At 42.8% G+C, this 121,896-nt stretch overlaps 2 protein-coding genes across 2 annotated transcripts; one reads left to right on the plus strand and one right to left on the minus strand.

The window, feature by feature from the left end:
• Nucleotides 1-52,968: 52,968 nt before the first annotated feature.
• Nucleotides 52,969-102,506, plus strand: LOC147457431 (F-box protein FBW2-like). Its single transcript, XM_086512326.1, has 2 exons — nt 52,969-53,501; nt 101,049-102,506. Exons 1-2 carry the CDS (start codon nt 53,185-53,187, stop codon nt 101,497-101,499), a joined length of 768 nt encoding a protein of 255 aa, XP_086368452.1. The 5' UTR covers nt 52,969-53,184; the 3' UTR covers nt 101,500-102,506.
• Nucleotides 102,507-112,520: 10,014 nt separating this feature from the next.
• Nucleotides 112,521-114,238, minus strand: DUT1 (DUTP-PYROPHOSPHATASE-LIKE 1). The gene is made up of 3 exons (XM_086513586.1): nt 113,970-114,238; nt 113,162-113,253; nt 112,521-113,025 (listed from the first exon to the last, which is right to left on the minus strand). Exons 1-3 carry the CDS (start codon nt 114,218-114,220, stop codon nt 112,757-112,759), a joined length of 612 nt encoding a protein of 203 aa, XP_086369712.1. The 5' UTR covers nt 114,221-114,238; the 3' UTR covers nt 112,521-112,756.
• Nucleotides 114,239-121,896: the final 7,658 nt, after the last annotated feature.

The following is a 121,896-nucleotide window of genomic DNA, read 5'->3' on the forward strand; positions in this document are numbered from 1 at the left end:
GATGCAGTGAATATCTTTCTTAGCAAGTGGGATGGAATTCGTGCCTTATGGCGTACTCCGGATGCAGTCACAGCACTGCAGACAAGTCTGACTCTAGAAGGCAAGGCCTACAAATGGTGCATGTCTCTCAAGGAGAATAATATCATACCACAGAGTTGGGCAGCCTTTGAGGCTATGTTTCAAAAATAATTTCTACCTACAAATGAGGCAGATCAAAATTGGATGGCTTGGCACACATGTTCCATGTGCCAACACGCATCATTGCTTGATTATCCTCAAGTTGAAAGGACTAGACACCTTTCAGCAAGTACGTGGGTTTATCCATGGTCTGACACCGGAGCTTAAGAAGCACGTCAAGACTCAGGACCCTAAAACACTTGAGGAGGCCATAGTGAAAGCACACATTCATGATGATCCAGATGAAAAGAGATCACATAATAATCACGTGCCTGCTAATACACATGGTAATACATGCACACAGTACGGGCACACTAAAAGAAAATTTATAGTAACCAATTTTGACGTAGCTAAAAAACCTAAGGGGTCCCGTGGTCCTCTCTCTCCTGAGGACTTTGACAAGGCTAAAAAACAGAAGTTATGCTTTCAATACTTGGGAAGCGGCCATGGCAAAAAGGATTGTCCCAAGGGGAAATCTACTACTCACGGCAAGGAGAAAGCAGAGCACACAGTGCAACTACTACCTCTTGAGCCTTCCTCATGATTCTCTAGGGTGGAAGTCATATTTTTCTCCACCTTGCTCCATAGTAGTCGAGCAGAACATGTGAAAGTGGCTTGGGGGAAGTCTATCTTTTCTCTCTCAACAAAGATCATTTATGAGAAGTTGGCTTTCTCTAAGAAATGGGTAGTCCATTTCAACAAAAATTAAACCAAAAAGTCCAACAAGATCAAATGGGGCCAAGTGTTGGAGAATATATGGTTGTTTGAATGCAAAGATGTTCGAAATATTTTCTTCTAGAAATTGACTTTTGTTTTTGTGCCGGCTGGGGACAAGACCAAAGTGAGGAGTCTTGTCCATCGTACCTGCATTAGATACAACCAATCTCATGAATACTGTTGTTTGGCCTATCCCTTATCCCCAAATCTCATGCAACCTATTGAAGGCAATTTAGCTCCTTTGTTTTTCCTCTCCAACTAGAAAATCCTATAGATGACATCACAGACTATTTGAGACTGGTGGCACTTGATGTAGATTGTACAACACCTAACCAATTTGATTGTTGACAAATAGCCCATCTAGGATTGGTTTGTTGAAGGTTTCCTTTTTGTAACATGCTACTTCTACACTTACCAATGTACAAATTTCCTATATAAAAAGTTTTCATGTTTGGCTAGTTGTCAAAATCTAATATATACACTATAGAAAATTCAATTTTGACTTTAAAAATGTATTGTTCAGTAAAGGAAAATGGGCCTATGAATTTTCAAAATTGGAAACGGGCATTCCTTGTTGCCATAGCGAAGAGTCAAAGCTTGTAACAGTTTAAAGGAAGACCTAATTGGGAGGAAAGTAGATTGTGCTTTTGGACAGTTGATGAATATGGTGCCCAAACTTAAAAGGCAATGGAAGTCATTAGTGAATCCAGAGAAAGAGCCAAAGCATGGACAAGTCAAAGTGTTGTCTGTGGGAGAGTTACCCGACATCTGTCCTGTGGTGAACGCTTGGCACAAAGGTGTGGGCATGGGAGAAGCCTACATTGATGGAGGTGCTCAAGTTTGTGTGATCACACAGTCATGTGTCTAGAGACTAGGTCTCATTACATGCGGAAGCTCTGGGTTTGATTCGACTAGCAAACCATGCCAAAGTGAAATGTTTGGGTACAGCAGAGCTTATGCAGCTCGTTTATGATAATGAAATAGATAAAGTTTTCTTGTATTACTCATTGTGTCACTTTCTTTCCAATATTGAGTCTGTTGAACATTCCTCAACACGCATGCTTCTCTCTCACCTCTTCCATCAATGGCTATTTCTCAACAAGCAAAGATTGCTAGTGACTTAAAAATTTTATTAAGAAATTTCACGTTGTTTTTCTTAATGATTTTTCATCAGGATTACCGCCAACATGATCGGTGCAACATAGCATCGACGTGGTTGCAGGCAATAAACCACCCTACAGAATGAGTTATTCTGAAGCTGCTGAGGTGGAACGTCAGCTTGCTGACTGTCTTAGCAGAGGGTTTATCCAACCTAGTCCTTCACCATGGGCTTCTCTCTATCCTATTAGTGAAGAAAAAGAATGGTAGTATGCGCATGTGCATAGACTACCGTTGAAATGGAAATGGATATGAATTTTTAGAGTAGCGGAATTAGGAAATTAGGTGAAGCACTTTTGTGAGATTACTTTGTGAGCATAGCGGGTGAACTTAGTTGATGGTAGCAACATAAACATGGTACTTAGTTAACTTGGCATGAACAATACTTTGGCAACAGAGAGAGAGTTTAGAGAACATGAAAACAGTTGAGGACCACATTCATACGGAGCCGGTCCCCCCTCCAATAGGCATTTGTATTATAGTTTTTTCCATCAAGAGAGACTTGGTACAATACAATCTTTGTGTTCCTTGTGACCTAGGTGATGCAATGAAGATGGAAAGCTTCATGCATCACAAGCATAACATAAACTTTGTAGCATTAACTATCCCAAGCCTCAGTCCCAAGGCCTCAAACACCTTCGAATGTGGAGAGAGCTAGCGGGGAATGAGGGTAGGGAAGAGGGAGGAAAAACATTCCATTGGAGAAAGAAATAGTTCTTCACTTATCATCACTCTTCTTGCTAGCATACATAATAGCATAGTAAGAAGATGGAGAAGATGGCAAGCTTAAGCATTGAAGCATGGCTCTTGGTTGGATTTGCATTCCATAGCCAAGAGTGTTGGTGTAGGCTCTCACTTCTCACAAGCCTGGAGAAGGAGATGGAGTTCCTCAACTTTCACCAACTGAGAATGAATCCACAAAATGAGTGTGTCTAGTGTATATCCCCCCAGCACCCCCTTGCTTGCTTGGGGCGATTTATAGCTTTTCCACATGTTTCAAGCTCATTGGACCCCTCTCCCCCCTAGCCATCCCCCCTAGCCAATCACATGCAGCATGCAGACATGGATAGTCTTTGGACAAGTGTCCTCCTTACCCCTTAGAGAGAGAGAGCTTGAAAATATCTAGATATTTGTTGGATGGAACTAGAAGCCATTGGACCCCTCTTTAGCCCAACCAATAGCATTCAAGCACACCATGTGGCTAAGCATAGGGAGAGTTTGACATGTGTCCCATTAGCCCTTTGAGAAAAGGGGTGCCCTTTGGGTGAGTGGGAGGTTAAGTAAAATATTCCCCTAACTTTGAGACTTTCATGCATGCGAAGCTTCTCAAGCACCTTCCTCATTAAGTTTGTAGGGTCTATTTTTTACTCAAGCACCTTACCCCCCATGCATAGGAAGCTTCTCAAGCACATTCCTCATTAAGTTTGTAGAGTCTCTTTTTTACTCAAGCACCTTACCCCCCATGCATAGGAAGCTTCTCAATCACCATCCTCGTCAAGCATGACAAGCACCTCAAGCACCTTAGTCATCAAGCACGACAAGCACCTCAAGCACCTTAGTCATCAAGCATGACAAGCACCTCAAGCTTAGGTTGGGTTCCCACCTCAAGCTCAACCCTAGCTTGCCTAAGGTCAAAAAACTTTTAACACTAACCATTGGAGGTCTTTAATGAAGCTAACCCTAAGGTCTTTTAAGTTCCATTAGATGCACGCTGCTCTTTGATAGACTACCTCCTTTTGGATCCCTATTGAGATGTAACCATCTCTCCTCTTGGTCCCCTGTTGAGGTAAGTCTAGAAGCACTTATTGTACATTGCTCTTTGATAGACCATCTCCTTTTGGACCCCTACTGAGATGCAACCATCTCTCCTTTTGGTCCCGTGTTGAGATAGGTCTAGAAGCACATGTCTGTATTCTAACTCTTGTTCATGTTTATTCTCCCACATTAAATGATCACTTTAATATGAAAAAATCATTTGGTAAAGTTAGATATTATATTTTATGACAGTACCTCTCTCTTGAAATCATAGTCATCCTTGACTATGAGGTAGAGAATATAAATCCTAGTCGTTAGTCCATGTTACTTAGAGGGTAGAGGATCCCTTTTTACCCTATGACATCATTCCAAGATGAATGACTAATCCATTTGGTGCTTTAGGAGTCATAGCTGCCGCAAGCATGTCTGCTCTTTAGTCCATATCATACTTCCAAAGTAGAGTGACAAGTTGTACTTGGTTTTTGGGAGAGGTCGTCACCACAAACATGATCCTAAGTATGCATACTATTTAAATTTGTGCACAATAAAAAGAGAACTAGGCTTATAAGACAAAAACATTGTTCATTTAAAATGCATTTTCATATGCTTACTCTAGTACAACATTGTAAGCATTGACGAGGTTCATATTATCCTTAAGCTAGGTTCCTTGCATCCATTTAGCATCTTTAAAAGGATAATTCTTTAGCTTAATAAGATATCATCAGATAATCTTATCATTTCTTAATACCTTGTCTTCATGTCATAGAATGGACTCATATTGAAGTACTTCTTCGTGATCTTCAATTTTTGGAGGGTGTGCAACTATTGCTTCTTGTGGTGGCGCTCCTTTGTAAGGCTTGTAGGTTCTCATGGAAAACATTGTGCATGAGCCAATGGTTGGGCAACTTTAATTGATAAGCCATCTTATTGACTAGCTTAAGAATTTCAAGGACCATAGTATCTTTTTGCTAGTTTAGCATCATACTCTTGGTGGTCCGTAGGACTCTTGCCCGTAGTATGCCTTAGATGAGCCTTGAGAAACTTAAGCAAGACCCAATCATTTTTCTTAAAGGCTAAGGCTCTTCTATGCTTATTAGTAGCAGCCCTTTTTGCCTTTGCTTTGAGATCGATATAACCTCTTTAATCTTTGGAAAAGATTCTTGTGAGTCTCGGCTATATTCATCATTAGTAGCGTAGATATTCCCATGTACTTTAAGTAGTAAGGGATTTTTGGATCTTCCCCCTTTAACTTCGAAAAGTGCTTTCCCCATAGAAGTATGTACAATGTCATTGTACACATACTCTATAAGAGATAGGTACTTCTATCATTGAAAACGTTGATCTACTTCCATGGCATAGGCTTTTAGTAGATTCAAGAATCATTAGATTAGTTAATTCACTTTGGATGATAGACCAAAAGAGAAATTTAATCTACCTCTTAGATTCCAAAGGAGACCCTTATAGAAATTACTCGTCATTCTAGGATCTTTGTCCAACACTATGGATGTTGGAAATCCATGATGATTGAAAATTTGAGATCTAAAGAGGTTTGCCATTTGATGTGCCTTAATAGTCTTTTTGACAGGCATAGAGTGTGTTTTCTTGTTAAGCATGTCGATTGAAACAATCCAAGTTGCTTCCCTCGATCAAATTTCAACTTTTGGTATACCACGCATTTTGAAACATACTCTTGTATGTTTACTTTTCATGGTAGACCAACAAAAATACATGTCTACTCCTTGAAGAGTAGATTATGGATCCCCTCTTTGCCCCACATAAGGAGAAGTATGGGATTCATACATGACTTTCTAATTGTATGGGCGAGTAACACATAGCCTATTTTTATTTGAAGGATAACCATCCTTCAAGGTGAATGATTCTTTTTTCTTCCCTAATGCAAAGGCTGTAATTACGTACTTAAAAGTCTCGGTCAGTAGCATACTCATCTATCATAAAAGATAGATCATTGTTAGTTGCTATAGACACCACATTTACCCTTGGTCGTTGTGAAAGTGCATCGACCACTTGATTGTGCTTGCCAGCAATGTGAGCAATATGAAATTTAAATTGCAAAGAAAAAATTTCCACCTCATTTGTTTGTCGGAGAGCTTGGATTGCATCATGAAGTTCTTGAGGCTTTGTGATCCATTCGTAGGATGAATGCAGTCCCCAAGAGATAGTGTTTCCACGTGTTTAGGGCATATAGAATAGCTAGTAGCTGATTCTCGTATTTGCCCAATACTCACTTATCGAAGTTGAGTCTTTGACTCTCATATGCTATGGCATGCCCTTCTTGAAGCAAAATAGCTCGAAGGCAATCACCACAAGCATCACATTGGACCTCAAATGTTGTTGAGAGATCTAATAGTGTGAGCACACAGATAAGATTCTCCTTAAGCTTCTTCAAAAGCTTCTTGTACTTTTGCAATCCATGAATACTTAACGTTTATTTTTTTGTTAAGTCATGTAATAGGCCTGCTATTAGCGAGAATTTTTATATGAAGCATCTATAGTATGCACACATACCTATGCAGCTTCTTACCTCCTATAGATTTCTTGGATTAGGCCATCCTTTTATTATCTCTAACTTTATTGGATCCATATGGGTGCCATCTTTAGAGATAATGTGAGCTAAAATTGAATCTCTTGTAGGAAAAATTCACTTTTCTTTTGATTAAAGGATATGCTAAAACTCGCTCATCAGAATGTCCGGCAAGTGCAGGATTGGTATAAAAAGTACGCTGATGAGAAACGTCGACAAGTTACCTTTGAGGAAGGGGAACAAGTATTTTTGCATGTGCCAGAGCATTCACAAAGTTTGAAAACTGGGCCAACACCAAAATTATCTCCCAAGATATTGTGGGCCTTTCAAAATACTCAAGCGAGTTGGTGATCGTGCCTACAAACTATCGTTATCCACACACTCTCGTGTCCATCTGGCATTTCATGTAAGCAGTTTACATAAGTGATTACATGGGGATGACAATATCATCGACCAACAGATTCTCGTTGATTTTGTTGAACCTCCTACCCCAGCGCATGAACCTGAACGAATTCTTGACTATCATGATTTACCTACACGTCATCATGTACGTCACCAAGCTTTAATTAAGTGGAAAGATTGACATGAAGAAGGTGCCACTTGGGAAAAATTGCTTTTAAGAAGAAGTTTCTCACTTTTTTTTTCGAGGACGAAAACTCTTCCTTAAGGGGGGAGTAATGTTAGGACAAGGGCTTGGGAGTCACGGACAACGGCCAGGCAGCCAGGCTAGGCAATGTGGACAAGGCATCCGTCTAGGGCAAGAGGTTAGGAGCCTGCCTTTATAATGGGAGGTTGGGAGGAGGATCTCAAGGTCTAGCTACCCTAGGTCTTATATACCGGCCAATCGGTCGGCCATTTTTCAGTCACTTTTCGGCCATCGGCCATTATATTGGCAAAAAGGAATATTCCAACCGGCATGAATTTTTTGTTTTTTGACGAGCAAATTTTCTCACGCACGATGGCTTATCCTCATAACGAGGGCCTTATAAATGTGTGTTTTTTAGATAAAATATTACAAGGGGTGAATCAGGTTCCATACTTAACAATCTCCCACTTGGAGATTGATCTTCACTGTTTGGTGGATACAGGCATATGCACACCAAACCCTGTAAACACTCTATTGTTTCGAAGAAAGCCATGTAATTCAGCCTAGGATGATTTGTAATCATGATGTAATTAGAAGATACCCTTTTTACTCCTCTGAGTCTACACCCTTGTAAGAGGCCGGATGGTCGTGGGAAAGCCGCCTTAACTTTTAAAGTCAAAACCCTTAGTTTTGAAACAGATTTATCATTAGTTTGAAGAATAAAAAACGTGCACTGTGGAGGCCTCTTCCTGGTTCAACTTGTAATCTTCTTTTCTCCTGAGCTGGTAATCAGAATTTGTTTTCGAATAGCACATTGCGTTTCTTGTCTCTTACTCTACAATCTAAGTGTAATCATTTTCAATTCTGTTGTGGTTCACGACACATTGTTTGTGAGCTAAATGCATTGATTTAGAGGTTAAAATGGTTGTTTTTTGATGTTTTGACCATGGATAAGTGTTTCTATGCTTAAGGAAGACCTTTCCAAGTAATTCTGTTTCAGTTTTCTGCACATCTTTTGTGATGGATCGTGATTTATGCACCTTCCCAGATGGTGACAGAACTTGGTAGGATTGAGCCCTTAAGTGTTGTGATACCTCTCCTTAAGTTTCGTGGTGTTCCGGATTCGTTTGGATGCCGAAAAGGCGTGATGACCTAGAGTGGTGAGATTGGACGCATGCTGATTGTCTGACTAGGAAGCGGTTGATTTGCTTGTGTCATAGAACGAATAGCCCCTGAGTTCACTTTGGTGATATTGACACTCTCATTAAGTCTCCGTGCCCCATGCCGAGTCGCTTCCTTGCATATTGACATTATGTTAGTACAAAAGAGCTATGTTGCAGACGTCCGTCGTGACGACCCGCTAACATTGGCGCCGTTGCCGGGGAAACCGATCCTTAGGTGGTGAGTGACTCGGTGTACAAAAACAAAAGAATCTCCCTTCAAGTTTTTGATACCCGTTCCGCTTACACATAGACAGTGAAGTAGCTAGCCGTAGGTTTAGTGCTTGATAGAGTGTGGAGTCCGTGACTAGGCAGTGCTATTCCTTAAGAGCAAAGAAAGCTGTGAGTGAAGTACAAGATAGTATTTCGTTCTTTGATCTCTCACATGCTTGGAAAGGGCTATTCCACCACACACTTTGTTGTTGTTTTTGTACTGTTAAGTTCAGTTATGTTTGCAGATTCATTTCAATTTATAGGAGTAGGTTAGGAAACAAATTACACCATCATTTGGGGCCAAAAGGATCGAGGGAAAAACTATCAAAAACCTTATTTTGGTGTTGAAGACCATAACTCTGAAAAGTTGAAGAAGTGATGGTCAGAGCTTCAAAACTGGACCAAACCCAGCAAAACTTTCAAGAAGGGGATAAAAACACTGGCTGAAAAAGACTGTGCTAAAAACTTTCAGATTGCCTGTCCAACATGGATCGTGATCCATGTACCTTTTGGGCAAAATGTGCTGAAACTATTTCCTTTGCTTAGAACAGGTTCTCAGGCATCAGAACCTTGAGTTTGGTCAGAAATAGAATGCTAAAAGATAAGAAAAATCAAAAGATTGGGGTAAGCAGAGCAAAACCTTGAAAAAAGGGAAAAACAATGAAAAACTGAACTTTTACTTGTCCAAATTCAAAAAAAGATGAGAATTGGGATCAACTAGAAGCAAGGAATCAAGAACCAAATTTCATGTACAGATGCTTCCCAACATGGATCGCGATCCATGTTCCAGGTAGACATCTGACAATGAGATTTGATTAGTGTACTCCTGATTACTAAGTGAACAACTTTTCCAAAGGAGCCATAGACACAAAGTGAAAAAAGCTGGTCAAAATACCAGAAAAGGAGTTCTTGGCAAAAAACCACAAAACAGACACAAAATCTTGCTTCTTACAAAAAAACTGATCAAATCCAAAAAGACTCGGGGAATAGCATCATCATACCTTGTGTGATCAGCTCACAAAGTGTCAGTCCAAAATCTTGCCAAACATGGATCGCGATCCATGTACCTTTTTGGAATTTTGAGCTGATAAAAGGCAAGCAGGGAAGTGATAACAATTGAAACACTTTCTCCCAAAGGACCCTTATCAGAAAACTTCAAAAAGAGGGCAAAAGGGGGGGGGGGGAATCAGATCAAGGAGGAAACCACTAAAATAAACCCTAAAACTGACTTTTGTCTATCCTAAAAAGCTTTAAAGCATTCAAAAACCATATAGCCAGCATCAATAGGCCACGGACTAGTTGTGGGACAAAATTCAGTGTATTTTGACACAAAGGAACATGGATCACGATCCATGTTCCTCTGACACAAATTGATACCAAACTGGTACCATAGCTAGAGGGCATCACAGAGAGTCTAGTGGTCCTTCCAGAGTTGAATTTGGGTGCAAGAAACCATCCCAACAGCTCAAAACTGATAGAAGCTCAGGCAAAGTGACAAAATCAACTTAGCCTCCAATCCAGAGGTTCATTTTCAAAAAAATTGGTACCATAAGACCTCTTAATCATGTTAAATCTAATGATGGCAACAAAAGTTCAATTGGCTTCTCAACATGGATCCTGGTCCATGTACCTTTGAGTCACAACAGAGACAGAAACTTACCATATAAAGAGCTAGTCCATAGCAACCTGGTGCTTCTTTTAAATTTGAAATTGGACCCAAATTGTTGAGTTTGTGTAGGGAATTGTGTGCGAATTTTTGTTGAATAAAAGCAAGAACTAACAAGAACGGTTGTAAGCTCACAGCTATCAAGAAAATTCTTGACAAGTTGCAAGTACTAGAAGATACTACACAACAAGCAAGATCAAACGGGAGATTCAAACTATTTAATGAGGTGACTCGGTTTGGATTTTGTATTTCCAATTCTTCATGAATTTGCCATCAAGAAGATTGTACCAAAATAGGAACCCCAGCATCTTTGATCGAGGGAGTAATCACTCGATGGAAGAAAGTGTGAATCAGAGACCACTGCCGCCTTTGGAACCCATTTTGGAGGAGAGTTTCTTTGACACTTCGTCTAAGAGATCATACAGCCTCATGACTGAAGATTCTGACAAGTCAAAACCTAAGGAAACAACTTCAATGGGTGCAGGTCCTTCTCAACCTGCATCTTATGTAAAATTGTTGTATTTGAAGTTTCAATTTGAAAATGTGCTCAAGGCCAAAATCTATAAGGATGGAATGGACCGCTACTGTGCTAAGTTGGAAAATAAGCAGAGCGAGTTCAGAGACCTTGTAGATGTTGATTATGACGGGGATAGATATTTCGACCGAGAAGGAGTAATGTACCTGGTGGTTCATAACCCTTTTATTGTGGATAAATGGGGAATGTCCGGCATAAAGGACAAGGTAGATAGTGAACTGGCCGATGCACCACCCAAAATGGAGAAACAAAACGCGGTAATGAGACGCACCAATGAGACAGAGCGGCTTAACACAGACATCACATATGTGGGGCTTTATAAGTTCAATAATGGAGAACAAACACCTATTACAAATGTGACAAGCCCCGCATCAAAGAATTGACAAACCAAAAAAACTTGTATGTTTACACGTACACGGAGGGCAAAAGTATTCAGGTGGTCATAATGGACAAGTATGGCTGAAAGTACTCTCCAATGGATCTAAAGGAGTTAAAGAGATATACATATTTTGGAGGACCACTCCATCAATATTATGTAAATCCAAAAGAGGTAAAAACCACGATATGCACACCAGACCTGAGACTATAACTGTGAGTCCCTTGAGAACTAGGATAGAGGATTCTTATGGACATGAACGAGTCCCAAAAACAGGACCTTTAGGATCGATGGCGTATAGGGCTTCCATGAACACACATAGGGGCAGTATTGTTCCTGACATTACTTACACCACTGGAATCCCTCCAGCTGTTACACGAGATCGACTTGATGAACGTATAGCGGATAGGATACCATTGTTAGTACCAAGAGGAGATTATGAACCTAGAGAAACCACACCAGGTGGACCACGAGTTGTTAGAATGGTTGTAGGGGCCAGACGTATGCGACCATCTCAGGTGGAAAAATGCGTACCCAAAAAGTATAATGGATCCGGAGATCCGTATGCCCATGTTTCAATCTTCAAACAAGTGTTGAGAGCGAAACAGGTGACTGATTTCCACACTCAATATGAAGGATTTGGGTTGACATTAGAAGGTACTGCCTTGACTTGGTTCCAACCATTAAACAGCTTGGATGTTCCCAGGCATTGAGAAACTTTCCTGAGAATTCGCTAAGGAATTCTCAAAAAGAGGGATCAAGCATAACACTATCTCCCAGATCTATGCATTTAGGCAAAAGGAAAAAGATAAAGTGAAGGAAGCATCGCTTCGTTTCAAGGAAAAGCAACCATGAACAAAATGGGGATTGTGTCAAGCTTGAGTGGATCAAAAATAGAACCGAGCATTCCGATAAATGCGATCACTAGAGCTCAAGCACATGAGGCAGCAAGAAACGTCCCGGCCAGCCAAACAGAGATAGACAACTTGTCTGTCTGAACCCCTAGGAAATCTTGAAAGGCAAAACGAAACAAGTTGAAAGCCAAAAGGGAAAAGAAAAAACAGCCTTGGAAATTAAATTACTGAAAACAGAGGAACAACTTCAAAGGGAAAGATACCTTAAGGGTAACAATGAGATAAAAAACCATCGGATCTACCATCAGGAGGGTCAGTCTTAGTAGACAAGGTGTTCGAACCTTTGGATACATTTCTAAAATCTTACGAGGCAAGGCTAAAGCCTAATCAAACCCAAGAGGATAGGTGGTTAACGTACCCTCATCCAAGCTATGAGAAAGAGAGGCTAAAGATGTGCAAGGAGCTCATCCAAGCCGCTCAAGCGCTTATGGAACCATCATTACCTACGGCTCCAAAAATCGAGGTATGAATCCGAGAAAAGATTCAGGAGTTAGAGGGACGGGGAATTGAAGAGAATAACCTACTAAATCCTATAAACGAAACACCAGTGGATACGAGGGTGGTAGCCAATACAACAGATGGAATGCATTCTCAAGTACCACTGCCAATTCCGGAGGTAGAAGAACAATGGCCTCAAGAGCTATGGGAACAGATCAGGAATAGAAAAGATGGAAGTGCCACACTTGTGTCAGCTCCTATCCCAGAAATCCACCTAGAGCATGAGCTCTACCCAAATGACATCAGATCATTGTATGGGATGCAAGCACAGCAATATCGGAAGACAGTAAACCGCAGTCGTTGAAGACTTTACCTTCATTTATTGGTAATCTTGAAACTCAATCGAAGGTAAGGAAAGTCCCATCTCAATGGAAAGCCAATCCTAAGATGATGGATACTAAAACTCTTCACGAGCTTATGTCATCCCCTATCCATTGTACACTGACTCTGTCAGAGTTACTGCATATCAGACCGCATCTTTGGGACGAGGTCGGGAAAATTTTGGAAAAAATAAGGCTGGTAATTCCTTCACCCGAGGTTTCTCCAAACACACTAAAGACAGAACCCTTGAAACAAACTAAACATGAGCCAGTACCAGTAAACAAGGTAGGGGTTATTTGTGAAGGTGAAGAAGGAAATACTACCCTACCAGTAGAGTACAAAGAGATTAAGTCGATAGCAATCTTGGATAGCGGGGACTCGAATAGCCATAGCTACCAAAGCCATGTGGAAAAAATGGGAAAAACCTACTCTCAGAAAGACGAGAATGAAACTTCAATTGGTAGATGGGTATCTGGAAAGACCCATAGGCATCTTGGAGCAAATAGTAGTAACTCTCGTGGAATTGCATATGAACATACATTTGCTATTATGAATTTCGATGAGAGCAGCAATTTTGACATCATACTAGGCAGACCATTCATGCGCCAGCTCAAAATGGTGCAAGATTGGGGCTATGACTATACCTATCTCAAGAACAAGGATGTCACTATGAAAATTGGTGTCACAGATCATAGCTATAGAGACGTAGAAAGAACCCCAGGAGAAGAATTGCATTCCACAACTGACCAGGAAGGAGGAATACCGTCTTGGCTATAGAAGAAAGCTCACTAGTGGACAAGAGAAGCTTCGGAATGTGGAAATCTAAAAACAAAAAACTACATTCTTGATAGGACTGCACAAGACGAGGCATACATACCAGAGCCTTTTCTAGAAGAGATGTTTGAACCTTTTGGATGGCAACAAATACTACCTACTCTTGATGTTTGTGTAAACGAGGTGACCCTCACCAAATTCTGTGATGAGGAAGGGTATGATATCATTCCATTCCAGATGATGGGTGTCAAGCTAACTCCGAAGACAGAGGGGAAAGTCCCTGACAAGGACGGGGTGGCCGAATGCCGACACATAGTGGACAAAATCTCTGTAAGAAACCTTGACCAAATGGATGAAGAAGATTTCCAAGACTCGACGGATAAGATGCTAGAGGATAATGCGGACGACTAGCTGTCTGGTAGCTCAAGTCAAAGCATCAAACGAAAGGATCGACGGGTGATCTACTATGATTTTCCAAATCAAAACCCTCAAAGACAACGCAGGTATCAAGATAAACGCAAAAACAACCAAAACAAGCACAATGAGGACTCAGTACCTCTATTAACTGACAAAACACAATACTTAAGATTAGTAGAAGCGACTAACTGCCTCAAGGACAGAATATCAAAGAAATACATGAAACCTGACTCAACCAAAACCAAATCAAAAAAAGCAAACACACAAAAACCAGAAAAAGAGAAAAAAAACTGAAAAATAAATTAAGTTGTCCAAAATGGATCACAAAGTCAAATACAATGAATTGAAGCGAGCCTTGAAGGAAGTTTGGACAATAGAAATGGAAACTAATGAGGAATCAAATGATGATAAATTTGATGCACCTTCCCACTATAAGAAGTATACCATTCAGAATAGGAAGATCGTGGTGCAAAAACCCAAACAAGATCCCAAGGAACCAGGAATTTCATATGATGGGCCTGAAAACACCAAAAGCATCAACTTAGCAGAACCAGGTGAGGAGCCTAAATCGGCATACATTGCCACAGACCATACTGAAGAGGAAGAGAAACTTCTAGTCGATACGCTCAGACGATATAAAGATGTCTTTGCATGGTTATACAAAGATCTAAAGGGGATAGATCCTGAGATATGTTAACATACAATTCCCCTTAAGAGTGATGCCAGACCACGCAGACAACGTCCTACATGTACAATGAAACTTTTGCCAAGAAAATTAAGAAGGAGATAGACAAACTGAAGGACGTTGAGTTTATCTATGAGATTAAGCACACCGATTGGGTGTCCCCGATTGTGGTGGTACCCAAAAAGAATGACAAATTGCGTGTCTGTGTAAACCTCAAACAGGTAAATGCAGCCACCATCAGGGATAACTATCCACTACCAATAACCGATCATGTTATTGAGAGGGTAGCAGCGAAAGAGGCCTATAGTTTCTTGGATGGGTTCTCAGGCTACAACCAGTTGATGATCAAAGCGGAAGATCAGCATAAGACAGCTTTTGCGACAGAGTGGGGTGCATTTTCCTACAGGGTAATGCCTTTCGGCTTGACCAATGCCCCGGCTACATTTCAAAGATTAATGAGCCATGCATTCAAATAATATCTCAGACAACTTCTAGAGATCTACATGGATGATCTTTGTGTTCACTCTCATCGACGAAGTGACCATATCACTCATCTAGGAAAAGTCTTTGAAAAATGCAGAACGTATCGTATTTGCTTAAACCCGGAAAAATGCGTCTTCATAGTAAGACAAGGTAGAATTTTAGGCCACATTGTGTCCAAAAACAGAATTTTAACTGATCAAGAAAAGGTGCAAATAATTGTTGCTCTACGGAGACCAACGAAGATAAAAGAAGTGCAAGCACTTATGGGACATTGCGGGTACTACATGCGTTTCATATATATGTATGTTGTAATAGCTAAGCCATTGTACGCCCTCATAACTAAGTTCGAATGGACGGAGGAATGTGAGCAGGCTTTCCAAAAACTCAAGCAACAGTTAATTTCGGCTCCAGTTTTGCAAGCCCCTGACTAGAGCAAAATCTTTCATGTCCATGTGGATGCATCAACCTATGCCATCGGGTGCATCTTAGCCCAGCCAGGAGAGAAGAAAATGGATTTTCCCATTTGCTACTCTAGTTGGCAACTAAACTACGCAGAGAGAAATTATACCACCATGGAAAGAGAGGGTCTGGGAATGATCTATGCTGTCAAGAAATTTAGACACTACCTTCTAGCAAACAAGTTTGTCTTCTTCGTGGATCATCAAGCACTGCTATATCTAGTAAACAAACCTTGCAACACTAGAAGAATTGTTCGTTGGTTTATACTGCTGCTTGAGTTTGACTTCACGGTGGTAACTAAAAAGGGGACCACACACCAAAGAGCAGATCATCTTTCACGACTATTTCATGGGGAAGCACCTGAGGGTGTCGATGATGACCTTCCTGATTCATATTTGTTTAACATCAAAATGGTGTCGAGATGGAGCGAAGAGGTCATTCCTCTACTCACAATTGGCTCATTGCAGATAGAAAGACCACCATCAATTATCCATCAAACACGAAATCTCGAGCTTTTAGTAGGGCTGTTGTACAAACACAGTAAGGATGGGATACTGAGACTATGTGTACAGCCGAAAGATACCACCTACTACCTCAAACAAGCTCATATATAAAATACGGGATTTCACAATGGTGAAACACAGATAGGCCAACAGCCACAGAGACTGGGCGTCTACTGGCCAAACATGGAACACAATGTCCATACATATGTAAAATTCTGCAATAGTTGTATAATGCAACCCCCAGTGGAAAATGCCACCATGTTTTGCGTAGTACAAGCACCTAAATGGAGTGCTCACATAGTTGAGTACTTAAAAAACCAAACCTTTCCAGCGGAATGGGGCAAAGCAAGAATGAGAATTGTCGAAGAAGAGACCAAACACTATCTGCTCATTGCCAACCAATTGTATAGGCGGGGAAAGGACAAACAACTATGGCTGTGTGTTACAAAAAGCGAATATTATGTTATCCTATATCAAGCACACTCAGGAAAGTTAGGGGGACACTTCTCTGCTGATAAAATGGCAAGGCTTGTGCTACACTCAGGCATATGGTGGCCAACCATGTTTATGGATGCAGAGACATATGTCAAACGATGTGATGAATGTCAACGCACAAAACCACCCCAAAGGAGAGATGAAATTCCACTGAGGCCAATGATTTTCCAAATGGGGCATTGACTTCATTGGTCCCATCATACCTCCAGGATACAGGACTCACGCACAATACATCATCGTAGCAACAGACTAAGTGATGAAATGGGCGGAAGCAAAAGCAGCCCAAAAAAATGATGCAAGAACTACAGCTCAGTTCCTTTTCAAAAACGTCTTTATGAGATAGTGAGCGATAGGGGAACACACTTTTTGAACAACGTCATTGAAAGCCTCCTTGACGAATTCATGGTGGTCCATAAAAAATCGACACCCTATCACCCGCAAGCTAATGGGCAGGCAGAGAGTACCAACAAAATCCTATGCACCGTGCTCACCAAGATAGTCAGGGACTCAAGAAATGATTGGATCAAAAGCTACACACAACCTTATGGGCTTACCGAGTAGCTTTTAAAACTTCCATTGGCACGACTCCCTTTAACCTGGTATTCGAGATTAATGCGATCCTACCATTGGAATTCCTAATCAAATCCCTAAGAGTGGCAATACAATTAGGATGGACGGGCCATGAACTATCGGAGAGACTAGACACCCTAGAACAATTAGATAAAACCAGACTTAGAGTGATAGCTGGGATATATGCTCAGAAAAAACAAATGAAAGCTTTTCATGATCAACACGTGATTAGAAATGAGTTCCAAAAAGGGGATTAAGTTCTCATGTATACCCTCAAACAACACTCCAAAAAACTCAAAAAGCGAGGAATGGGGCCTTTTGTAATACATGATATATCGCAACGTGGCGCCATCAAACTTGCAACATTAGCAGGAGAGGAGATGCCTAATTGGACGAGTGGCTGCAGATTAAACAATATCTTCTTCCGCTAACACCAGACAAACTCGCAACACTCCATGCAGCAGCTCAGCGCAGACGTCAAGCACAAGAATTCGGGAACAAGCACAGCAGGAAGCCAAACTCAGAATATTAAAACGCAAAGAACGAGCAAGATTCCACAGGAAAGCACAACAGGAAGTGGCTATTCAAAATGCTCCGATAGCTTCCATACAAACGGAAGCTACATGGTTAGGAGGAATGGATCTACGTATTCATTTACAACTTGCCGATGGCACCACCGAACGAGCCTTAGTGGACACATGGGCCAGAGCTAATGTGGTTAACTACTCCACTTCTAGAAAAATCACAAAGGAACCTCTAATGCCCAACACTATGGGGTTCAAAGTAGCAAACAAAGGCACTATGAATAGTCTGGGCCACATAAATTTACCAATCACCATTGATGGAACCGTTTATCCGCATCAATTTTATGTGGTCAAAGATCAACATCTTAACGAAGCAATCATTCTAGGAATGCCGTGAATGCGCACTTATCAAGCCACACCAAACTGGCAGGACAACACTTTACTCCTCGTACACGAGGGCAAATCTTTCGCCACACCATTCGTACAAACGGACCATGTATGGGAGCCTCTACTATCACCACATGCACCAACTCACTGATACTCCACTACCATGGTCAAGAAAATATGGGTCAAGAAATCAATCATGGAAACCAAGCCTAAGCAATTGTGGATACCTAAACGACAAACCAATACACGTGAGCCTACATTGCCTACACAGATATTCAACCACAACAAATTGCTCACTGCTGAGGGTACACAGCCTAACCCAATGGACCACTTTCTTCGACATCCAAACACAGTCAAATGGGTATGGCAACCAAAACAACCTCTCCTTCACGATGCGTCTTCTAGCAAATTCAAACCTAAGAAATTTTGATGGCAACCCAAACAATGCCAAAAAGCAACCCAACCGTCAGCATCAAAGCTTTTGCTGGTCACAGTCAAACACAGAGTGCGTCTTCTCCAATTACTATTGTTCGGACCATGCAGCTTCCATGGAACCTCGCCACCAACAGCCACTAAACATATTGTTCAGCACCTATCTCTTGCACAGCATTTTGTTTCCCCATGCATAACCTCCATCAGCATCATAGAGCCACACTATACGTCTATGCATAGACACGCGCTTTATTCCCAAGCACTTTGACACATGTTCGTCGGGGCCAACTCACTCTAGGAAGAGGGGAAATGCGGTAGGATTATCATTTTTATATACTATTATCATTATCTTTCTTCTTTTCTTTTTGTTTCCTTTCCTTTCCTTTTCTTTAAAAAACATATAACAAGTTTTTCAGAGCTTGACAGACTCTTAGTTGGCATAATCATGAGCCATACCGTCACCATCTAATACCAGAATAAGAGTATGTATATAAGGGAGGCGACACTAATTTTGACTAATTTTTGGCTGACTAATAATCATTGTAAATAATTTTCTTTTACAAAAAAGCAAAAAACGATAGATAAGCAACAAAAATTTGATAAGTCGAGCCAGGAAAGTCAGAATTGACTTTTGACAGCAAACGCCGAAACTTCAAAGCAAGGACTTCGAACATGGCAAATATGGAAAGATTCGACACAAGATGAATTTTGAGCCAACTTCTGAAGGATCAAAACTACAAATTGAATGCCATTTATAAACCAAGTGTCAGAATGACGAACGGTTCGAACCGCAGGTGATATGAACAACCGGATATGATCAATGAAGGTAAGTATGACTAGGACATTCTAGGTAGACTAGGAACATATAGTCAAATGGGGCAACATAAGCTCATTTGCATTCAGAGAGAGAGAGAGAGAGAGAGAGAGAGAGAGAGAGAGAGAGAGAGAGAGCCACAGGAGCATAGAGTTTCTGGAGTTGCTTCTGCCCAATGTGACCACCTTGGTGGATCTTACTACACCAGAGTTGATAGGTATGATCATTAACCTTGCAAGAGCATGTGTGTGTCCCATACTGCATCAACAATGCCAAAACAACAAATCAAAGCAATACAAGGTCACAAAATTGTCAAACTAACAGGGCCAATGGGGAAGTCCAAAACCCATCAAAAACCAAAAATATTTCATAAGTAGACCCCAACTAACTGACAAAATCAGCCAAGGCAAAAACAGCACAAAAAGTTGGTGGAACATCGATCGCGATCCATGTTCCCAAACCCTAAAAACATGGACATTTCTGTAGGAGCAACAATAGAGGGTCAGGAACACACTCCTATGACTAGCTTTTCAAAATGCTTCCCAACATGGATCACGATCCATGTTCTTTTTTGCCAAAATCAGGTTAAAAGTGGCTCACTAGCTGGACAATGTACAAATGGTACTAGTGTTGCAAAATGATCACAAAAAGTGCTCTAAAGATCATCAAACCCTCCTAGATCGCTACTTTCAGTCTGCAAATGATCTTTTGGTCATTTTCACATGAAAAAAGGTGAAATCCCAAGGAAAAAAAACCTCAGGATAGGACAGGTGTTGGGATGCCAGCAAGAGCTATAAAGAATGGCTAAAGATAAAGTCCTGACAAATTTTCAAATTACTGCTAAGGTCAATTGGGAGATTTCACACTCTCCTCGGAGCCTATCAACAAGCAAAAGTGACCTAAGGATCGTGATAGGATCAAAACTAAGCAAAAGTTACTTGCAAAATGGTGAAAATTGCAGGGTTCAGTTTGTCTTCTCAAAAGAATTCAATGTCTGGTGGAATTTGCCAAGGAACCAGGCAAAGCTATGAACTACAGACTTAAATCATCACAAATCAAAACAATGATAGATCACAGGCAAAACATGAGTTCAAAAAGTGGTTGCCATAAACAGATATGGTCAAAACGGGAAAAACATGGCCATAAAGTGAGAAATGGGGCAAAATAAGGAAAAACATGGCCATAGTTGAAAAAATTTCATCAGTGCACTAGGAAAACCTATGGGAACCAATGTGCACAAGAACTGTATCAAAATTCTCTCCAACATGGATCGCGATCCATGTACCTTTTTGCCCAATATAAGCAAAAACCAAGCCATCTGATTCAGTATGTTCAAGAAAGCCAAGCCATGGAGTTTCCAACCATTTGAATCCCAAAATCCACTTCAAAAAGCCAAAAATCTCTAAATCTGCAAATGGTTTTCAAACTTTAGCCCAAGTGTCAAACCATTGATCCAAATCCCAAAAAATTTGGACCAAGGCATAATCTAGATGAACCCTATCAGATGGTATCATCAGATTTTCAAAATGTTGCCCAACATGGATCGCGATCCATGTACCTTCAGCCCGAAATCCAGAGAAAATTGCTCAGTAGCATCTCCATATGCCCAGGAACAACTTTTCAAAGTTAGTATTTTCAAATGCTTCCCAACATGGATCATGATCCATGTTCCTTTTTGCCAAATTTCATCTATCACATTACAGTCTTGTGCCTATAGTAATCCTAAATGCACTGGTGAAATTTGGTCAAATTTGGAGTAGTTTTGACAAAGTTATGCTCATTTTTCATTCTATGGTCAAGTTTACACTTTTTGACAATTTTTTAATCAATGGCTAAAACCTATTTTCACATGCTAAAATTGGCAACAAGATGCCTCGAAGGAAAGCACAAAGGGAGTGGAATGCGGCACCTTATGAGATAATCGATATCTCATCAAATGAGAAAGCTCACGTCACCAAATAGGTACTTGAAGCAATTCCGACGAACATCTTTATCGGAAGTTTCAAGCAGCAGACGGAGAAATTGTAAAGGCCACAATCTTTCCACAGGAAATGTGGACTTTGCACCAAAAACCAGAAGTGCAAGCATGGAGCAGGTGCATACAGCTAGAAAATTTCTTACGACTGCCTCCTTGGGGAACGAACTTCAGACGAGCTCACGAGCTCATAAGTTCAATTTAGTACAATGAGGAAGCAACTCTGACAAACAAGGATGGGGCAGTCGTCAAGGTAAAGATCACGGCAGAAATTATCAATGAAGCCCTCTACCTGCCGTAAGGCACGCACAATCTATTGCAGAAAACAAAGGCAATAGACAATGATAAGGCCTTTTTGAAACAACGAGGCCACAAGCTAACGTATCAAGCCCTGATCTACTCAGAAACTGAACTGCCATTGTGACTTATATCGCAACATTTCAAGGTGCAGAAGCCGCCTAGATATACCGAACCTTTGTTGCATATGGCAGTGGTAATGGCGATTGGCTAAGTTGGAAGGCAAGGTGATCAGTTGCAACTTTGGCAACTATCTTCTTGACACTATTATGGAAGAAAACCTGAAGGGGAGTCAACGAAGTAAAGCTTACATGAACGGGGGACCAATGCTCACATGTATAGCCTATCAAGCATTGGGAATGATCGAGGATCTACCACCTACCGAAGCACAGATCGATCTGATCCACATATCCAAAAGAGTTCTAAGACCAGTGGCAGGACCCTCTACACGATCAAAACCAGAAATCAAACAGACAAGAAAAAGTGCACCGCTAAAGGATTCTGATAGCGAGAAGACCGAGTCAGATGCTCGGAGTAGCCAGGAAGAGGGGTCCCACCCGAGAGACACTCCTTCGAAGTACCAGTCTTCGGAGGAGGAGCAGGACAGCCCATACACATTGGGATATACCAGGTTGAAGAAAAAGGTTGCGCACTTGGTAGAGGCTATCCCCATTACTCATGCCAGGAGGACAATGAAGAAGCTTAGGCATTGAGGGAAAAGCTCCGCCAACAAAAGCGAGATCAGCATCAAACCCAAGGAACACAAGCGGATGATGAGCAAGAAGGGGATGAAGCAGAGAATATTTTGCTACTACGTAGGCAAACAGAGGCTTTGGAAAGGATCAAACAACAGAAGAGGTAGGAAGCTGAAGAAAAACGGGAAATTGCCGGCGCCATGTGGCAGTGCATTCACAATGAGCTCAAGTGAAAGATGGAGCAAAGGCAAAGAGAATAATCAAAGAAGCCATGCGTCGATGATCTCAAATCATCTGACGAATCTAGTCAACCCAAAAAGGAGGAAAGTCACATGGAAGGAGAGGAACAACATGACACATAGGACCAACAAGGTCAAGACCTTGGTTCTCCCAAGGATGTTGAGCCACTTCCAGAGACTTCAGAAAAAGAGAAAGGAGAAAGTGCAGGATTGTCGGAGCAAGGGGCGGAGGAAAAGCAAACAGATCAAGAAACTGAGTCTGCACAAACAAAGCCTACCAAACCTCTGATGCTATAAAAGATTTGAAACAAAGAGAAAAGCAAGCTGAGGTGGCTAAGGATTCGGATCAGGGCCAAAAAGACCAGCATAGGCCAAGATCGCCACGCTCACAAGCGGCCATGGAGGAACGAGCGGAGTTAGTCAAATCCTTTGACATTGACGCTCACTTAGAGCAGATCAAGCTGCAATTTCAATGTCAAAGGGCTCTTTACAACCTAAGAAAGCTGGAGTTATAAAAAGGAAGCATCTAGAGCGGCAGCAGAATCCTTGCAGTTAAAGCAACAAATCAAGGCACTAAAGAAGGCACAACTCCAGGCACAATCGGAGTTGCAGAGAGAACAAGAGAATGCAGCGTATTATTACAAGGAAGTGCAACAATTCAACGAGGCGAACTCCGCATTGCAGATCGAGCAACAACGCCTCGAGGAGGAGCTAACCAGAGAAAGGGAACAAAATGAGAAGCTACAAGGCTTGTATGCGATGGTTAGCAGATCTCTAACTCGGCTCATGGCCATACAAGAGGCCAAAATATCAGCAGGCCTCAGGGGAGTTTGAGCAGGAAGGAGAATTCAAACAATCAACGTTTAAAGCTCATCCAACAGAGGTGCCCACTACTAGCATTGGAAAAGGCACGCAGGAATCTGCAGATCCAGCCACGACATCCACTTCAGAGTTAGCAAGGGATGAAATTTAGTGCTGGATCTCAGAAGTAAAAGACCCTTCACACAAGGCGTATATGCAATATGAATTGAAAGTGTTGGAATCGGCTTCCCTCCTCATGATCACTCCAGATGAGGTAGTTAAAAATCATGGGCACGAGATAATCGCACTGCCATTGATGCAGCAAGAAGTGAGATTATGGCAGCAAAAGATGCTCCCCAAACTTGAATCAAACAGTAGAGGGGACTACAAAGAGGTTCTTGTTATGGCCCTTCAGATTCAGGCCATCCTAGACAATCAGTCCCTCTGGCGGAAAAAATGGTTCAATCAGCGACCAACTGATAAAACATATTACAAGAACGCTCCCCAGCATCTCAAGATCGACCCCACCTATTGTACCATCAACAGAGGCAATCCTGGGATAGTTTTTACATTTGGCAAAGCAAAAGACTGGCAGTGCTGAACTACCCGGTAATCACAAAGCCTCTCAATAACAACCCACCATTCGAGCATTACATGAATCAAACTCTAAAAGGGGTAATCCACATGATGAAGGAGATCCCAGATCTCGCCTGTCAAATTCTGGTAAAGATTGCCAAAATGCTCATCATATGCATTACAGCTTTCAATGATATAGAGGCAGCAGAACATCCCTGGTAGATTTTTGTAAAAGGCACATAAGGGCTCTGCTGGAATATGGAGACTGAAATCCCAAGCAGGAATGTTATCATGGGATTGTTTGCAAGAGTCATGTTTTTGCCTTCTCATTACATGCAGACCTTCGAAGAGGCTTTCATGACAGGCTTCTTCGAAGTGGACTCTTCCATATTCAACCCAATGACAAAACATTTGCCAGCCCGCCACATCGCGTACCAAAGTACCCTCAACAATAATCCCTTCAGAGAGCTGGCCACCAAAGTCAAGATTGAAGCACGAGCTCAGAAATTCAAAAATCTCACTGTAACGCTCGAAAGGAGGCAGTAGCCTCTCTCAGAGACAGCTTGCACAAGGACGTGCAATGAATAGGAAGGGGGGAATGTTTGGTGGATACAAGCATATACAGGCGTATGCACACCAAACCCTATAAACACTCTATTGTTTCGAAGAAAGCCATGTAATTGAGCCTAGGATGAGTTGTAATCATGATGTAATTAGACAATACCCTTTTTACTCCTCTGAGTCTACACCCTTGTAAGAGACCGGATTGTCGTTGGAAAGCCCCCTTAACTTTTAAAGTCAAAACCCTTAGTTTTGAAAGAGATTTATCATTAGTTTGAAGAATCAAAAACGTGCATTGTGGAGGCCTCTTCCTGCTTCAACTTGTAATCTTCTTTTCTCCTGAGCTGGTAATCAAAATTCGTTTCCGAATAGCACATTGCATTCCTTGTCTCTTGATCTACAATCTAAGTGTAATCTTTTTCAATTCTCCTGGTTTGCGATGCATTGTTTGTGAGCTAAATGCATTGATTTGAAGGTTAAAATGGTTGTTTTTTGATGTTTTGACCATGGATAAGTGTTTCTATGCTTAAGGAAGACCTTTCCAAGTACTTCTGTTTCAATTTTTTGCACATTTTTTGTGATGGATCGTGATTTATGTACCTTCCCAGATGGTGATAGAACTTGGTAGGATTGAGCCCTTAAGTGTTGTGATACCTCTCCTTAAGTTTCGTGGTGTTCCGGATTTGTTTGGATGCCAAAAAGGCGTGATGACCTAGAGTGGTGAGATTGAATGCATATTGATTGTCTGAATATGAGCAAAAGCTCAAATTCTCCTTGTTAACCACCTTTGCTAATATGTCTGCAGGATTCTTGTTTGTGTTGTGGATGGGTTTCCTAACCTCTCTCTTATCTTATTGCAAACATAGCGAGAACCACGAACATAATTGTCAATCCATGGGACAAAACTGACTCGACTAGTGCATAGAGGCTACAAGAGGGTGTCAATCTCTTGGAAAACAATAGACAACTTGCATCTAGCTCAGGCTACACTCAAATGACCTAAGCCATCAAAAGCTAGTCGCTAATCGGCAAACAAAACATGACCGTTACAGCATCAAACCACATCTAGATGCTAGGAAACTTCTAGGACAAGTATATAAGACCTAAGCACGCATGTTGATGGTCTCAAATCTCACTTTTGATGAAGTGCAAAAAATGTGATTATTAATAGTAGTGAGATTTTGACCTAGTCGTTTCTGACCCGGATGCAATTAAATGCTTAGCAATAATGCCCCAATACCCCCTATACTTGTTTTGTGATTTCTTAGCTTAAATTCCTACTTATGATGAAAATGTGATGTGGGTCGGCAACGTCAAAAGTTACAATTTACCATGATATGTTTACGTCAATGCGTAGAGCTCTTACCTGTGGTTGCAACGTAAGAGACGGCACTGTAATGTGACAATCGACAAGGGAGTAGGAAGCATAAGAAGGAGAGAAGTGAGTGCCTTTAGCTCACGCTGTGTATTTCTTATCCAAAAACTTAATCAAAACTTTACAAAGTTTGCTTTCATACTTTAGCCAAGGTTTAAATGTATAATGTCCCAGTGCCCAAGACCTTTGAGGCTCCACAACTTACTGTATATGCTACCTAGGTACACTAACTGACCTATTCTTTACACCTTGGAACTCTTATTGAGTCTGTAACACGTTACAATTATCACAATTGCTAAATAATTTGGGAATTTACAATACATTACCATTTTGAAAAAATGTGAAAAGTGTGTACTCCAATCTTCATTGCTTCTTCATATTCATCTTCGATGTGCATTCATAAGGCTTTGATCTTTAGCAGTTCCTGTTAGCTGACGTCGGCTTAGTTAACATTCCCCCCTTACGATTTTAGTGCCCGTCCTCGGGCACTGTTGAAAAGTATCCGTGGAGGCTATGGAAGGTTTTTGATTGGTTGTTGATGGGCTAATCGTCTTCATTTGTCATTGAATTTGTTGATGAGGTTCAATTGTTGCAGCATCTTGATCGATTCGAATATGTCTGATGTGAGAGATGATGTTGCATTTTTTCATTGTAATAGTATAACATCAAGGCTTTGTTTACTTATTAAGAGTATATACAAGAGAAGTAGAATGATGGGGTCTAATACCTAGATGACCAAAAGAAAAAAAAACCAGTGGAAAAAAAGTGCCCTTGGGATATGTGCATTATTGGAGTACTTATTAGCATGGGAAATATTAATAAAGTACTCAAGTGATTATTCGCTGATAGATATGGAATTAAAAAGACAGCAAATATGAGAGGGTAACATGATGGAACATTGGTTTGCTTGTTTGTAGTCCACTCAAGGTGCATAGGTGGAAGCAAAAAAGAGTGTCTAATGCATATTGTCCAATGGTAGGAACTTCCTATATATGCATACACAGAAATGCATGGAAAACAATATGGTGTGCAAGAAATATATTTGAGGGGTTCTTCATAAAGATGGTGTCGCTATGAAAGCATATGACATGGATTTGCAAGCTGGCACGCCTTTAAGAATGGTTTTCGTTGTCGAAGATATGTGCTCTCATCTTATTGTTCATTGTGCATGAGTGTTGGACTCTATGACACTCCACCATGATTAAGTTAATAGACTTTGACTCTTATGTTCATCTCATCTAGCATGACCGACACAACTTAGATATGCTCAACTCTTCCAACTTGAGCGTAAGCCTAATAACTACGACTCTTAGCACAAAGTTTACTAAGACATGAAGCTTTGGGACTAATGTTTTGCTCATTTTATGGCTCAGCAACCCGACTCTGACAATGCCAAAGAGTGTTTTTTGCACCCTAGAGACTTGACATTTTACATTCTTGTGCTTACTACAAACAATTTTTAAGGTAAAAGTAAGCTTAAATCCTCAAAAAGAGAATTAGTGAAGGACAAGTTGGCATCAAAAGTTTCTTTTGCCATACCTGTTTTATCTTCTTTAAATCTGTATTCACGTTGGTTGGGTTGTCCTTCTTTGACTGTGAAGATTCCATTGTTTGTGTGATTCTCCAATTGGGCATGTTGTAAGCAGTCTTTGATGTTGTTGTAGGCCTTTGTTGGCTGTCGGTATCTGGCTTTTGACTCGGTTCATTGGAAGAGTTAGGAATCCAAATCTCTTGAGAACCTTTGTAACTCCTTTGTTGACTTTGCTTCGCTCTAGGTCTTGTTGAGTTCTTGAGATCTTCATGCAGGACTGGTGTAGTTACAATTGGCTTGTGGTTGACTGGTAGTCAAATCTTTGTATAACCTGTGTAGAATCCTTATCTAAGAGGAAGATTCTTTGAGATCCATCTTTGTTCTGTATCCTCTTGAGAGTTGTGGTAGACTTTAGCATCTTTTGATGTTGTTCTATTGTATACCTGCTTCTTAGGTATCTTAGGATATTGTCAAGGTTGATACCTTGTGGGCCTTCTTTCTTGGGAGAGACTTGACGTTACTTCATATGCCCTTACTTGAGGTTTTGGTATCCATATCTCTATGTTACCTCTATAGTACTCCTATTCCTTTAAGCTCCATTGTGATGCTATCCATCCCATGTGTTTGTTTTTTTGTGTTGATTTCCTATCTTTAATCCAAACTGGATCATTGACTTCGACTAAACTGCTTAGAACAAACACTTGCTTGACTATCTTTTTCTTCCTTGAGTACTTTGGCTGAAATATCTTTGTTTTACTGTGTATCTTCCTAAAGGTTTCAGTTGGGTCAGCAATTGATCTCGATATGCATATGTGAACTTGGTCACATGCAGTTGCTTGAATACTATTGGATGTCGGCTTTTGGCTTGGACTTGTGGATATCAACTGAAGCTTTTGTCCTTGATGATTTTCATAGAAGAATTTGTCTACAGATTTTGATGGAATCTATTTCAATTGGGAACTTCCAACAACCATACGATCTTTCAATGGTTTGTGCTTTGTAGGGGTTTGTTGGCTAGAAGTTCTAGGGCTTCTAACTCACATTGCGGTTTCTGTTACATGGGCTAATTTTGATGAATTTGCAGCTCCCCCCTTCCTAGGGTGATCACTAAAGCCTGCTCCATTATGAGAGTTCAAAACTATTTGGCTCTGGTTTAGTCTCACCTTTTGAGATTGTGAAGGCACACTTTGGGTATCATTGTTGATGTTTGGCATCTGTAAATCTTCTGCATAGTTTCCTATGTATCTCTATGAAACATGACAAATTAGTCCCCAAGTCAAGTTGTAGATAGCATTATCTTTGCCTTGATATTGTCTATCCCACGGCTCTCCTATAATATGAGCTTATGTGATTTTAGGACCCAAGTCATCATAGATTTTAAACTCTCGTCTATATCTAAGTCTGTCTTGGTCAAAGTATATGCTCGTTTGGTCACAACGTCGAAGCTTAATTTTTGATGGAGGAGAGTTTGGCTCTAAACAGATTTCTGGGTTCACTAAGGTAATATCCTTCCGCTCTAGAGAGGATGGGCTATAATAGTTTCTATTCTTTGAAATGAACCATCCTTTCTGATCTATCACTAGACTCACTTCTATGAGCTGGGATGTGGGCCGTTCAAACACTGGTTGATCCTTTTTGTATTTTGCCCTTTTTGGTCTACATAGTGTGCATATGAATTATGTGTGCCATACAAAGCTAACATCATTTTGTTTGATGTGTCCCTTAGACTCATGAATGATTGCACACTTGTGGCAGTGGATTCAGAATCATTTCAAACCTTACACTCTTTTTGACCTTCGATGATAAATCAGGATTCACGTTTCCAGTTTTCTCCATTCTTTGCTTGGCAGTTGATGTGTCCCTGTTGTGTGGATTTCTTGGATGATCTTCATAAAAATGTCCACTTTTTCTTCCACAATCTGAGAAATACGCCATGACTGGTGGTATTTCATTTGGTTCTGTCATGTCAAGCTCTAGCTGAGAAGTTTCAGGTTCTGTACCCGCCAAGTTGTCGACGTCTTCTTTTAAAACATTGAGCATCAGGCTATAGACTGCTTCATCCTGACCTTTATATTGCCTTTGACTTGGTTCTCCAATTAGATTGCCTTTAATTGTATGTATGTTGGATCTCCCATAGACTGCTTCATCCTGACCTTTATATTGCTTTTGACTCGGTTCTCCAATTAGATTGGCTTTAATTGTCTGTCTGTTGGATCTCCCATTACTGGATCTTGAATGCAGATTTGACCAATGTAATCCATGTACAACGATCCTGATTGCATATGCACTAAATGGATGCTTTGCGAGCTTGTGCAGGTTTTTGGATAACCACTTGGATCAATCTTTTGCACTTCTATCTGCACCTCGTCTTTAAGCTTGCAATACCTAGCTCCATTGAAGTCTGTGAACATATGGAAGTTCTCTGAATCTAGCTTTACTCTGATCAATAAGATCATGGCTCTTGTGCTGCTTTTGCTAGTCATAAGATACCTATGGCCTTCCGAATCTGTATATAAAACTTTATCTCCAATGTAGCCATAGAGCTGTAAAATCTGGTCCGTTGCAGTTGTGCATGTGTTGCCAATGCTGCTAGTTAGCTTTGTTGTAATTGCATTCTCTGCTTGACTTGAGTCCATGTTATCTTGGTCTCTACGAACTATCTCTTAGCAGATCCTAGTGTTGATTAGCAAAATCACTCCTGCTCGAGTTTGATAAGACTGCTTTTGCCAAAGTACTTTTGGTAGTTGATTGCTCTTAGACTCACAAGAGTTGATTAACTCTAGCTCGAACGTGTCAAAATTGGTTGCAGTCTTTGAAATGATGAAAATATAAGCCTTGAATAACCTAACCTGCAATCCAATGTGATTTGTGTCCCGATTCGCAAGTTCCATGCGTGAAACTGTCCTAATGGCTTGATTTTACTAAAAATCCGTTTCAAACTGCACTTTTATATGCTCGATCCCATTTTGTCATATTTTTTGCGTTCGCTCAAGCTGCTCAATTTTTTGCTAACTATTGTGATTGGTCTGTGTATATCACTTCAATCTGAGCTAAGTGAGTTAGCAAATGAGACTTCGAGATTCTACCCTTGCAAAGAGCTAAAGGACTAATTTGTAGCCTGGAAACTAAGTTAACATGTACTAATTTGGATCCGATGGAACCCAAACTTGACCAGTAACCTTGTATTATGTTGTTCTAACACTATACAAGCTCAAAAGTCCAAAATCTTGTCTCTAGGGCTCAAAAGTAAATAATCTGATTATTTATTTTTCTCGATTTTTTTCAATCTTTAGAATTTCCATATAGACACCTTGTTGTAGTCTCTGGACAAGTTTCACTGAGTTTGAACAAGATTTGCACAAGTTATCACAACTATTTAGTGTTCGCATACTCAATTTTCAAGAATCTGGCTTAAGTCTCACTTTTGTGATCCAAATTTAACCAAATTTGATATGAGTAGTCTACTTCATATTCTTGATCTTGTGGTATACTCAGTTGTGCAAAAATTCTCAATTCGGGGGTTGATGTAAATAATTGCGATTATTTACTTATGGGCCCTTTTTAGCATTTTTTGCCAAGATGTTGATATTGTGAGATCCCCAACCCACCAATACCAAGAACGGGATGCAACCATTGACAGGTCTCTAAGCCTACTAAAGTCAGAGTCCTTAAACAAGAAAAATTCCAGGGAATTCACCCTTACCATTGACAATGGTTTAGGTTTATAGCCCTAGAAAGAGACCTAGTCCTGTCTCACAGCGAAAACGGGATAACATATTAAAAGTCCAAAAAACTATTTCGGCCCTATATCTTCCACAAATTGGGCTAAGGTATCCTCAACCAACTTTTTTTCCCCCTAACAGTTGTGAGGGCACAACCGCTGGTGGACTCCTCTTCCAAATGAAGAAGTTTTCTAAACGTTTTAGTGCACGGGGATGGATAGTTACCTGACTAATCAGGTCCACCCGTCCATAATTGACAACCTTAGTCAATCCCCACTTACCACCCCGCACTCCCACATGATTTAGGTGTTGTTTAATTACTACCACATTCTTTTCACAATTAAAACAATCATTTCTTTTAACTTTCATAACTGAATTTCATTAAAACAACCCTTGAAAACAGTATTGAAAACATTCTTTTTGCAAACAGACATCTTTAAACTTAAGACAGGGTACTGTCAATCATAAGATTGTTCATAATAATCGTGACCAGTACTTTTCTTGTTCTCAAGACCACCTAAGGGTGAAAAAATGGCACCCATTCCTTATTCATAATCCGGAGTGGATAACCCCCACCCAAGGTTCTGGGTGCCCATACACCAAACCAGTTGCCCATACAACCGGGTGGCTCCCCTAGGATAAAAACGGTATCCTAACTTATGTAGAAACATCAAGACATGACACGGAGTAGAAACTCATGGTTCATGGGGGTAACCGACTTATCCGTGGCTAGAAAGACAATCATTATCATCAAAATATACCAAGGAGTAGGAGGTGTCTTGAGACAAGTTGTCTTAAGGATGAACAATCATATCGTTCCTAATTCAACCAGTCTTAACCCAAACAATTCTTTCCTATATTATAAACAAATGTACGTTGGAATTTACCTTCCGTTTTTTGTCAATTATTCTTTTCCTGATTCTTTCTCACTCCTTACGTATGCAATGTTAACTTATAAAAGAACTTAAACTATGTAAAAACTTAATTGCATAATGCAAAACCCACCTGGGATTGATCGGCCATCTGTTGCTGCATTGGGTCCTGAAGACTCTCCTTAGTAGGCCTACTACTAGGCACGGCTTCGTCGTCATGCGACGCTCTAGTTCTTTTTAGAGCTATGTCCTCATCATCAGATGTAGGATTTGCTCGGGTCCTTTTTAGGTGCCATAACTTCTTATCCTTATAAAAAGACTTAATCGATTAGAGGTTTAATTGAATAATCGCTTTTCTTCCTTTTTACCCAAATATAAGGATTTTTGGAGTAAGTAGGTATCCTTGATAGTTAATTGGATGAGATATTTCTCCTGTAACCTCCTAGTAATTTCCCACAATTACCATTTAAGAAGGGAAGCCATTTAACTAGGTTTATCTTTAGTCTATATTCCATGAATACTTTTTATTTAACCTTAGTAAATTATAATTCCTATCGGCTAATGGATTACTCAACCTAAATTGTAATTTGATATGTTCTATCTTTAGGAATTTTTATAAATTTGATTTATAACATTTCCCTCTTATACTTATGGTCTAATTTAGGCGAAATTTTACTGATAGTAATTTGTTATACTAACAATTTATGTTGAGGTAATTTTCCCAATCTTCAATAGTGATTTTGAACCTCACATATTTATTTGGTAATTAGATAAATTCACTTACTAATTTCCTTTCTCTATTTTATACCAAAATCAATTACTTCTCATGAAGATAAATATTTAAACTATTTATCTCAGGTTAGGGTTGGATTCCTCAAGGTGTGTTTTACCTCTAATATTTATATCAAAGGTTTTTGGATGAGTTTACGATTTTTCCCCTTTCATCTTTCCTTTAAAATAATGTAGTTTTACTAAGATAATTAGGTAATCTAATTATGTAAGATTAATATAATTCTCGTGGTTCTTCTAGCATGTAATTAACCTTTGATAAATAACTCAAATAATTTTGAATCACTTTGCTGATTTTTCTCTTTTTATTTGTCCTAAATATAGAGTAATTCTTCCAAAATAATTAGGAAAATTAATTATCTAAGGTTAACATAATTATCACGGGTTTCCTAACATGTAATTAACCTCTAATAAAAATCTCAAAGCATTTAGAATCAATTTGCTAATTTTTCCTTTTTAATTTATCCTAAAAACATAATAATTTGGCTAAGATAATTAGGTAAATTAATTATTTGAGGTTAACATAATTTTCACACCTTTTTTAATATATATTTAACCTCTAATAAATAACTCAAAGCATTTTCAATCAATTTGATAATTTTCTCCTTTTAATTTGTCCGAAAAAGAGAGTACTTCTACTAAAATAGCTAGTTAAATTAATTATCTGAACTTAACATAATTATCATGGGTTTCCCAACATGCAATTAACCTCTGATAAATAACTCAAAGCATTTTGAATCAATTTACTAATTTCTTTCTTTTAATTTGTTCTAAAAATAGAGTAATTTGCCTAAGATAATTAAGAAAATTAATTATCTGAGATTAACATAGTTATCATGAGTTTCTTAACATGTAATAATCCTTTGATGAATAACTCAAAGCATTTTGAATCAATTTTCTAATTTTCCCATTTTGATTTGTCCTAAAAACAAGGTAATTTTACTACAATAATTAGGTAAATTAATTACATGAAGTTAAAATAATTATCATGGGTTTTTTAACATGTAATTAACCTATGATAAATAATTTAAAGCATTTTGAATCAATTTGATAATTTTTCTCTTTTAATTTATCTTAAAAACAGAGTAATTCTTCTAAAATAATTAGGAAAATTTATTATCTGAGGTTAAAATAATTATCATGCATTTTCTAACATGTAATTAACCTTTGATAAATAGCTCAAAGCATTTTGAATCAATTTGCTAATTTTTCTCTTTTAATTTGTCCTAAAAAAAGAGTAGTTCTAATGAAATAATTAGGAAAATTAATTATCTGAGGTTAACATAATTATCACCAGTTTTGTAACATGTAATGAACCTCTGATAAATACCTCAAAGCATTTTGAATCAATTTGATTATTTTTTCTTTTAGTTTTCTCTAAAAATCAATGTAACTCTGTTTAATTAATTAGAAAAATTACTCAAAAAATTATAAGATAATTTTTATAGCTTAATGACAGTCTAACACAGCTCTGATAATTATCTCAACTTAATCTAAACTTAATTAGTATAATTCCCATTAATTTATGGTTAAAATGGATAATTTCAGTCCTAATATGATATAATAATTAATTTTCTTAATATCCCTAAGATTAATCACAATAATCAGCATAGAATATTCATTTAAGAGAGTATTTTTTAGTATACATAGGATTAATCTTAAATTTATTAAGAAAATAGGTTAACCTAACTTTGCTGATTAAGAAGGATTACACTAATTACCGTTTAATTAACCAACCAGAGCTTTGATCTCTAGTGATTTCTGCGTAGCGGTCTCTCTAGATAAGAGAGAGTGTGCCAAGGCTCCGAGTCTATCCAATTGTGAAGCAAGGGGTCCTATTTATAGGTTTCTGGCACTCACAAGCTTTCACAGGCTGTAAAAGGCAGTTGCTTGTAGTTCAAGCAGCCCCCAGGCTAAAGATGGCGCCCCTTGCTGCTATTTGAGTCCCTGGCAGCTTCCACACAGCTCCACACAGCCCCCCCAGCTTCCAGAATCGGTTTTTACTAATTTCTTTGATTCTTAATTATGAAAATTAGAAATATCAGTAATTTCTAGAACCTTAGGATAAGAAATTCTTTATTAATAATAATTATTGAAACCATCCAATTTTACTTAACTAATTAAATTCCTAGTGTAACCTTTCAAAGCCCGTAACGTCTCCAGATTTTATCGGAATTTGGTTCTGAAAAATTCTAGCACGGGGTTTGCTATGCTTAAGATTCCAAAAATACCAATATTTGCCACGAACGGACAATTCTATATTGCTTTTTCAATAATCATATTAGTTTGATTAAGCTTTGTACAATCTTTAAGGTTTCAGAAACTGAAAAACTTACAATCACCCCAACTTAAGAATTTGAGATGCCCTCATCTCAACCGAAATTGGGAAAATCTTTGAGAAGAGAAATTCGTCCTCCCAAGTGGCATCTTCGAAGGGATAACTTTTCCACTTTATCAAATGTTACTAGTTACTCTAAGAGTTCTTCCTAGTTTCTGGTCGGAGTTACTTGCTAGTCAATTTTCCTTAAGAAACTCTTAGTGTTGAGCCCATCTTAAAAACCTTTACGAACCATTCGTATCATCTCAAAAACCAGGTTAAATCAATTCCATAAAAGATCCATATATCCACCTTGTCAACATGAACACGCTCGGTCTAACTGACCATTCAGAGCAATCAGGGTTCGACAAGTATCATGTATTTTAGCTTTGCCAATCTGAACGCGCTCGGCGTGTTCTTGCCATTCTGAGCAATCTGCATTCGGCACAAGCTTCCACCATTGCACCAGAGGTACCCCCTCTGTGCTCTAACTTGGTTGACCAACAATACGTAAAGGGTTTAAAGAAGTATCATACCAAGAGTTCTTTTCGGCTTCCTATTAGTCTCGTACATTAATACTTTCATATCTAGGTCATTTTTCAAGGAAGGCTATCGTGTGCACAAGGAATGTGAGTTAGTTGTTTAATAACTATCTCAATCTCAAGATTCAATTTCTTTTCATACTATCGAGAACCTCTGTCTCATTTGCTAGATCAACCCTTGATTTCTTGATTAAATACAAACTTAACTTTAAATTCCTTAAATAATTTTGGAAAAGAAACTCGTGTATATCCTTATATAAGTAACTCAAAGTTTTACATTATCGACTTATAGTGGTTTACAAAACTACCTATTGTTGTTGAGCTCTAGGATTACTAACTGTAGCCAAGCAAGTGGCTCTTTCGTCTTCCTCGTTCATTAAAGTTGGTTTTCTCATGAACGTATAGGCTCTGGCTCCTCTTGCTCTTCCTCCATTTCTACCTCCTCTTAGATTATCTCCTTGATTTTGAGGAATGGCTCTAGCAGTAATTCGAGGGTTTTGTTCTTCTGGACAATTATTTCTACAGTGCCCCATTTGATTGCATCCATAGCACCTAACGTTTGGGAAGGTCTCTGCTCTAAGTTCACTGCTGCAGCTACGCCACGTTGTTGATAGTTGGAATTTTCCTTGGCTCTTCCCCTAAAGTTATTAAATCCATTATAGTTCCTTGTGCAGTTGGTTCCTTCAGTTGCAAGAGGCTTAGCCCTGAGAAGGGCATCCTGTATTGATGTATGCCTCATGGCTTTGATCCATACCTCTGCATCTCGTTCCACGTTGACCTCTTTACCTTTGAAATTGGGGGGTTGCGCTTGTTTGAGAAGAAACAAGCACGGTATAAAGAACAGAAGCAGTTATCTACATGATTTCGTAAGATCGATAGACTGACAATTTAAGGACTTATGACACGGCTAAGATTTAACTTCAGAATAGACACAAGATCAAGATACTCAATTCAAAAGACTTGGTTCTTTATTCATATAGTGAATATTTACAAGGATAGCCTTACAAAAGAGGCTTAGGGTATCTCATCCTAACTTGTTGTAAATTTTTGCGGCCTTTAAAGAATCCGCATAGCTGGCTGATTTGGAATATGGTGATATAAACGATGGGTGTTTGTAATCAGATTTCTACAATCTTCTAACTGATTGGTATAATAGTTCTTAATACTCATTGGAAATCGAAAAGTAAATTATAAGATCCAAATTCTTAGGGGTATTCTGAGAAAAAGTTCTGATTCTTCGATATGGAATTATCTTCCCCACTTTATCCTATACCCATTCATTCAGGGGTTTCCCCGTTCCTCCTGGATAAGTGGGAATAGTGATACTCGAGTTTGTACCCAAGAAGTAGTACAACTGAACCACTCTCACTTTCTCACCCCAGCGTAGTTTCTTTAAATCCGTGGTAAGACATCCCAGCTTCCAAGCATTGATGTAATAGGTCCCGTCTTCATTGCTCCATTCGAGCTCCCAACCTTTATCTATCCAAGTCGAATGAGGAGTGTGAGCCTTCATTAGTAGCTCCATCACGCTCCGTCGGAAAAAATAGTTTGGAGAACAACAAGCACTCTCCTAAATAAGCTCAAAGACTTAAAACTTGCGATATTCAACCACAAGATCTTCCTAAATTATCGATGTATAAGCCTTAGATTAGCTAATCAATTTTTCTTGTTTCTTTTTAAATTTTCAGACAGTACGAAATTTTTCCAAACTAACCCAGGCTCTGAAACCTAGGCTCTAATACCACTTGTGAGATCCCCAACCCGCCAATACCAAGAACGGGATGGGACTATTGACAGGTCTCTAGGCCTACTAAAGTCAGAGCCCTTAAACAAGAAAAATTCTAGGGAATTCACCCTTACCATTGACAATGGTTTAGGTTTATAGCCTTAGAAAGAGACCTAGTCCTATCTCGCAGCGAAAACGGGACAACGTATTAAAAGTCCCAAAAACTATTTCGGCCCTATATCTTCCACAAATTGTGCTAAGGTATCCTCAACCAACACTTTTTTCCCCCTAACAGTTGTGAGGGCACAGCCGCTAGTGGACTTCTCTTCCAAGTGAAGAAGTTTTCTAAACGTTTTAGTACGCAGGGATGGATAGTTACCTGATTAATCAGGTCCACCCGTCCATGATTGACAACCTTAGTCAATCCCCACTTACCACCCCGCACTCACACATGATTTCGGTGTTGTTTAATTTCTACCACATTCTTTTCACAATTAAAACAATCATTTCTTTTAACTTTCATAACTGAATTTCATTAAAACAACCCTTGAAAACAGTATTGAAAACATTCTTTTTGCAAACAGACATCTTTAAACTTAAGATAGGGTACTGTCAATCAGAACATTGTCCATAATAATCGTGACCAGTACTCTTCTTGTCTCAAAACCACCTAAGGGTGAAAAAACGGCACCCATTCCTTATTCATAATTCGGAGTGGATAAACCCCCACCCAAAGTTCCGGGTACCCATACACCAAACCAATTGCCCATACAACCGGGCGGCTCCCCTAAGATAAAAACGGTATCCTAACTTATGTAGAAACATCAAGACATGATACGGAGTAGAAACTCATCGTTCATGGGGGTAACCGACTTATCCGTGGCTAGAAAGCCAATCATTATCATCAAATTATATCAAAGAGTTGGAGGTGTCTTGAGACAAGCTATCTTAAGGATGATCAATCATATCTTTCCTAATTCAATCAGTCTTAACCCAAACAATTTTTTCCTATATTATAAACAAATGCACGTTGGAATTTACCTTTCGTTTTTTGTCAATTATTCCTTTCCTGATTCTTTCTCACTTCTTACATATGCAATGCTAACTTATAAAAGAACTTAAACTATTTAAAAACTTAATTGAATAATGCAAAACCCACCTGGGATTGCTCGGCCATCTGTTGTTGCATTGGGTCCTGAAGACTCTCCTTTGTAGGCCTACTACTATGCCCGGCTTCGTCGTCGTACGACGCTCTAGTTCTTTTTAGAGCTACGTCCTCATCATCAGATGTAGGATTTGCTCGAGTCCTTTTTAGATGCCATAACTTCTTATCCTTATAAAAAGACTTAATCGATTAGAGGTTTAATTAAATAATCTATTTTCTTCCTTTTTACCCAAATATAAAGATTTTTGGAGTAAGTAGATATCCTTGATAGTTAATTGGATGAAATATTTCTCATGTAACCTCCTGGTACTATAAGTAATTTCCCATAATTACCATTTAATAAGGGAAGCCATTTAACTAGGTTTATCCTTAGTCTATATTCTATGAATACTTTTTATTTAACCTTAGTAAATTATAATTCCTATCAGCTAATGGATTACTCAACCTAAATTGTAATTTGATATGTTCTATCTTTAGGAATTTTCATAAATTTGATTTATAACCTTTCCCTCTTATACTTATGGTCTAATTTAAGCAAAATTTTACTGATAGTAATTTGTTATACTAACCATTTATGCTGAGGTAATTTTCCCAACCTTCAATAGTGCTTTTGAACCTCCGGTATTTATTTCGTAATTAGATAAATTCATTTACTAATTTTCTTTCTCTATTTTATACGCAAAATCAGTTACTTTTAATAAAGTTAAGTATATAAGCTATTTATCTGAGGTTGAGATATTTATCACAAATTTCTCAAGGTGTGTTTTACCTCTAATATTTATATCAAAGGTTTTTGGATGAGTTTACTATTTTTCCCCTTTCATTTTTTCCTAAAAATAATGTAATTTTACTGAGATAATTAGGTAATCTAATTATTTGAAATTAACATAATTATCTCGGTTTCTCTAACATTTATTTAATCTTTGATAAATAACTCAAAGCTTTTGAATCACTTTGTTAATTTTTCTCTTTTTATTTGTCCTAAAAATAGAATAATTGTGCTAAAATAATTAGAAAAATTAATTATCTGAGATTAACATAATTATCATGGATTTTTTAACATGTAATTAATCTCTACTAAAAAGCTCAAAGCATTTTGAATCAATTTGCTAATTATCCTCTTTTAAATTGTCCTAAAAATAGAGTAATTTGACTAAGATAATTAATTAAATTAATTATCTGAGATTAACATAATTATCACGAGTTCCTTAACATATAATTAACCTGTGGTAAATAAATCAAAGTATTTTGAATCAATTTTCTAATTTTCTCTTTTTAATTTGTTCTAAAATAGAGTATTTTTTACTAAAATAATTAAGTAAATTAATTATCTGAAGTTAACATAACTATCACGGGTTTTCTAACATATAGTAAACCTCTGATAAATAATTCAAAGCATTTTGAATCAATTTGTAAATTTCCTCCTTTTAATTTATCTTAAAAACAGAGTAATTTGGCTAATATAATTAAGAAAATTAATTATGTGAGATTAACATAATTATGATGGGTTTCTTAACATGTAGTTAACCTCTGATAAATAACTCACAGCATTTTGAATTACTTTGATAATTTCTCTCTTTTAATTTGTCTTAAAACAGAGTAATTCTGTTTTAATAATTAGGTAAATTAATTACCTGAAGTTAATATAATTATTGTGAATCCTCTAACATGTAATTAACCTCTGATAAATAACTCAAATCATTTTGAATCAATTTGCTAATTTCTCCCTTTTACTTTGTCCAAAAAACAGAGTAGTTCTTCTAATATAATTAGAAAAATTTATGATCTGAGATTAACATAATTATAACGGGTTTTGTAACATGTAATTAACCTCTGATAAATAGCTCAAAGCATTTTGAATCAATTTGCTAATTTCTCTCTTTTAATTTGTCCTAAAAATAGAGTAATTCTGTTAAAATAATTATTAAAATTACTTATTTGAGGTTAACATAATTATCACTGGTTTGTTAACATGTAATAATCCTCTAATAAATATCTCAAAGCGTTTTGAACCAATCTAATATTTTTCCTTTTATTTTTCTCTAAAAAATAGTGTAATTCTGTCTAATTAATTATGAAGATTACTCAAAAAATTATAAGATAATTTTTCTAGCTTAATGACAGTCTAACACAGCTCTGATAATTATCTCAACTTAATCTAAACTTAATTAGTATAATTCCCATTAATTTATAGTTAGAATGGATAATTTCAGCTCTAATATTGTGGTGTACACGGGATTAGACTGAACCAAACTGAGTGTGCCTCTCTTTCTTCCGGAACTTCCTTATGTTACCATCAAGCGGTTACAACCATAATGTGTCCGACCACACTAGGTGGCCGGACTCTACCTGCACGACCACACACCACACCTTCCCCCTTAGGGAGAAAAAGATGGACATCTTTTTAAAGTTTTGGGCTGAGAAAGGACTCGACACAAAGGGATCAACTCCAACGCCTCATCTGGGGGGAGTGATCATACAACGGCTTCGGGGCTAAGGGACTGAGCTTGGGGGCTAGACTCGTCATCATGCCGACATCATCAAGGCATGGAACTCATACATCTCGCTCATGCAAACATTAGGTCGCTATCCCAATGAAATGGACAAGACGAGGAAGAACTAACTGAGGACTATACACGATGTTTTGGCGACATACATCCATTTCCACAAGAGACTTGGTGTGATTGTGAGTTTATTTGAACAAAAATTGAAAATTCCAAGAACTGAAATCAGTAGCAAAAGGCACCTCTGCAACCAAGTTGCAGTAGCTCCCTTTGTTGGCGCAATGTGAGTGCATTGCATATTGCACTTGGACCCCAACGAGAAACACGGGACTGGCAACGCAGGAATGGAGAACATTATTGTTACAAGAACATGCGCTACAAGAACTGTTACAAGAGCAAGAAACACGCCAAGAAATGAGCTGGACAGGTTCTTGATCTTTCGCCCTCCCCACGAGGATTGCTGCATGTTCGCACGAATCTGTGGCAATGGCCATGTGCAAGCACCATAAGGCTCTGAGCCTCGTGAACTCTGAGCTTCTCTGCAAATTGTGATCGAGCTTTCCACGGCTAGCAATTGTGAAAACCACATGACCATTGAAAGACGATTGAGGAGCAGCATATAACTGACTTCTTCCTTCTCTTCTTGCGGCTGCTGCAGGAGCTAAAGAGCTCATCTTGAGAGGCAAGGCATGAAATCTGTGTGGGCAGATTAATGGGGCAAGGCAGAGCTTCGGGATAACTGGGTCAAGAAAAGGTTGTTGAAGGGTGATGGAGGTCATCGGATTGTTGTTACTGCTGAGAGGGACACCACCGCCATCATTAGCTGAGCTTGGAACGACAAGAACCACAGACGCAGTAGTGTGTGTGACCTCTGGATGGAACTGAAGGCCGTAGATGCCTAGGGAGAGGTTTTCAATAGCGGCAATTCTGCCTTGTAGACTCTTACATACGATAGAAAAACCATCAGGGAGCTTAACAGCCTCATCAGCGTGGCTCATCCAAATCGACAGACGAGTGCAAAGGGGGCCATCACCAAAAATCCTGGAGCCTGAGAGAGGCAGTACATCCATGCGTCCATATTCCTGGCTGACAGCAGGCTTGTTGACATGGCCGCCAAGAACTTTAACAATGAGCTGCAGGCCATAGCAGATGCCAAGGACTGTAATGTGATGCGGGCTCGTGGACAGAGTGCGGACCTCCGGAGAGAATGACAAGAGAGGGGGTGTACGAAGTGATGGTGGGCTAGGGTACCATCCCTGGAAGGCACACAGAGCATACACCCAACTGCCTCACCCTCCGCGTAATAAGATGCGTGTACTGGGACCCAAAGTCCAACACCACCACTACGTTGCCTCTGTGCTTCGACACCGCTTGCTCCATCCCCCCTAGCTGTTCGTTGCTGAAACACACATAGGGGTTGCACGAGAGACTCCAGCAGCAGCTGCCTAATCGGGCTCTATGGGGTACGCCATCGCTCAATGAAGCAAGAAGATGAAAATCAAGAAGACCCTAACTACCTATGCATATGCCTATGCCCGTCTCCTCCACCAATGTGGTGTACACGGGATTAGACTGAACCAAACTGAGTGTGCCTCTCTTTCTTCCGGCACTTCCTTATGTTACCATCAAGCGGTTACAACCATAATGTGTCCGGCCACCTGTGGTCGTGCAGGTAGAGTTCAGCCACCTAGTGTGGTCGGACTCTACCTGCACGACCACACACCACAATATGATATAATAATTAATTTGCTTAATATCCCTAAGCTTAATCATAATAATCAGCAGAGAATATTTAATTAAGAGAGGATTTTTCAGTATACATAGGATTAATCTTTAATTTATTAAGAAAATAAGTTAACTTAGCTTTGCTGATTAAGAAGGATTAGGCGAATTATCGTTTAATTAACCAACTAGAGCTTGATCTCTAGTGATTTCTGCATAGCGGTCTCTCTAGATGAGAGAGAGCGTGCCAAGGCTCCGAGTCTGTCCAATTGTGAAGCAAGGGGTCCTATTTATAGGTTTTTCGCACTCACAAGCTCTCACAGGCTGTAAAAGGCAGTTGCTTGTAGTTCAAGCAGCCCCCGGGCTGAAGATGGCACCCCTTGCTGCTATTTGAGTCCGTGGCAGCTTCCACACAGCTTCACACAGTCCCCCCCCAGCTTCTAGAATCGATTTTTACTAATTTCTTTGATTTTTAATGATGAAAATTGAAAATATTATTAATTTCTAGAATCTTAGGATAAGAAAGTCTTTATTAATAATAATTACTGAAACCATCCAATTTTACTTAACTAATTAAATTCCTAGTGTAACCTTTCAAAGCCCGTAACGTCTCCAGATTTTATCGGAATTTGGTTCTGAAAAATTCTAGCACGGGGTTTGTTGTGCTTAAGATTCCAAAAATACCAATATTTGCCACTATCGGACAATTCTACATTGCTTTTTCAAATATCATACTAGTTTGATTAAGCTTTGTACAATCTTTAAGGTTTCAGAAACTGGAAACCTTACAGATACAAACAGCTAAAGCAACTCAACTTTAGCTCACTAGCAAAGTTTCACCAAGTTTGGATAAACCCTACTCAATCTGTCAACAGTTTTGTGTCTGCAGACTGACTTTACAAAATTGGCCACAATTTCCACTTTAAAGATCCAAATCTTACCAAATTTGTTATGAGTGCTCAATACAACATGATAGAACTTGTGGTGTGCTTGGTGGGCCAAAAATGTTTGAAAATTACGCACAAGTTAAACACTTTAAACTAAGCCTCTTAGACAAGTTTCACCAAATTTGAACAAGATTTATCAAGTCAAACTCAATTTCTTGACAATCAGTACAGATTTTAGTTTTTATCAAGTTTTTGGTCTATTTTGTGATCCAAACTATATGAGCCTTCACAAAAGATGTTTGTAATCATGCATAGAGTTTTTGGTATCAATCTTGGTCAATTTTGAGCTAAAAGTAAATCGTCGTGATTATTTACTTTTGGCCTAAAATGAACATTTTTTGAAAAAATTTTCACTGGTCGTTCTTTTTGTGACATGTGTTAAGCCTCTGAGTCAAGTCTCACAAAATTTGAACAAGATTTATCAAGTCAAACTTAATTTCTCGACAATCAATACAGATTTTAGTTTTTGGTCTGTTTTGTGATCCAAACTCTATGAGCCTTCACAAAAGATATTTGTAACCATGCATAGAGTCTTTGGTATCAATCTTTGTCAATTTTGAGCTAAAAGTAAATAATCACGATTATTTACTTTTGACCTAAAATGAAAAAAAATTGTAATTTTTTCAATACTCAGTCTTTTTGTGACATGTTTTAAGCCTCTAAGTCAAGTCAAAACTTAATTTTCCCTAAATTCTCATGAAGATGTAAATAATCTGAGTTTTTGCAAACTCTTGAAAATTTACCTCAAATGCATTCTTAAGCTTACCCCCTGGTTCATACAACTTTTATGAGCATAATCTCCAGCCGGATTCAATGGTTGAAAGGCTTTTGGTGTTGTTTCAAGCCGTAGACCTGAAATTCTACAACTTCACATAAACAACTCATATATGATTTTTTTGAGTGAGCAATGATTTGAGATCCCACCTCGGATTCTACTTACCCTACTCCTAAGTTCTGTTGTAATTGGGTTGTGGAAGGTGTCCACAAACACTTGTTTTCTTGTTTTTTATGGTTTTCTGAGCCTTAATCTTAAGAACTGTCTTGTCCATCAATCATTCTCAAAATCCTAACCTAATCCTACAAGACTACAAGATACTTAGCAAGTACAATTTACTGTCAAGCTACCTCTACACAACAAAAGACGACACTCTTAAGCTATGCAATTTTAAAGAGAAAGTCTAACTCTAGGTGATCTTAGAGAAAGTTAAAGGACAACTACACAAGACGCTCTTGTCTTCCCTAGTTTAGGTCTACTTGTCCTTGGCAGTGGTGCCAAATGTGGATGGGTTTCCTAACTTTACTCTTATCTTACTACAGACATAGCGAGAACCACAAACATAATTGTCAATTCATGGGATGAAGCTGACTCGACTAGTGCATAGACGCTACAAGAGGGTGTCAATCTCTTGGAAAACAATAGACAACTCGCATCTAACTCAAGCTACACTCAAATGACTTAAGTCATCAAAAGCTAGTCGCTAATCGGCAAACAAAACATGATCGTTACAACATCAAACGACATTTGAATGCTAGGAAACTTCTAGGACAAGTATATAAGACCCAAGCACACATGCTTATGGTTTCAAATCTCACTTTCGATGAAGTGCAAAAAATGTGATTATTAACAGTAGTGAGATTTTGACCTAGTCGTTTCTGACCCCGAATGCATTTAAATGATCAGCAATGATTCCTCAATACCCTGCCTATACTTATTTTGTGATTTCTAAGCATAAATTCCTACTTATGATGAAATTAGGCCACGGGTCGGCAATGTCAAAAGCTACACTTTACCATGATATGTTTATGTCAATGCGTAGAGCTCTTACATGTGGTTGCAACACAACAGACGCCACTGCAATGTGACAACCGACAAGGGAGTAGGAAGCATCAGAAGGAGAGAAGTGAGCGTAGTTAGCTCACGTTGTGTATTGCTTATCCAAAAACTTAATCAAAACTTTGCAAAGTTTGCTTTTATACCTTAGCCAAGGTTTAAAATGTATAATGTCCCGGCGTCCAAGACCTTTGAGGCTCCACAACTTATTGTATATGTAACCTAGGTACACTAACTGGCCTATTCTTTATATCTTGGAACTCTTATTGAGCTCGTAACATGTTACAATTATCACAATGGCTAAATAAATCAAAAAATTACAATATATGGCCATTTTGGAAAATGTGAAAAGTGTGTAACTCCAATCTTCACTGCTTCTTCATATTCATCGATGTGCATTCATAAGGTTTCAATCTTTAGCAGCTCCGTTTAACTGATGTAGGCTCAGTTAACATGTATGCACCTTTTCGATCTTTAGTTGTCCCTCTTCCAAAAGAGTACATACGTAGTTATATCTCCTCTCCATATGTTTTGTCCTTGAGTGAAAGGCTGAATTATTTGCAAGAGAATGGTGCTTTGTCTATTGCTATACAAAACACAATTGTCTTGTTTGTATCAAAGATTCTCCAAGAATCTGTAAAGCCACAGAATCTCTTTGCTCGCCACTGTAAGAGCTACATACTTTGCTTCCATAGTAGAAAGTGAGACCACTTTTTGCAACTTTAAGCCCAACTTATTGTTTGTCCCTCCAATCGTGAAGACATATCCAGTAGTGATCCTTTGTCTTTGTCACCTGCCATATGTGCATCAACATACCCTTGCAAAAAAATATGAGTGCCTCCAAAACACAAAGCATTTGTTGTTGTCCATTTAGATCCCTTAGTATCCACTTCACAACTTGCCAATTTTCTTTACCTGGACTCTAATCCCAACTCCCACTGCATGTGCAATATCTGGCCTTGTCCAGACCATAGCATACATTAGACAACCTACCGCTGCATCATATGGAACTTTGGACATATAGGCTATCTCCTCTTGTATCTTTGGACACGTATCCTTGGTTAGTTTAAAGTGACTAGCCAAAGGTGTAGAAATCGGTTTTGCATCTTGCATCGTAAATCTTTCTAGTACCTTCTTGATGTAATCATATTGAGATAGCTCTAGTGTTTTCTTCTCCTTGTCCCTTGATATCTTCATGCCAAGTATCCGCTTTGCAGCACCTAAATCTTTCATTGAAAAAGATTTAGACAACTCTTCTTTTAGGTCTTTGCTATTTTGCATGTTAGCACTTACAATCAACATGTCATCAATATACAACATTAGGATGATGAACTTTCCATCTCCCAAATTCTTTGTGTACACACAGTGATCTAAGTTGCATCTTCTAAATCCATGATCTAGCATCTATCGATCAAACTTCAAGTACCACTGTTTTTATGCTTGCTTTAGACCATACAAGCTCTTATTTAACCTGCAAACCATTTTCTCCTTACCTTTTTCTTCATGCTCGTTGGATTGAAGCATGTAAAATCTCCTCCTCCAAGTCACCATGAGGTAATGTCATATTTACATCCATTTACTCAAGACTTAAGTCATGAGAAATTGTAAGGCTTGAGACAAGCATAATTGAGTTCATTATCACAATAGGAGAAGATATTTCATTGAAGTCAATACCTTTCTTTTGAGAAAACCCCTTTACCACAAGCATTGATTTGTACCTCTTCTTCCTACCTTCTTCTTCCTTCAGCTTGTATACCCATTTCTTTTTAAGGGCCTTACCTTGAGACAAATCAACCAACTCCCATGTTTGATTGCGATGTAATGAGTCCATCTCCGCTTGCATGCTCCTTGTTCATTCTTCTTTGGACTCATGTTGCATTGCTTCTTTGTATGACTCTGGTTCTCAAGAATTTAAGACCAAGAGATGGTTGAAGGAAGAAGTTAACCTCTCTGGAGGTCTACTTACTTGCGTAGATCTTTGGGGCATAGGTTAAGGTTCCTCATCTATTTGATATTGTTGCAAGTTGTCACCACTTGCACTTGTTGAGTCTTCACCGTCCTCAAGCTCTATATACTCATCACATGTACCTTTTGTTTGTTTTCTTTCCAAGTAATCTTTGTACATATTTTGTTCATTGAAAATTACATCCCTACTCCTAAATATTTTACCATCTTCAAGATTCCATAGACGATACTCAAAGTTTTCTTCTCCATAGCCAAAGAAGAAATACTTTTGGACTTTGCATTTAGCTTTGACCTTAGGCTTCTATCTATGTATATAAAAGCCTTATATCCAAACACTTTGAGAAATGCATAATTCACTGGTTTACTTGTCCGTGCCTCTTTTGGAACTCCCCCATCCAGTGTCGTTGAGGGTGACCAATTGATCAAGTACATAGACGTACTTACTGATTTTGCCCAAAGCTCAAGCGGTAGGCCTGCATGTAGTCACACGCTTCGTGCTCGCTACATGATTGTCCTATTCATCCTTTTAGAAACTCCATTTTGTTGAGGTGTCCTTGGGATTGTCATTTGCCTTCGAATGCCATTGTTAGCGCAAAATCTTTCAAAAGATTGGTTGCAATATTCACCTCCATTGTCAGATTTGAGGCATTTAAGCTTGGTACCTGCTTCATTTTCCACAAAGGCTTTCCAACTTTGAATTATGGAAAACACGTCGGATATATTCTTCATTGCATAAATCCATGTTTTCTTTGTCGTATCATCTATGAAAGTTACATAGTACAATGAACTATAAAGGGATGGTGTACTTGCGGGACCCCATACATTAGAATGAACCAATTCAAGTTTTCTATTTTTCCTTTGATTTCTTACTTTTAGGAATTTTACCCTCTTTGTTTACCATGAACACAATCCTCAATGAATTTTAAGTCCACTTCTTTCAAACGTGGTAGAAGCTTCTTCGATTTAAGGATTTGCATTCCTTGGCACTCATATGCCCAAGCCAATAATGCCACATCACATCGTCGACTTTTTGTATCTGTTGCACAAGTTGAAGATTGTGTGCTCTCCGTACACAAGTATAGTATACTAACCTTTTCTCCTTTTGCAACCACCAAAGATCCTTTCGAGATCTTCCAACGTTTGTTTTTGAATGCAATGTTGTGACTTTCATCATCCAGCTGATCTGTGGAAATCAAGTTTTTGCAAAGAGAGGGAATAAGCCTAACATCTCTAAGCTCCCATTCATTTCCATTTGTAGTTTTGACACAAAGTATACCTTTCTCGACAATTTCACAAGCTTTATCATCTCCCAAGTATACATACAAAAAATTACCTTTGGTGTAATCTTGGAAATGTTGCTTATGTGGTGTTGCATGGAATGAAGCTCCGGAGTCGACTATCCAAGAATTGGACACATTGTCTAGTGAAAGAATTAGAGAATCTTGCTCTACTTTACCTGCCACATTGGCTTCTGATGCTAGCTTGTTGTTTTGAGACTCCGAAATCCTCTACACTTGCTACATGATGCCTCAATAAACTCCCAAGTGAATGAAGCTTTTCTACAATGCCAATGTATTACGGCTTTGGAGGAATCCAGTGGGTCATGCTTCATACATTATGCCACTTATATTGACCCCAACCATAAAACCATGTTCTTCGCTAAAAGAGGAAAGTGTACTCACCCTTATATACTTAAGGCTACCCGCTTGTCGGTGATACACACTATTGCAACCACATGACTGAGCTCTCACTCCCTTCGATGCAAGATAAGGGATTGGGGCAATGGAGCAGAGTCACATCACAATGCACATTATGCTCACTGCAAGTTCAAGAGTCTAGGCACCACACGCTACTAGAGTGCTCAGCTTTTGCTCACATCTGAACTTGCTTCTCTCACATTTTCAGCCATGACTTAGACCTACATATTTTCCTCAGTGTGGAATCTTTATTGCGATTCTCATCACCACGATCTTGTAGCATCGAGAATCACTTATGAGCACCACACATAGTACATCACATGTATCTTCGGTCCCATAGGTCATGTTTGACCTCTGAGGATTGTAATAAAATCTTTCTCTCTCTCTCTCTCTCTCTCTCTCTCTCTGTCTCTTCTGGCCAAGATTTCCCATGCCTTTCTTTTAAGATTCGATTACACCATCTTGGTGTCTGTTAGCTTATGCAATATTCTTACTCTCTTCTATATTCTGGTGCATTTTTCCTTGCTTTTGAGCGTCAATGTAGCCAGTACCTACAACAAATCCAAGCTAGGACCATCCCCAAAGAACACCTTAAACTACAACATAGTGCCTTTCTAGTCTTTAGGAATTTCTCAAAGGAGTACACATAAAATTTACAAGTTTCAATAATGAAGTCGAGATCCCACAGCTACAACTTTGTAAGTGCACCTACTTCTTCTCTTGCTCAAAAGCATAATGGAGTAGTAGAACTTACACGTACCCAGAATGCCAATAGCAGTAACATGTGTAGCATCATCATTGACAGTGTCTGTACAACTACAAAGAGGGTGCACTGCCAACAACACTGACAAGGTTTTAGTGACGCTCGCACTTTCGGCCACTTATGTGCAACGAAGCCTTGGAAATTCTAACTCTGCTAATTGTGGCAGAGTTGGCTTTGGCGATTCTTCGTTGGGAAGAAGGGACAAAGGCATCAACTAGACCCAGGGTTCGCCAGTTGCACCGAGACAAATGAGCTAACGTATTCATTAACAAACCTTTTGCTCTAGAGAAACCTATCCAAGTGGATGGTCAAAACAAATGTACGTCTAAGTCCCTTCTTCTCTAAGGCTTCTTTTAGAAAGCCAAAAAGGACCACAAGTTCACAACACACTTAGGCCCCTGTCACACGAGGGCGGCTGTACGAGGCTAATTTTGCATTTTGGGTGCCTTGCTTGTCAGACGTTGGAGCGGACATTCTCCACATTGATATATTCGTAAATCCTTCTCAGCCAATCAAACTAGCGGAGCTGTATAGTTCTGCGCTAGCTGCACCATGGTCGACGATTCAAAAAAATTCAGCCGTTTTCACGCTATTTGCATGTTCGATGTCCGTCGCTTGCTGGATGTGGGCGAGGGGGTAAGCCCGGTTGCGTTTTTGCTCTGGCAGACAATATGCAGCACCAATGGGACGCTGCCCAACTCACAGTCGGACACGTCCGGGCGTACATGTGTGACAGGGGCCTTATCTATCTTGCTGTGACGCCCCACAATCTGGGCGCGTCGGGGAGGGGACCTTCAAGGGCCCGGCGGGGATTTATACCCGCGCGCGGCGGAGGGGACTTCTGTCTTCAAGGGCCCGGCTCGGACAGGACCGGCTCGGGTCGAGTTGCCTTCACGAGGGCCCGGCTCGGGCGTGGTTGCGTTCCATGGGTCAACGGCCGTTTGCGTTTCGCGGGTCTTCGCGGGTCTTGCGTTCCGGGTCCCTAGCCCCACGTAGCCTCAGGCTCCGCCGCACCGCCGGCGGGTCATAGCGTGCCCCAGGGAACCTTGCGTGGAGTCCCCACGGTGCGCGAGTGCGTGGAGTGAGGCTACCGTGTCTAGGTGGGGGGTCCCCTCCCGTGGCCGGTCTTCGGGAGGCTCATACCCCTTATATACACCCCCGTTTGAAGAGAGTTCGACGACCGCGTCGAACGTGGAAAAAGAGTGCTTGGCTATGCATGAGGCCGTGGGGACAAAGGGGTGCATATAAGTGCAAAGTGATCAAAACTGTTCCCAAATGCAAGTAAGTAGGCATGCTTTGTTTTTGTACTTTTGAGAATAAAGTGAGTGTGTGTATTTTTGGGGTTTTGGCAGAAAGCTGAAAAAGTATGCTTTGAACACCCAAGTAGAATTCCCCGTACTTGAGCGTTCCCCGAATAGGTAACCCAGTGTGCGCGGAGCCACCTGCTGAGTTGGTCCGCGCGGAGGCTTCTTGAAAGCCGAATCTGAAAGAGCGTTCCGTCGCAATGTAGCACTTGCGAGTTGGTCCCTGTTTGGACGTCATTTGGAGGGCATAGCTCGGGGCCCTGTGGTCTCTTTGTAGACTTGAATGGGTCTTCAGCTCAGCATGGGCCACAAAAGTGGCCGGGGCGCGACGAACACCGTTGGCTTGGTTCGTCGCGTTTTTGGTGGTTCCTGTTTTTGATATAAAGAGCCCTGTCTGGCTCACATCTTTGCTTTTTGTGTTTGGAGGTGCCCGGCTCGGATCGGGGCCTGCGCGGGTCACGGGTGACGGCCCGGTGTTCAGGACGCGTCACGGGGACATTCTTGTCATGGAGGTGCCCGGCTCGGATCGGGGCCGGCGCGGGTCACGGGTGACGGCCCGGTGTTCAAGGAACGCGTCACGGGGCGGAGGGCGTGTGGTTGCTTTCTGGAGCTCTCTTCACCAAGATTTTGACGACCCGGGCCATTGCGGTTGGAGTCGTCGTGAGGATCGTGCGCGTCGGGCACGTCGGTCTTCGGCTCGTTTCCAGGAGCTCGTTCTGGAGCTCTGATACCAAGTGTGACGCCCCAGAATCTGGGCGCGTCGGGCAGGACCGTTTTCCTTTGCTCTGATACCAAGTGTGACGCCCCACAATCTGGGCGCGTCGGGGAGGGGACCTTCAAGGGCCCGGCGGGGATTTATACTCGCGCGCGGCGGAGGGGACTTCTGTCTTCAAGGGCCCGGCGGGGATTTATACCCGCGCGCGGCGGAGGGGACTTCTGTCTTCAAGGGCCCGGCTCGGACGGGACCGACTCGGGTCGAGTTGCCTTCACGGGGGCCCGGCTCGGACGGGACCGGCTCGGGCGTGGTTGCGTTCCATGGGTCGACGGCCGTTTGCGTTTCGCGGGTCTTCGCGGGTCTTGCGTTTCGGGTCCCTAGCCCCACGTAGCCTCAGGCTCCGCCGCACCGCCGACGGGTCATAGCGTGCCCCGGGGAATCTTGCGTGGAGTCCCCACGGTGCGCGAGTGCGTGGAGTGAGGCTACCGTGTCTAGGTGGGGGGTCCCCTCCCGTGGCCGGTCTTCGGGAGGCTCATACCAAGTGTGACGCCCCAGAATCTGGGCGCGTCGGGGAGGGGACCTTCAAGGGCCCGGCGGGGATTTATACCCGCGCGCGGCGGAGGGGACTTCTGTCTTCAAGGGCCCGGCGGGGATTTATACCCGCGCGCGGCGAAGGGGACTTCTGTCTACAAGGGCCCGGCGGGGATTTATACCCGCGCGCGGCGGAGGGGACTTCTGTCTTCAAGGGGTCCTGGCGCGGACGGCACCGGCTCAGGAGGGCCCGGCTCGGACAGGACCGGCTCGGGTCAAGTTGCCTTCACGGGGGCCCGGCTCGGACGGGACCGGCTCGGGCGTGGTTGCGTTCCATGGATCGACGGCCGTTTGCATTTCGCGGGTCTTACGTTCCGGGTCCCTAGCCCCACGTAGCCTCAGGCTCCGCCGCACCGCCGGCGGGTCATAGCGTGTTCCGGGAAACCTTGCGTGGAGTCCCCACGATGCGCGAGTGCGTGGAGTGAGGCTACCATGTTTAGGTGGGGGGTCCCCTCCCGTGGCCGGTCTTCGGAAGGCTCATACCCCTTATACTTGCATTAAACTCCAGCGTGAATCAACACCTTCTCGTTCCCAACTTCCCGCACTCCAGTGCTCACTGGGTCTTTGAGGCGCCCACACGAATCAGAGTCAACCAACCGAGCAACGCCAAAGGAGTAAAGGAAAGGGAATAACCGTGCTGGGGTATGGTGCTGCACTGCTGCCCAAAATCCTCAGCTTCCTTCGGAGAGAGAGAGAGAGAGAGAGAGAGAGGAACGTCTAATTAGGCGCAAACCCCAGGAGATGGAGGCAAGAGAGGAAGAAATGGAGCAGCCCTGCTGGGCAGACATGTTGCCAGAAGCGCTTGCCAAAATCTTCAGCTTCCTCCCGCTTCATGACTTGCTGCACTCCATCCCTTTCATCTGCTCTGCCTGGCGCAAGGCCTCCCTCGATGCTGCCTGCTGGACCCATGTTGATCTCTCGCTCTGGTGCTGTGGTAAGGACACACAAACTTACTCCAAAATGCTCTCGCTTGTGCTCAATAGAAGTCGGGGAACTCTCCAACAAATCGTTGCACCCAACCTCATTAAGGATTCTATGCTTCAAATGATAGCTTGCAGGTCAGCTTCCTTGGCATCCCATTTGTATGTGTTTTTATGAATGTTTATACATGTGGCTGTGTGTACCAATATGCATTCTTATGTCCTCAAGGGTGTGTGCGTATGCATGCATCTTATTTTTATAGAAATGGATGGATGGAGAGAAAGAAAGAAAGAAAGAAAGATTTTTAACGTCTATGTCAGGCCGAAATCGGCCTATGAGACAAATCAAATGTACATGGCGTGTATGTCATCCGTCTATCGGAAAGACAAATGAAACAAAACTGATACAAAACTGAACTGAATGTAGGTAATGGAGTATCCGAGGAGGGATGGGGCTCTATCTCTAGGGGTATATGCATGTCTATATGCTCAAGGTAGTACAATCATGAGAATGCATCAAGCTCTCTAGCTCCATCCTGTACAAATGGGGGGATGTAAGATGTGGTACATGGGCGGGGCTGGTGCCAAGGCTACCCGGATGAAAGCTGTCGGGTCGGCCCTCATCTGAGCTACTCGCTCCTCAGTGGCACGGCGCTCCCGGGCTCGGATCTCCTCGATCTGTCGGTGGTGGGAGCTCACGCCCCTGTAGCCTGTGACTCGTGGTCGTCGTCTAGCTCGGTTCACCTCCGCCTGTGGGAGTGTCACTCCTCTCTGAGTATCTGGTGAGGTAGGGGTGGCAATCCTCTGAAAGAAGTCTGTGAGCTGCGACTGTCTCCCCTCTGTCTGTGTAGTTGTGCGTGGCTGTAGTAGTGTGTCCCGATGGCTCTGTATCTCTAGTAAGAAATGTCCGAGCTGTCTCTGATCTCGAGAGTCCATGATCTCTCGGAGAGTGGGCTGTCCTCTGAATAAGGCCTCATACCTGCCTCTGATCTCAGTGTATGCTCTGCATCTACATACAAAGTGCTCCTCACTCTCCACCTCCTCTGTGCAGGCTCTGCAGACTCGCTCCTCCCTGGGAACATCAATATGTCTCCCGATCTCAATCTCTCAACCTGTGTGAAGCCACTCTCAGCTGACCAATCGCCACCCGTGAGCTATGTGGCATATATGTGTCCATATAGCGTGGTCTCTGTATGAACCCCCCAGACAATATGGTGAGAAACTGGTCTCTGTAATCTGACATCCTCGTCCCCAAGCCAGGTGACTCCCAGACTCTCCTAGTGTATAGCTGCCACAGATCCTGTCTCAATACCAAGTTTCTCTCACTACGAGAGAGGTGAACAGATGGTGAGTGGGGGTCGTACTGGAATGGTGGTAGGCTCTCCATGTCAAGACCGTGTCCCTCAAACCATGCTCTGACTTGTGAGTACCAAGCTCTCGCATGCCCACTCTCTGATAGCTGTATAGCTGCCTCAAATGCTCTACGAGTGAGTCTGTCAGGAGGTAGCTCTCTCATCCTCTGGATGAAGCAGACTGTCTGGAATAATGCCTCTACAACCATAGGTGGTGTGGCGAGCTCGGCTCTAATAATGTCATGTGGCACTGTCTTCTTGCTGCGGAGCAAGCGTGAGATCATACATACCTGTGGTCTCTCAAGCTGTGTCCACTGGTCATCTGTCAATCCTGGTGCCCATACTGCCGCTGAGTACATCAGGGCCGGGGTGACTAAGGTGTCAAAAAGCCAGCCCTTCGTGCGGGGCTCCTGAAAGTGTGCCTGGTGGCATCTCCGCTCTAGCATGGTCAGAGCTGCATATCCTCGGGTGAGCCTGTCAGCAGCAGCCTGCCTCATAGTGAAGGGTCCTGGTAGGCTGGTGAATGTGATGCCAAGATAGACATAGGAGGTGACTACATCAACCTGTCCTCCTGCTGCTGTGAAGGTGGCAGCGCTCCTCACTGCACTGGATGTGTGAAAGATCATGACCTTGGTTTTGCCAAGGTTCACAGTCAACCCCTTGTGTGTGCTGAAATCGTCCAAGGCCTCAAGATGGCGTTGCAAGCCCTCGGGTGACTCTGAAATCAACACAATATCATCAGCATATAACATGATGTGGACCGGAGTACCTGCCAAGTCGCTCCCCTCTCCCCCTGCTCGTAGTATGTAGTCGGAGATCTCGTCGATGTAGAGCCCAAAGAGTGTCGGGGAGAGTGGGCATCCTTGCTTAACACCAATGGTGCTAGCAATGGTCTCTGAAAAGCCGCCTGGGCAACGAACTCGACCCGTCACCCTCTCGTAGAGAGTATATATGGCCCAAATCATCTCTGTCGATACCCCAATGCTGTGAAGGCGCTGGAAGAGTCTTTCGCGTGGGACTGTGTCAAAGGCCTTGCGGAAATCCACAAAGCAGCAGTAAAGCCTCTTCTTCCGCGCCTTTGCCCCATCAATGAGGCAGCGCAGAACGAAGATGTGGTCAGTGGTGGAGAAAGCTCGTCTGAAACCTGCCTGGCCTGGAGCTCGTAAACCCTCGGTCTCTGCGTAGCAGCTAAGCTGTGCCTCAAGTACTGCTCCATATAGCTTGGCCATCGTGTGGCCAATCATGATAGTCCTGTAGTTCCCTGGGTCCAGGGTGTCGCCAGATTTGTGGATAGGCACTATGGTGTGCTGTGTCCACTCCTCTGGGAAGCCCTCCCCTATAGCCCGGTTGAAGACATGTGCAATCAACGGGGCTATAGTGGAGGCCGCATAAATGATGTGCTCACTCTGTAATCCAGTGTGGTCAGCTGATCGTCTGTGCTGCATGCGGCGTATGGCCCTCTCTACCATCTCTGCTGTAAAGAAGGAGGAGCACGTGGGGCGTGGCTCATGTGGCTGTGGGATAGGAGGCTACCCTGGCACCTCATAGAGGCGCTCTACATAATCATGCCATATCTGTGGATCCTCAATAGCTGTGGTCGGACGTGGCTCGCGCAGGGTGCGCCATGCTGTCGCGCTATCTATGCTCATGAATAGGCGGTATAGCTCAAGCTCCTGTGCCTCTTCGAATGCTCGCCGCTTTTGGCGTGTCAGCGTCTTCATATCTCGTCTGGCCTCTCTCTCTGTGATCTCTCCTAAGGCTCGCCGTGCACGGAGGCGTCGGTATAACTCTCTGCACTCATCATCATACCAGCGGTTCTGAGGCATAGTCCCGGGGGGGGGAGTGCGTCCTGTGTGAGTGGTGTGTGGAAAAGAGCTAATAGCTGAAGTGTCGAGAACGGAAGAGATATGTGATGTGAGAACTGAGAGTGGTGTGGATGGGTGGAGGAGGCATAGGCCATGCTCGACCTCGGCTGAGTAAAGAGAGGCTAGCTCATGTGTGAAATGGATGGTGGTGTGTGGAGTGTGTGCTGTGGATCTATGTGGGATGGTATCTCCGGTGATGGAGAAAGAGAGGTATGTGTGGTCGGCTCCGATGGGTATGGGTGGAATGGTGAAGGATGTGATAAGGTGTGTAGCCTCCCTGGGTCCCAGAATATAGTCGACTGTACTCCCCCCTCCCTCTGTAACTCCATGTGGCATACAAGTCAGGCCCCCTGAGGTGGGCCACTGGGCCATCCCGTTATAAATAACGAGACGGTGCTGGGAGCCAAGTCGAAGTAGGTGTCGTCCGTAGGCTGTGATTGGAGCTCTGTCTGCTGTATCTCTCATAGTAGCCTCCTCATCTAGAGTGTGTAGTGCCTCTGGGTCCTCGTGGTCATATGTTTCACACTGCTCACTGCGCGTACGAGCATTGAAGTCTCCCATAAGGAAGACTTCACCCAGTGTGGAGTACTCCATAATCTCCTCCGTGAGGCATGCGTACGGTGACTCCTGCTCAATAGGGGCGAATCTGGAGCCTGTGGGAGCAAAGTAGCAAAGGGCAATGTAGACGATCCTGTCTCGTGAGAGCTCGAGGCGAATCCACATGTATCGGGCCTGTGGGTCCCGGGCAACAATCTGTAGTTTGCTGTGAAGCCCCTGTCTAAAGAGTATAGCCACTCCTCCTGAACCGCGAGTGGTGTGCTGGCGCATACATCCCCGATGTAGAGACTCCCATTGGAAACCATGTATCCGTGGTAACCCTCTCTCTGGGCTCTCGTGTGTCTCTGTAAGTAGAATGATGTCTCGACCTCTCATCACCTCCTCAAGTCTCTCTGGGTGTGTCCATAGGTCTCCATTGCAATTCCAAACCGTGACATGAATCTCCTCGTGTGTCCCACAGGCCGCGAGTCCCTATGCGATGGTCTTGCCATCAATGATAACCCTACCATCTCGATATACTGCCTTCTTCCCTTCTTTGCGGGCCTGGTGGACTCTAGGCATGCACGTGCGGCGGTGATCTTGTTGCATCTTTGTGAGGTCATCATCAAGATAAATCGGGGGGCCTTCTAGCCCTCTCAAGATGACCCTCTTTCGGAGGAAAGAAGTTCGAGACTCCTCGGAGGCGAATTGGAGGATGAGAGCTCTCTTCTTTGGATCTTTACCGGCTCTCCAAACTTTGGAGAAAGGGATCTCTTCTTCCTTGTATCCCACTTTCTTGCATAAGGCTTTCCCATCGCTCTCGGGTGTGGACCCTTCTTCTTCTTTGATGCCGGTCACTCGCACATTGAGACGGCGAGCTTGTCGCATTTTCTCCTCCTCGATGGTTGTGTGTACGATGAGTACCTCATCTTTTTGGGCTTCCTCTCTTGCTACCTTCTTGATATTCTTTTTGACCACTTCGACCCATCCTTCTTTGGTGGCTTCTAATTTGTCCTCAATGCTTGCGGTGAGGGCTTTGGTGATCTCCTCCTTGAGGGCTTCCTTAGCCTCCTCTTTAATCTCTCCTTCCTCGGGGGTGAGGGATGTGATGGAAGCATGAAGGAGGTCGATTTGTGCCTTCATCTCTTCTTGCTCTTTCCTCCATCTCTCCCTCTCCTTCTCGTTCTCCCGTGCCCTTCTCTCCTTCTCCTCTTTGAGGTTTTGGATTTCCGCTCTCATGTCCTCTTTTTCTTCGTTCCATAGCTTGATGAAGGTGGCTTTCTCCTCCCTCCATATCTCTCTCTCCATCCACCATTCTTTCATGTCCTTCTCCAATTGTGCAAGCCTCTTGTTCGTGAGCATGAAGGTTGTCTTCATTGTCGATTTCGGCGTCTTGATGATGGGGGAAGACATAGTTGTATTCGGAGCTACCCTCTCTTCATATTGTGAAGAAGAGGGGAGAAGGGGAGTACGTGTATGTATGCGTGTATGTGTGTAGTGTGTGTGTGGGTATGTATCCGTGTGTGTGTGTGTGTGTGTGTGTGAGAGAGAGAGAGAGAGAGAGAGAGAGAGAGAGAGAGAGAGAGAGAGAGAGAGAGAGAGATGGCTGTGTGATCGGGAGAGAGGAGGGGCTGCGTGAGGGGGAGGCTGGGGGGGGGGGGGGGGGGCAGTTCAGCAGCAGGCGGCAACAGCAGGCGGGGGCAATGGCGAGAGCGACGCAGCAGGGGGAGTCGGCAGCGAATGGCAGCGGCGGCAGGGGCGGCAGTGGCAGGTGGGGCTGCAGCAGCGGCTGTGCCGCGAACTGCTACAGCTGGGGGTGGGCAGCGCGCGGACACGCAGAGGTGGGCAGCGCGCGGACCTAGAGAGAGAGAGAGAGAGAGAGAGAGAGAGAGAGAGAGAGAGAGAGAGAGAGAGAGAGAGAGAGAGAGAGAGAGAGAGAGAGAGAGAGAGAGATTGCATTATCGTCCTCAAAGGTCAAATATGACTTATGGAACATGTAGCATTCTCTATGTTGAGTTGATCAATGACTCTTGATGCTTGAGGACCACGGATACAAGGGTGGTAATTGCGAGTCCACAAAGTGGCTGGAAGAAAAAGATATCAAAAGAGTGGTCCGTGCTGAAAATGTGGGGCAAGCAAAACTTGATTGTGGTTAAAAGTTGAGCACTTGAGTAGGGTATAATGATAATACTCTCGAACTTGCAAGGGACATAGTGTGCATTTACGAAGGGACTCTTCCCTAGTGTCCCAATGCCCCATCTCACATCAAAGGGAGGAGTAGGAGCTAGGCCCGATTGTTGCTATGGTGTGGATTACAGATAAGAGTATAGGTTCCAGTGTCCACCCACATTACCCCCAATTACAAGAGCATGTTCTTCTTTGTGACAGAAGGTTGCACTTAGCCATACATATTTGGTGTAATGTATGAAGCATGAGCCTCCAGATTTTTCCCATGTTGAACTTGTAATGGAAATGGCCTATTAATTTTGAGAGTAGCGGAAATTAGAGAAAGTACTTTTGTGAAATTACTTTGTGAGCATAATGGGTGAACGTAATTGAAGGTAGCAACATAAACATAGCATTTAGTTAACTTGGCATGAACAATACTTTTGCAAGAGAGAGTGTTTAGAGAAATGACAACAGTTGAGGACCGGATTTATGTGGAGCCGGTGTGTTTTTTAAAGAGAAAAGTCTACAAGTGAATTGCTCTCTCCTTGACGGTAAGCTTAGGTTTTTATAGTGTTTCAATTATCACTTCAAGCTTCCATATCTTTATCGGTGTGGATGGTTCATGGCTAGGTTTAAGCTTTGGTTCATTCACCATTTTCAAGCCAAAACAGTACAAAAGTAAATAATCGCGATTATTTATAGGAGTCAACTTTTTTGCTAAACTTGACAATTTTTTGACCTAAACATTTTCAGTACACCTAAAAACGTCTTAAATTGAATTTGGTAGAGTTTTGTCTTATCGGCATCACTTCGTACTTTGGCGACTCTGAAATCACCAATTTTTGTGACCACATGGCGTGTGGAGTTGGTTAGTCACTTTTGAAGCTATGGACTTGTTCGTTACATAGTCATGAAGCTACCCATCCAATTTTGGCCCATTTAGAGTTTCAATACAATCTTTGTGTTCCTTGTGACCTAAGTGATGCAATGAAGATGGAAAGCTTCATGCATCACGACCATAACATAAACTTTGAGGAAAGCATTAACTATCCCAAGCCTCAGTCTCAAGACCTCGAACACCTTCGAAGGTGGAGAGAGCTAGCAGGGAATGAGGGTAGGGAAGAGAAAGAAGAAACATTTCATAGGAGAAAGAATTAGTTCCTCACTTATCATCACTCTTCTTGTTAGCATACATAATAGCTGTAAGGTGCAGCGGATGTGAATGTTGAACTTTGCTCAAGATGAGTGCTCCGAACTGTGCTCAAGGTTCCTTTTACCGACGGAAGGGAGAGCCTTCTATTCCTTTAATGAGAGAGTGCAGATGATCACAAACAAAGTGGAAACACTGTTAATGAAGGTGTTGGGACTGAGAGATAGAGAGAGAAGAATACGAGAATGTTGTCAAACCCTCCTCTGAAGGCTCCACTCTCTATTGCGAGAGCGGTCTACTATTGATTGCACAAATCTCTACAATGTTTGGACTTGCCAATGATGTCGACAACGATGAGGAGGACGACGAGACGGGCTAAAATTTGAAAACGCTAAGGGTTGAAATCTGCAAATCTTTATCTGTTGAATTCTGACTCTATGTCGATGATGACGACGATGCGACGACGACGTGCTGAAAACGCAATGTTGAAATCTGTGTTTTCCGGGCTGAATCTACAAACTTCGGTGGATCTAACCGTGCGGCGAGGATATGCTACGGGAAGGTGAGATTTGCGAGGTTTGGGACTTGCGGTGCGGAGTCTAGACGCTGATGCAGGGAATGTCTTCACGCCGGAAATCTGCAAAAACGTCATGCTGATAATCTGATGTAAAAACGCTAGGCTGAATCTGAGGTCTGCAACAAAAACGCTAGGCTTCTGCTGTGTCTTGCTATTGCCGGGTTGGATCTGCAATGCAAAACGCTGGCTGATCTTGGTTGCTTGAAAACGCTAGGGTCTTCTTGCGGTTCTTGCTGAGAAGGTGCACTTGATGGTGGTCTTCTAGCTCTTCTGCCAGAAAGTGCTAGCGCTAGGGTTTCTTATATACTTGCTTGATTGAATTGCCCTACCTAGTTTTCCAACAAAAGTCACTTAAAAATAATAAGCAAGAAATGGCTAAAATAGAGAAAATAGGTTTTTTGCACTTGAAAATGCTCCTGATGGAATCTGATGGTAATGTTGATGATCATGCTGTGTGCAACCAGAGGATATGCATCTACTCTAAGTGTCTGGACATGCACGGTCTGCGAATAGACTCACAAAGGTGCCAGAACACTTTCTAGACTAGACTGACTGAACCCTTGTGATGAAGTAGCTTGTCCACGTACACATAGGGTTAGATGTGCATGTGACATTCCCTCCTTTTTAAAGTGAGGTACTGGTATCGATCTGCATGGCTTCCTTGTAGGCTGCCAACATCTCCGAATAATCTTTGAAAAACTCTTCATCAACCCACACTGCTTCGCCGGTTCCTTGATCCTTGAACTTCAAAAAGTATTGTCTTACTTGCTTCTTTGAACCATGGCGAAACTGATGCAACAACACTTGCTCCGGCTCCATGACTTCAGCTTCATCGATGATCTCCGGTTCTTCTTCTTCCAAAATGTCCTTTGGACATTCAAAATAGCCTGAACCAATGGGAGATAGAGCTCCCAATGAGACTGCTGATCATGCACATATGACTTTAAAACATCAAAAACCAATTGATTGTAAATCTCTGTCTGACCATCTGACTGTGGATGAAAAGCCAATGAAAAATTCAACTTAGTGCCAAAATTTTCAAAGAGTGCGCACCGAAAATTGGACGTGAACTTAACATCCCTATCTAAAACAATCGATTTCTGCAAACCACAGAGGGGCTACCAATGTTTTATGAACAACCATGCTACATCTTGTGCAGTGACTGTGGCCTTACAAGGAATTAACATGCAAAACTTGCTGAAATGATCAACAATTGTCAAACATTGAGTGTTCCTTGAATGCAAACTAGGTGAAAGGGTAGTCACAAAATCCATGGAAATATCTTGAAAAGGTCCATCGGAAATAGGCAACAGAAGCAAGAGGCCTTGCTGCTTACCTCGAGGAGCTTTTACCTTTTGACATATAGTGCACTGTGTGACATAACGAAGCACATCTTTCACATTTTAGGCCAATAAAAGAATCTTTCTATTTTTTCCAAAGTTGTGTTCATTCCCCTGTGTCCACCCGTGAGAGTCATGTGCACCATGCAATATGGTTGGTCTGAGAGAGGGCAACACACAGACGTTGACGAAAATATAACAAACCATCACGAATGAGATAGTTGCTTGCCCCTTGGGAAGCAAGAGCCTGCAACCATTGCTTACCAAACTCGGAATCTGCATACTGGTTCTTCATGCTATTGAAAGACACACCCTGAAGAGAAACTGTGGATCGTGACTCAAGCGCCAAAATCTATCCTTTGCGACTTAACGCATCAACAAGGTTAGCTTTTCCAGGCACATACTCAATCAAATCTCCAAATTGCTCAAAAAGTTGTGACCACCATGCTTGGCGATCACTCCAATGTGCACCACGCATAGACTGGAGCCACTTGAGGGCTTGGTGATCTGTGCGAACTGTAAACTCTCTACCATACAAAAAATGCTTCCAATGCTTAAGAGAGTGAATGGCAGACAAAAGTTCTTTATCATAAACTGAATAGTTCTTTTTTGCACTATTGAGCTTCCGACTAAGGAAAGCTACTGGACGTTCATGCTGCTAAAGCATAGCGCCTATGGCGACATTGCTCGTATCCGTCCATACCTCAAAGGGGTCATCCCAAGAGGCAAGGATGAGACACGGCGCTCTTGTCACACTGCAACGTTGAGAGCTGCGAAAGCCTCAATGGCTGCCTCGGGTAAATCCACGCATTGACGGTGAGTCTTTACCCCTTTCAAAACATCAGTCATGGGTGCTATAATGCGTGCAAAATTCTCTATGTGCGAACTATATGCTTGACATAAACCAAGAAAAGAACGCACATTATATGCAGTTTTGGGCAAATCCTAATTATGTACCTGTTCCACCTTTGCAGGGTCTAGCTTTACGCCTTCCGCAAAAATGATATAACCTAGATAAGTAACTTCAGTGAGAAAAAACTCAGATTTCTTAGTTGCAATGTACAACTGACACTCATCAAACGGGTCAATATCCTTTCTACATCCCTTTCATGTTGTTCCCTCGATGCAGAAAAAATGAGAATATCATCAAGAAAGATGAATACACATACACCAACCATATTGCCAAAACGGCCTACCATGAGACGTTTAAATATACTCACGGCACCTGTCAATCCAAAAGGCATAACCACATACTCCCATTGCCCTCGCTCTGTGCGAAAAGCGGTTTTTACATCTTGAAGATGTCGCGTTTGAATACCCTCACCTAATGGTATCCACTTTTGAGGTCGACCTTGCTAAAGAGCTTTGCCTCATTGAGCCTATCAAGGATATACTCAATGCGAGGCATCGGAAACTTGTTCTTGACGGTCATCTTGTTCAATGCCTTGTAGTCAACACACAAACGAGACGAACCATCCTTCTTGCGGACAAACAAAATAGGAGCAGCAAAAGGACTTACACTAGGACGTATGAATCCTCTAGCCACCAACTCCGTGAGTTGCCGCTCTGACTCTTCCTCCTGTGTCTTGTTCAAACGGTAGGGAGCCTTACTGACTGGTTGTGCCTTCTTCGTAAGCTCGATGCGATGGTCCTCCGGCCGCTCGGGTGGGAGACGGGGTGGAAGATCATCCTGCAAAAAGAGATGCTTAAACTTGGTAAACAAAGCTGAATACCTGTCTGGAGCCTGAATGCTCTGGGTAACTGGAGCAACATAAATGAATGCCGCTTGTGCTCCTTGTCGTAATTCATGCTTTACCTGCACGTGAGAAATGAGAGGCAAAGAATGCAAAGCATCCTCGGCCCGAATGATCATGGGAGAGTCACTCTTGGCATTTAATGCGAGAATGTTATCCTCTCAATCAATGAGAGGGCTATGCTCACGAAATCTAATGCCAAAAAGCATATCACATCCTGAGAGAGGAGACACCACAAATTTTCTATGGAAAGTAGCTTGTTGAACTGTAAACAACACATCAAGGCACTGTTGCGTGATGAGAGAGTCCATACCAGGAGCGAAGCCTGACACCTCGAGAGGCGATGTTTGACTAACCTCTAGGTGGGCTCTCTCTACAAGAGAGGCACTAATCACGTCATGCATACTGCCTGGATTAAACAATATGACAAAACGCTGACCCTTTACATGACCATAACACTTCATGAGAGACTCATCAATGTGTGTCAGAGACATGAGAAGATTCAGCTTGGTTCATTAAAGTGCTTGTGGTTGCTGTGAGTGCCTTAGGTTCTTTAGGTGGGGTTGTCTTAGGACAAGCTGCTTTAATGTGACCCTTGACGTGACATTGATAACAACGACCTTCCTTAGCATAAATGACTTGTTCTTCTGCCGTTATGTATCCTCCTATAATTCCTTTTGTGGCTTTTTCATCAGGGGTGAGCTTAGGTTTAGCAGTTGTTTTAGCTTTACCCTTAGATTCATTGTTAGAGTTCTTTTCCAAAGAATTAGAGGAAGATTGGCTAGAAGAGTTACCGTTCTTACCATTCTTACCATTTTGAGGGTTCTGAGAGTCTGGGAGGTACTTTGAGACGACGGCTTGCCCTTGTTGTGCTTCATCTCTTGGAAGAGAGCAATTGTTACCGCCTTGTTGAGATCCGCGGGGTCGAGGACTTCTACATGAAACTTGATATATACATCCAACCCAAAAAGGAAAGCCTCTTTGCGCTCATCATCCGATTTGCATAATTGGGTGCCGAGCTGCAAAACACGGTTAGAAAAGGATATGACTGGCATACCATTCTACTTGAGGTTGCCCTAATCTTCTTTCAACCGCGCTAGGTACTATGGAGGCATAAACCGCGCCTTGAGCTTGTCTTGGAAGTCGGCCCACTTGAAAGAAAGGGGCGCGTCTTCCTCTAGGTGCGCGGTCAACTGTGCCTCTTGCCATGCGTGGTATCAATTAACGGCATCACCGGCAAGGTACACAGCTGCCGTCAAAACCTTGCTATTGCTTGTCTTCTTAGTTGTCACAAAATAAGCATTAATTGATGCAACCAAGAATGAATAACACTAGCATCCATCTTACCGTCATACTTACTGAAAGTCAACTTCTCGGTGACGGGGTTGTTGACAGTTGGAGTCCAAATCTCGGCTTGCGCCACTTGAGGAACCTCTTTAGTCGGCTCGGGTTTTGAGGTGATAACCTGTCGGACCAACTCTTGCATGCGTTGGTCTCTCTGCGCCTCACGCTCTGCCTCCAAAGCCGCTCGTCTCTCTTCGGCCGCCTCCTTTCTTGCTTCGGCCGCCAATCTCGCTTGCTCACGCTCACGCTCAATAGCTGCCCGTCTTTCTTCGGCCGCTAAGCGTGCTTGCTCACGCTCACGCTCAATAACTGCCTTTCTTTCTTCGGCCGCCAAGCACGCTTGTTCACGCACACGCTCAATAGCTGCTTTTCTTTCTTTTCGTTCCTTAGCTGCCAAGCGCGCTTGCTCACGCTCGCGATCCAAGGATGCCTGTCTTTCTTGGTGCTCCCGTTCCATGGACTCCTGTCTTTCTTGGCGGTCCCGCTCCATGGATTCCTGTCTTTCTTGGTGCTCACGCTCCAAGGTAACGCACTGCGCTTCTTGGTGTAACATCATGTCCATCATTGATTTGACCAAAGTCTCCATAGGATTTGGTGCAATCCTTGGCATAGATGGGGAAGGGAGAGGGTCAGAAAAACCTCCTAGTGGTGGGGAAAATTCTTCTTCGCCACTGCCATGCTTATCACCTCCATGCGAAGTATCCATGCCGCTTCGGGTAATGACCATACACTGAAGTCTTGGGTTCTTAAGTTCACCAGGAACTTGGGTTCTTGTGGGTCTTGGGTTCTTGAGTCTTGAGGTTCTTGAGGTTCTTCTTTTGCTTGCAATCTATGTTAGAGAAGGATCTTCTCTTACCCGAGCTCTACTCTTTTCCGCGGGCGCACCCCTTGGCGGCCTTGCGCTCACACCAAGGTTGCTTTTTCCCACCTCACGTCGATTGGCTGGCCGCTAAGTGCACGGTCCGCCCTCAATGAGTGAAAAGAGGCACAAGGGAAGGCTGGACAAGCCCTTCTTTCTTGGGTTTCCTGTCTTTTTCAAAAACACGATTAGGGATCGAGACGCCCAAGTGGACTTGGGTTACGTGCGACCGCAACAAGCAAAAATAAATAAATTATGTGGTTATTTCCTTGAGTGATACATAACACTGCCTAAGGTCTGATACCAATGTAATGTGTAGCGGATGTCATTGTTGAACTTTGCTCAAGATGAGTGCTCCGAACTGTGCTCAAGGTTCCTTTTACTGACGGAAGGGAGAGCCTTCCGTTCCTTTAATGAGAGAGTGCAGATGATCACAAACAAAGTGGAAATACTGTGAATGAAGGTGCTGAGACTGAGAGAGAGAGAAAGAAGAATACGACACCAGAATGTTGTCAAACCCTCCTCCGAAGGCCCCACTCTCTATGGCGAGAGCGGTTTACTATTGATTGCACAAATCTCTACAATGTTTGGACTTGCCGACGACGACGAGACGGGCTGAAATCTTAAAACGCTAAGGGTTGAAATCTGCAACTCTTTATCTGTTGAATTCTAACTCTATGTCGATGACGACAGCGATGACGACGACGACACGCTGAAAACGCAGATGCTGAAATCTGCGTTTTCCGGGCTGAATCTGCAAACTTCGGTGGATCTGATCGTGCGGCGAGGATCTGCTGCGGGAAGGTGAGATCTGCGAGGTTTGGGACTTGCGGTGCAGAGTCTAGACGTTGAAAACTGAAAACGCTGATGTAGGGAATGTCTTCACGTCGGAAATCTGCAAAAACGCCATGCTGAAAATGTGATGTAAAAACGCTAGGCTGAATGTGAGGTCTGCAACAAAAACGCTAGGCTTCTGCTGTGTCCTGCTGTTGTCGGGTTTGATCTGCAATGCAAAACGCTGGCTGATCTTGGTTGCTTGAAAATGCTAGGGTCTTCTTGCGGTTCTTGCTGAGAAGGTGCACTTGATGGTGGTCTTCTGCCTCTTCTGCCAGAAAGTGCTAGCGCTAGGGTTTCTTGTGTACTTGCTTGATTGAATTGCCCTACCTAGTTTCCCAACAAAAGTCACTTAAAAATAATAAGTAAAAAATGGCTAAAATAGTGAAAATAGGTTTTTTACACTTGAAAAGCTCTTGATGGTAATGCTGATGGTCATGCTGTGTGCAACCAGAGGATATGCATCTACTCTATGTGTCTGGACATGCACGGTCTTCGAACAGACTCACAAAGGTGCCAGAACACTTCCTAGGCTAGACTGACTGAACTCTTGTCATGAAGTAGCTTGCCCACATACACATAGGATTAGATGTGCACGTGACAATAGCATAGTAATGAAGATGGAGAAGATGGCAAGCTTAAGCATTGAAGCATGGCTCTTGGTTGGATTTGCATTCCATAGCCAAGCGTGTTGGTGTAGGATCTCAATCTCTCTACTTGCTTGGAGAAGGAGAGGGAGCTCTTGCACTTTGCACAATACACAATGAGAGTGTATGCGTGTGTGTGTGTACGAGAGTATACCCCTCAAGCAACCCCCTTAGCTTGCTTTGGTCGACCCCCCCTTGTAGCTCATGCTTGAAGCTCATTGGACCCCTCCTGGCGTAGCAAATCACAAGCAAGGGCATATCAAGCAACAAGGGTAGCGTTGGGACAAGTGTCCCCCTTTCCCCTTTGAGAGAGAGGACTTGATAAATGTTAAAACAATTAATTAAATCCACTAAATTATCATTGGAACCCTTGGAAGGCCAACCGATAGGCTTTAGGCACACCTTGAGGGTAACCTAGCTAGGGGCTTGACATGTGTCCTACTTGCCTCTTGGGCAAGTAGGACACCCCTTGCCCAAAAGGCAAAAGGCAAAGGGTGCCCTTTGGGAGAGAGAGTGGTCAAGCAACCACCCCCCCTTCCTGCATGGCTCGGCCCCTCCTTGTAGGGATTTGGTTTGACTTTTGTGACACCTCAAGCCCCTCAACCTTGGACCCAGGTCTCACCACAAGCTTGGCCCTTAAGCCCCTCAAGCTTTGGCTGGGTTTCCACCTCGAGTACAGCCCTAGCATCTCAAGCATGACAAGCACCTCAAGCATCTCAGTCATCAAGCACTTCAAGCATCTCAATCATCAGGCATGACAAGCACCTCAAGCTTGGGCCGGGTTCCCACCTCAAGCACAGCCCTAGTTTACCTAAGGTCAAAGGACTTTTAACACTAACTATTGGAGGTATTCAATGGATTTGGTTTGACTTTTGTGACACCTCAAGCCCCTCAACCTTGGACCCAGGTCTCACCACAAGCTTGGCCCTTAAGCCCCTCAAGCTTTGGCTGGGTTCCCACCTCGAGTGCAGCCCTAGCATCTCAAGCATGACAAGCACCTCAAGTATCTCAGTCATCAAGCACTTCAAGCATCTTAATCATCAGGCATGACAAGCACCTCAAGCTTGGGTCGGGTTCCCACCTCAAGCACAGCCCTAGTTTACCTAAGGTCAACGGACTTTTAACACTATCTATTGGAGGTATTCAATGAAGCTAACCCTAAGGTCTTTAAGCTCCATTGGTTAGCCTTGCTCTTTGACAGACCATCTCTCATTTGGGTCCCTTTACCATTTGCCCCGTTTTGAGATAGATCTATAAGCACATGTCTATATCCTAACCCTTGTTCCCGTTTATTCTCCCACATTAAATGATTAGTTTAGTATGAGAAAATCATTTGGGCTGGTTAGATATAGATTTTATGACATTACCTCTCTCTTGCAATCAATCGTTCTCGACTATGAGGTAGAAGAGATAAAGCCTTAGTCATTAGTCAATCTTGCTTAGCAGTAGAGTATCCCTTTTTACCCTACGACATCTTTCCAAGATGGATGACTAATCCATTTGGTGCTTGGGAGACATAGCTGCCGCAAGCATGTCTGCTCTTTAGTCCATTCATTCTCCCAAGTAGAGTGACAAATTCTACTTGGTGTTTGAGAGACGGCGTCATCACAAACATGATTCTAAGCATGCATACTATTCAAATTTGTGCACAACAAAAAGAGAACTAGTCTTATAAGGCAAAAACATTGGTTATTTAAAAGAAATTTGTACATTTGCTTACTCTAATGTAACATTGTAAGCATTGACAAGGTTCATACTATCCTAAGCTGTATTCCTTGCATCCATCTAGCATCTTCAAAAGAATAATTTTTAAACTTAATAAGATACTGTCGGATAATCTTACCATGTCATAGTACTTTATCTTCATGCCGAAGGATAGCTTTGGGTTGTAGCACCTCTTCTTGGTCTTCAACTTAGGGAGGGTCTTCAATAATTGGTTCACTTGGTGGCTCTCCTTTGTAGGGCTTAAGTAGGCTCACATGAAAAGCATTGTGTATGAGCCAATGGTTGGGCAACTTGAGTTGATAAGCCATTTCATTGATGGGCTTCAAGATTTGGAATGGACCATAGTATTTTTTTGCTAGCTTAGCATAATACTTTTGATGGCCAGTAGGATTTTTGCCCGTTGTTTGTCTCAATCGAGCCTTGGAAAACTTGAGTAAGACCCAGTCATTTTTTATTTGAATGTTAAGGCCCTTCTGTGCTTGTCAGATCTTCCCATGTACTTTAAGTATCAAGGGACTTTTAGGTCTTCCTTCAATTAGTTCAAAAGGTGCTTTTCACGTAGAAGTATGTACAGTATTATTGTGCGCATACTCTACAAGAGATAAGTACTTTTCCCATTGTGAGCGTTGATCTACTTCGGTAACATAAGTCTTTAGTAGATCAAGTATCGTAAGATTGACTATCTCACTTTGGCCATCCGTTTGTGGGTGATAGGCCGAAGAGAAATCCATTCTTGTTCCTAGATTTTTAAAGAGACCTTTCCAAAAATTACTGGTCATTCTAGGATCTCTATCTAACACGATGGATGTTGGTAATCCGATGGATGTTGGTAATCCATGGTGTTTGAAAATCTATGATATGAAGAGAGTTGCCAATTGGTGTGTCTTAATAGTCTTTTTGACAGGAAGAAAATATGCTTGCTTGCTAAACCTGTCGACTATTGTCCATATTCCCGTATTTCTATGGGTAGACTTGGGTAATCCAAAGATAAAATCCATGGATATACTCTCCCATGGTGAATTTGGGATAGGCAATGGCTGGAGTAATCTTGGTTGCGTCCCTCTATCATACTTGGTCTTTTGGCATACTACACATTTTGAAACATACTCTTGTATGTCCACTTTCATGGTAGGCCAATAGAAGTACGTTTCTATTGCTCGGAGAGTAGGTTGAATGCCTCTATGCCCTGCATAGGGAGGAGCATGTGATTCATACATGACTTTCTCACGAAGGAAGTGGGTAACATATAGTCTATTGCCGTGGAGAAGATAATCATAGTGCAAGGTGAATGGTTGCTCTTTCTTCCCCGAAGCAAGGGCTGACATATGTCTCTATAGTCAGGGTTAGTAGCATACTTATCTATCATAGAAGATAGATCATAATAGAAGTACGTTTCTACTGCTCGGAGAGTAGGTTGAATGCCTCTATGCCCCGCATAGGGAGGAGCATGTGATTCATACATGACTTTCTCACGAAGGGAGTGGGTAACATATAGTCTATTGCCATGGAGAAGATAACCATCCTGCAAGGTGAAAGGTTGCTCTTTCTTCCCCGAAGCAAGGGCTGACATATGTCTCTAGAGTCAGGGTTAGTAGCATACTTATCTATCATAGAAGATAGATCATTGTGAGTAGCTATAGACACCGCATTAACTTTTGGTCGTCGTGAAAGTGCATCAGCCACTTGATTGTGCTTATCAGCAATGTGAGCAATATGGAAATTAAATTGCGAAAGAAAATTTACCCATCTCATTTGTTTGTCGGAAAGTTTGGTTTGTGTCGTGAAGTACTTGAGATTTTGGTGGTCCGTTCGTAGAATAAATGGAGTCCCCAATAAATAATGCTTCCATGTGTCTAGGGCATGTAGAAGAGCTAAAAGCTCTTTCCCATAAATGCCCAAGGCACGTTCATTTGTATTGAGCCTGTGGCTCTCATATGCTATGGCATGCCCTGCTTGAAGTAAGACCACTCCAAGGCAATCACCACAAGCATCACATTGAACCTCAAATGGCTGTGAGAGATTCGGAAGCATGAGAACTGGTTTGGAGATAAGCTTCTCTTTGAGCTTGTCAAAAGCATTTTGCTCCTTAGCAGTCCATAAATACTTAACGTTCTTCTTAGTTAAGTCATGTAGTGGTCTTGCTATTTGAGAAAATTTTTCTATGAAGCGTCTATAGTATGCACACATACCAATAAAGCTTCTTAGCTCATGTAGATTCCTTGGATTAAGCCATGCTTTTATTACCTCACTTCGATGGATCCATACGGATACCATCTTGAGAGACAATATGACCTAAGTATTGAATCTCTTAAGGAAAAATTGGCTTTTCTTTTGGTTGAGAAAAAGCTTGTTCTCTCCCAATGCTTGAAAAATTACTTGGAGATGTTGCTTATGTTCCTCCAAGGACTTGGAGTAGATGATGATACCATCAAAGAACACTCCAATGAATTTGCGGTAGGGTCTAAAGATTTTCTCTATTAGACGATTGAACGTGGCCGGTGCATTACTCAAGCCAAAAGGCATGACTAGATATTCATAAAGGCCAAACATTGTACGAAACGCGGTCAATAGAATATCTTCATCCACCATCCTTATTTGATGATAACCACTTTTAAGGTCAATCCTACTGAAGTAGGTAGAATCTTGTAGCTTATCAAACAGATCTTCTACCCGAGGCACGGGAAATCTTTTTTTGATAGTGATATGGTTTAGTGCTCGGTAGTCCACACACATACGGTATGTACCATCTTTCTTTTGCACTAAAAGGACTGGAGAACAAAAGGGAAAGGAGCTAGACCTCACCATCCCTTTGTCAACCAACTCTTGTACTTGCCTCATGATCTCCTCTTGTTGAGCTTGAGAAACTCGATAAGGAGGCTTGTTAGGCGGTGAGCTTCCTGGTAGGAGCTCAATTCGATGGTCATCATCCGATCGTTTTGGAGGTAAGTCCATGGGATATCATCGATGAACACATCTTGGAATCCTTTTAGAAAATTAGACAAGTCTAACTCTTCTTGATTCATACCATTTACATTTGATGAAACATTACGACCTTTTAGGGTCTCTTTGACAAAAATCATGTACGAAGAAACTGAGCTCTTCTTTGATTTATCAAAAGCAGGAGGATTTACAAATGGTATAGTACGACCACACTCACTAGAATCTATAGAATCTATACACATGTTCTTTGCCCTGTAGGTGAAGTAGATTCTCCTTTTAGGGAACTTCACGTTGGCAGCCATGCGATCAAACCATGGCACCCCTAGGATAGCATCCTCATGTTCGAGAGAGATGAAAAAGTCTTCTTTGTCGACATAGCTTTGGACATGAAGCTTCAACTTCCCAATCAAGGGAGTAATGGAGGCTTGTTGAAGCCTCAACTTCCCAATCAAGGGAGTAACGGAGGCTTGTTGTCCCTTGAAAGCTGTGCCAACTGTTACAATATCTCCCATGTCGAAACCTTGAATGCCCAACTTGGTGGCCAACTCCGTTGATATGAAGTTGTGAGTAGAGCTAGGGTCAAACAGGATGAAGGCATCATGCTCCCTTACCTTTCCCCAAGCATAGCAGAGAGATAATCCTTTACAATGAGCATCCTCTTTTGGAGCTTTGATGGTGGAAGCCCTAGGAGTCTTATTGCGAGTATTTTTCTTGGGGCAAGAACGATAGCCATTTCCTTGCTCCCAACACTTAAAACACTTATGGTCCTTGCAAAAAGCTTCAAGCTCTTCAAGAGAGACTTTGTTTTTGCCTTTGTAAACTCCCTTCTCCTTGGACCGATTGTTGTTGTTGTTGTTGTTGGAAGTGCCTTGGGAAGAATTTTGGGCATTGGTTTTCCCCTTTGCATCTTTTTTGTCTTTGTTTTCCATGGGCTTGACATTCCATCTAGCCCCTTGTTGGAAATTGATGCATGAAGCAACCATGGTATGATGGTGTACGTTGGTGATAGAACCAGGCCGTTGAGAGTTGACGTATTCGGCCATCTCTTCAGGTAATCCCGCCAAAATTGTTTCTTTTGCTCGGCGAAGTCTATCTTTTGAAAGACAGCAGTCTTGAGATGTAAATCCCAAAACTTGTCTACATGTTTGTGGATAGACTCATGAGAGAGAAGCTTCAAACTGCGCCATTCGGTAAGCACTTTGTCCTTTGCATCGCTTGCAAGGAATTGCTTCATGATGGAAACTCGTAGAGTTTTCCATGTCTTTGGAGCTTCGCCATTTCCACGAAGGCTAGCCCACCAATGACGAGCCGATTTCTGGAAGTGCATAGCTACATGGCGTAGCTTGGAGGACTCCGTGCAGTCCTCGTCCTCAAAGGCCGCATCAAATTACTGGACGAAGGCCAATACTTTGTCGGTGCCATCATAGGTGAGAAAAGAGATACCCTTTCCTCCCTCTTTGAACTTCTTGAGCTTTTGTGACCTTCGCCATGCAGGGTATGATTTGCGATGTCCTCCCTTCTTGTATTCTCTAGGAGAATAGCCATAGCTTTCGTCGGAAGAGGAGGATGGTGAAGAAGAAGGAGAAGAGGGTGACCTCTTTCTTACCCTTTTCTTCCTTTGTTTCCTCTCTTCCCTTTCGGAATGACGAGAAGGACTATGTTGATCATTTCCTTTTGGGAGGAGTTGGCGATCGTCTAGACCGCCGTCTACGTGGAGCCACATCTTCAGTGTCACGTGACACATCCCAACCCTATGTGTCCGTGGACAAGCTACACCACAGTAGGGTTCAGTCAGCTCAGTCAAGTCTAGATTAGTAGTGATCTGGCACTGTTGTGAGTCTATTCGTAGACCGTGCATGCCCTGTCACTTAGCATAGATGCATATCCTCCGGTTGCACACAGCATGATCATCGGAATTCCCATAAGAATCCATTAGCATCAGATAGGGGAATTTTTCAGCGCATTTAGCCTATTTTCCTATTTATTGGTTATTTTCACTTATTATTTTTAAGTGACTTTCCTACAAAAGTAGGTAGGGCAATTTTGCTAAGTTTCTATATAAGCAAACCCAAGTTAGCACTAAATGGCAGAAGAGGCAGCAAGAGCTTCCCTCTCAACAGGCAACTTCTCAGCAAGACCAACCCCCGCGACTACTCTGGCGTTTTCTCCACAGAAGACCTAGCGTTTTTGCATCAGATCAGCCTTGGCGATTTGTGCACAGCAGATCAGCCCCGGCGTCATCACGACACAGCAAATCAGCCTAGCGTTTTTGCATTTGCAGAACCCCGGCGACAGAAGGACCAATTTCAGCCCCTGGCGTTTTTGGATTTCAGCAGAAAATTAAGACCGGCATCATTCACCTAAAGTGTAGCAGATTCAGCCCGTAAAGACCATCAGTTTTCAGCCCTAAGAAACCTCATTTTTCAGCCAAGAAAACGCAGCCAAAACAGTCATTTTCAGCCACCGAAACAGTCCCGAAATTCAGCGATTAGAAGATCTCAGATTTCAGCCATCGTCATCGTCGTCGTCGTCGTCATCGGCATAGACCAAGTTGCATAGTCCATTGCATACGCATTGTACACCTTTGTGCAATCAAAGAATAGACCACTCTCGCCGACGAGCGTGGGGCCTTCGGAGGAGGGTTTTACAACCTCTCGGGTGTCGTATCTCTTCTCTCTCCTTCTCTCAGTCTCATTCACTTGCACGCACAATATCCACTCACTTTGTTCGTGATCATAGCACTCTCCATAAGACGGAAGGCTCTCTCCTTCCCTAAGAACTAAAAGGAACCTTGAGCAATAAAGATCACTAATCTTGAGAAAATACAACATTCATTCCGCTGCATCTAACATTCAGAGGAACTTAAAGTTTGATTGCTTTCTTGCTTTTTGGATTCCTCTTCTCGTACGTGAGAGTCTTCTTTTGGGAGTCTCTTCAAAAGGCCTCCTAAGCTTTTTCTCCTCTTGGAGAGGAAGGGCAATCCCATAAGCGCAAAGTTGTTGAGTAACTTCAGCTTGCAAAGCAGGGTTGCCCATGGCTTGCTGCAACCTAGTAACGAGATAATTGACAAACATGGGGGCATCATCACTAGCACCTTCATGTGCAAAATCAAAGCTATCAATGTTCATTCTACTCTCTTGGTTATTGTCAACTATGTTAACAAAATTTGTGTACTAACTTAGTGTATGCTTTGGCAATTCAAAACCTTAGTTGCTGCCACTCTTAGCCTTTGAAAATTGGCACTTAAGTATCTACACCCACAGCTCGAAGTGGTTAATTATAGAGAGTAGTGGAGTGGGTCTAATATTGCAGAATTGCCGAGGGCTAGCTCCTTTCGGACTTCTTAAGGCTCAATAATAGTAAAGCCGTAGGCAAGTCTAAAAAGACCCCATTATTAAGTCCAAAGCTCTCGAGGTGTGCACGATATCCACATAGTGGGCTCAACAAAACCGATAATAGATCCCAGTCCCACTTACCCTAATATAATTAACAAAATCAACCATTTATAGGCTACTTAAGGACCTCTCTTCTTAAGCAAGAAAAGAGAAACCAAATGCTCTGATACCAATGTAATGGAAATGGCATATTAACTTTGAGAGTAGCGGAAATCAGAGAAAGTACTTTTGTGAAGTTACTTTGTGAGCATAGCGGGTGAACTTAATTGATGGTAGCAACATAAACATAGCATTTAGTTAACTTGGCATGAACAATACTTTTGCAAGAGAGAGTTTGGAGAACATGACAACAGTTGAGGAACGAATTTCTATGGAGTATACTCTCTCCCCCCCCCCCCGCACGCACACACACACACTGTCACAAGACAGGCACCACGTGCCAATAGAAAAGAAGAGATTGAACAGACTTTTAGCACTTCAATAACAATTGAACTGAAAGAGAGAGACGACACGTGACACGGAGTGGCGGAATTCCACCCCAGAGAGTATTGGCCCCAAACCTTGGCGCCCCTTTCGGTATTTCTTTATATTGCATCAACACAGTACAAGCCGGTACTCCAGACTCTGCACCTTCTCCAGGAAGCATGCCAAAGAATGAGCCCTAGCCTCATATTTAAAGGCCCTTGGCCTAAAAAGCAGTTACAGTGAAAAGCCTTCAAAACTCAAAAGCTTCTGGTCCAAAAGCAATGCCAAAAAGCTGCCAGCGTAAATCACGGAATTCCGTATAGCAGTCAGTGCAAAATGCGGAAATCCGTATAGCTTGCCACGTCATCATGCCAATGCAATTTTCAAAAATCTGCCACGTCATCAGTTTGCGTGTGTGTGCGGGTCCTGCTTTATTTTGATCCTTTATGTCACTTGGGGCCCCATCGGACGGAGTCCCCATAAGTTGGTAGGACGTCTTCTTCTATTACTTGTTCTTCTTAGGGTTTAGGCCCCTCGGCCGGCATCTGCAAGTTGGCTCCCTTCTTTCGGGCTTTGACATGTCAGCAATTTGTGACGTCTCCCCTTCTTGAAAGAGAGTAATCGTCCGCGATTATAGCATATCTGCAAAACAACTCAAGTTAGCTCAAAAATTTCCGAGGGTCATTTCGAGGGACAATCAGTTTGCTCTTTTTGTTAAGGAGTTAGCTTCTCCTTTCGTCCAAATCGGAACTCTTGATACTCCGGCGTAGTAAAATTAGCCATCACACCCAGACCGTACTGATCTTCCACGGGTGTCTTGATGCACTAAAATTACATACCCAGGCAATCTCATCCAATTAGGAATATTCAGTGGTTGGCACATCACAATGCAACACAAATGCTCACATATGCATGCTATAAGACATAGAAACATAAAGCCGCCGATGAACAGTTTCCCCCACAAATAACCATCCAGGTCCGGGCCATGAGCTGTTCAACGACTCCCTCATCACTCCTCCCAAAAATAACCTAAAAAGGTCCGGGCCATGAGATATAGAGGCCTTTTACAACCAAACGCCCCCTAGACCGCAATCTGTGTCATTTGGAGGTGCTTAGAGTAACCACTGCTCAGACTTCTTAATACTCTTCCCGCATAACCATCCAGATCCGGGCCGTGAGTAACAACAACAATACTCCCCCCGTAAATAACCACTAGGGTCCGGACTATGAGTAAAAACAACACTTTTCAATCATTCAATATTCCCCCCGCAAATAATCACAAGGGTCCAGGCCATGAGTATGAACAAGCATTCTCAAACATCATTTCTCACTACTCTACCTGGGAGTAAAATCACCAATCATTGAAACGAGTATTAAGACCAGAGTCAAACAATTCAAAGCAGCACCAAGACAGGCTCAAAACAGATACCATCCATTTCAAACAAATTCCAAACAGGATCACCAAACAAGTTCTCAAACAGATTTCAAACTTAAAAAAGCAATCTCGACATCAGTCGAGTTCGAAAAGTCGATTGACTTTCCATCCTGAAACCTGCACCAAAAATTAGGGTTAGATTCCTTCCATAAGGTCGTAGCTGAGCACAGCATGGTCCCTCAGCTCTTGGACAGACAAATGTTTCTTTGGCAGCGATGGTAGTCCCAAGATAGCAATCGCACCGAACCTCCAAGGTTATCAACTCGAGAAGAGACATCTACTGAGAGATGTCGAGAAATTTCAAGATATAATCTGCTAGGGTTTCCATGGCAAGCATTCAAGGATACCCACTCTGCCAGAAGTTGCACTCCGAAGGAAGATGTCAGAAACCATATAACTTCGGGCAAAATTTTTCTTGAAAGCTTGCCAAGTTACTGGAGTATTCTGCTTGGTAGCTATCAACATCTGCATGGCATTGCCTCTGAGAAAAGCAACAACTCGAAACAAATCTTGGATCCTTCTCTTGTAAGTGATCTTTATGGCTTATGCCCTGTAAGACATGAGCAGTGAAGACGGGAGCGCGCCCGATGCGCGATGAAGTAAGGTGGGAGTGGCTAGTAAGTCCGGGGTCCGCGATCTTCTGTCTGCTCTTTGGAAGGATCGGTATGCTTTCAGAAAAGCACACGTCTGATTGCTCTGATACCACTTTCACAAGACAGGCACCACGTGCCAATAGAAAAGAACAGATTGAACAGACTTTTAGCACTTCAATAACAATTGAATTGAAAGAGAGAGACGACACGCGACACGGAGTGGCGGAATTCCACCCCAGAGAGTATTGGCCCCAAACCTTGGCGTCCCTTTCGGTATTTCTTTATATTGCATCAACACAGTACAAGCCGGTACTCCAGACTCTGCACCTTCTCCAGGAAGCATGCCAAAGAATGAGCCCTAGCCTCATATTTAAAGGCCCTTGGCCTAAAAAGCAGTTACAGTGAAAAGCCTTCAAAACTCAAAAGCTTCTTGTCCAAAAGCAATGCCAAAAAGCTAGCTACCAGTGTAAATCACGGAATTCCGTACAATAGTCAGCGCAAAACGCGAAAATCCGTATAGCCTGCCACGTCATCATGCCAATGCAATTTTCGGAAATCTGCCACGTTATCAGTTTGCGTGTGTGTGCGGGGCCTGCTTTATTCTGATCCTTTATGTCACTTGGGGCCCTATCGGACGGGGTCCCTGTAAGTTGGTAGGAATTCTTCTTCTCTTACTTGTTCTTCTTAGGGTTTAGGCCCCTTGGCCGGCATTTGCAAGTTGGCTCCCTTCTTTCGGACTTTGACACGTCAGCAATTTGTAACACACTCTCATTGTGTATTGTGCAAATTGCAAGAGCTCCCTCTCCTTCTCCAAGCAAGTAGAGAGGTTGAGAGCTTGCACCAACAGGCTTGGCTATGGAATTCAAATCCAACCAAGAGCCATGTGTCACAAGGCGGGCACCACGTGCCAATAGAAAAGAACAAACTGAACAAGCTTTTAACACTTCAATAACAACTGAACTGAGAGAGAGAGAGCCGCTATGCGTGGGGCTTCGCGTGCTTGCTCACGCTCAAGCTAAATAGCTGCCCTTCTTTCTTCGGTGGCCAAGCGCGCTTGCTCACGCTCCAAGGTTGCCGTTCTTTCGTCGCGCTCGCGATCCAAGGCGGCGCGTTGCATCATGTCCATCATCGTTTTGACCAAAGCCTCCATAGGATTTGGTACAACACGTGGCGTGGATAGGGAAGGGGGAGGGTCGGAAAAACCTCCTGGTGGGGAAAATTTTTCTTCACCACCTCCATGCTCATCACCTTCACGCAAAGTATCCATTCCGCTTTGGGTGGTGACCATACACTGAGATCTTGGGTACTAAAGTTCACGAGGAACTTGGGTTCTTGAGGTCTTGGATTCTTGAGGTTCTTGAGTTCTTTAGCTTGCAATCGGTGTTAGAGATTCTTTTCTCTTACCCGAGCTCGAATCTTCCCTGCGGGCGCACCCCTTGGCCGCCTTGCGCTCACACCAAGGTTGCCTTTCCCCACCTCACATCGATTGGCCGGCCGCTAAGTGCACGGTCTGCTCTCAATGAGTGAAAAGAGGAACAAGGGGAGACCGGACAAGCCCTCCTTTCTTGGGTTACCTATCACTCTTCAAAAGCACGATTAGGAATCGACACACCCAAGTGGACTTGGGTTATGTGCGACCGCAACAAGCAAAAAAAATTCCTGTGGTTTTTTCCTTGAGTGATACATAACACTGCCAAAGCTCTGATACCAATGTAAGGTGTAGCGGAAGTGAATGTTGACTTTGCTCAAGATGAGTGCTCCGAACTGTGCTCAAGGGTTCCTTTTACTTAGAGAAGGGAGAGCCTTCCGTTCCTTTAGTGAGAAATTGCAATGATCACAAACAAAGTGAATGAGACTGTGAATGAAGGTGCTGAGAGAGAGAGAGAGAGAGAGAGAGAGAGAGAGAGAGAGAGAGAGAGAGAGAGAGAGAAGAATACGACACCAGACGGTCCTCAAACCCTTCCCCAAGGGCCCCTCTCTCAACGGCGAGAGAAATCTATCGACTTAGACTATCATTGCATAAATCTGGTACAATGTTGTTGATGCAAAGTACTTGTGCTATGATGCAATGATAGTCTAAGTCGATGATGACGGTGACGACGACTGATGGCTGAAATTGATGCTATCCGGCTGAAAACGCTATCGCTGTAGGCTAGAAAAAACACTACTGAATCTGGGCTGAAAAACGCTACTGCTGCAAGGCAGAAACGCTGGACTATCTGGCTGAAAAACGCTGGTGTAGGCTGCTGAAAACGCTGTTGTAGAGTGCTGGAAACACTGGCGCTGAATGCTGGAAACTCTGGCGATGAAGGGGCTGATGCTACTTGCTGAAAACGCTGGGTCTTGCTGAGGGGTTCTTGCTAAGGAGTAACGCTAGAGGGCCTGCTGCGGAGGTTCCCTATGCTCTCTTGGTTTCTTTTGCTTCTACTAAGTGACTGCCAGGTTTCTTTAATAATAACTTAGCAGATTTGCCCTACCCAGTTTTCCAAAAAAAGGGCCTGCTGCAGAGGTTGCTTGTGCTCTCTTGTTTTCTTTGCTGCCTAAGTGACTGCCAAGTTTCTTTAATAGTAACTTAGCAGATTTGCCCTACCCAGTTTTCCAACAAAAGTCGCTTATTAAATAATAAGTGAAAAATGAGTAAATAGGGAAAATGGGTTCTGTGCAATGTAAAATGCTCATGATGGGTACTGAATGTCATGCTGATGATCATGTTGTGTGCAACCAAAGGATATGTGTCACGTGACACATCCCAACCCTATGTGTCCGTGGACAAGCTACACCACAGCAGGGTTCAGTCAGTCCAGTCAGTTTAGATTAGCGGTGATCTGGCACTTTTGTGAGTCTACTCGTAGACCGTGCATGCCCAGTCACTTAGCATAGATGCATATCCTCTCGTTGCACACAGCATGATCATCGGAATTCCCATGAGAATCCATTAGCATCAGTTAGGGGAATTTTCCAGTGCATTTAGCCTATTTTCCTATTTTTGGTTATTTTCACTTATTATTTTTAAGTGACTTTCCAACAAAAGTAGGTAGGGCAATTTTGCTAAGTTAATATATAAGCAAACCCAAGTTAGCACTTTCTGGCAGAAGAGGCAGCAGGAGCTTCCCGCTCAATAGGCAACTTCTCAGCAGTACCCCCCTCAGCATCAAGATCCCTCGCCATCCATCTCCCATCTCAGGCGTTTTCTTCACAGATTCAGCCATCGCCGACAAGATCTCTCTCTGGCACTTGTCTCCCTTCCGGCAGCCCTAAAAGGCCAGCGTTTTGGGATTGCAGCATCAGCATGCCATAGCGTTTTTGCCATCAGCGTTTTCAGCCAAAAACGCCAGCCCAATATTGCCGATCATCGGAGACTTGCAGCATTGTTGCAGCGTTTTCAGCAGGTGATTAAGGCCATAAAAACGCAGCCCCTCAAGCTAGCAACATCAGCGTTTCCATCTGCAGCATGACCCCAGACAAGGACCATCTATTTTCAGCCAGATCTCAGCCATTCCAGCGTTTTCAGCCCCAACTACTAACGCTAGGAAACCTGAAATTCAGCAGTGACAAAACGCAGCAATTCAGCCATAGACGCAGTAGCAAATCAGTCCTTAGACGGTTGCAAATGTTCCCCCAAGTTTAGCCTCGAAAAATGCAGCCAAAACAGTCATTTTCAGCCACCAAAACAGTCCCCGAATTCAGCGATTAGAAGATCACAGATTTCAGCCATCAAGTCGTCGTCGTCATCACCGTCGTCGTCATCGGCATAGTCCCTTTGCATACGCATTGTACACCTTTGTGCAATCAAAGTAGACCACTCTCGCCGACGAGAGTGGGGCCTTCGGAGGAGGGTTTTACAACCTCTCGGGTGTCGTATCTCTTCTCTCTCCTTCTCTCAGTCTCATTCACTTGCACGCACAATATCCACTCACTTTGTTCGTGATCATAGCACTCTCCATAAGACGGAAAGCTCTCTCTTTCCATAAGAACTAAAAGGAACCTTGAGCAATAAAAATCACTAATCTTGAGAAAATACAACATTCATTCCACTGCACCTTACATTGGTATCAAAGCTTTGGAAGTGTTCTGCATTACTCAAGGAAAGAACCACAAGAACCGCAAGAATTTTTTTTGCTTGTTGCGATCGCACGAACCCAAGTTCACTTGGGCGTGGCGATTACTAAGCGTGTTTTGTTGAAGAGTGACAAGAATCCCAAGAAAGAAGGGCTTGTCCAGCCTCTCCTTGTGTCTCTTTTCACTCATTGAGAGCGGACCGTGCACTTAGCGGCCGGCCAATCGACGTGAGGTGGGAAAAAGCAACCTTGGTGTGAGCGCAAGGCCGCCAAGGGGTGCGCCCGCAGAAAGGAGTAGAACTCGGGTGAAGAGAAGATCCTTCTCCAACGCAATTTGCAAGCGAAAGAAAACCTCAAGACCCTCAAGAACCCAAGTTCCTCGTGAACTTAACAACCAAGACCCCCAAGAACCCACGACTTCAGAATGATCATCACTCGAAGCGGAATGGATACTTCGCTTGGAGGTGATGAGCATGAGAGAGGTGAAGAAGAATTTTCCCCACCAGGAGGTTTTTCCGACCCTTCCCCATCTACGACAAAGATTGCACTAACTCCTATGGAGGAGTTAAAGCAGATGTTTATGGAAAGAATGGCAGAAATGAAACGCAGACACGCAGAAGACAAAGCAGAAAGAGAAGCCGAAAGAAAGACAAGACAAGAACGGCACGACCGACACATGCAAGAGTACTTGCGACTCTTGTATCCCGTGCCGACACAGATGCAAGAGATTCAGGAGACGGAGACTCTCTCAGTCTCTTCTTCTCCAAAGCATGACACACAGGATTTTCGTGATTGTGTGAAACACGATGATGATTTGATTGACAATGACTTGCATGATGTTTTGATTGACAATGATAAGCACAATGATTTGCATGATGATAAGCATGATGATTTAAAGGACAATGATAAGCATGATGATTTGGATGCCAATGATTTGCATAATGATTTGGATGACAGTGATAAGCATGATGATTTGCATGATCAAGATTTGATTTCTCACAAGCATGATGAATTGCATGAACAAGATGTGATTGTTCACAAGGATGATGTGTTAGTTGATGCTTTTTCTAGCAAAGCTAACCTCGTTGTAGATTCGATCAATCACCAAGAATCGATCTTGGCTTTCGAGTTGAGGTCCAAAGAATCCCCACAGGACGATTCGATCATTCAGGACAAACCGATCTTGGCTCTCGAGCCTTGGTCAAAAGCACCCTCACAGGAAGTATTATGTGTTCGCATGATTGATACACACGCATTGTTCGAGTGTTTCATTCGTGAAGGTTTCTTGTATTTTAGTCAGCATCGTTATGTGATCCCTTTTACTAGGCATGATATATTGTATGTTGAGCACGTTTCTCTCATGGATGAGCACGAATGTATGCGGATTGTTCATGACAAGCTGAAAAGTTTGTATGTTAGGAAGTCACATTCCATGTCTCTTCCGTGGCATGACACAGTTCCCGAAAGAGCACATGATTGTATGAGCACCAAGCAAGGGCATTTCCATTGTGAATTGATTGATTTCGATCAAACAGAAAAGATTCGACCGCATTGTTTGCATGTGTTTGATGAACGGGTTGCCACTCCGTCTCTATGTTCCTCGACATTATACACAGTCTTTAGAGAAGACAAGATTTTTTTCCTTCACTTTACATGGAATGGGTATGTTCATAGTTTTGTGTTGGAGATGGTTTCAGGAATTTTCAGCCATGGAGATTCTTGAAGACAGCAGAAGCAGGACTCTAGACGAAGTTGAAGCAAGGAAGGAGATTCAAAAGATTTTGTGTCGCTTTCGGCGCGGCCCAAAGAAGCAAGCGTTGCAGACCTTTATGAAGTTCAAGTACCGCTCGACCCACACAGCAGAGTGGGCCGGCGAAGAGTCTCTTCCAGGATTCCGGATGCTGTTGGCGATCTCCCTCGACGCCATACAGTTCGGTAACAGTACCTCACTTTGAAAAGGAGGGGATGTCACGCGACACATCCCAACCCTATGTGTCCGTGGACAAGCTACACCACAGCAGGGTTCAGTCAGCCCAATCAGTTTAGATTAGCGGTGATCTGGCACTTTTGTGAGTCTACTCGTAGACCGTGCATGCCCAGTCACTTAGCATCGATGCATATCCTCCGGTTGCACACAACATGATCATCGGAATTCCCATCAGAATCCATTAGCATCAATTAGGGGAATTTTCCAGTGCATTTAGCATGTTTTTCTTATTTTTGGTTATTTTCACTTATTATTTTTAAGTGACTTTCCGACAAAAGTAGGTAGGGCAATTTTGCTAAGTTAATATATAAGCAAACCCAAGTTAGCACTTTCTGGCAGAAGAGGTAGCAGGAGCTTCCCGCTCAACAGGTAACTTCTCAGCAGTACCCCCCTCAGCGTCAAGATCCCTCGCCATCCATCTCCCATCTTTGGCGTTTTCTTCACAGATTCAGCCATCGCCGACAAGATCTCTCTCTAGCGCTTGTCTCCCTTCTGGTAGCCCTAAAAGGCCAGCGTTTTGGGATTGCAGCAGCAGCATGCCATAACGTTTTTGCCATCAGTGTTTTCAGCCAAAAACGCCAGCCCAATATTGCCGATCATCGGAGATTTCCAGCATTGTTGCAGCGTTTTCAGCAAGTGATTAAGGCCATAAAAACGCAGCCCCTCAAGCCAGCAACATCAGCGTTTCCATCTGCAGCATGACCCCCGACAAGGACCATCTATTTTCAGCCAGATCTCAGCCATTCCAGCGTTTTCAGCCCCAACTACTAACGCTAGGAAACCTGAAATTCAGCAGTGACAAAACACAGGAATTCAGCCATAGACGCAGTAGCAGATCAGTCCTTAGACGGTTGCAGATGTTCCCCCAAGTTTAGCCTCGAAAAACGCAGCCAAAACAGTCCCCGAATTCAGCGATTAGAAGATCACAGATTTCAGCCATCAAGTCGTCGTCGTCATCGGCATAGTCCCATTGCATCAATCCATTGCATACGCATTGTACACCTTTGTGCAATCAAAGTAGACCACTCTCGCCGACGAGAGTGGGGCCTTTGGAGGAGGGTTTTACAACCTCTCGGGTATGTCGTATCTCTTCTCTCTCCTTCTCTCAGTCTCATTCACTGCACGCACAATATCCACTCACTTTGTTCGTGATCATAGCACTCTCCATAAGACGGAAAGCTCTCTTTCCATAAGAACTAAAAGGAACCTTGAGTAATAAAGATCACTAATCTTGAGAAAATACAACATTCATTCCGCTACACCTTACAATATGCAACTACACTAAGTGCCTGGACATACACAGCCTGCGCAGAGGCTCACAAAGGTGCCAGAACACTTCCTAAGTTGACTTGAACCCTGGACTTAAGATAGCTTATCCACATGCACATAGGGTTAGATGTGCACGTGACAAGCCACACAATCAGCATCTGCAGAAGGTGATGCTGCTGACCGCTCCAAGAGAATGCATCAATACTGAGGGTAAAGGCATAAACTGCGGGTATCTGGATCATTTCCCAACTCTAAAGTTCTCCACCCTCGAGGAAAGAGTCGGAAATTTGCACCTCCAGTCATATACCACGTGCCTAAATCTCCAAGGTGCTATGGGAAGTCCAAGAAAGGGACAACCGATGTTACCAAGGAATTATATGTCCATGACGAAGAACCAAAGAATTGGACCAACCACCATATATAATGATGAACAGCAAATTGTATTTGAAGGAACTTCATCGGAACTGAGAGTGAAATTGTAAGTGATCTTCAACTATATGGAACACATCCCGAGGGAGTGTCACAAGGCGGGCACCACGTGCCAATAGAAAAGAACAGACTTTTAGCACTTCAATAACAATTGAACTGAGAGAGAGAGAGAGACGACACGCGACATGGAGTGGTGGAATTCCACCCTAGAGAGTATTGGCCCCAAACCTTGGCGCCCCTTTCGGTATTTCTTTATATTGCATCAACACAGTACAAGCCGGTACTCCAGACTCTGCACCTTCTCCAGGAAGCATGCCAGAGAATGAGCCCTTACCTCATATTTAAAGGCCCTTGGCTTGAAAAGCAGTTATAGTGAAAAGCCTTCAAAACTCAAAAGCTGCCAGCGTAATTTACGAAAATCTGTACAGCCTGCCACGTCATCAGCCAGCGCAAAACGCAGAATTCCGTACAGCCTGCCACGTCATCATGTCAGCGCAATTTTCAAAAATCTGCCACGTCATTAGTTTTTGTGTGTGCGTGTGTCCTTCTGTATTTTAATCCTTTGTGTCACTTGGGGCCCCATTGGACAGGGTTCCCATAAGTTGGTAGGACTTCTTCTTCTGTTACTTGTTCTTCTTAGGGTTTAGGCCCCTCGGCCGGCATGTGTAAGTTGGCTCCATTCTTTAGGCTTTGACACGTCAGCAGTTAGTTACATCTCCCCTTCTTGAAAGAGAGTAATCGTCCACGATTACAGCATATCTGCAAAACAACTCAAGTTAGCTCAAAAAATTTCCTAGGGACAATCAATGTGCTCTTTTTATTAAGGAGTTAGCTTCTCCTTTCTACTCTTTTGATCAAGGAGTTAGCTTCTCCTTTCGGCTGTTTTGATCAAGGAGTTATCTTCTCCTTTCTACTCTTTTGATCAAGGAGTTAGCTTCTCCTTTCGTCCAGATCAGAACTCTTGATATTCGGGCATAGTAAAATTAGCCATCACACCCAAACCGTACTAATCTTCCACGGGTATCTTGATGCACTAAAATTACATACCCAGGAATCTCATCCAATTAGGAATATTCAGTAATTGACACATCACAATGCAACACAAATGCTCACATATGCACGTTACAAGACACAACAAATAGCGCCGTTGAGCACTCCCCCGAGACAAACGGTCTGCGGTATGAAGCTACTCAACGACTACCTCGTCACTCCCCCCACAAATAACCTAAAAACGTCCAGGCCATGAGCTCAGAGGACTGTACAACCGAACGCTCCCCAGACCGCAGTCTGCATCGCTCGGAGGTTCAAGCATACAACCAAACGCTCCCCAGGCATCGGCCTGCATCATTCGGAGGTTTTCTAACATACAATGGAACGCTCCCCAGGCATCGGCCTGCGTCGTTCCGAGGTTCAAACAATACCAAAACAATATTTCTCACTTCTCTACCCGAGAGTAAAAATCACCAATCAATGAAACTAGTATTGAAACCAGAGTCAAACATTTCAAATCGGCACCAAGACAGGTTTAAAACAAATAGCATCCATTTCAAACAAAGTTCAAACAATACTTTCTCAAACAATGTTCAAAAGTATCTAACTAGAAAACAACTAGAGAGGTCATTCAGGGTTTTGTTCGGACAACCGAACTTTGAGGACAACGGGCTTGCCCTTCTGCATCACGGTGATGGTTCGGTTCCGGACATGGAGAGTTGCATCATTCTTGTCGTGCCAGGCATGTCCAAGAGAACGTCGCAATTGCCCAACTTCATAATGTGGAAATCAGCTTTTCCATGATAATCTTGTATAGTCACTGGAAGTGCACCAATGAGCGGTACCACTTTCTGAGTTTGCCCCGTGGCTAGCTCAGCTTCAATTTCTCCACCCTCTGCATCATAATCAAAGTGCATCTGCTTTAAGAATTCTGGATGGATGAAGTTCTCCATAGCTTCGGGGTCAAAGAAAATAAGGGCTTTCAAGCCGTTGACTTTTCCATACGCTCTTCATAATTCATTAAAACTCTTGAGGTGTATACCATAAATATCGGGTACTAGTCCAATAGCAGGTCTAGCCTTCTTGGCCAGAGGTGGCCGCGGGGATCTGTCTGTCGTGGGAGCAAAAGGTTGCACTGAGGACGTCGAGGCTCGCTCAGGACATGTATTGAACGTATGCCCTGTTTGGAAACATTCGAAGCATCGGCCTTCTTGTAACAAGGCGTCTCGTTGACGTTGTGTCAGACGAAGCCGTTGAGGTTGGTTTTCACGGGATTCCTGAGAATTTGTTCGTTGTTGCCGGGAGTTCTGATTAGTGGCCGGAGGTTCTTCCGTGGTAAACTCCAACTTTCCTTTCATGAGCTTGTAGCCGACCGCGGCATGGTTCATAAGCTCTTGCATGGTAAAGACTTGCTTGGAGAGACAATATTCCTACAATGGTGATGATAGTCCAATGGTGTAGCGCTCGCATTGGTCCTCCAAGGGAATGAACTTAAAGAAGGACACCGGAAGGTACACGTCGAGAAACCTTTGCTTATAGCGTCCATGGTTTCGGTGGCAAGCATTTTTAAGTTGCCCCACTCTGCCAAAATTCGGACTTCAAACATCGAAGTCATGTAACTACGTGCAAAAACTGTCTTGAAAGCTTGCCAGGTCCTTGGAGCATGTGGTTGTGTCGCGATTGAACTCCACCATTGCATAGCATTATCTTTAAGAAATCCCGCTGCTCGAGAAATCTTGGATTTTTCTGTATAGTTTCCCAAAGCATAGATGTTGTCGAATTGCTATAGGAACTGCAATGCTTTCTTGCGATCTTTCACCCCGGAAAAAGTGAAAAATTTGACTGTCGTGCCACCATCTTTGAAATCTTTGGGTTGGTTAGGCGCATGTACCATATTCCTGAAGACTCCCCCGATCGGAACAGATGGCTGAGAAGGTTGCCGGTTGGAAGCTCTCATACTTTCTGGTGCCGGAGGAGGTACCACCTGTGGCATCAAAAGGGGTAACATGTAGTTCAAAAATTGTTGAAAACTTTGCAGCATCGGAAGATTCTGTTGAGGATGCCGCGAAAGAATGTCGTGAAGCTCGTTGAATAGAAAATGCAAATATTATGTTGAATCCATGAATTCCAAGTATTGGGTTCTTTATGGCTTATGCCCTGTAAGACACTGCGATGAAGATGGGAGCGCGCCCGATGCGCGATGAACTAAGGGTGGGAGTGGCTAATAAGTCCGGGTTTGAGGGCGAAGATACCTCAAACAATAGCTCTGTCTGCTCTTTTGTAGGACCGGTATGCTTTCAGAAAAGCACACGGCTAATAAGTCGGGGTTGGAGGGCGAAGATACCTCAAACAATAGCTCTGTCTGCTCTTTCGTAGGACCGGTATGCTTTTAGAAAAGCACACGCCTGATGCTCTTATACCACTGTCACAAAGCGGGCACCACGTGCCAATAGAAAAGAACAGACTGAACAGACTTTTAGCACTTCAACAACGACTAAACTGAGAGAGAGAGAGAGAGAGAGAGAGAGAGAGAGAGAGAGAGAGACGACACGCGACACGGAGTGGCAGAATTCCACCCCAGAGAGTATTGGTCCCAAACCTTGGCGCCCCTTTTGGTATTTCTTTGTATTGCATCAACACAGTACAAGCCGGTACTCCAGACTTTGCACCTTCTCCAGGAAGCATGCCAGAGAATGAGGCCTAACTTCATATTTAAAGGCCCTTGGCCTAAAAAGCAGTTATAGTGAAAAGCCTTCAAAACTCAAAAGCTTCTGGTCCAAAAAGCAATGCCAAAAGCTGCCAACGTAATTCACGAAAATCCGTACAGCCTGCCACATCATCAGCGCAAAACGCGGAATTCCATATAGCATGCCACGTCATCATGTCAGTGCAATTTTCGAAAATCTGCCACGTCATCAGTTTTTGTGTGTGTGCGGGTCCTGCTTTATTTTAATCCTTTGTGTCACTTGGGGTCCCATCGGACGGGGCCCCCATAAGTTGGTAGGACTTCTTCTTCTGTTACTTGTTCTTCTTAGGGTTTAGGCCCCTCGGCCGACATCTGTAAGTTGGCTCCATTCTTTAGGCTTTGACACATCAGCAGTTTGTTACAGGGAGTACCACCCCACTCTCAAAGTGAATCGGAAACAAACATCTAGCAAAAAGAACACACATCAATACCGAGACTACAGCTAACAGGACAAGATCAAGAGACCTTGCACCCAAGCTTTGCAAGAGAAGGACGAGATGCTATGGAAAGCAATCAAATAGATTGTCGATCGTGTTTGCTGCACATGGAGCCACTGGTATTTAAAGGAAGTAGTCTGCAGAAACTGACTCCCAAGCTGGCCCCACATCCCCCTTTGAAGGGAGAACACCCGAACCATGGATAATTGTCATAACTCTCCAACAGTCTTTGCCTGTGTAACTTGATCTCCCAAGGGATAGGCGAGTTCGAAAGGAAAATAATATACTTGTGGAACCTGGAACCAAACCTAGGAGAACCAAGAAGAGTGTCTCCCCACTGTAAAAGATGCTCGAGCTAACTGTAACTGGTTCCTAGTCCGAGAAGGACCACTATCCACTTGTACGAAGCAACATGCCAGTCTAAGGATATGGGAAGTAGGTGTGTCCTGAATGGTACAGTCCCCAGGGATCAATATGGAAGACGAGGCATAGGAAATACTGCTCGAATACACTAGGAAGAGCAACCGTCAGACCATAAATCCGAAAGACGAGGCAACCACCGAAATGGCTAAAGAAAACATCCGCCAAGATACTAACTACACTGTGGGATAAAGCACACCATCCTAAGCCGCAAGAAATGGGCAAGGGAAACCAAGGACTGGAAGACACTGTGCATGGTACTCCGCTGAATGGAGCACTAGTAGTCGACTGAAGATAATAACCTGGAAGCCCCCTCTGAGAGAGAAGTATCCTCAAAAGTACGCTCTGAGGTAACAACTGTCACTGAAAACTCAAGAGCTAAAGTTGAGAACTCCCTCCAAGATAGGAAGTCCCCCTCCCACTCAATTCTGTGAAAAGAGAATGAGTACCACTAGAAAGAAATCTGAGACAACTTGGTGTTACCATATACATGTGGTAGTGATGTGTGTGAACACATTGGGACCGCCGGGGCATTTTTTCCCTCTTTAGGAAGTTTTTTCCCCCGTGCATTGTATATACGCCCATCACTCTAGGGCTATCCATCTTTCCATTGCACACTAAGTAACACACTCTCTATTGTGTGCCTTGAGCTTCCTTCGTCTTCTCCAAGCTGTGTGTGTTTCTCTGCAACCCTAATTCCAACAATTGGTATCAGAGCAGGTCACGTCCTCCCAGACTTAGTCGCCAGCTGCTCCAGCACACGCTTGCTCACTTTCTCCGATTTCAGTGAGCTTTGGTGAGCGTTCGCAGGTCGACAAAATTTTTTATTTGGGCTCATTTCAGCCTCCGTTTCCACTACAGGCAGTACTGCACAGGCTATTTCATCATTTTGTGCAGAATTTCTGTCAGTGCCGTTTTCTGCATAACAGGTGCCTTATAGTCTTCTACAGTTTGTGCTATATAGCACAGGTTGTTCCCGCTCCGTTTCTCCTATTTTCGGGCAGTTTTCACATTAGGTGCAGCATTTACCATGGCTGACAACAACAACACAGATGTGTTCAAGATGTTTGCTGCTGAGGACAGGTTGGATGGGGACAACTACCCTATGTGGGCTTATATGATGCAACATGTTCTTGTGTCAAAGGGTGTCTGGAACATTGTGCAGGGCATTGATGTACGTCCTGGTTCTGAGGATGTAGGCGATGTTGAGGATGTTGCAAGTCTTGCTGCAAGAATTGCAGCTGTTAGAGTTGTTTTGCCTACGGCAGAACAAGCTCGTTGGGATGTTAAGGATGCGCAGGCTCATGCATTGATTGCGTTGTCTGTGAAGCGCACCATTGTTCCTCACATCCGTTCAGCAAAATCTGCAAAACAGGCTTGGGATATTTTAGCAGGTCTTTATGCAAGCCGCAATGAGGCTAAAATTGCTTTGTTGCGTAAAGAGCTGGAGTCGAAGATTATGCATGAGGAAGATGATATGGACACTTTCCTTGCTAGTGTCAAGGATATCAATGAGCAGCAGCTTATTTCTGCAGGTGAAGTCATTTCAGACAGTTCCCTTGTGCAGACTGTTCTTGATGCCTTACCAGATTCCTACCAGACTTTTGCTAGTACTTGGAGACTTATGACCCAAGGAAATCCAGAAGTTGTCAAGTTTGATGCATTATGCACATTGTTGTTGCAAGAGTCACTTTCCAGAAAAAACAAAACTAGGCAGCGTGCAATTGAACAGGCTTTTATTGGTTCTCAAGGAAAGGGTGGTAACAGTAATGCAGCCACTTCCTATGGTTCTGTTGCGAGTGGCAAAAATTTTGTTCCTAATGCTTCTGCTGGCAGCACTTCGTCTGGCAATTCTGGTGATAAGGGCAAAAAGAAGATGCGTTGCCATTATTGTAAAGCCAATGATCACTTGATCAAGTCGTGTCCTAAGTTGAAGGCCAAAGAGGCTAAGAAGAAAGAGGGTGGTTCCACTGTAAATGCTGGTTTCACTACAAATGCAGCCATTGTTGAGTCTTCTCTGAAAGGAGACTGTGTTGCTGATGTTGATGCAGAACGGGCATTTAGCGCAGAGTGCACTTACAATCCTGCTGTCCATGATGCATGCTTGTCAGTTGCTGCAAATTCACATGTGTGGTATTTCGACAGTGGTGCTACAAAGCACATTACCTCACATCGTGAATTGTTTACCTCTCTCGAGTCTGTCCCTCATGGGAATTCAGTCACTTGTGCCAACAACGCCTCTTATCCAGTTCACGGAGTTGGAAAGATTGTGCTCACTGCTGCTAATGGCAATTCCTTCACACTTGTTGATGCACTTTATGTACCTGGGATCAAGAAGAATCTCTTGTCTGTATCTGCACTTGCTAGACTTGGACTTGTAGTCAAATTTGTGGATGACAAATGTACAGTTCATGATCTCAGTTTTGGTGATGAAATTGTTGCATCTGGGCTTTTGTGCCGTGGGTTGTATAAGCTCACCTTGTATGACAAGTGTGGACAAAATTTTGCAAATGCTGTTACAGATTCAAGGGCTATTTCAGATGCAAAACTTTGGCATGCACGTTTTGGTCATCTGAATTTTGCCAGTTTGCTGCGTTTGCAGAAATCTGATATGGTTGCTTCTTTGCCACCTCTTGAAGCACCTGTCAAACATGTTTATGAAGGCTGTATTTTGGGTAAGATGCAGCGTTCTAAATTTCCAAAGGATGGTTCAGTTCGGGCCACATGCAGGTTGCAGCTTGTGCATAGTGATGTTTGTGGGCCCATGCAAACTCCGTCCTTGGGCAATTACCTGTACTTCGTGACTTTCATTGATGATTACTCCAGGCATGCATGGGTATTTCCGCTTAAAGCGAAGTCCGAAGTCTTTATGTGCTTCAAACAATTTCTAGCTATGGTTGAAAATGTCTCGAAATGTACTATGGGCACCCTCCGTTCTGATCGAGGGGGGGAGTATATGTCTCATGAATTTAATGCATTTCTGGCTAGTCGTGGGATAAAACACCAATGTACAGTGCCTTATACGCCTCAGCAAAATGGTGTTGCTGAGAGGAAAAACAGGTCACTGACGGAAATGGCACGATGTATGGTCAAAAGTCAAGCTTTGCCGTATTCTTTTTGGCTTGAGGCCATCATGTGTGCCACTTATGTACTAAACAGGTGTCCTACGAAAGCTTTGCAGTCTATTACTCCATATGAAGCATGGCATGATAGAAAGCCTTCTATTGAGCACATGCGTGTTTTTGGCTGTTTTGCATATGCTTTGGTGTCACAAGTGCAGCGCAGAAAATTGGATGATAAGGCTGTCAAATGTATTTTTGTTGGTTATAGTGCTGAAAGCAAAGCTTACAGGTTGTATCATCCGCAAACAAAACGTATTTTGGTTTCTCGGGATGTAGTGTTTGTGGAAGATTCTGTTCAGCCCTTGCTGTCATGTACTAGAGACAGTAATGTAAGCTCACAGGACATTTATGACACTTTGTTGCCTCTTTTCAGTGGTGGAAATACGAATGTAAGTTCCAATGAGGCAAATGTACAGCCTATGGGGGTTTCTGAAAATGTTTTAGATCATCCTATTACTGATGCAGATGTACATGATGTACTTGATGAGGAAAGGGCTGAAAATGAGCAGGCTAGAGGTATGCCAAAATGGCTGGTGCACACTTTGCGTGACAGTAAATTGGATGCACCTTTGTCTAGTCGTACTCGTTCAGGCTCTCACCATGCATCTTATGCATCAGATTGTTATGCTTTGGCTGTGTCTAGTTTACATGATGTTGAGGAGCCTCTGTCTTTTGATGAAGCACAGAATTCAGAAAATTGGATGGCTGCCATGCAATCAGAATATGATGCACTTATAGAGAATGACACATGGACTTTATGTGATTTGCCTCCTGGCAAAAAGGCCATTGGTACGAAGTGGGTTTTCAAGTTGAAACGCAAGCCGGATGGTGAGATCGATCGCCATAAGGCTCGACTTGTTGCAAAGGGTTATGCACAGCAAAAAGGCATAGATTATGAAGAGACTTTTGCTCCCACTTGTCGTATGACTACTGTGCGTTTTCTATGTGCATTGGCAGCTCATTTTGGTTGGGATGTACATCAATCAAACATTGTTACTGCTTTCTTGAATGATGACATATTTGAGGAAGTTTATGTAACGCAGCCTAGCGGTTTTGTCATAAAAGGACAAGAGGACAAAGTGTGCAAATGTAACAAGGCTTTGTATGGGTTGAAGCAATCTCCTCGTGCTTGGTATGAGAAAGCTGACACTCATTTGGTCAAACAAGGCTTTCGTAACAGTCCAACAGAAAGCAGATTGTATGTAAAGCGTGAGGGTGATGTACTTCTCATTGTGGTTCTTTATGTCGATGATTTGCTGATCACTGGACCAAATGAGAGACATATTGCTGAATTTAAGGCTGATTTGAATGCTACTTTCAAGAAGAAAGATTTGGGGTTGTTGCATCATTACTTGGGTATACAGTTTAAGCAGTGTGATGGTGGTATTGGCTTGTGTCAGAAAAGTTACATAGAGGCATTGCTATGTAAGTTTGGACATGAGGATTGCAAACCTATTGCCACTCCCATGGAAACAGGTTTGAAGTTGAGTCTACATGATGCTGGCGATCCTGCTGATGTCACTCTTTACCAAACTGTTGTTGGCTGCCTCATTTATGTATGCAACACGAGGCCGGATATTCAGTTTGCAGTCTCACAGGTCAGCAGATTTATGCATAGTCCAGGGTCTGAGCATTGGCAGGCTGTCAAGAGGATTTTCCGCTACCTTAGTGGCACTTTACATCTTGGCTTGTTTTATCCCAAGGGGGGATCATTGCCGCTAGACTTGCATGCTTTTTCGGACTCAGATTGGGCTGGTTGTTTTGACACGCGAGTGCCCACAAGTGGTTTTTGTTTCATGCTTGGCAGTTCATGTATATCATGGTTGAGCAAGAAGCAACCTACTGTGGCCACTTCGAGTTGTGAGGCTGAGTACAGGGCAGTCTTCACAGCTACGGTTGAGTGTGTATGGCTCAGACGCCTTATGGCTGATTTGGGTGTTGGACAGGACACTGCCAACACTATCTACACTGACAGTCAGAGCGCATTGGCAGTTGCGAGAAACCCAGTTTTTCATGCTCGCACAAAGCACATTGAGGTGCATTACCACTATGTCAGGGAGAGGCTCTCAGCAAGAGAGATCAGCTTGGCTTATGTGCCAAGACAGGACAACCTTGCAGATCTTTTCACAAAGGCATTGTCTCATGAGAAGCTTGAAGCTTTCCGCAAAGCTTTGGGCTTACTCCCCTTTGTGGACTGATCCTGTCCTCAGGGCATGGCACTTCCCTTTACTCATGTATATGGTAACAAATCCCCCCTAGAGTGATGTGTGTGAACACACTAGGACCGCCGGGGCATTTTTTCCCTCTTTAGGAGGTTTTTTCCCCCGTGCATTGTATATACGCCCATCACTCTAGGGCTATCCATCTTTCCATTGCACACTAAGTAATACACTCTCTATTGTGTGCCTTGAGCTTCCTTCGTCTTCTCCAAGCTGTGTGTGTTTCTCTGCAACCCTAATTCCAACACTTGGAGTAAAACTACTTTCTATGTGACTGAATAGCAAAGCCTGAATCTCATGCAACTCAAGACTCAAAGAGAATTACAGCATCAATAAACTTGGACTGCGAAGAATAGGAAGACGTGAAAGGTCGTCACCTGCGAATCATGTTTGCCAAAGAAGCGGTCGGGGTCCAATAAGAACCTAGCTACTCAAGCAAACTCCTTGAGATCAAACCAAATGTCCGCCACCTCTCTGCATCTGCCAAGATTAAACTTGTAGGTACAATCCAATGGGAATCCAATACAATATACCAAACTGCATACAAACTTGGAAGAGCACATATACTTCCACTGTTGTAACTTGCTTCCTTAAAATCTTCACCAAGAACTGTCCTTTGTACTTGTGCCGAAGAGAAGATACCCACAACTGAACTGTGCAATCAATATCCAATACACAACATGACTCCAATACTCAAAGGAGTGTACTCAGTAAAGGAACCGGCTCGAGGAACAAGCCCATGAAGAAGGCTAGGGCTGATTTGTAACATGCTAGAAAGATGGGCAAAAGACTGCAAGGGAAGAACTAGCTATGCTAGCCAGCCGTTGCCAAATCTGCACCCGAAAAGGGCTGGCCCCAATGTTGGAGCTCTCCAAAGGGATGTATAGAAGAAGCATCCAAATGTTGCTGACTGCGGGAGTAGGAACTAGATTTTTCCACTAACTGTCAACACTTCGTGTAAACCTGTCGTCCAAAGGATCTCGACAAATCTGTTGTCGATCATGAAGAAGACTGCCCATTGAAGGTTACAAACTGGTCTTAAAACTGGTATAAACTAGCTCACAAGGATCGTAAATTGTCCCACAGTTGATACTGACCAGCTTACAAGAGGGCAAAGAAGTGACCAAATCTATAGGGCCACACTACCACCGGGGAAGGAGAGAACGTGGGGAAAGGAGAGGTCCATACTCCATCAAAACCTCCTCAAACTGTTGTCATTGTTGGCTAAGGGTCTGGCACCACATGCTCCACCTCTAAACCTCATCCAAGGAAGTCGGATGATCAACCAAGAAGTGGTCTTGGAGATAGGAGTATCTTCCTCTACCTGTCAAAGCCAACTCCCAACACATGCTGCTGCATACAGGATGAGCAAGAGTCACCTGAAGCCGGAATTGGAACTTCCATCTTTAGATGGACGAGAAAATCAAAGAACATCTTCTGCTTCAAGAAGGGGAGAGATCCCTCTCTATCATCCATAATCCACGATCTGGTACAAATGTGCAACCAAATCATCAACCTGCTACCATCAGATAGGTAGCTTCGTCGACAATTCCAAGAAAGGCGTGCGTTTGCAAAAGGCACAACAAACTTGCCAATCCATCTCCTCAAAGTAAACACAGCCATAGAAACTTGCTCCAAAAGTGATGAAGAAGATCCTACTGTTGTCCTAACACTTCTCTCTGAAGAAGAAGCTGGAAATGAATAGTTCCCCCTCTGGATCCAACAACCGCATGCTTGCTCTCCTTGTGGGAAGGCATAGTAACATGACTCCATTTGGGAAGAAACCAAGGCAATCTAGCATTCCTACACATCCTGAAGCCTCCATCGGGTTCCCCTTGGTGAACAGAGGTCGGGGTAATCAAGGGTAAAGATAGGGAAGTCGTAGACAAGGATCCAAGGCCTCCACATACCCAAATCTGCCCCAAACTTGGAGAAAACCGGGAAAAACAGCAAGCTTCTTCTCTCACAATCATGTCCAAAACATTACCGGATCAGCCAAATCTGAGCCTCCAAGGTGGTCGTGACACCTAAGGCTCTAATACCATGTCAAAGGTGGCAGCGGAAGATGCAATGAAGACAAGAACTGGCTCGTGATTTTGTGGGCACCTCGACTCCAATCTAGAACACCTGCAATGCCAAACACATGAATAAGGCACACGTGTGGAGTTGAGAGATCAGTGAGGTAGAAAGAGACAGGACATCTGAGAGAGAGAGAGAGAGAGAGAGAGAGATCTGGGAAAGGCTCTCCATACTGATAACAATCTGCTCATTCAAGTGACCAAGGGTGGCCTGGCATAGAACTGACATGCCATTGGATAGACCTGAGGTGCACACAACTGCGACTGCTACTGCCAACTGCTCTTGCACATGAGACCACTAACGCGGTCTCCACATGGGCATCACCTCCAACATGCTCTGAGAGCATAGATCTAGAGCATCCCCTCCTAGCTAGATCTAGATCTCGTCGAGGAAACCTACCACGGCATGGGCACAATGTAAGGTACAACAGAAGTGAATGTTGAACTTTGCTCAAGGGTTCCTTTTACTTACGGAAGGGAGAGCCTTCTATTCCTTTAGTGGGAGAGTGCAAATGATCACAAACAAAGTGGATAAACACTGTGAATCATAGTTACATGGGACGGCGGGTTGGGGTTGGGAATGGGGACGGGGGTCAGAACGGCAAAATAAAAAAAGAGTGTTTTTGGCATTTTTTGACCTACACACGTGCCATACACATAGAGCATCACTATGACCACAAATTTACTAAATAGACCAAAGAACATGAATCATATAGACGCAAATGTGCTAATAAAACATCGAGAAATGAGGACCCAAAGGGTGGCTTTTATAGCCATTGGGGTGCTTCAAAGTTCAAACATATGGCTGTTGGAGAGGAACTAGCCACTAGAAACAGTCGGTTTTTCAAATTTTAAAAAGTCTCTTGCCGTTCCCTGCCGTCCCCGGGACGTTTTGACTGCGTTCCCACTTGGCAGGCCATTTGCCGTCCGTCCCCATCCGTCCCCGTTCCGGAACCGGCTGTCCCCCATCCCTAAGCCCCGTCCCCTCCGTCCCTTGTAACTTTGCTATGAATGAAGGTACTGAGACTGAGAGATAGAGAGAGATGAATACGACACCAGAAAAGTTGTCAAACCCTCCTTCGAAGGCCCCACTCTCTATGGCGAGAGCGGTCTACTATTGATTGCACAAATCTCTACAATGCAATGGACTTGCCGACGATGTCGATGACGATGAGGACGGCGACGAGATGGCTGAAAACTGAAGACGCTATGGGCTGAAATCTGCAAATCTTGTATCTGCTGAATTCTAACTCTATGTCGGTGACGACGGCGATGACAACGACGCGACGACGATGCGCTGAAAACGCAGATGCGGAAATCTGCGAATAGCGGTCTGAAACTGCAAACGCTGGCTGATCTGACCGTGCGGCGAGGATCTGTTGCGGGAAAGTGAGATCTGCGGTACAGAGTCTAAATATTGAAAATGGAAAACATGGATGCTATGGGCTGATCTATCGCCGGAAATCTGCAAAAACGCTAGTGCTGATCTGTTGCTGTTGAAAATGCCAGGCTGATCTGCAAGGAAAAACATTGGCTGGTCCTTGTGGCTGAAAACGCTAGGTTCCCCTACCGGTCTTGCTAAGAAGGTGCACTTCCAGATGCTATCTGCTACCTCTTCTGCCAGAAAGTGCTAGCGCTAGGTTTTCTTATGTATCGGCTTGGCCAAATTGCCCTACTCAGTTTCCCAACAAAGTCACTTATTAATAATAAGTGAAAAATGGCTAAAGTAGGGAAAATGGGTTTTGTGCACTGTAAAATTCTCATGATGGCTATTGACTGTAATGCTGATGATCATGTTGTGTGCAACCAGAGGATATGCAACTACCAAGTGTTTGGACATGCACCCACTGGCCGGGCAGAGCCACAAAACAGCCCTCACTCCCTAGCACCTGTCCCTGGGAGAATTTGGGACCGACTGGATGAACCAATAGAGATGCCTGAACTCTAACAGAATGCTCATGATGTTAAGTTGAATCTCGGAAGATCCTATCAATCATCATGTTGAACGTAGCAGGAGCAATTGTGATACCAAAAGTCATCGCCTAATACTCGTACAATGCAAAGGATGTCCTGAACACGGTCTTGTATACATCTCCGAGACAGATCCTAATCTAATGATAGCCACTTTAAAGATAGATCTTGCTAAAACAAGTAGAACAATGTAATATATCAAGTATATCATCCATGCTGGGTATTGGAAACATGTTGTTGATGATAATCTTATTAAGAGCCCTTCTCCTTCTTCTCAATTCAATTCTTCATCTAACTCTAAGAGCAAACAGAAAAAGGATAAGGGTAAAGGAAAAGCTGAAAAACCTTTACTAACTAACTCCTAATGAAAAAATTGCTCAAGGAATTTCGGGTGGTAAGTTGAAGAAAGCAGAACGGGCATTGTATGCAAAGGAACATAGGTACATTGTTGGTTACATGATAAAAGGGTGCTCTAAGAAAGATCGAAAATGGACCGAAACGATTCCACTTCTAGCTCTGCTCCTCAAGTTCACTTTTTGAGTTTGGTAGAGCAAGAAGCTGGTAGAATTTGTCACACCTCTGGCCAGTCTTGGCAGAACTGCTGGTGCCCAAGTATCTCCTAGGGGCTGATTGTTTTGTGGCTGTGCCTGGCCTATGTGAGGTAGTTTCTCATTTTGGGCCTGTTTCCGCCATTGTTTTGCACACCCTGTACTCCCGGTGCTGTCATACAGGTTGCCTCTTGGTGGATCCAGGTCAGGGGCAATGTGTACTTTTTTGCCTCACTTTTTCTCCCTTATCCTCCCTGCATTTCCCATTGCATGCTACCCCATTTGGCATTCTTTTCCTGTTGCCAATCCCATGTGGCCAATGACAGTGGCAGGAAAATTGAAGAGAAGTGTTTCGTTTGTTTGTAATGTTTTATGTCATTCAGTGATTTTAGATCTTTGAAGTTTTCCTTGGATCACTTGTATTTGGCAGTGGTCAGTCACTTCAAGCTTTGCAAATACGTAACAGCGCGCTGTCAGAAGACTGCTTGTGTCAATTGGCACCCAGGTTCACAGCACTCACATATTTGGACATAAGGGGTCGATCTTTTTCATCTAGAGCCCTTGTAGAAGCATATGGAAAGCACTGCCCTTCTATCAAAAAGCTCGCCCTGGACATTGTTGAAATAAGAGGGGGTGTTGGTGCCACTTCAATCGCACGGATCATGCCTCGCCTGACGCATCTTGAACTTTGTGGGTCTTTTTCAGATACTGGACTAAGGGCATTGCTTGAGAACTGTCTTACTTTAGAATGTCTTGATCTCCAAGGATGCTGGAGCATAACATTGAAGGAAACCACCATCTTGGAAGCCAGAGCAAAGTTGAAGGAGTTTCGTTTACCAGCAGGTGAAAATAGGAAGTGTCCGAGGTTAGCAGTCGGATGAAGAATATTTCAGAGAGTATACATACACATGTCAGTGCAGGTGGAAAAGCATATGAGCAGTATAATTTGAATGGCTCTTACCTTGTATTTCATTTCCTAGTGGAAAGATCTGATTGGTAACTATTGTTTTACAAAGCAGAGAAGATAGAAGCTCAATAAGGGAACTTTGATTTGGGAAACGTCGACATGCCCGAAATGCGACAAGAGAAGGCAAAACAAATAACTCTGAGCTACATAGATGCATAAGTGTGGTTGTATTCTATAAATTCTCTTACTGTATGACAATGCTGCAACATTTCACTTGCTTTAATAAGGATTCCACAATGCTGGGTTGGGTATATTCTTCTGAATCCAGCAACGTGGCAGTGACGGTCTAGACATGCTGCTATGAACAAAAATTGGATAGGACTGGATGTGCAAAAATTGGTCCCTTGCTTAACAAGGGGTATATAAATTGTAGAAAGTTTGAAGGGCTTTATGTTTGAAGGAACATGGACCAGTCTTTTTTAAATGATGGTAATGTATTCTCTTTTTGGGTGAAACTTGAGAAGGATGTAAATGCTTCCAAGGCAAGAGCATCGGCAACTCAATTTTATTAGGCAAGACTCCGCATAGTCTTGTACTGCTTTTGGGTGCCATTGCGGTGACACAGGAGTCGAACTCAGCACACATCCACACACTTATGGTTTCTGGAATAGTATACATACTCTTTACTTGATATTTGATGATGCAAAGGAAGTTTGAAGCAACATGTGATGTTTTGTTCCAGTTAACAAGTGAGAGAACTGAGCTTTTCTTGCGGGGATTCCTGGTATCAACAAGAGTATCTGAACTCTATCAGAAAAAATTCTCACCGTTGAAACCATGAGCATTTTCTGATTATTATGTAGCCTTTTTGGCATGCCCATGGCAAGGGCCTTAGTGTTTGGTTGTGTTTTTTGGGCTTTGGAGATGAGCCAATTATGGCTTTAAGTGGTCATCTTTTAAATGATTGTCTGGTTCTTGAATGCCAAACTTTGAACTTAAGCTAATCATTAAACCTCTCTCTCTCTCTCTCTCGCGCATGTGCACACACACACACATAATTAAGTACATAAGTATGTGTGTGATAAGTACACTAGTTAACATTTCTTTGTTTCTCTGCTCATTTAATAAAGGTAGGCCATCTTAAATGATTTCAACATTTCTTATGCTTGTTTCAAGAATTGGCAATTCTTTTGTTTTAGCTTCTTTGATTCTCTCAATGTGAGTCAGATCCTTCCACGTTAACATGTGTACCTCAGTTTGATAGTTGTGCCTCTTGTCTCTCCAAGTGCTCCTTTTCCAAGAGGGATATCCTCATTGTCAAAAAATTGCAATCCTAGTCAAGAGCTTTGCTCTCATACTTGGATAATCAGTGGCATAGACATTCACCAAGCCAATAGTCTCTCCATGAAAGCGCATGGTAAGCCATTCGGTATGTCCAGGCACGATGTTGCCTCTATCCACAATGGCTTGACGCCATGGATCCACATCCACGATACATACGCCATCCTAGGTTCGATAGTACCAAGAGCAATAGATGAGAGAGCCTCATACCGCTTGCCAAAGTGAATGACCACAATGTTGAATGGCTCTCACAAAGATGGTTGCTTTGAAGGGCATTTCAAAAAAGTGGATGTCAGTGTAATATACATGTGGGAGCTCGAATTTAGGATTGCTCTATCAATCTGAAAGTTATGGAGTGGTCAAGTAGCATTTAACTAGCTAGGCTATATGTACCTTAAGAAGCATCAAAGCTCAAGAAAAAGGCCAACTCGAAATATTGAAGAAAACATACACGCACCTTTGTAATAGGTTTGGCCAAGTAGTCTTGTTAAGGGCAACACATGCACTATTGTCTTGGAATGATCCAAGAATATGAATGATAATGTTCAAAAATTGGAAGGAAGGTGACTACAGAACTAACAAATTCAACAAATTTTAATTTGTAGTGTAGCTCCTGATATAATAAGGTGAAAAGTTTTATATCCTATATTTTTAAAATCTTTCGTTAAATGGTGAGGTAAAGCTATGATAATATACTAGAATAAAGATCTATTTAGGTAGCTTATTTGACAAATGTTTTCCATTGCTCATTTGCAAATGCTCTATTTTCCATCTTTGCTTGCAAAAATAAAGCATTGACACATAGCTTATTCCCAAATGTTTTTCATGGCTAGCTTGACACATTGAAAATAAAGCATTGACACATATCTTATTTGAATGTTTTGTATAGCTTACTTGACTTTTTTTTCATAGCTTCTTTGCAAATGCTTTAATCTATCTTGACACACATGATTCTATGATTAATTTACACATTGGCTACTTTCATGTTAAAGCGTGCCTCAAGGAAAAAATTACTCAAAGTGTAAGTCTTGCTTTACTTTGTACGAATAGTTACTCTCATCAAGTTCTAAAAAAACATTGCTACTTTTGCATTATTTACTTAGAAATATATATTTGTTCAAATTTTGTTTTTTCTATTGAAGAAAGTCAAAATGGCAATATATGGGTTGCTAACATGGCGAACAAGTTTTTTTTTGTATCATTTGTTGATAAAGATGCATTTCATTCCAAAATAGTCAAATTGCAACCTACTGCAACAAAATTTCATTGGAAAGCTACATATGGAAGCAAAAAAAGACAGATCATGAAGATACTTTTGCTCCCACTTGTTGTATGACTACTGTGCATTGCCATCTCATTTTGGTTGGAACGTACATCAATCAAACATTATTATTGCTTTCTTGAATGGTGACATATTTGAAGAAGTTTTATGTAATGCAACCTCGTGGTTTTGTCAAGAAAGGACAAGAGGATAAATTGTGCAAATGTAAGAGACCTTTCTATGGTTTGAAGCAATCTCCACGTGCTTGGTATGATAAAGCTAATACTCATTTGGCCAAACAAGGGTTTCGTAGCAGTCTCAACCGAAAGCACATTGTATGTAAAGTGTGAGGGTGATGTACTTCTCATTGGCATTCTCTATCTGGATGACTTCTGCGGATATCTTGTATATGGTTTCCTTTTCTTTTCTTTTTTTCAAAACACACAAATTGTGAGTGAATTGCATTAATCCCAGCACCAAAACTACAACACAACCTCAAGCTCAGACCAAGCCTTGAGGTGCTGACAAATACAAATTGGATGACTACAGCCTCTCACCGAGTCTAATCATAACCGGCTTTAAAACGTAGGTGAACTATAGATCAAGGCTTTTACTTATCGCACTTTGACAACATGGCTTGGGTATCCCTAGACTAGTCACCCGAGTCTTGCTTGCTTCCGAGCGTATAGATCATCACTCTGCTTTCTTGTATAATCTCTGAGAAGCTTGCCACCTCAAGGTCTCCTTCAAACACATGGCGGTTCCTCGCCCGCCATATATGGTGAAAGAGGAAGTACCTAACAGTTTGAGTGCAGATCAGGAGAGCAGGACTTACCATCTTCTTGCCACCAAGGAACAGATCAATCTTAGAGAAACTGATCTACCATGTCCTTTGGACCCACTTGCATATTTTTCCAGCCAGGCCTCTAATTGCTTGGCATTCCATGAATAGGTGTGCCAGCAGTTCACTAGCTACCCTGTACCCCAAGCATCGGTCGGATCCAATTCCTCTCTCCTGGATCTTTATGCCCGTTGGTAGAGCACCCCACATCACCTTCCACAAAAACATTTTCATAAACTACGGCCACTTTGACTTCCAGATGTTCTGCATGACTTCCTCGCACCGTTCTTCTGGCCATTGTCTCTTCAATAATTTGTGGAGGGGGCTAGACCAATTATTCTCGTGCATGAATGCATGATATATGCCTTTAGAATGGGGTTTCCAGAAAAGACTACTTCAGGGCGCCATCTCCAAGCGTTCCACTCCATCCCGGATTCACAGCTTGGCATCACCAAATTGTCAAGCTCTTTTATCACTCTGTTGACTAACAATATCTCAAAGCCATTTAATTGGTACTGGGTTGTCAAAAAGTCAATGATTTTTCAGCTCTTGCTGTTACCATCCCAAAAGTGAACAAGCCGATTCATACCCTTATTATTCACTTTCCTAGAAATTTTCATCCAATAAGGGCTTTGTGGTGATCCTAAAACTTTAGACAACCAGGGGACCAATGCAAGATAAGAGTTCTTGAAGTACGTGGTTTCTTTCCCCACTCCAATACCCGAGTTGCTCTTTTGCACTTCCTAGCTAGTTCTCGGAGATGCCACCCAGGCTAAAGCTAGACCATGTCAGGGCTAGATGTTTGTCGTGAAACTCCACCCCTTTCCACTTACCTCCTTCCAAACCAAGTTTAGTTGCATCTAATATATTCTTGGTCATGATAGACCAAGCTTGGTCCTGCTTAGCCAATGAGACCATAAATTTGGCGCATAGGGCCTTGGCATGGGCAACTAGGTTAAGAAATCTGAGACCTCCTTGGTCCAATGGTCGAGCGACTGGTTCCCATTTGGCCCACTGTCATGGTCTAGGGGTTTTTGTGTTGTTTTATCATATACAAAAATTTACTTGTTTTAAGCCAGTGACACTTAGCCATCCTGAGAAGTGGGATGGTGAAGGCAATATAAGAGAGCATAAATGAATTTATCACTTTAATTTCGCTCAGGAATGGAAAGAAGAGCATACTCCCATCTTCTCATTTTTGTTTTGACTTTAGAACCCACTGAAACCTTTGTTTGTGAGTTACATCCATCCCCAAGGGGGTTCCCAGGTGCCTGAAGATATTTCCTTTTGAGACAATCTCCTCTATCCAGACAGAAGGGTCAAAGGAGTTTTTTTCGATAGGAAGATTAGCCTCGACTTCTCTATATTACACTTGAAACCCGAGGCCACGGCAAACGTTTGCACAATCTCTAGAGATCTTCTCACAACTTGGGGACACGCCTTCAAGAAGAGGAGCAAGTCATCTGCGAAGAGTTTTGCCGGGAGCTAGTCATTACCCAATAAAATCAAGCTTGGAGCCACCGCTTGTGCTATCTTTTGTAGCTAGCCCAACAGCCTTTCTTGAAGTTAGCCAAGCCACCTCCTCTGTGAGATGCTTGAGGTGCGCCTCACTGGTTTTTTCAATCCGAGGGCGTGAGCTTTTGATCGCTTTTTGAATGCTTCGAGCGAATAGATCCCAAGATTAGGTTTATTGTGAAGAGTGTGTGCGGGGATGCGTGCGTGCGTGGTGCGACTTGCATGCAAAAGGGGAGAAGCAGAGAGTAGACAATGTGTGGGTGGAGTCAACCTCTAAGTGAGGAGCTCCTTATTCTTAGTATATGTACAAGAATAAGGTGGTGTCAATAGACGAACGCCCATTGCCTGGGCGGCTGGGCAAGGCACAGATGCTTGTACCCCAACAACCTCCCGCTTAAAGGTAAATGTGCCGATAAGTGGTTCCTACTAGCTAAACTACTAGTATGTATACGAAAAGAGGTGAGAGACTCTCTCAACCTACGTCCACTGGCTCGCACAGTCAATCTACATGCAGTCGTATCGGCTCTTGTGCGTACCCACGTAGAGCCTGCATGTAAATCTCACAGACCATTATGTATGGTCTACAAAACTCCATTATGCATCATGCTAGTGTCAGTCATCGCACGACTGACAATCCCTGCTGCAAATGCTCCCACTTAGCTGCTAGGTCGGACCTTGACACTAACACATCGTACATGAGACGCCTAAACGCTGACAAAATTTACACAAACCTGCATGTACTCGCCTCCCCTATGCTATGTGCATACTCTGCATCATCAGGACTGGCTGTGATGAATGGATGTGTCGACTCTGACTCCTGGAGGACCACCTCCCCCTCATCCATAGGGACTCGATGTGTGTCCTGATATCACCTCATCAGCCTCTAGCATGAGCATATAAAAAAACTCATATCTGTCGTCTCTGTCTATGTCTCTAAGGAGCAGACCTGCTCTACCTCTGTCTGCACAAACTCTGACAACACCTGTTGTGTCTCACTAGAGCAGTGTTGCTCTATCTTTACCGAGTCTACTGACACGTCCTGCACAGCTAAATGCTCTGTCTCGTGAACATGGTGGAGCTCACCCCGCGAAGGAGACATATCTCGTTTCTCGCTCAAAGTATGCTAGCAACAAAATCGAGACTGTGTCGTTTTGAACCTCAGACACATACATAGGATATACCAAGCCGCTACGGGCTCCTCTGGCAATCACTACTGAACCGCAGTGCATTTGGAAAGACTACTCTCTAAGAAGTGTCTTACAACCAATATTTTCTAATTATCTCACTGAGATCAAGCTCTATCTAAGCTAAGGAATATAGCGCACATGTCATAGCGTCTATGATGCACCACTTGGCAATGACAAACAAACGTCTCATGCACCCACTATGTCACATACTAAACCATCAGCAAGTCACACGCAACCAAGTCTCCCTCTAGAAAATGTGTTGAACCAGTCACGACATGGTGTGAAGTGGAAAGCAGCATCACTATCTCTAATAACCAATGTGAAGAAAGTGTACTATCCATAGACATATTTGCAAGAGATACACTCAAGGCAAACATGACATCACCGTCACTAGCATAGACTGCCATTGTAATTGTCTCTGTAATATGTATCAAAACCGTATTTGCATCACGCATACATCTCCGTTGTTGTCTCATACGTCTGAAACAACGGCACCTAATGTGTCCTGTGTGACCACAATGCCAACATTGTACGTATCGACAAGAACAAGATCGTCGTCTCTCACTGTCACACATATTTGTTTGCATAAGTGAATGCCAAAAGGACAACAAAGTGAGAGATCACTCGCCCACTACACAAGCATGAAAACCATGACCAATTGCAACAAAATCGATGCTTGCATATACATAAAATAGCTCCACAATTTGTTATCTGTAAGCATAAACTAGGACAAATAGCTCAATCGAGCGTAAAGCGCATAACCATATACGCAAGCAAAAAGCAAACTAGCTCAAAACGCATCCCATAAGAGAAACTGCCTGCAAAAACTTGTAAAATGTGTGATTGTCTATCTGTAGCTACACAAGCATACGCTAACCTCACTCGTGCGAGAGTAGGTACAAGAACACCAAACTGGGTCCAAGCATCACAGTGAAAGTAAACACTCGATCACTGTCAAAGTGGGAATATATCAACCACTGTACAAGATGTCATAACACTGCAAACTCTTATGGCAAAAAGACGGGAAAAAACGAACAGAGTTTCCTTTGCAAAATGAGTCAAAACTCAACGCAAACCGCAAGCCAAAAAAATATAGATAACTACCAAAGTGGGAGTAAACTCGACCACTAAACCATCAAAGAGTAAACTACAAATACAAAAAAAAAAAAAAAAACTCGGTGTCTCAGTAAACAAATCCACAAATGGTCTACATGTACTGCCAAAAGCTTTACAAATTGGCTCACTCATGAACGAGTGACTATGGATGTGTACCTGTCCAAAAACGTTACAAACCTATAAATCTGCTACCTGTGAGCTACACCTAATTAAATTGATATCGACATAATGCATACATAACATGAAACTGCACAAAACTGTGCTAAAACAACTCTCTAAAGTGTCCCACACAGTCATACAATGCCCATAAAACCACACTAGGATGTGTAAAGATCTGAAAGTCACATCTCGAAGCATCACTTACATATACAAAAACGAAGTGAATTCTCTCTCAAATAGCACCACATTGTGCCATACATAGCCAAAGATGCAAACCACATCACTCTCTACAATTTAGGAATCAAATTACAAAACTTCGATATGTTGAGATTGTTGACAAGCTATTGCAAAAAATTCAACACTCAAAAGCCAAAACTCCAAGGTAGACTCCTAGATCACATATTTCCGGGGTGTGAAAGGTATGCCAAAAACTTTCGTTTTCGACTCAAAAACGTAACATAAACTTGTTGCTGTTACACCTGCTAGAATTCTGATCAAAATTTCAAAAAATGGACATCACCATCATGTCCAGAATGTGCCAAAACCCTAACCTAAACTCCTAGATCATATCAATCCGACTCCGTGTGACCAAAGATATACAAAAACCACTGTTTCGAGAGCCAAAACCAGCAAAAACGAGCTGCAACACTTATTGTTCTTGTTATTTCTTTGCAAAATTCAACAATGTGCTACACAATCTCTATATAAATTGAATATACATACCTAAGCTCACATCTACAATCGGTGCTTCTCTTGCCTGATGTTGTTAATGCCCTTGTCATTGCGAAGCCATCGACTCAACGATCGCACTACATCCGCACAAAACCGAAGCTCTAAGACCAGTTCAAGAGTGTGTGCACGGATGCATGGTGCGGTGTACATGCGGAAGGGGAGGAGTGTAGACAGTGTGTAGGTAGAATCAACTTCTAAGTGAAGAGCTTCTTATTCTTAGTATATGTACAAGAATAAAGTGGTATCAATGGACAGACGTCCATTGCTTACGCGATCGGACAAGGCAAAGACGCTTGTACCCCAATTTATTGAGATCCACGTCTTTCTTGAGCTTCCCCAATGCTTTCTTGGTGAGGCTTCTTAAAAGTCGATCTTTGAGCAGGTTTGTCCTTGTGGGAAGAAGCTTTTTCTCACCTTTCGAGGTTTGCCCCTCTCCTTTAGCTTTCTTGAGTTGAATGTGTAAGGACATGTGATTTGATAGGCTTTTTGTTAAAATCACCTTCATCTCTAACATCAACGAGATCCAGTGAGCTTGGCAAGAGCAATAACATTTGTCAAGCCTGAAGGCAATATAGACATACAAGAGACTTGTGTAGGTGAACCCAAACTTGTTGTTCCAAGGGCCCACCTCCCACAAATCAACCATAGTCCTCTTCTCACACAAGCTCAACCAATGAAATTTTTTGGTGCTAGTTAGCATGCTGGCGAAACCTGTTATGTCCCTCTCTTCTCTACCATAGTGAAATCCCAAACCATCAACCACTCACTTTCTATAGAAGTATTTATGAGATGCATCCATAATTTAGCTCTATCCTTGGCATTACAAGGATCATATACATTCACTATGGTAAGGATATGAACCCGTCATTTTCTTCTCTATAGAATTCAAGCATTTTGTCCTAAAGCCCGCTTTCTCTTGCGACTAACATCCGAGTGGTGCTCCTGGATGGCCCTACAATTGTTCCAAGAATGGATAGCAAGAGTATCCATCATTAGAGGGAGAGACGAATTCTTCAACATCCAACCCCAATCACTTTCTACCTGGACCTCCGAGAATCGAGGGGTTCTAAGTCATGGGATTTCTTTTCTTTCAACACTACAAAGGGGCTATGAAGCGAGACGACACACGTTCCTCCTTTGAATCGGGTGGAGGGTGGAACAAAGCCTTTCTCTTTCAAGGTTCTTGCAAATCCAAGTGATATGGGATCCTTTGCCATTGCCTTTACCCTTTTGGCCCACTTTAAACATGGGACTTGTACAACCGATGTAGCTGTGAATGTCGTAAACTTAGGTGTACAAGCTAGAAAAACTAACGCATTTTCATTGCATGACTTGGGGATTTGCATTGTGGGATTCTACTTATTACACTCGAAACACACCCCAAAGTCCCGAAGTTGAACGGAATAGTTATCAACCCATCTCCAACATTGATCACCATGCTTTGATGGAGTTTTGAAAATGTTCCAACCTATACAAACCCGATTAGAGGATCCGCCCAAGCCTCTCTTGTTAAGAACAAACAAGGGAGTGCCCAACTAATTGACCACCATCCTGAGGTTATCCCAAAGCCACCTAAGCAATCCCGGAAACTTGACCCAAACCGTATGGATTCTGTTGAGTCAAATATTGGCTTCCATACCATTCATACCGTAGTCTTGTTGAAGAAGAGGGGACCTTTATCAAGTATCTTTGACATGACGAAGACCTCTTGGAATCTAACCGAACAAAAACCCTTTGCCACAATATCCATTCTCCCTATTGTTATCGGTATGACCAGTAGGATCATTAATTTGGGCTAACTTGAGACCATATCTAACATATGAATGGAATTATGTACTCAGTAACATGACTATATGTACTTTATGCTAATCCAATTAAAAGTGCCAATGAGCTCTTTTTGTTTGGGGCAATGAAGCTTGAGTGGGATCATAGTCTACTTGTGTGAGGGTGTGTAACTTTCCCAAGAGTTTCGCCCTTTTACATTATTTATCTCGAGGAGCATGCAAGTTCTCTCTACTAGTCATACCCTTTGGTATGACTGCAAGTCAGTAGGAAACTGCAATGCTGCGGTGCTATTAAAGATAGTAATAGGGGAGTATCTCTAACAAGGAGTGTTCATTCATCTAAGATGCTAATGGGGTAGTATCTCTAATAAGGAATGTTTAGTCACACCAAAAGAAAAGGGCGCTCTCCTTGTTTACAGATGTTGCTTTGAAGTACGTTGATTGTGGAGCATACAACTCTCCAACAAAGCATGTACTCAAAAGACATAAATAGAGATGCAACTAGTGCTGAGCTCTGAGCGGTGGTGAATACTAGTTCTCCAATGCAAGGTATAAAATACACTCTGGTCTAGCAACTATGTAAAGCTTGATAGCTCTACTTTTGTGTAGGGAAAATTGGTGATTTTTACAACTTTCAGTGCAACAAGGCACCACGTGCACGTAAGCATTTTCAAAGATGTCTAACATAATGTAAGGTCGACTATAACGATTATCCAAGTTCAGATTGAAATCTAAAGAGAATTGGAGCATCAATGGTCCAAGTCCAGATTCATTCCATTCTCGTCCGATTCCGACAGTGCATACAGTCAATGTGTTTAATTTTACCACTAAGGTTGTGATTTGGGACCAAATTCAAAAATAGGCCAAAATACAAAGAACTCTACATAAAAATGGAAGAATTCACTTTACTCCATAATCAGCCTAACCTTCAAAATGTGTAAATTAGGTTGTGGCTAATGCCCATGACCATTGATAACTGAACAAAATTAATACAGAACTGTTTCAATCAAACTTTAATGCTCAGATATGAACGACAGTAATGATATTACTAAGTCAAGGGGGAACAAAACACCATCATCATCAAGATAAACCATATAAATAAATGCTCACTTCTGAGCTGGTTAAATAAATAAATATATATAGATGAAGAGGCCAGATACGCTGAAAAAGACTCACCAGGCAAAGGTACCACCACAAACGAGAGATAAACCAATGTGCCTTTACTATCTGCTCCTAACATGTATAGTTTGGAGGGGATCAAATCCCCCTCATACATCTTTTTCAAGAAATGATGTTTATGAGCTTGGAAGAAGAACAGTGGCTATCCCCGTTGAGCCAAACCCACCCTCTCCTCGCACAGTTGCTTCTAAATCATCCACCTCTATGACCTCTGGTGTAACGATCCTTTCCAAAATAAGCTGAGCAACACGATCACCGGCCTTAATAGTAAAGTCTTGATCAGAAAAATTGAACAGAACCACCCCAACTGGTCCACGATAATCAGCATCGATCACTCCTGCCCCAACATCAATTGAGTGTTTCCACGCAAGACCAGATCGAGGCGCTGTTAACATTAAAGCATCAAAGTTGAGCCATGTCAGAGATAGAGCTAAATTATATGAATCAGCATCCGTCTTACGGTTTCGATCGCATTTAACTTGCATGCCAATGAAGTCACACAATATGAAAGACATTCGAACCTAAGCGCGCATATGTCCCTTCTGGAATTGCAATGGAGAGGTCAGTTTTGATAAGAGCCTTTCCACGAGCAGGTACGACATCTTCATACGCACTGTACAAAAGTGCCAGCTTTCAATTACAAAGAAAGAGAAACAAGGAAAAGCTAAAGAACAGAAAGCCAACCAAAAAGACCCAGAAAGAACCCATGGTAGCCCTGGATGCAAGAAGGAACCAAAAGTCTACACAGACGTCAAAAGCGCCATGCACAAGCTGAAGGAATCCATGGCAACCCTAGATGCAAGGAAGGCTTAGTTTGCCAATGTTTACCTCCTCAAAACGACAGCAAGAGCCCTCTTTTAATCCATACTCAAAAGAAGATGTAAGCATACAGGCAAGGGCTCTGCACTACATGCAGACCTTGAAAACCTGTACACCAATGCACAAATTTAAGCAAGCCTAAGCGTATAAGAAAAACCAGGAAAAACAGCACAAGTCCTGAGTTGTTGCCCCCTGGACATTAACAAACGAATTGCACGTGCAAGTTTCTGAAAAGAGCATCACTTGCAACCATGATCTTCTTTAGCGCTCAAACAATGACAGCCTAGAACTTAAGCTGAGCAGACAGCAGTTCTTGTCAATGACATGTCCAAAATCTGCGACATTTGCATGTACGATAGCAATGGAAAATCATAATAAAGTTGGGCAAAGCTTGCGAAGGTAGACCAAAAAGAGCCGGTCGTGAAGACATCCAGCTTTCTCTGTGAAATGCACTATAGGGTTTCCAAAGAAGGGAATGCTTAGAAAAGCAGCCACGAAAACGGAGGTTACCTAGAAATGTCATAACCTGCAGCCAAGGAGGAGCCGCGAGAGGGGGTGATCGCGTTAGCGGAGAGCTTCTTGACGAGGAGCTTTGGTTTATGGAGGGAGCCATTGAAGACAGGGACCTCCAGCTTGGCAAGCTTGGGGATGGGTTCCAGCGGCTCTGCTGCTGCCATGGTGAGCTTCTTCACGAAGGAGCTGGGTGAGTGCACAGAGGATCGTTGCCGCAGCGAGAGGGCAACGCAATGAAATCGCAGCATGCGGTTTATAAAGACAAACAACATATTTTGGCGGGAAACTTGATTGCCCCCGCGGGGGGGGGGGGGGTTGTTAACATTGGAACAATCCCAATCCGATGAGTTTTGAACTCAAGACCTCTTACGTAAAGAACAATCTCAAGAGACCTCGAAGATATCTCTGACGAGAATTGAACTCAAAATCAGTTACTAGAGAGAGAACCTAGATAACCCACTTGGGTGATAGAAAGGTTATTTCAGTTTCCTCTTCCCCCGCCCCCCCCACACACGCGCACAATAAGGAAAGAAGTTTTTGGCCTGCCCCAAATGGGTGAGGCTTTAGTGATGCTTTCCCTTTTTGCTAATGAAAAAGGAGAAGTTATTTTTTAAAAACGCATAATTTTTTATTGGTTGAAAGGGATAGTAAATACTTATTGCAAACTTGCAAAGCCCATACCAACGGAATCATTAATTTAGAAGAGCACTTCTTGATCCTCGAAGAGATCATGACTTTCAAGGGGTTATCAAGCTATGATTCTAAAAATGGCATCAAAATATCAGATCTGTGTTTGCGGATCTCTCTAGAAATACTAGGTTTGATTTGTTAGGGACCTCTCTCTCTCTCTCTCTCTCTCAAAATAGCAGAACCCTAGCCGCAACTCGAACTCGAACTGCTCTCTTGTGTCCCCCCCAGGGTGAGGGACAGTCTTGTGGGAGACATTAAGAATAGCCCCCCCCCCCCCCCCCCCCCCCCCCCCCCCCCCCCCCCCCCCCCCCCCCAGTCACAGCAGCAGTCCGTGGCCTGCCCGACGATTCTTGAGTAGAGGCCCAACACAGCAATCATACGCAAGTCACTCGAAGATTTCATCGAGTCCATCTCCCTGCGTTTCCAGCAGCTAGCTTCTCTCTCTCTCTCTCTCTCTCTCTCTCTCTCTCTCTCTCTCTCTCTCTCTCTCTCTCTCTCTCTCTCTCTCTCTCTCTCTCTCTCTCTCTCTCTCTCTCTCTCTCTCTCTCTCTCTCTCTCTAAACAGCAGAACCCTAGTTGCAACTCGAACGCAATCCTGTGGGAGGCTATTTTGCCCTCAACACAGCTCACAGAAATGCCGTCAGTGAAGCTTTCACTTTGTCGAGACCATTTTTTACACACGGTTTTCTTTTTGAAGCCTTGATCAAAGCCTACCTTACTTTAGGTATCTTTCCCACATGTAAACCTTCGTTGTTTGTTCAGCTCATCAAGTGCAATGTCAGCTTTTGCTACACCAGCCTCAAACAGCCGCAAGAGTTTTCTTGCAATGGCGGCTACTCCAAGGAAGGATCCCACGAACTGTCAAGATGCTAGGACCACAGCTTTGGAGGCCCAGATCGAGACACTCATTAAGGAGAATGAAAGACTTAAGGAACATGTGCATAACTTGGAGGACACGAAAGAAGCAGAGAGCCAAGCACTCCTTGCCAAAACAAACGAAGTTAAAGCCTCACTCGCCAAATCTGTCCTAGCCGTTCAGAAGGAAGCACATGACACAACACATAATCAGACCGACAAGAAGTCCTGCAAGAATGCCGACTCCAAGAATTTCTTGGCCTCAAGGTCAGGATTGGGGGGCTCCAATCCCCATGGTGCACTGACGAGGACACCCTAGAAGAAGCAATTGCCAAGCTTAATGCCATCCTTCAACCAATTAAGATCGAGCGCGAATCCGTCTCCTGGATTAATGACACACACAAGCACGTGCCACCTGGGCACTGTATCCTCACTTTAAAGGACAAAGAAGAACGGATGAAGATGCTACGCCAATCCCACCTTCTCAAGTGAAAAAAACTTTGGATTACAAAGGAACTAACCGCAAATCAACTCAAGGTCACAGCAAGCGAGCTCAAAAAGATGCACGAAGCTCGCAAACAAGGGAAATGGGCAGTTTATCGAGGCGACAAAGCCATCATTCAAGAGTTTCGAGCTTCAAAGCCAACTCCCCCCTCACAGCCCTCCCCCCCCCCCCCCCCCCCCCCCCATATTTTATTTTCTTCTACCCTTTTGATGGACTCTCAGTCCTTAACTGATATGTATCGATTGCTTTCACCTAAAAGAAACTGCTGTAATGTTTTGTCATGGTCCCATGGACCATATATGACCCCCGTGGATGATAATTCAATCAATCTCTCTCTCTCTCTCTCTCTCTCTCTCTCTCTCTCTCTCTCTCTCTCTCTCTCTCTCTCTCTCTCTCTCTCTCATCATGCGGCATGCCATGCTATATCTGTTTGGGGTTGCATTGTCTTGAGGGGGGGAAGGTATGCATAGTGGTACAATAGCAATTATACACGCGGGCAATGTTGAGCAAGGAAACGAGGAGCAGTAAGAAGCCTGATGGAGGCTGTTGAAGGGCGCGGCAAGAGGCTGCCTGAGGGCATGTGGCTCGAGCCTCGGCATGGCAGAGACTAGTTATGGGGAGGTGATGGGTAGAGAAGATCCATGGCTATGATGTTGTAAAGAACCAAGGTGAGAACTTAGAAGGAAAAGCACGTGTAGTGTCATAATAATCAATATCTAATTCTCCTAAATGATTTTCTCATGTTAAACTGATAATTTGATATGGGGAAGTGCCAGGGGAGAAAAAGCTAGAATATTGGTTAAGTTAGAAGACCGACCACAGTAGGGATCCAAAGGAGGGAAAATAGGGATCCAAAGGGGGGGGCCATCTGCAAAAGAGCTTTGTGCAACAATGGGCTTAAAAGACCTTAAGGTTCAGCCCATTAAGACTTCCAAAATTCAAAGGTTGTGTCCAAAGGTCAACTTTAGGGAAAATTGGATGCTTTGTGTGTGTCCCAAAAGTCTTTGTCAAGCCCTACATAGGAGGGGGCGAGCCCAAGAAGTAGGGGATGAGAGAGAAACTCATACACACACACACAAGCTCCCTTTGTACACAAGGGGAAAGAGGGACACATGGTCAGCTCCCTAGCCTAGATGCCCACAAGGTGTAATCAAATCCTATTGGATGGCATTGGAGGTGGACCAATGAGAATTAGGCTAGAGTAAATCTTGTTTAATTAATTTTAAAACACTTAATAAAAGAACCAATAAGAATTAAGCTCTCTAGAAGACTATTGGACAGTCTCCCAAGGGGACCAATGAGCATTCAGCAGCCTAATGGCTTGCCTGATTCCTATTTGCCAGGAGGCAAAGGGGTCCAATGAGAGTCTAGTTGAATTAAATAATTACCTAAAGCTCTCACAAAAGGGGAAAGGGAGACACATGTCAAAAGGCTATCACTTATGCTGCTTAATTGTCATTGGCTAAGCTTGGGGAGGTCCAATAGGATGCTAGCATGATTAATTAGCAAGGGGGGTCGACCAAGAGAGAGAGAGGGGGCTGATATTTCAAAGGCATTATCACCTACACACTGTCACTATCTCATGTGTGAAGTAAAGAAGACTCTCTCTCCTTCTCAAGCTTTAATGAAAAGCTTATCACCTACTCCAAGCTTGTGAGAAGGAAGGCCTACACCAACAACTCTTGGCTTTGTGATGCAAATCCAACCAAGAGCCAAGCTTCAATGCATGCTCATCTCCTCTACCATGCTAATTACTAAGCTAAGCTATGCTAATATGAGTGATTATGTGAGGAGATGTACATCTTTCTCGTAAGAATACTCCTTCTTCCTCTCAATCTACTCTCATACCCCGCTAGCTCTCACCATCTTCGAAGGTGTGTGAGGTCTTGGTTCTGAGAGCGTGAGGGAATTGATGTTGTGTTTGATAAGTGTTTTGCATAGTGCATGAAGTTTCCATCTTCATTGCACTAGCTAGTATTGAAGGAACACAAGAAATTGTATTGTAAAATGTCTCTCTTAATGGGAGAAACCATAATACCAAACCTTTTGGAGGGGGGACTGGCTCCATGCAAATCCAGTCCTCAACTGTTGTCAATTGCTTAATTTCTCTCTCTTTTGAAGTATTGTTCATGCTATCTAACTAGGTGTTATGCTTTTGTTGCTCTCTCCACCCAAGCACTCTTGTTAATCTCATCAGGAATCCATTCTAATAAAATGCTCACTATTTTCCACTACACACAAGTTACTAGGCCATTGAATGTTACATTGGTATCAGAGCACAAGGTTTCTCTTTTCTTACTCAAGAAGGGAGGTCCTCAAACTAGCTATAAATGGTTGGTACTATTAATTGCATGTGAGTAAGTAGAATAGGGATTTTTCAGCCTTGCAGTGCGCCTGCCTTTGTGCAATTAACGTGGCATCACCGTCGAGAGCTATGGTCTTAATAGTGGAGTTCTATGGGGCTTGCCTATGGCTTAACCACTATTGAGCTATTAGAAGCTTAACAGGAGCCGGTGTTGTTTTGGTGTTGAACGACACTCTCTTCTATTCCTTGCAATTAATGGTATTCGAGCCATGGGTACAGTAGCTTGAGTGCTTTTTCTAAAGGGGTAAAGAGGAGTAGCAACTAGGGCTTGAAGTGCCAAAGTACACCTAAAAAGTTTACACCTAAAAGTTGTTAGAATGGCTGACAATAGTAAAGAGAGTGAAATTAATGTTGATAACTTTGATTTTGCTAATGAGCAAGCTACTAATGATGCCCCGATGTTTGTTGACTATCTTGTTTCTAGGCTTCAACAAGCCATGGGCAATCCATCCCTCCAAAGTGAAGTGCAACGGCAGCTTCGTGCTCATGGGATTCTCCAAGCTCCCCACCATGATGAGAGAACACCTAGGAAGCCTCCTTGTGAGACTTCCAAAAGATGTCTCTCTCCGATTCTGGACAAAGAAGAGGATCCCTACGAAGGCTCAAAAATTTGCTCCTTGATGATGCATCTCCTTCTCAAAGGAGAATTCAAGAGCCTCCACCTAAGGAACGAGAAAGAAGTGAGTCTCCTGCCACCTCGATGGAGATGGCTCCACGAAGACCCAGGCTAAACACTCTCCATCACCTCCAAAACGGAGAAGACCATCGCATACTTCTCCATACCATACTTCAAAGAGGGAAACAAAAAGCAAGAGAAGAAAAAGGCGAGAAAGAGGACACCCTCTTCTCCGTCTATGAAAGTGATGGTGAAGACAACAAAGATCAAGGCAAGAAAAAGGCGAGAAAGAGGTCACCCTCTTCTCCATCTTCCTCAAATTCTTCATCTTCTGAAGAAAGTGATGGTGCAACCTTTGAACCATCAAAAAGAAGAGGCCATAGGAAATCCTATGCCGCGTGGAAGAGGTCATCCAAGATCAAGAAGCTCAAAGACGGAGGGAAGAGCATCTCTTTCCTTACTTATGATAGCACTTTTGGTGCTACAGACAAAGTCTTGGCCTTTATCCAACAACTTGATGCAACGTTCGGAGATGAGGGCTTCACGGAGTCCTCTAAGCTACGCCATGTAGCTATGCACTTTCAAAAGTCTGCCAGACAATGGTGGTCTAGCCTACGGGCCAACATTGAAGCTCCACGAACATGGAAAGCTTTACGAGCTTCCATTATGAAGCAGTTTTGGGCCACCGATGCCAAAGACAAAGTACTCACCGAATGGTGAAGCTTAAAGCTCTCTCCCTATGAATCCATCCACAAATATGTAGACAAGTTTTGGGACCTACAACTCAAAGCCACTGTCTTCAAAAAGTTGGATTTTGGAGAGCAAAACCAGCAATTGTGTGCGTGCTTAACCGAAGAAATGGCGGAGTATGTCAACTCCCAAAGGCCATGCACCATATTGGCGGTAATACATCATACATGGTGGCCTCTTGAATCAATTTCCAAACAAGGGCTAAGAGGATTTCTAAGCCCACTGAAAACAAGGGTTCCAATGAGCCTAAGGGGAAGGACAATGTCCAAAAGTCTCATGAGGGAAACTCCAACAAAGCTAAAGAGAAGGGAGTTTATAAAGACAAAAATAAACTCTCTCCTGAAGAGCTTGAGCGTTATCGCAAGGATAACCGGTGTTTCAAGTGCGGCGAACAAGGGCATGCGTATTGCGCTTGTCCCCAAAAGAACAACCACCATGATCCTCCTAGAGCTACCTTGGTCGAAATCCAAGAGGAGGAAACTCACCACAAAGGATCTCCTCTATGCCATGCTTGGGGAAAGGTAAGAGAACAGGATGCTTTTATTCTCTTTGACCCCGGTTCTACTCATAATTTTATACCTATAGAGTTGGCCACCAAGCTAGGCATACAAACCTACGAAATGGGAGATGTCCTACCCCGCAGACGGTGCTTTCAAGGGGCAAGAAGCTTCAGTCACTCCCTTAATCGGGAACTTGAGGCTCCATGTCCAAAGCTATGTGGACAAAGAGGACTTCTTTATCTCTCCTCTCAAGCATGAGGGTGTAATCCTAGGGGCACCATGGTTTGATTGCATGGTTGCCAATGTTAAATTCCTTGAAAGGAGAATCTCCTTTAAAGATATGCATATAGATGCTAAGGAAACGGGTAACACTATACCCATTGTACATACTCAAGCTTTCAACAAGTCAATAAAGAGCTCTATTTCCATGTACATGATTTTTGTTAAAGGTTATAAAAATGAACCTAATGTTTTAGCAAAAGAAAATATACACAACCAAAAGGAATTAGAGTTATCCAATTTTCTCAAGGGGTTTCAAGATGTCTTTATTGACGAAATCCCTTGTGAGCTACCTCCTAAATGAGGTAATGATGACCATGCAATTGAACTTCTTCCAGGAAGTTCACCGCCTAACAAACCTCCTTATAGAGTTTCTCAAGCTCAACAAGAGGAGATCATGTGGCAAGTGCATGAGTTAGTTGAGAAGGGCATGGTTAGGCCTAGCTCATCTCCATTTTGTTCTCTTGTGCTACTAGTGAAAAAGAAAGACGCCACATATTGTATGTGTGTCGACTATAGAGCACTAAATAGGATCACTATCAAAAATAGGTTTCCCGTTCCACAGGTAGAAGACCTATTTGATAAGCTACAAGGCTCCACCTACTTCAGTGGGATTGACCTAAAAAGTGGTTATCATCAAATAAGGATAGTTGATCAAGACATTGTAAAGACCGCATTTCTCACTACGTTTGGTCTTTATGAATACATTGTCATGCCTTTTGGCTTGACCAATGCACCAGCCACATTCAACCGCTTGATGGAGAAGCTATTCAGGCCTCACCAAACCTTTACTGGTTGATGATATCATCATCTACTCTAATTCATTAGACGAACACAAGCGACACCTCCAGGTAATATTTCAAGTTCTAAGAGAGAATAAACTTTATGTTAATCGAAAGAAAAGTGAAGTTTTCTTACAAGAGATTCAGTATTTAGGTCACATTATCTCTCAAGATGGCATCCATATGGATCCATCAAAGTTATAGGTAATAAAAGGATGGCCTAAACCAAGGAATCTTCATGAGTTAAGAAGCTTATAGGTATGTGCACATACTATAGCTGCTTCATAGAAAAGTTCTCACTAATAGCAGGACCACTACATGACCTAACAAAGAAAAACGTTAGGTACACATGGTCTGCCAAGAAGAACAACACTTTCGAAAAGCTTATCTCTCAACCTGTGCTTACACTACCGGATCTCTCAAAGCCATTTGAGGTCCAATGTGATGCTTGTGGTGATTGCCTTGGAGCTGTTTTGCTTCAAGAAGGGCACGCCATAGGCTATGAAAGTCGAAGGCTCGATCCTGTTGAGCAAGCTCTAGGCATACATGAAAAGGAACTCCTTGCAGTTCTACATGCCTTAG

Source organism: Adiantum capillus-veneris, chromosome 5 (genome assembly GCF_014529385.1).
Source record: "Adiantum capillus-veneris isolate H3 chromosome 5, ASM1452938v2, whole genome shotgun sequence".
NCBI lineage: Eukaryota > Viridiplantae > Streptophyta > Polypodiopsida > Polypodiales > Pteridaceae > Adiantum > Adiantum capillus-veneris.

Excerpts from the sequence above, each read along its gene's own strand:
- LOC147457431 (XM_086512326.1), top strand. The coding sequence starts at position 53,185 with ATGGAGGCAAGAGAGGAAGAAATGGAGCAGCCCTGCTGGGCAGACATG. Across the intron at positions 53,502-101,048 it reads CTTCAAATGATAGCTTGCAG|TGGTCAGTCACTTCAAGCTT; the intron begins GTCAGCTTCCTT and ends TGTATTTGGCAG.
- DUT1 (XM_086513586.1), bottom strand. The coding sequence starts at position 114,220 with ATGCTGCGATTTCATTGCGTTGCCCTCTCGCTGCGGCAACGATCCTCT. Across the intron at positions 113,254-113,969 it reads GCAGGTTATGACATTTCTAG|TGCGTATGAAGATGTCGTAC; the intron begins GTAACCTCCGTT and ends ACTTTTGTACAG. Across the intron at positions 113,026-113,161 it reads AGGGACATATGCGCGCTTAG|CGCCTCGATCTGGTCTTGCG; the intron begins GTTCGAATGTCT and ends TAATGTTAACAG.